The sequence below is a fragment of the Gasterosteus aculeatus genome, chromosome 6 (genome assembly GCF_964276395.1).
Source record: "Gasterosteus aculeatus chromosome 6, fGasAcu3.hap1.1, whole genome shotgun sequence".
NCBI classification, from domain to species: domain Eukaryota; kingdom Metazoa; phylum Chordata; class Actinopteri; order Perciformes; family Gasterosteidae; genus Gasterosteus; species Gasterosteus aculeatus.
Window position 1 is genome coordinate 9,457,836 of NC_135693.1, and position 130,363 is coordinate 9,588,198.

Consider the following 130,363-nt stretch of genomic DNA (forward strand, 5'->3'; position numbering starts at 1 on the left):
TATGCATGGGGTTTCATTCGAAAGACTACTAATCACATTAAGGGCTGCTGAGCACCAGTTGCCCGACACATATGGCATATGCATTAAGAGGGCTTCATGATTCATCCAAGCTGCCATTTCAACATAACAGCTGTCCCTCCTTTGACGGCTTTGATTCACCTGAGGGAAAGGTATTATTTTGGGTTTAACAGCTTTGAGGGGAAACTTCCATAGGCATTATGTATACGTAATAATGACATGTACGTATGAGCTCAGATGCATTGCACTTGTTACTTCCAAAACAGCCTGCGGCACGTCAGAAAGGGAATATCACACATTTGACATAAAAACACCTACATTTCAATGCCTGAATACAGACATTCTGCTGTCACATGAGACGCCAGTTGATGAAACTGTGACTGCTGACTCCTGGAATTCGCCCGCAGACATAAAAGAACCTAAAAAAATCCTCTGGTTGCTCGCAACGCAGCTTGTTGTCAGAGGTTTGCAATCAAAATGAAAACGTCTCGTAATTCTTTCGGGAGTCCCCACCCTCACCCTCCCCTGTCAACATCCTGCTGCTAAACACCTCATTGCCTCCCCGTGGGAGCAACAGCAGGGCAGTCTCTGTCACATTTGATTACGGCCCTAAAGGGACGGATCAGCGACATAATAGCCGTCTCAGTAACAGATGATTGAGATCTTCAAAGGGCCTGCTCTGCCTTGGTGCCCCTTCATCTGACTGGCCGGGGACGGCGAACTGATCAAAGGTCTCCTGAACGCGGTGGCGGTGCGGCTCTCACGGCCCACGGCTTATAACCAGTCAGCTACTGACTATGTTGATGCATTGTCGCTGACACAGGGACACATCTTAGCTTGCTGGGTGGTGCATTCTGCCTACTGATCAGGGGGAGTCATTGCTCCTTGATCTAAAATGCCCTTTGTGTCAGATAAAAGTGGTTCTCAGATCAAGATATTACTGTTTGCATTGATACATCACCTAACCAAGCTAGTCAATGGCGCATTTATTTTCCTCTTATTTTTCACTTAGTATTAACACCTGAACAATACCATTATTTATGAATGTAAGACACTTTTGTTTATTGTCAAATGGCTGGACTACTTAATCAGCAGTGATTTGCTGTAATGGAAGCAAGCTGTCAACTGAGGCTTTCCTTCCTTCTGTCCATGTCACACGGGTATTGACTCATGACTCACTACATGACTTTTAATTAAATGTAAACTAATTAGCAGGTAAAGAGAGTCGGAATACATGAATAGATCAGCTGAAACCTGTACCAGTAATTAAAAAGATTTGCAATACTGCGATTTCAAATTTGAAAGTTTTCAAAAGCATGCAATACTTTTCTTTCTATGCTGTAATTAGCAACTCAACCCATATTCTGCAGGTTGAAGGACGATAACATTAATTCTAAATTTGAATCACAAGACATAAATGTTGAGATGGAACAATGCAGCGACCAGTTATCAGAGCAAGGGAAATTAATCTATATTGAGATGTAGAATTATTAGGACAAATAGCTGTACTAAGGGAATAATCTCCCTTTAGCTCTGAGATTGTCTTGCTCTTGTAAATCATAGTACATGGTGGCAAAAAGGGCTCACTTTGGGGAAAACTAGATTTTGATTAATCACCAGCTTATGTTATTATCCCTTTTGACACTGAATATAATAGCATCACCTTTGGCTTCAAGTTAAAATGTTTGACTGTTTTCCAGATATTCCACTCAGGAGTTTTATCACAAATCACTTTCATCTAATCATATTTTAACTATTTTCTTTGTTTTATTATACGAAAATCCCTCAACTTTTGTTCCTTACTCTTTCTTCAACAGTCAACAAAATGTGTCATCCCTAAACAGCTTGCTCCTGTTTTTTTGCACATCAAAATAGAATTTGTATAACGAGTTCACAAGCGAGAAATTGTCATTTTTACATCAATAATTATTTAGAATAAATTTAAATTATACATGTTGTGTGAAAGCAATTGCTAATAACTATCTTTTTTTTAAACTAATTTTCCTGAAAATGTTCTGCCCTGTTTGCCCAGTCAAGAGCTCTAAGGTGCAGTGTGTAGGATTGAGAGGTGGGTCTGCAGGCAAACTTCTCACGTTTACTGAGGGTGTATGAGAACAATGGTGGCCAACGTGAAGACGTGAATGGTCCTATTTACTTAGTGTTTCGTTTGTCTGCAGAAACACTGCACTGCAACGTGGCAGACTCTGTCAAGAGGCCTGAACTTGTCGTATGATATGAAAAATTCTTAGATAACAGAGATACAATGATTCTTTATTTGGTGACCACTATATATTTGACATTGTATTCTGTAAAAAAAATTTAAGAACCAACCGAGTGCTTATTTGTATATTTTTTTGATGATAGTCAAAGGTCACGAGGCTATCTGATACGCATCAGTTAGACACATGCAAATAAAACCTCTTTGGTTGTGCAGTGTTTTCATTTTCGTGCAAACAATGATTGGCATTGTTCAGATGGTCACAGATTTTTTTTTTGACACGGCTCCTAGATTTGTCATTTGATTGCCTGCCCAGTGCACCCTGTAATCCCTGTAATCTGCAGAAAAATAAATCCTTTTGGAATTAATTAGTAAATGAACATCAGTCATAGAATCTGGTGATCAAATTTAACATTCATTTTTTCCGACATGTATTTATTACGCGTCACTGCACATGTAGCCATGTATTTGCTCTCTGCAGCCCTCACAAGTCTCTCTTTGCAAAAGCTGGTCTTTGCCACTGGCTGCATCTCTCTGTGTCACTACGCTTTAAAGACATAAAGGACATGCAGTGTGCGAGTTTGCATCCAAAAAGACAAATCCAGACATCTGCGGCTACTTTTAGCTGTGTAAATTTGTTGCTGTATGTCTTTGTACAACCACAATTTAGTGGATTGATTGAGAAGCACGTTCTTACTTTGTATGTTGGTTGTAACGCATAGCTGTGAGACATTATTGTCAGTAGTCAGACTGAATAATGAAGATGGGTCAATAATTAAACCGTATACCTGTTTACACTGGCGGAGGACTCATAAATATTCTATTAAGGTAACAATAACATACAATTATACATCGTTTGCACTGTTGTTTATGTTGGTCAATTTAAATGAAAACTATTATATTATATTTTCCCATTTTTATATATACATTTTAATGGTAATTTTTCCCTGTAAATGTCCTGCTGTAATGACAAATTGTTCATTATAAAATCAGCAATGAAGTCAATAAAAAAACTTCAAATGCAAAAACTCTCTGAAAACCTCTAATTATTTTAAAAATGCAAGAGACCACTTAACAAGGCTTTGATATGATGACACATTTTTTTTATCCTTTTGGCTGTGTCTTAACCCCTACAAAACCAAAGTCAACCTTTTAACATTTAACAAAACATTCACTTTAACTCTCGGATGTGATTCATTGCTGTTTGATTCTCAGACGGGCCTTCAAGCAGCCCCCCCCTCCTTGCATCCAGCCCCCTCTTCCACAGTCATCTCACACGTCAGAGCTGCACTGATCTGAAGCTGTGAAGAGCTTCCATTGCCTGTGTGTCACTGGGGAACTTACAAGTTGCAAATAACAAAATACAAAAAGAGATTGAGGCCCTCTGAGAGCCCATCAAACCCTGAGCATTACGGTTATGCTAATTGTATTGAACCAAGTCTCCCATTGACATTGAATTAATGTTGATCTGTTGTTGGTGTTGTGTTGTTTTGTGAATGTGACTCTACTACATTGCTACCGTTTCATCAGTTAAATTTGCACATTGAGAGATAACTAATGAATGTGCATCAGTATCTGTATCTGTGAAATCTGTACGATTTTTTCTCTTTAAAAGGAATTCATGAATATTGAGTTTCGTGTCAGCTAAACCTTTATGTTTGTGATAATATGTTAATCATCTGTGGCTATACATCCGAGTGCTTTGCAGATGCTGAATAGCTGTAATTTAGCATCTGCTATTTAGTGTCTTTGTCAGTGATGCATTGTTGGCTGCAGGAGTCATGTTAACTAGTCTTCTACTCCTGAAACCTCGATCCTATCGCGCTATAAAGTCTTTGCATTAGCCAAGTCTGTTAATGTCCATTTCCTCAACCTGAACACAATAATAACTAGGAATGTGCAAAAGCGCTATGACTAATTTTAAAAGTCGCATCCATCTAAACGACTGTGACTACTCGAAGATACGGTGAAGATTAACTTCCTGTTTTTATTTTTGTAACCGCTGCACTTCCTGTATTCAGTTTCTCACCCTTCGTTTCTCCCCACAGCTGAGTTTAGTTTGCAATTACCTCCACCTGTATTTAAGCCTCAGTTCCCCCCCCCCCCACTTGTCCGTGTCAGATTATCTTTTGTCCTTCCCCGAGTTGCATGTTTGTAGTAGATATTCCCAGTGTTTGTTTTTGGTAATCTTGTTTTTACTTTGTTGCCAGGCCCTCTTCCTTTTTTTGTTTCTACAAGAGCGTGTGAAGTCTGCGTTTGCCTGTGCTGCCTTTTTGTCTCGCCTTAATTTATTCTCCAAGTAAAAGGTTCCAAACCTGGAAAGAAGTTTTTGTTGCGTTATTGCTGTGTACCTGAATCGAAGTCCTGACCTCTCACAAAGATAAGTTTGCATTGTCTACAAATAAGTATCATTAAAGTTAAAATACAAAAAAATGTATCTATCAGGGGCAGCAAAATACCTTGTGAACACAGCATTGACATACAGTATCAGCACTGTTTAAGTGAATAGCTTTTGTACACAACTCATGCATTTTCTTACCTTCCTCCTTATTGTTACCTATATATTTACTATAGCTGTTGCTATATAAGTCAGAATATGTCTATATTTGAAAACATCACATATGTCATTATTCTCACCCAACCTCTATTTTGATTATGTGGCAAGCAAGCTGTTCATATTCAGAACAACATTAACTTTAACTAAGTTTGTGAATTACATGCAGAGCCATACTTTTCTTTATTCTTTCATTATTCGCTCAACTTTATAACTACTACGCTAGTGTTAGTTGGGGCGACTGTGGGTGAGTGGGGAGCACGGTCGTCCTCCAATCAGAGGGTTGTGGGTTCGAATGTGGGTGTGAATGGGTGAATGATGTCATGTAGTGTTAAAGCGCTTTGAGTGGTTGGAAGACTAGAAAAGCGCTATACAAGTACAGACCATTTACCATTTACCATTAGTGTCTCAAATGTAAGTCACAGAGGACTTGCCCAGAAGTATCATGTTCACTCATTGGTGTTTTTCTGTTTGCATGTTGATTTTCAATAGACGATAAACTATTATATGATGACCTACTATGACCTATGATCTTGCAATATAGGTCCATATGAATACAACCTCGCAAATAACATTTCTGTTGTTGATTGAACGCCTGTTGGGTATATGCAAATCGCTGCAGACCTCCGTCTCACTGTGAGCTTGTAAAAAAGACCCGATCCATCTGGGTGTTGCGTGTTGCACAAGGTGCGTGATGCGGCATTGTTTCCAATTAGTATCCAGCTCGTTAAGATGCCAACTGACAGCAGTCCTGGGGGACAGCTTTGTGCTGCTCCCTTATTTATGTGCCCAGTGCTACTCAGGAAACATCTTATCCTACGAGCTCTCCACATCCCCCATCTTTATACATTAAGCTCAACCTCACCAGCACCTCTGGCAATGCAGAGGTTGGGTATATTTGTCTACCCGCTCAGAGAGGCGGCGGAGAGGTCGGGCAAGTTTTTCAGATATTTCAATTTCATGTAAATTTAATTCACGACATGTAGGAACATTCATTTCCAGTTTTCAAAAAATATCGGCAGATTCTATTTGAACAACACGTAAACCTAATTTGACGAGAACAAATAGTGGTGCTTTAGTCTGCTTGTAAGAGATGTTCCCAAACAGCTCTGCTGCAGATTGCTGTGCCACTGGACGCTTGAATGGGATTGATATGTGATAAGGGATGCAGGTTTGTCGGCTTCATGGAGAGGGTAACAAATACGGTTGATTTCTTTCCTGATTGCCATCTGGGTTTCATCTTCACTTCTTGCATTACCTTACACTGCACCAAATGAAACGATATCTTGCACAGCCAGTTGGCCTCGGCAACCACAGCTCCTGGCTTTTCCCTTTCAATGCTGCATAACTGACTTTCCTAATAATAATCTATTGTAATAATCTATTGTACCTTGTGGCTGTTGTTCCAGCTACATAACAGCCAAACATTAGGTAAATCCAGACTCACTCTTCACTTTCATCCTAAAATGATGTACCTGGGAAGACCCACCTGACTCCTGTTTAGCAGCTATGGATGCTTTAATCCCAAAACATAAACCAGAAAAACCGAAGCCCCCCTGAAGCGATTTAAGTAAATTCTGCTGTTCACCAATCAAAATAAGACATGTGCTGTATCCCATTACTGCAAATGTTGTGTTAAATGACTGCCATTGTTACAGTAAATGCTCAACATCATAACCCAATTTCTACCGTATGACGCAACAATTAAGGGATTGTTTTCTTCCTGTGAAATTGGTCATTTTCCAGCCGTTACTTTTGCAATATTTGTGCAGTTGAGGAAATGTTGTTCACTCCTTAAGCTCTGTCATGCTGGCTTGTTTGTTTTATTCGCACTGTTGCTCCAAATACGATGATGCACCTGAAAATGAGGACAATGTGTCGCCTTAAAATTCATTGACCGGTTCTTGATTCATCACTCTGTTACCCAAATGAGTTTTTTTGTTCATCGAGACAGCTTGTTGATCATACTGATGGGGTGTGACTGCCTATCCATATACTCCATCTTGGGACCGGGCACATTCCACTGCCACTGTTGATCCTGCAGCGTGGAGCTGATAAGACAATGCCAGTGCTGCTCACTGGCCCTCTAAGCAGAGCAGATGATTGTGCTCATTCTATAATTCATCAACTTGGGGGCCGTCGGAAGGCCCTTCACTCACAATTTGCTCTATTAGGACTTGTAGGGGCGAAAATGTGACTTTACACTTTTAACTATGGCTCATTACAGTTTAAAGGACACACATTTGACATAAAGATGTCGGTATCCTATTTTTATATACGGTTTGAATGCAAAAAAAATGTGATTTATTAAATTAAAAACTAAAAATTAAGGCAAGGCACACTAGCAAAAGAGAGGCTTGAATCATAGAGAATAAAAGTGTCCGTAAAGTGTTCGTGACATTGCATTTGTCCTAATTGTGCCACATAAAGAAGCATTTTGTGTGTTAAGGGCTCCTCCTGCGCACTGTCGTAGGCTGTTGTCTCGGATCTGACAGGGAGGTCCTAAGTTTATGTAGCGTGGCACTGAGGTGGACACACGTCATTACCCTAAAGCCCCAAGTCGACGCGTGGACATCACACACAGGCCTCGTCCTGCCTCCCCCAATGATGGCCTCCTGGCTCGCTGAGGGGGGGGGGGCTGTCCTGCTCTGCTAGCGTCATTGATTCTGGATGGTCTCCGTCAATTAAAACTGAACTTTTAACTCCACCGAACGCAGCACAGTGGCCATTTGCGAAAGCAGAAGACCCCGCCTGAGAAATTAGCCCACCGATGTAGAGACACATAATTGGCTATAAGCGCATATTAGATTTCACATACATCACATGCTGCAAATACAAAGAGATTGCAAACAAAATGAATTGTTATGATCGCTGAAGGCTTTTTTTTCTTCTTAAATGAACTGTGCTGCCGAGAGGGCAGACAATTCAAGATTCAGTTCACCACATCCCCTCAGTTGGGATTAACATGAATGTACAGATCGTGTGCTCCTTTTTAATACCTACATTCTGGAACGTTGTGTTTCTGTGGAAGAATTTGCAAGAACTGACAGTCAAAAAAGTGCTTAATGCTTGTTTTTATTATGAATAAATCAATATAAAGTCGATATTTTATCATAGATTTATGTAATTGATATTTCTTAACTCTTAACTTTGTCCATATATTCTTGTTACTCTACTTACCAATGAACACACGTATAGATTAATAGTTTGTATGTATTTTCAACAAATATATAAGATTAATTCTTTATACAGCTGTCTATAAATGTCTTATATTGCTCATTCCTCTTCGACATTGACCTCCATTGAGGACCGTAAGCAGATAAAGCACCACTTTTGCTCTGCATGACATGTTCATAATAATCATGAAGTGTCGTTTATTTTGAGTTACACACAAACCCTGCTGCTGTAAATATTCATTGGTTTAACAAATGTGCATCAATTCACAGTTGATTCACCAAGAAACATTTTGCTCCTGTTTAAAGTGGCAATAGACATCTTTGACCCACTAGCATTTTAGCAAGTAGCCTTATTTCCTCAGAACATAGTAGGCATTAGTTTCTTGGACTCCACTCGAATTGTTTTTCTTACATAACTTATTTTGGTTGTGCAGTGGTTGCCATACTTCACTTGTTGCATAAGTTGAGCCTTAAATGAAAGAAGGTTCATAGGAAACCAATCTACAAGCTGAACAAGCCTCCTCTCTTCCTGTGGTTACGCTGTCAGCTGATTGGGAGCGGGCTCGTTTAGTAATAGCTCAGATTCGTGCTGTTTAAGGAATCATTCAAATTCAATAAGTCTCTCCTGATAGAAATGTATTTGGAAACCTCAGTGGCAGCCACACGATCCTACCTGAATTAATCCACCTCTGCGCCCGTGATTGGCTCGCGAGCATCTGGGTTGGCCGCTCTTCTTGAAAAGTCCATGTTGAAAATGGCATTTCAAGTACATCTGCGACCAAATCCATTGCTTCTCTTCCATCATCGTGGGTTGAGGAAAATAGCTTTTGATCCACATAAAATAGGACGTTCAGGTTTCTGCAGGGTCACCAGGTTCAGTTTGGCCTTGCTTTCCTCTGACTAGTGCGTATACAATCAAACACGTGGACGTGTTGACCTTATTGAATCACCAGGCCTGTAAGCTGGTCCTCGTTGCTGCCAACTTGAAGACTTGCTAAAGGCACCTGGACTTTGGAGCCTGAAGGCCGAAAGGCAGATTTGTTTTACCTTGGAAACACAAGTGATTCAAGTGATGACATGAAGAGAATAGTAATTTAATACATACTGTATGTACAGTGCATTCAAGTATTCACAGCGCTTCACTTTTTCCACATTTTGTTATGTTATAGCCTTATTCCAAAATGGATTAAATGTATTATTCTCCTCAACATTCTACACACAACAACCCATAATGACAAAGTGAAAACTGTTTTTTGCTAATTTTTGCAAATCTGTTAAAAATAAAGAACGAAAACATAACATGTACATAAGTATTCACAGCCTTTGCCATGACACTCAAAATTTAGCTGAGGTGCATCCTGTTTCCACTGATCATCCTTCAGATGTTTCTACAACTTGATTGGAGTCCACCTGTGCTAAATTCAGTTGATTGGACATGATTGAGAAAGGCACACACCTGTCTATATAAGGTCTCACAGTTGACAGTGCATATCTGAGCATAAACCAAGCAATGAAGTCCAAGGAATTATCTGTAGACCGCCGAGACAGAATTGTATCGAGGCACAGATCTGGCGAAGGGTACAGAAAGATTTCTGCAGCATTGAAAGTCCCAATGAGCACAGTGGTCTCCATCATCCGGAAATGGAAGAAGTTTGGAACCACTAGGACTCTTCCTAGAGTTGGCCGCCCAGCCAGGCTGAGCGATTGGGGGAGAAGGGCCTTAGTCAGGGAGGTGACCAGGAACCCGATGGTCACTCTGACAGAGCTCCAGCGTTGTTCTATGAAGAGAGGAGAACCTTCCAGAAGGACAACCATCTCTGCAGCACTCCACAAATCAGGCCTGTTTGGTAGAGTGGCCAGACGGAAGTCACTCCTCAGTAAAAAGCACATGACAGCCCGCCTGCAGTTTGCAAAAAAGCCCCTGAAGAACTCTCAGACCATGAGAAACAAAATTCTCTGGTCTGATGAAACAAAGATAAAAGTCTTTGGCCTGAATGCCAAGCGTCATGTCTGGAGGAAACCAGGCGCTGCTCATCACCAGGCCAATACCTTCCCTAGAGTGAAGCATGGTGGTGGCAGCATCATGCTGTGGGGATGTTTTTCAGCGGGAGGAACTGGGAGACTAGTCAGGATTGAGGGAAAGATGAATGCAGCAATGTACGGAGACATCCTCGATGAAAACATGCTCCGAAGCGCTCTGGACCTCAGACTGGGGCGACGGTTCATCCTCCAACAGGACAACGACCCGAAGCACACAGCCAAGATAACAAAGGAGTGGCTTCGGCACAACTCTGTGAATGTCCTTGAGTGGCTCAGCCAGAGCCCTGACCTGAACCCGATTTGAACATCTCTGGAGAGATCTGAAAATCTGAAACGCTCCCCATCCAACCTGATGGAACTTGAGAGGTTCTGCAAAGAGGAATGGGAGAAACTACCCAGAAATAGATGTGCCACGCTTGTGGAATCATACCCAAGAAGACTTGATGCTGTAATTGCTCCCAAAGGTGCTTCAACAAAGTATTGTGCTGTGAATACTTATGTACATGTTATGTTTTCGTTCTTTATTTTTAACAGATTTGCAAAAAACTGTTTTCACATTATGGGTTGTTGTGTGTAGAATGTTGAGGAAAATAATGAATTTAATCCATTTTGGAATAAGGCTGTAACATAACAAAATGTGGAAAAAGTGAAGCGCTGTGAATACTTTCCGGATGCACTGTATATTATAGATAGATAGATACTTTATGAAGTTCAGGCAGCAGAGGCCTTGACTGCCCTGACGGCCGGCCACTGGTTTTAAAGATGAAAGATGAATGTGAGCTTCGGTCAAGTACAACCTGTTGGAAAGTGACACAGGCATTTGTTCACATGTGTGCCAAATATATAGCACGCTTAAATTAAGAGGTGAATGAGTAACAAAATATTTCTGAGAAAACGGAAAACAAAGTAGATGAGGACGGACTTAATAAAGGAATAAAGGTGGGCTTTATTTCAGAACAGTTTTTTAGCTTTGCAGAAGGAAGAGCACCTCGCTTTCTAGATGGTGGAAAAACAAGTTGAAAATAACAGTGAGGCAACGACAGAGTCCGCCTGAGGAGACACCAGACTCAGGCTAAGAAAAGGATATTTCCATAGCACAGGAATTTGCATATCACCCACTGGATGATTCATATCTAAGTCTAAAGAGCTACTGAGGGACTAAAACAATAGAAAGCATTTTACTGAGTAGCGCAACATATTTTGTTGAATGTGTGAGCAATGTAATTATAAAATCCATTAGCTGTTGTAGTTAAAATACCAATTGACAAGAATTGATTGAAGAGCCCTTTATTGATGTATTTTTGAATGTTATAACGAACCTGCTTGCAGTTGACTTGAATGAATGGACCCTTTTATTCAGACAGTTCGGCTTTTCTCTGATTTCTGCTACTGAACTACTGTAGTAAAATAAACAGTCAATCCAGTATGTGGTATAACCTGTGTGTGTGTGTGTGTGTGTGTGTGTGTGTGTGTGTGTGTGTGTGGTTCAATAGCTGTCGTCGCTGACGTAGTGAAGAGACATGTCAGTGAAGGGTTATTCATGTGTAAACAAACATGGCATGTTTGCTCAGGGGCAATCTTTTGAGAGAAACGTCTTTCTGGATTACAGAATTTGTATGTGACACATATATTCCTCTGGCAGCGGCGGACCACAGCTACGTTTTGATGTATGTTTACAGAGAGAGGAAAAAATCTGCCTTTCTGAGCCTCGCGTGCGAGAGTGTCTGAGAGTTGTTATGTGCTCGAAACGAGAAAGGCTGCAGGGTAAACCTGCAGCTTACCAACACCTCACCAAAGCCAATTGTGACGGTTACCATTCAGATGAAGAAGCCCGTTTCCCCCGTGGCGAGCTGAGGCAGGAGAAAAGAGGGCAGGCGATCAAATCGGCATCGATCGGCCTGCTGCTCCTGAAGCCCGGTGGAGCGCAGCCTTCCTCCTCTCCGACCGAAATCCAGGCGAAGGCTCTCCAGACAACAGAAGAACCGCAGTGGCTTTCCAATTTTTACATATGGATTTGTGAACCTTTTATCTAATTTATCTTTTTTTTTCCTGTTGCATCCTAGTCTTTATTTGACAGAAGGTGCTTACAAATGAGTGAATTTGATCTGCGCATGTTAAAAACCAATGTTTTTTTCAGTAGCTGTGCCCCTGCTGCCTGACCCGCAGGTTAAAGCCGAGGTAAAGGCCGTAACCTATTTTTCTAAATTAATATGAATATAGGAGTCATTCATTCATCTACTTTTCACACCATATGTGCTTATATTTTCTGCACGTCTCACTAGTTTTCTCCATCTTGCATTGAAAAGGCATCCTAGAAGCGGCCTCAGGAGTACAAAGAGTTCCCAGGTGTGCTGCACACTGCTGTTTTTTAATTAAAAAATCACCATGCATTAATATCACATTATATTCTGATTTAACATTTAAACATTTGAAACATGCATTTTTCTTATTCATGAAAATAATGTACATTTGTGTAGTATCGCATTCTGTCTCACTGCTTGTGATTTATCATTCTAGATGTTTAATTCAAACGTGTTTATTTGACTTTATTTTCTGCCCTATTGGAGTCCAGCCTCTTTTCCTGTGCTTTTCACCATGTGGTAGAATAGCCTGATTATGCATTCACTTACTGTATTCGTAGGTTATAGAGAGCGAGAAGATATTCTGGAGTAGAAGCTTTGTAAGAAATGTCGTGCAATGTTGCTTTCTACCTCAGCAACACGGCGATGCCGGGGAGTGACGATTGCTATTAGTGTTCAGGGTTTTGATCCTGGCAGCTTTTTCAGCAGAACAACAGACTGTTCATCCGGGTTGCTGCATCTCAGCGAGCCTTTCAGCGGAGCAGACCACCGTCTCTGATACTAATGCTGTCAAGTATGAAAATTGCACCTCACCCGCGCATAGCAATCCTCAACCTGCCCAAGCCGATTGACTGATTAAGCCGTATGTTTTTCACATCGAAAGCCCCACGGAAACAAGTAAGCATTAATTTTATATATATTATCTATCTATATATGATAACACTGATGTTAATAAGAGGATGTCTATTAATAAGAGGAAAAAAGTTATATTGCATTAAAGAATTTCCAAACCTCTCCAAGCTAATTAATGGACTACTTTTATTTGTTCAGATGATACATTATCTTTCCTAACACTAAATGTGAAGCCAAAGAACAATAATTCATTAAATTGATTAAAAATGTAGCGTATTGTTTCGGACCTGTTGGATGGAGCACATTCTCGCTGTGGGGTGAATGAGAGCTTGCCCCCGTCTGCTATACAGCTGGATTTGTACTTCTGCATCTGTAGCATACGGCTCCTTTGTAGCAGCAAAGCTAACAGCTGAGCTACAGAAGCTACAGAGATAGCAAATTAGGGTTCAACTTGGGCTGCTTGTGTTTTGTCCTAAAAGTGTCCTCCATCAGCGGAAATTTAAGCAAGTTTGCATATTATTATTTCTTATTTTTCACACATGTAGCGAAACAATCTTCACTGCAATCCCCGGCTGCTCAACGTGGTTCCTGCTCCCTCACAAAGTTATTCTATATTTTATCAATGTCCCTTTAATGATAATGTTGAAAACTGGCCATAATAAAGCAACATAGAGAGGGATTTTACAGTGTTGGCGGCACTGTGTCATGCTGGTAGAATTTACACTACTGTTCAAATAAGATACACAATTTTTTCTCCCTTTTAAAGTCATAGCCCAATTCCATATATATTCAATATTCAGTAAAATATATATAAAGGCGATGACTATTACTGTACTGGCAAAGCTTATTCATTAAAGTCTCTCTCACATGGTTGTGCTTTTAGGTGGTCGCACCACTTCAGCTAGATCTGATATTTGTTTGTCTTGATGCATCGCAAGAGATATTCCTTCATAAACCAGTTTGTAATGCACAGTGCTTCAGGGAATTATCAGTATGGACTTCTCATACCATGTGCTCATACAACAGGTAGCATGTCCGAACACAGTCGTCTTCCTGATATATAAACAATGGATTAATCAAATGTGAAAGTAAAGTAAATGCAGTTGTTTTACAATATTAACCGCAGTAACATATGTAGATTTAAAGCTTAATTTATGTACTTTTATTCAGTTTATTTTCAGCATTATGGTAGAAAACCCCGATCTGCAGCTGCCATACCTAGATCTTCCTGGCAAAATTTGCAGTATAAGAGCTCACAGATGTTGTGGCCTTTCCTTATATGCGAGTGTAGGGTTTTCTCAACACTTGCTGTCGAGTTGCTGACACTTGTTTAAGCTCCAGACAACTGTGATGAAATTAGCACCTCAGAAACTCTACTTGGTAAAACTCAACAGCTCCTTGGAGACGTTTAAAATCATGAGGGGAAACTTACTTACGTCATATCAATCAAGAAAACAGATTTTACACTAAATAAATGTTGAGTGGTTTAACTGTGCAGCTCTCACTTTTTTTGTATTCTGTTTCTATGTAAATCCTACAGCTCAACAAATGCGTGTTGAAATATTGACAGGAATACAATAAAAACGTGTGTAGAATGGATATTTGTGTAACAAAATTACTTTGCTGTCTTGTTTTTGTCAGCATAACACCTGAATGCACTGATTCATGATGGCATTACTCCATCTAACCGTATTATAAGAGGCATTAAAAATTAATGTTGGAGTCTTTCTGCTTCGACACGATTATGAATTATGAAGTCAACCTCGATAAATGCGTCTTTGCGCCCTTCAGATCTTCTCAGCCAATGGTTGTACTATCTACGTGGTAAAACTACTGTCTCTTTGCAAGGCAACAAACCCGTAGGAGTCTTCCGTTCATCACAGAATTAGCAGCTATTTGATGCATTTGCATCCCTTTCAGCAGCTGTGAAGAAGCCTGGTTCCTTGGCGGAGGAGATGAGAGCGGCCCAGTGCCACACGCCTTGCACTCGGCTAAGTGAAGAGTGTCAGGCCACTTCCTGCAGCTTTGGAGGAAGCAGCTGTCTTCCAGTTACTCGGGGGAACAAAGGTTCCTCCCAGATGTTCGGGTGCTCAGAGCTCAGTGAGAACTAAAGGAATTGAACATGAATCCGGAAAATGGACTGTAATCATTGGTAAGCCTTTTTTATTGAAAAAAATGTCACATTCAATTTAGTTTAGTTTTAACTTATAATGTCTGCATTCAGGATTTGTTTTATTCAGCTGCTAAAGTTCTAGCTTCATGAATTACATAAATTATTTTTTAATTATTTAAGCAGACAGCAGAGATTAATTTACCATCTGCCAGGATAAATAATAATTAGTGTTGGAATTATACTTTGAACCCCCGTTAAATGACAATATTAGATTCACTCACGCGTTTTCACACAAGTTGTGTCATATAATTTAAATACTTGAACAAAGTTGTTGTTAGGCTGTTGTATATAAGAACGTTTTTTGGTTTGTGGCAAAAAAAAATAATATCAAATTTACAAACTAATGAAAAAATAGCTTCTTCGACGTGATTTTGTCGGACTTAATCTGCAATCTGCAGTGTGGACAGATTTCAGATTTCTGTTTTTTACCCTGAAAGCCAGAAGGCTATTTGTGGCAGTGCCTAAATTGTATATTTCCAGGCCTAAATTGAAACACCCTTTGCAAATACAACTCTAATAAAGGCATACCTTGTTTCATTACATTGAGCATGATATATTATGTTTGTATAATGATAGGTGAATCATGAGCTAAAAGTGAACGCGCAGCAGGTCATCGGTCGGGGTTGCTGACAGCACCAGCTGGCCCGTCCTGGCTGCCAGGCAGGTTAGAGGGCGGACCTCCCACAATCACGGTTCTCTTTATATATTAAATGCTGGAAACACAGCCAAGCCTCAAGTTGTGGTGTGCCGTCCTCCAGAAACAACAGCATAATTGATCCAAAAAAGGAACAGAAGGGAAGGAGGAGCAGATTGCCCATGCAGCTATTCGTGTCCAGCCTATTACTGCAGGTCCTGAGTTCAAAGTGTGTCAAGGATGAAATATCAGAATTACTGAGGCTACAAGATCAAAAGTGTACACGTCTGTGCATCAGTGTCTGTGTGTGTGTGCGTGTATTGGCGAGTGAAAGTATTTTGTGGTCAGTAAAAATGATGAGGAAAGGAAGGAGATAATAAAAAATTGAATGCAGAAGGAGGTGGGTTTTATATGGTTGGTTATGGTTGGAAATATGTCCTCAAATAGTCTTGGCCATCAGCATGTTTGGCACTAACAGCAGGATGCCAAAGTGTGTGTGACCTAAACAACGTTCACTGTTTAAGGAAGAAACCGGTCACAGTGAAAAATAACTTTTACAAGATGAAAATACATCACAATCCAAAGCGATTCTGCCTTGAGGTGACAACACATTTAATTCTCAGAGTCCATTGTAGTTAAATAAAAATGGAAAACATTCACTAAAAAATAAAAAAGCCTCTTTACAGTCGACTACAATGACATTTTGCATCCCGTATGCGAACAAAGGGAAAAGTAGTCCTTTGTAAATCGGTCCCTATTGAGATTGTCCCTCTGTTTCTACATGCTTTCAGTCTTGCTAAGCTAAGCTAATCACATCCTGGCTCTAGCTTTATACTTAACACATTTTTCTCTAGGAAATATATATTTTCACTGTCTAACCAACTATGTCATCACAGTATGTTAAGTCGTCTAACCAGGCCTGTGGGGAAATTGTCTCAGTGATTTGTGAAAAATAAATGAAATCTCAATGTAATGAGCCATGGAAGTCAACTGTAAACCCTTTCTAGTCAAAATTACATTTTAAAAAGCAGAATTAAGAGTTAAATCCAACACCTTGAAGGAGGGCATGATTAAGTGTCAATAATAAAATATAACTGGGATCTAAGTAAGGCTCTAATTTTTCAAAATAATTACCGGCCTGAGAGACACTTTCTGGAAGATTTAACGTCTGTAAATTATCTTTCTGGTGTAATGACTCCTTCCATTGGCTTTAGTATGTGGGGATTCTCTCAATACATCTTAGAAATTGAATAACTGTGCTAAGCTCTTTGAGGTTAAAAAAAGAAAACCAGTGAGCCGATTGGGGAGGCTGGAGTTTGTTTTGGCAGCGCACCGCTGAGGGTGAGAAGCCAAGTAGTCAGCTGTGAGGGGAGCCCAGGTAAAAAACTGCAGATGCACCATTAATTTACCCCAGTTTACATCGTTGAAGCAAGTTCAAAGCAGGCTCTTTCTTTTCTTTTTTTTTCTCTGTGTGTGTCCTTAGCCTTCCCTTTTGGCCCTGACCAGCTCCGGCCTTTCGGAAACCCGAGGCAGGTAGAGGAGCGGGTCAGGACAGAAGAGGAAGCAGCATGGATCCTGCCAGTCACGCGGGGCCCAGAAGACGGAATGGCCGGGCCCTGCAGGACCACCTGGCAGATGGCTGCCTCGGGATAATGACCAGGTGACATCTGCAGAGAGAACAAGCCATCAGGCTAACAGACTCACCTTGACCCACCGGGGGAAGCTGAGCTGCCCACCTCCACCTCCTGCTCCTCCTCCTATGCCCTCCAGTTACACCCGCAAAACAAGGAGTGTAACACAAGTTTATTGATTTGTTACTCAACTTCTCCAAAAAAGAGGTGCGAAAAACCCTTTTGAAATAAACATTTCAAAAATCACAAACACAACAGATTTTATGTGGGTGTTTGAATTTAGTAATTTATCATAAGGGATTCAGTCCCTTCAATTCTAGAACTGGGAGCAAATTATTGTTATTAAATAAATTAATAACTTTAATCAAAAGTCTTTACCAGCACTATATTTGTCAGACAAACAATAACCAGTTTAGTACAATTATGCAAAATACAATATTGCCTACAGTGTTGCTGTTGACAAGTTATGAAAAGGTGAGGTTTGCGCCGTGTCTAGAGACAGACTCCTGCACATTGACCACGTGATACTGTGCACAAAGGTCATCTGTTGACAGCGCTGAGATCAGGAAAAGGTCAGACGCATTGTGCCATTTGGAAAAGAGGCAGCGCTGCACAAACCTGCCGATACGACTTCAGCAATGTCATTTTCATCTCAGTGTTAATTCCAAAGAATTTTTATTAACCACCTTCCTCTGAGGTTAAGGATACAGTGAAACTCTGGAGATTAAAAATAAAAAGGTTAAAGGTCAAATGAAACTGAATATACTGTATGTTATCATTGCAACCACAATACCCCATGAACAAAGAATGAGCTATTTCTGTGTTTTGTGGTTGGGTGAACAGAAACCTGGTAAGTAAACACTGCATATGGTGAAGCAGAAAAAATATTCCCCAAGGATGTTCTGAGCTGTTGGGAGGAGACAGTGAACAGCACGGTGCTCAGCGATAAACCCTGGAACTACCACTTTGGAATGTTGGGGGCTCGTCCGTCCATGATTAGTTTGAGACAAGTATTTGGTATTGAGTATTAGTAGTTTTTTCAGGAACAAGAAGTCTTTGGCGTTTTTGGGCAGCAGAGGTGGGTCCGACGTGTTGTTAGAGCGTGTTGGCCGGTGCGACCTGACAGCATCAGGTGAGTAACCAGCTTGCTGCCTAACTGGGCTGCTGGTTTAAGTGTTGTAAAAAACAATAATCTGCATGAAGACTAAGGCTCACTGAGGTACATTATAATGGGTCACATACCATTGTTATCTTTTGGTCATCTAGTTAACCTGGGCAACAGTGTCCACTCATTTTGTTGTGGCCTCTGACCTAATCTATTAAATCAGAGGACTTTGTCGCAGCTCCATTTGAGGTGTTTCTGGGTCATTGCTCTAAAGAACATCTTTTTAAAATAACTGAAGAGTATGATACTGATCTAAGTGGCGTTGGTGATAAACGGCTTAAGGGAAACGTAAAGGCTATGGCTAAACTGCAGCCTATTAAGGTCGGGGTGCTACTTGCTGTGGTGGAAATGAATGAGAGAAATAAACATTATGAGAAACCTCTTATATGTCTTTGAGCATTTTATTTAACAGACAACTCAGCTGAATGGTCAGAGCACTTTCCACACAGATGCTTTTACATGCTACACAACCCTCAAACTATCCAGTATAGGTGTGTATGCAATGCTGTATAACATTGCATAACATTGCATATATCGTTTCTACCCTGTGCAACATTTCCTACACACTTTCCACTCATGCAATAACCTGCACTGCTGAATTTACCATCTCCACATCCCTCTATTAATCCAAGATTGCCTCTAACGTTGCCTTAAGTCGTTAAATAATTGTTTTTATTTTTGGATATTCGCTTTCTGTCACGTCCGTGCCTTCTGGGAAAAACTCCATGTTGATGTTCGGTCCGAGGTCAATATTTTGTGCATTTGTATCTCTTTTCATGGTCATTTTATATTTTATATTTTGAAGAAGGGATGCTATTATTCTACACACCAAACATATTTAATATTTTTCGCCCAGTTGACATCTTTAATCTGCAGTAGTTAAGGCTTTACCTTTAGTTAAGTGTCAGACAGTGTCCCCATACATAAAATGGAAGAAGCTATCCACACATATCTTAGCCAATTAGGTCCATCTGTGGTGCCAAAGAGATCTTGTGACGGCATTCAAATGATGATGGATGGCGGTTCTTTGCATCCATAACCCCCAAGCAGCCAGTCGAATATAAAAGACTCAGCAAACACATACTGTCCATCTCATGCGCATGTAGCCAGTACCAGTGCGTGACAGCGAGTTTGTAGTTTTGCACTGATCATGGTAACATGTGGTCCTTTAAGACGTCTGCTGTAGTGGGAAGTTTCCTTTCTGCAGTCTCTCAAGAGCTCTGTTACTTATTTTGCAATAACTGCGCCATGTACTTTCAAACCGTAAAACAAGCCTCCCTTCCACTGTTAACTCTTCTAGGTAATGCACAGTGTTGGTTATAAAGAACGGACTCGTTGTGTGAATATCTGGAGTCCATAAAGAGCCATTGAAATACAAATGCTCTCATTAACAAGACAGAGCTCAGAGTTTAACTCTTTCTCTCGTGTTTCACAGACTTGCTGTTTTGCATTTAGGAGCTTCTTATAATTGGTTTAGCCAATAAGACCGTGTTTTATTTTGACTAAAAGACAACAGGTGTTTGATTGACAACTGTTTACATGCAGAGTTTTCTCTATTGTTGTTTAATAATCAACGGACTTCGAAAACTGGGAAACCTAAAGTACGTAAATGACATTATTAAGAAATGCTAATTAATATTGAATGTCATTAAGAAGATCCAGCACAAGTGACATTATTGATCAGTCATCTGACACACCAGAGATGTACTTAGCTAGAAATACATATGTGTATTTTTGTGTGACAGATAGGAGATATCTTCATTTTCCTCGAGACCTTTGAACGCCGACATTCATTTCTCTCTGCTCCCTTTGAAATGATGTTATTACGGTTTGGGAGATGACAGTTGTATCAATTATGTATAAGGTGAGAGTGTGTGGAAGGCTTCTATGCAAATCAAGTTCACCCCGATGGATGGCAGTGAAATAAATGAAAATGCTCATTTTCAAAGTGGTGAGTCCAGGTTTCACGGGGCTCTTGAAAACTCTGTGAACAACCACAGAGGAGGAAACGCTATAGAAGTTTGGAACCAACTATTTTTGAGTCTGCGGACACTCAAAATTGCCATTTTGAAAGACATTCAATTCATGAAACCAGACCAAAATATGTGTGCTCTCCTACTCGGCTAATAAAACGAATGTCCCACCTCGTTGAATACAATAGAGTAAGAAGAAAAATGATGTTTAACCTACAGGCTGCCATCTATAGCTTAATGTTCATCCTACAGATATGAAAGTGGTATACTGGTGCACCCTTACATTCTCAACCGTGTGTCGTGTGTACACATAAGAGAGCAGTGTGAGTAGAAGCTGTGCGTGTAAGCAGAGGGACGGGGTCGTAGAGGATGGATGATCTAGTGGGATGTTCTCTCGCTTGTATCCTTCCCTGTTCCTCCATATCCCTTCCTCCTACTAATCTTCTCACTCTTTGTCTCAAAATCTCTATAAATCTCTCTCCTGTCTCTCGCAGCCTGTGCTGCACATTCTCATGCCAACAGCTCCACCAGCAGGTGGAAAGCTGCACGTCTCGGGGTTACGGCTCCATCGGTCCGAGGCGCTTTCCACATTTCCCCTTGAAGGGGAAAAGCCACATCATGTATTTTCAAGGTCCATGCTTTAAGTTGCCATGAGACGTTTCCTTGTGTGACCGCAGTTGGGGGAAATTATTTATCGTCATTCAACACGCAGCACTGCTGAATCAACAGCATAAAGAGTGAGGACATCGCACATTGGCACAAAGCTGCTGTCGTCAACCAAACTATAATATCCAGGAAATGCTCTGTGAGTTGTGTGTTCATCCTGCATTTCATTTTCTTCTGTATAGAAACTGTGAGATGCACTAAAACATACTCTGACAAAATTGACCTTACGAATACATTCATGGGAAGAAGAGAGGAAGCAATCTGCCCTTGTGTTGTGGCCCAAATGATTTTGAAATCTCTTTTTAAGTCTTTCGACTCAAAAGGAGCCGACTCCTTTCAGCCGAGAAGTGTTCTGGGTTCAGTAACTGTGAGCTGTGTATCTGTGAGCACTATTCTCAGCGGCAGAGGTGGAGTTTTAAGTTAGATATGGGTGGAGTTGTGCTTTGTTCTACAATCTACTCTATAGAAGATAAGCAAATGTGCCTTTCAAAGATCTCTGAAGTATTTACATAACTGACATTTTCCCAATGGGTTCACCACAGGGGGTCAGTTTGAAGGCACTAACACGCTCCCATAAAACGCAAATAACTTGATTGAATTTGCGTGGAGTAAGCCAGGTGTACGGCAGGACCACTGCAGGGACCACCACTATCCACAGAAACACAAGCATCAAATCTCCGGGGAAGAAGCTGAATGTGGGACTTGTGAGTTATTATAGAAAGAGAGAGCGGGACGAGGAGAGCGAGGAGCTCGGTGTGTCCTAAGAAAATCCCCCGGCAGTCCAGGCCTATAGCAGCTTATCTGAGGGCTGGTCCAGGCTAAACTGAGCCAGCCCTACAAGCGTGATCAAAGAAGAAAAAGGTTTAAGCTTCATCTTAAATGAGTTGACTGTGTCTGCTCCCCCGGACTGAAAGTGGAAGCTGGTTCCATAAAAGAGGAGCTTGATAACTGAAGGACTCTGGCTTCCATCCTACTTGAGACTCAACAGGAACAAAAAGTATCCCAGCATTTATGCAGCGCGGCTCTCTAGTAATATGGGCAATATGGTATTATAAGCTTCTTAAGATGCTTAAGGTGCCTCGCCAGCAAGTTCCTTGTAGGTGAGGAGAAGAACCTTAAATTCTATTCTTGATTTAACAGGGAGCCAGTGAAGAGAAGATAATACAAGAGTAATATGATCCCTTTTCTTAGTTCTAGTTAATACACGTGCTGCTGTATATTGAATCAACTGGAGAGGCTTAAGAGACTTATAAGAGCAGCCTGATGATAAAGAATTGCAGTAATATATATAGAGAGAAATAACTAAGGCATGAAACAATTTTCCTGGATCACTTTGACACAGGAAGTTCCTGATTTTTTATATATTACGTAGATAAAAAAAAGGCGGTCCTTGAAGTTTGCTTTATCAGAGAGTTAAAGGACACATCCCGGTCAAAGAGAACTCCAAGATGCTTTACAGTGCTGACGGATAGCAGAGCAATTCCCTCCAGAGAAACTATATCACAAGACAGCTGACTTTGAAGGTGCTCTGGCTCTATCAAGATAACCAACCTCTGTCTTGTCTGAGTTCATCCAAAAATTGCTATTCATCCAAGTTTTGATGTCTCCAAGGCAGTCTATTAGCCGTCACTTAATGCAAACAGATAGTGAAGTGCTTGCTTGAGAGCTTAATCAACCTGTCAAAGGATGTGGCCTTTATTACTCACTGCATGGGTTTACTGCTTGCCTTAAAAATGTCTTTAAAACAATCAAAATACAGTATAAGCATGTAGTGCCATAAAAGTAATTTATAATATGCCATAACAATGTAGTAATCTATGCCATTACGTTCTATTCTATTATGATATAATGTTTCATTAAAGATTACTGTAATAAAAATGTTAAAACAATGTCTTAATATATTAGCATGCCATAAACAAATCCTTGAAGAATGTAAAAATATCATGATATATATATATATATCTTTCAAAATATCAACATATTATAGTATGCCATGATATGTCATAAGAAAACTATATTACATTGCACTGTTCAAATAGCCTTACAAAATGCATATTATTTCATGTAATGAAAGATCATTTTTTAAATATGCCACAACAACCTATATTTGGTATAATACAACTCATTAAGCTGGAATAGTGTCAGTAAATAATCCTAGTTTATGACATAAAACGGGCAGAACGGGTCATTAATAATGAAAACATATATCTCCCAATGCAGTTTACATCTCCTGTGCATCTTATTCACTGCTGAAAAGCTTTGGTGTTTAGTTTTTCCAGAGGTTTTGTGGCTTTGTGTTGGGTGTAAAACCCACGCTGGCCGCCAGAGGGCGCTGCTGCAGTTGGAGCTCGGCGTCCAGGCGGAACACGACGTGGCAACTAAGCGGTTCACTTCCGGTTTCTTCCGGTTGCTGCCTTATTGACATCCGTCTCACTCCGCCCTGGTTCGCCGCTGCCCGAAGCAGACTTTCCCCGGGCTTCGTAGCAGCGTGTATCCGTCACTCGGTGGGGGGAAGGGGGCGCTTTTCGGTGCCACATGAGGAGCGGGCTGTAGGAGCTCAGCGGCCGGACAGGAGGGAGAATGCTCGGGCTGCTGATGCTGCTTCTCGGCGGGTGGCTGGAGGTCTGCTGCGGAGCCTCGGCGAACAGAGGCGGGTATCCCACGTTCACGGACGAAATCCCCTTCAGGATCAGCTGGCCGGGTGCTGAATTCACGCTGGTACGTCCCCTCCTTTAGTAACACCATTATATAGGGAGGGGGGCATTTGCTCGCGCAGAGTTTGGGCAGACGTTTCTGTGGAAGTGAGTAAATATCAGCTGTTCGTCTTATTGATTTCAGCCAGCTACTGGGGGACTTTACAAGGAAGATGACTTTGTCATCATGACAACAACAGAGAAGGAGAAGTACAAATGCCTCCTTCCCTCCCTGACATCTGGAGATGAGGTAAGCAACAGGTTTAATAAGGTGGACTTAGAATCACTGCACTAATGTGCATTATATTTATCTTTGTCTTCTGTGATTTAGCTGCAGGTTGTGTCACATTTCATCTTTGGCAAGCAACCGTATCTTTGATTTCTTTGCTGAGAGGCAACGCAGAAGCGGTTAATGTGTGAAAAATGGAATTGAAAATAAAAAGCAAAAAGAAGCATATGGGCAAGCAATAATAACTCCAGAAAAACGGACTGGTATTTAACACTTTAACACACTTTGTCACTTATCCAGCTATTTAGTGTGAGGGTGACAACAGACAGGACGAGGTGAAACTGATATATTATTAATAATAATGACAATGGATCGTTGGTAATGAGACTCCCCATTGAACAGATGTCTTGGCTGCCTTCCATAACTCCGAATGTTCGTTGTCTTTTGTTGACTCAGGATGACGATAAGGAGTACGGCGGACCGAGTCCGGGTGAGCTGCTGGAGCCGCTATTCAAACGAAGCAGCTGCTCTTACAGGGTGAGACCTTTTTTTGATCTGCTTCCTGAGGGCGTTTGGGGAATTGAATGACTCTAAACGTGCTCTCGGTTCGGCAACATTTACAGATTGAGTCATACTGGACATATGAAGTGTGCCATGGAAAGCATATAAGACAGTACCACGAAGAGAAGGAGACTGGCCAGGTCAGTGTTTGGAGAGAATAAAATCATTTCTAGATTACTGGAATGAGAAGCCAGCAGGTGGGACACTGTGTACTGAAGTCAATCATGTGTGTCCTCAGAAGATTAGTGTTCAAGAGTACTTCCTGGGGAACGTGGCAGAGAAGAGCCAGTCGCCAGAAACCGGTGAGTTCATTTGTGAATGTGGTTGAATGATATTTTCATTTGAATGTTAGTTACTGTGATAGTCTTTGCCTCATTGTGCTAAAGCTAAAAACTTTTTTTTCAGATAAACGTAAAGAGGAAGAAAATGTCAAATCAGCAGCTGATATTGAAGTAGGTATTTTAATAAAAGTGCGATAATCAACCACATGTGTTTTGTTTACCTTTCCCTGGCTCTCAATACCTCGTTCATCCGTTTTCTTCACTGTTACCAACGGTGTTCAGGTGCCCACTAAGAACATAGAAGGGCAGCTGACTCCCTTCTTTGCGTTGGAGATGGGGAACGGGACCCCCTGTGTGCTGAAACAGAACGAGGCTCGCTCAACGTCTGTGCTGTACGTCTGTCATCCAGAGGCCAAGCATGAAATCTTGTCCATCGCCGAGGTCACGACCTGTGAATATGAGGTGGTGGTGTTGACACCGCTGCTTTGCGCACACCCAAAATACAGGTAGGTTTTTTTCAAAAGAAGTTTGTCCCACGTGTCCTAATCAGCCAGCGGCTGAACTTGGGCGTTAATTCCTTGCAGGTTCAAGTCGTCCCCGGTGAACGCCATCTTCTGCCAGTCTCTGGCAGGCTCCCCTTTGCAGCCTCGGCGGCTCGCCCAGCTGGATAAGGAGCAAGAGGAACATCTCAAGCCGCCTTTCAGCGCCCCCTCTGGGACCAGAGAGGTGATCCGTGAGAGGGCAGGAGGGGGAGAGATGGGGGGCGGGGCGAAGACGCCACCCGGCTCACGTACGTCTTTGACCTGTTGCAGGACGAGACGCCGCCGTTGAGGGAAGAGGCCTTCAGCTCCACCCACAAGCCCATGACTGTCGGAGGGCAGCCTCAGGTCACCGTCGGCACCACCCACATCTCCCGCTTGACGGATGATCAGCTGATCAAGGAGTTCCTCAGTGGCTCGTACTGTCTCCACGGGGTGAGGCGCGTTCCATCTGTGACACCTGAGCAGCGTTTTAACGGACAATACAGTGACAAATGGCCATCTTCATGTGTGTGTTCCAGGGGGTGGGGTGGTGGAAGTATGAATTCTGTTATGGCCGGCACGTCCATCAGTACCATGAGGTAACGTTTTTGTACTTGTCTGCGCAGAAGCAAATGTACTTTTAGTATCAATTTAAGCTGTTATACATTACCGCAATGCTGCGTCTGAAAGCATTCATTCATTATCAGTTTGCAGATTGGTCATTTTGTCTACAGAACGTGCAACTCGCTTGTTTTGTTGGACCGCAAACCGAAGCTTACATACGACTAATAAAAATAGCAAATCATTTCAATTAAAAAGAAGGAATTAGTTTGCATCCCTGCTTGGAAACTGACTGTTCAGTCATAGATTGCAATTGCTTTCCTGCTAATTTATTTTTTCAAGTAATGTTTTAACTTTGCGTCCACAATGTGAAACTCTGTTAATAGACAATTTGTTATCGTACTTTAATCTGGTGAGTGAGATTGTCTGGTACATTAGATTGCCTTGGCACAGTGGTGAACATGATCCTTGGTGCCACAGGATAGAGAGCAAGGAAGGAACACCGTGGTGGTGGGGAACTGGGATGCCGCGGAGCACAATGAGTGGGCCAAGAAGAACGTCGCCAGATCCTACCAGCTCAAAGACGACGGAGCGCCGAAAGTCAAGTAGGCCCTTTAGATTCCGTTTATAAGGAAACCAACATCAGTGTTGTTTCATATCATAGGAATTTCTTTGCTTCGTGGCAGGTTGGTTTCCCACTTTTATGGCCACGGGGATGTTTGCGATATGACAGGGAAGCCCAGGCAGGTCATCGTCAAGCTCAAGTGAGTATTCATGGGCGGGTGGAGGAAGGAGGGGGGGGGACCAAAGCACTGGTTGAGTGTCGCTCTGCCATGGGTGATCACATGTCGACTCACTCGTCTCATGCCTCTTCTCTCTGTCAGATGTAAGGAGTCTGAGTCTCCCCATGCTGTCACTGTCTATATGCTGGAACCTCAGACTTGTCAGTACATCCTTGGGGTAAGTTCTCTAGTCAGCAGTCACACTCACTGCAAAGGAAACGCATGCTTGGTGATAGTTTAACGCTGAATCCCACTTTAATAAACAAAAGGAAAGCCAAGCAACAATCTCTCATATAAGCTATTTATAGGTGTCTGCTTATTCCACCCTTAGACAAGTTATTGTTATTAGTCATTATTACATCAGCAATTTGAACACTACTAGATGATTGACATGTTTTTTTCTCTCTAGGTTGAGTCTCCGGTCATATGCAGAATTCTGGATACTGCTGATGAATACGGACTTCTTTCAATCTCCAGCTAAATAAGCAAAGATAATTTGATGGCATCAGCACATGAAGGATGAGGAGAGGCTGGACAGAGAGAGATGCACTTGGAGAGAGAGAGAGGACATTTATCATAAAGCAGAAGCCTGTTTGGCGGAGGAAGAGAGAGATGCCCGTAAAACTGCGCTAAAAACCACAATCAGCGTTACACTGTGGTTAAACTTGATGCTGAACCTCACGGCCCAAACTCAGCGCATCTCCTGATGTGTGCTACGGGCGATGTTCCATCCAGCAGGCCAGCTCAGACTGTAATAACACAGTGAATGGGTGCAGACGCCTCACTCCACAAGGCAGTGTGTTTGTTGCCTGTACTCCATAGCTAGGCTTCACTTTGTGTTGATTAATTTTAAGGAAAGGAGTTCTGAATCAGGGGAATTACATTATTCATGGTTTTATTTTCTTAAAGATTTACTTGTGTGTGTGTGTGAAATGATTTGCTGTTTGACTGTGGATCTTTGCACTTGTGGAAAGGAGGGAAAGCAAGTGTGAGGGGTTCATTTACAGGATGAGTGAGGGTAACTTACGCATTAGCGGTTGCTGTGGAATAGAAAAAAAATTGAATGGTTGATTAAAGTTTCCTTTTGAAGTTGTTGAGATGTACATGAAGTCTGGTTTTATGTAGATGCACACTGGAATCCTGATCGTTGCTGTTTCACAAGGATACAAGCCAATGCATTTGCAGCAAAGGATAAAAATAAAACATGAAATCTAAACTGTAGTGTTGCATCACCGAACGGGGGGGAAAGCTTTTTACTTGACTGAGAGATAAGGACGCCGGGGCAATAACTGTCTTCTTAAAAAGTATTTATGGAGGAATAGTTAAGTCTTCATTGCCTTTACAAACGTTTACATTTCTCTTTCTTGTTATTGAGGGAGCCGTTTTATTTTAAGCATGGCATCTGAATGAACCATGAGTAAAATAATAACTGTCATTTCCCTCCTGGAACGAACAAGCTATTCGAATAATTCTACGTCGAAGTGTCAGCAAAATGTATTTGAGTTAGTGGCCGTGCTACAGTGCAGACCACCAGAGGATGCTGATGCTGAGCATATATACATTTTTCCATTATGCGTGTAAAGTAATTCAAAAAATGACTTTATTTTAAAATAAAGCAATTACTCTAACTTAACACCGTTATGGTTGTAAGATAACCAAAGTATGTTGCTTTCACATTCATAACATGAGGCTCAATCTACCAACCTGCTTTACAAACATTTCCCTCGGCCACTGTCATGGCTGCCAATAATAAAATTAGGGTAACGATGGTACGTAATGATTCATTTCTTCATTAATAATCTGCATTGTTTTCTCTCAATTAGAAAAATCCCAATATATTTTACAGGAGCCTTCTAAATGTCTTTGTATCATTGACATGAAAATCAAATATAACTATAATTCTACGTGACAGAGAAAACCATCAAATCCTCACATTTCAAAAGCCAGAACCAGCAAAAGCTCGACAGTTTTTTAATCTATCATAATTTTCAAATTAAACTTCTCTTACTCGACTGATTGTTTAGGCTGTGGTTTAAAAGAAAAGAAAATGCTGAGATTCACTGTTCTTGCCAATCGTTTATTGTGTTTAAAAGTGGATGAGGTTCACAAATACATTTCTTTTAAGAAGTAAAAGTTCATCAAAGTCGCCATCGCATGCCATCGATAGGGGCCTGTGCAGGGATTCACAGCAGCTCATATCAGTGCTCAGCGACTTCAGAGGACACAGCAGTGATCTAGCAACTGGAATCTTTGGCTGCAGTGAAAACCTACAAAGAATCGGGTTATAATGGCACACGCGTGCACAACACAGGGTCAGATTAACGTGATAATGCAGCATCAGTAATGGAAAAATAAGTCAATTCAATAACTGTCAGACTCTTTGATAACACTTTTATAACAAATCTATTGCTTGTTTTTTACTTTCATGGCAAGGCTTATAATACTGGTGCTTTTGTTTTGTTTTTTCATTCAAAAAAAGTAGAAGAGAACAAACGGTTAATACAGATTCCAAATACGTAAAAATGGGCTGTTTGCGGGTTCCTCTTTTGATTGACATTCGATTCAAAGCCATGGAGAGGTTATCCACACTTTTACTAATTAGCAGCACCTTCTCTGATCTTCCCTCAGACTGAGGGGACGGGTATCTGCTGCACGGAGGTGCTTTCAAAGTCTTGCAGTGCGTCTTGGTGAGTGTGGTAGTGCATGGCTACATACGACTTGGCGAAGGCAAACGTCTGAGAGCTGACTGGTTGCAGGCTGGTAGGGGAGCTGGGTCCTGCAGAGGGACTGCTGTTGTATATGCTATAGTAGGGCTCAATGCGGGTGTTGATAGGGGTGGAGGTACTCGGGGGACGGGGTTTGACTCGCGCACCCGTGGCCCTCGGACTACCGGCGCAGTCCCTGGAGTGGCTGGGCCCGCAGGCCTGGTCGACCAGCCTCCGGGGTGGCTTGGGGGACAGCACGTAGGCCGAGTTGGTCTCGTGATGGGAGGATTTATTGCGATTGACCTCCAGGCTGCCCTTTCCCATGGCGTGCAACCGAGTCTTCTGCTTGCAACAGAGAAAGCCCAGTGCCGCCCACTGAACGCACCACAGCACGCGGCGGCGGAGGCCCGCGCTGTTGCGCGAGTACACGAAGGGATTGATTCCCGACTTGAGAAAAATGAGCACAAAGCCGCACAGTTCAAACTGGTAGTGCGCGAAGCTGCTCTCCGGCGACAAAACGTCCTGTGCCAGCGAAACTCCCATCGGCAAGCAGCAGAGCAGCACGGAGAACACTATGACTATGCAGGTGACAACCGCCTTCGAGTCTTTGGCTGTGGCCAAGTTGACCGGAGACACCAGCTGACAGCAGGTGGCTCCTTGGGCCGCGCCCGGGACCAGAGGCTGGCTGGCCTTGTTGACACACGAGTGCGTGGGGACTTTCTGCAGTTTGTTGTAAGTCTGGTTGTGGTACAGAGACGGGTCCTGAACCGCACACTGCATGCTTTCGAAGCCCGCTGCGATGAGGGGCGGCGGGGGCGGAGGGCACGTGGCGTCCACAGTGATGACCGGGCACTTTCTGACTTGCGCGTTCTTCCTCAGCGTCCGCGCGATCATCACATAGGACACGGACACCACGGCCACGCAAAAGGCAAAGTCTGCCAGGTAGACATACAGCACTACCCTGGCCTGTCCACCTCCGAGGCCAAAGTGAGGCAAGCAGGGTCCATCCCTGCGCGGGTACGCTCGCATGGTAAGGAGGGCGGCCATGGTGAAGCTGGATGTCCACAGCAGGGCGGTGAGGGCCAGCGTGCAGGCGAAGGAGGCGGCGCGGTTGGGCTGCTGCCCCAAAACCATGCGCAGTCGATGCAACGCAATGACAGCGACCGTCTCCAGGGACATGATGATGAAGCCCGAGCTGGTCAGGTGGAAGGCGAAGCAGAAACTCTTGGACACGCCGTCCCCTCCGCCCGCATCCAGGAAAAGCACCAGTGCAAACATCGGAGCCGTCACGCAGCAAATGAACAAGTCGCAGAAGGACAAGTTGAGGATCATGAAGTCAAAGTTGGTGCGGAACTTGCGGAACACCGGGTCGAAAAAGGACAGGAACACCACGAGATTGCCATAAGAGCCCAGGCAGAAGATGAAGACGAGGAGGAGAGAGCAAAAGGCCAAGGTGCCGGTGTGGATGACGGCCCAACTCGACGGTGTCTGTGTGCCATTGAAGTTCGGCAGTCTTGGCACATCCACCAGGTCTGATGGTGTAACAGAGGTGTTCATCGTATTATTAAGAATTTATAAGGATCCCACAGTCATCAGTGTCGGCATTATTCCTCTTTATGGAAGGAGGACAGTGTGATCAGTGGCTACTGCCTGAACCATTGCTGCCTCTTTAGGGGGAGAGCTACGAGAAGGATACAAAGTCATAGATTAGCTACGTAGAAAGTAGATTCATTTAGGATTAATCAAAAATAGATCCTTTGTGATCCACTCGAAATATGTTTACGTCTTAGTAAGATGCTGTGACACGTTAGACAAGCTACAGTGGGCTATTATCGAAGAACCTCTGCATTCTGCCAATTATACATTACAACCCCCCCCCAACACACACACACACACACACACACTGCTGTAATCCAGATGTAAAATGTGCACATCACTGTATTCTGCACCTATCTTGTTTTCAAACCGTTAAATAGTTCGGATAATCAATAGGAGAAAATATAACCTACCATCAGTGATCGTGGGTCCATTGGATGCTGCACATCTTGATTTTAAAGTGATCCGATAGAAAGTGAACGAACCTCGGCTTTGACGCAAAAAGAAAAAGAAAAAACGTATTTCAACGGCAGATCACCGGAAAGCGGTGAATTGAACAGTGACATACAAAACGCTTCCTCACATGTATGCTTTCTTTTTTTTTTTTCAACGCGTTTACAGCACAAACAGTTGGTCGCATTGTCGTTTTTTCTCGGTGATGGACGCGCTGTCGCGCCGGCGCGCTGCAGGAGGAGTGTGGAGTCACCGCCGACGGATCTGCCAACAAGCAGCTCAGCACGCGACCCCGCCGCATCCACGAGAAGCCACACAAATATGTTGATTTTTAGCTTCACTACAAGGTCAGAGATTTGAAAGAGGCCGTTACGCCATATTGAGACTTTAGATAAACCCATACCCCCCCCCCCCCCTCCCTACGTGCACAAACCCCAAATGGCAACACGCAGTACTGTAGCTTATACGGATAAAAATGGTCGTCCAACAGTATTTAATGGTCAAATTACGGTTTTCTTTTGCACGGTTTTGTATATTTTGTTGAGATTCTCGGCTGTATGGATTCTCCAATATTAATGTAATATGTTTCTCTTTTTCACTGCCGTCCTTGGGAACAGCACATTATTAAGAATGTCGTTGCTAGGCGACGCGCAGTGGTGATTGTGTGTGCAGGGGCAGTAATCATGGGTCATGGAGGGCAATGTTTGTCTCAAAACATGTTTCTACTGATGGGGTCTGACGAACTGTTGAAATTGAAAGTTGAAATTGTGAAAAATATCAGAAAGAATATTTCATTGAGGGATTGGAGTTAAGACCTATCTTGAAAACAGAGAATTTCAATTAAAAGAAAAACGTATTTTATTTCTTTTTTTACAAACAATTTATTGACTTCTCATTCAATAAGCAAACCGCACGTCAAAAAAAAAGAAAAGAATATGCTGCAGTTTTGGCACTGCACTACACCTTACATAAAGTACTAAATGTGTCAATGCTTGGACTGATTTCAAGTCATCAGGGGGAAACAAAAACTCAGTGGGTTTTAGAAAAAAGGTAAATGATACCAGGGATAAGAGGCAAGAGGTCACGTTGATGGCGTAATTTTCGACACACATGAAATGGTAATCATACGGTTTGCAGGTCTTCACAGCAAACGCATCACACAGCAGCGGGGAGCTTGCCCTCTCCCTTTGTTTGCAAGTTTATATGACAAAAGGCTCCATTGCTAAAAGCGCAGATATCTACTTTATTCCTTCTACAAAAAAAAAAAAAATTAAAAGTCAGCACTTCAAAAAAGGTCAAATAAATAAATAAATATGTTTGTGCATATTTGCTATACCATGATATATACACATGCATGATGCATATAATCAGATATAGTTCAAACAGCCAAAACAGTCATGTTGTTGTTGGTAGTGTAATCTGAAGAGATCATTATTAAATAGTCAGTTCTCTGTGATTGTGACATAGACGTCACTACTGGGAGATAACAGAGTGTCGCCACACTGGACATCGTGTTGGCTCAAACTTCGGATGGAACGGACAGAAACCTGAGAAATGTCTGGGAATCTGGCAGATGTCTTCAAGCACCCCATAAACGCACCCACATACCCCCATGCACATGCACACCAAAAAAAATCAAAGACAAAAATAAAATCTGTACAGTTATGTTACAAACTGCAGGTCATTCATCCCTGCTATGATTGATCCTTAAATATTAAGTATAGTAGAGATGTAAATGAGCTAAATACATAAATACACAACTCTTGCATTCCTTCTTTGAGCCACAACTCGGTGGCTTGGTGTGTTCCTCTTCCAGGGTGGTGCTGTGTCTTTCTTCGAGAACAGCAGCCTCCTCCCAAATGCAGGCTGGTATCTGTACAGTCCGGGGCCGTCCCAAACTGATCTGAGAGAAAAACAAAAGGACTTTAAAGAGGTGGCTCAAGGAGTCGTCTTTTATCCCAATACAATGATTCAGCAGCTTTGTTTGATCGGAAGCACTTAGGAACAATAATCAATTGAGTAAGATTCACAGTGTGCAGTTAAAAGGCTTGACCTGGCTTTAGGCGTAGTAACAGGGGGAGACCAACAGGTCAGTCAGGACCAGCAGCTGGTCGTCTGTAAAATGTTGCTTATGTTGCTGCCAGTTGTCATGGTGAGTCCTTCGGAAGTTTGACAGAGTTTTCTTCACAGTCATCTAGGAGGAGAAAAAAAGAGGTTTCCTTCTTCTAGCAAAAGAAAATTCCAGTAAATACTTGACATTGCACGGGTTTTGTTGACAACAGGCTGAAAAACAATCCCACGGCACCATTATCTTTTGGAAAGTAGGCGACTACACATACTTCAATGGGTTGTGTGTCATTCAGGTGAGCACTCAGGTCCATCAACAGCTGGGGCATCCAGATGGGAACGTCATAAGGGCTGGAGAGAATACAAGCACTGAGGCCGAGAACACCCGCATGACGCCGCACCAGGTCTACAAAAACATAACAGGAGCATTTCCATTAACCTCATATTGACTGTACCAACATATAGTCTGGAGAATGACCTACCCGCAGACGGTATCGTGTCCACTGTAGCGCCAAGCTCCCTCTTCCTCTTCTTAGGCAAGCGAGTCTTGCAGAGAGCCTCAAAGTGGGTCTGCATGGGGACGTCCATGGACAGGAAATTGCACTGAAGAAAGCCACTGAGCGTAGTGGCCGCCATTTCTCTTACCTGGAAACGGAAAAGGGCACAAAGAGGGGATGGGAAGTTCAAAAATGATTGTGTCGCTACAGTGCAGTATTAAATATAACACACAATGGGCCGGTTTCGGAGACAAGGCTCAAGCCTAGTCCCAGACTAAAATGCTGTTTGAGCTGGCTTAACTGAAATTCACTTGCACAGACGTATCTTAAAATACTCGTGGATTAAGCCTGTTCTGGATTAAACAAAGCCGATTGCAAAATTGAGCATTAGAGCTACTCCAGGACTAAATTGGACTGAATTGAAGCTTAAACTAATCTGCCAAGGAGGCAGGTTTAACTCCCGCTTAGTAGGCTAGGCTACTGTTTGTGAAACTGAGCTTGGATTGTTTGGGAGCATGGACTATTTGGAATATCTAAATGAGGACCAACATGCACGACAAAGGCCAGCCAGACGAATACTGCTGGATAGGAGTGATCCATTGAATCAGTTTGATGAAATAACTTTTCGAGACCGCTTTCGTATGCACAAGGAAAATGCATTGGAGATAATTACTTTGCTTGAGCCTAGACTTTCCTCTCTGTCTCAAAGAGGAAGGCCTGTGTCCAATCAACTGCAAGTTCTGATCACTTTGAGGTTCTTGGCATGTGGAATCTTTCATCGTGAAACTGGTGATTTGTGTGGTGTCAGTGAACCAACTGTATGTAGAATAGTTCACAAAGTCTGCAGTGCCATTTGTGAACTGAGGAGTCTTTACATCAAGTTCCCTGATGCTGCTGGGCAAGCCAACTATAAAGTGCAATTCTATGAATATGGGCACTTTCCAGGAGTGATTGGCTGTATAGACGGATGTCATGTTCCCATCAAGTGTCGATCAACTCCTGATGCAGAGGAATACAGGAATCGTAAGAACTGTTTTTCAATCAATGTTCAGGGTGTATGCACTCCTAATTTGGAGTTTTCAAACATTGTTGCCCGTTGGAAAGGTGCAACCCATGATTCAAGGATTTTTCTCAACTCTTCATTGTGTGCACAATTTGAGAGTGGACAACATAGTGGACTACTACTTGGTGATAGTGGATATGGTCAGAGTAACTATTTATTCACACCACATCTAAATCCCACAACAGCTGAGCAGCAAAGGTACAACAGAGCTCATATCCGTACTAGAGGGATGATCGAGCGTATGTTTGGAGTATGGAAAACTCGATTCCAGTGCTTACGAAATACGATTCGTTTCAAGCCAAGAAGATGCTGCAAAGTGATCATTGCTACAGCTGTGCTGCACAACTACCTGAAGCAGCATGGCTGTCCTGACCTGCCAATGGAAGATCAGAATGATGCAGATGTGCCCATGGTGGCAGAGGCAGCCAATGACCAGCGAGGACTTGCACACAGAGCTGCTTTCACAGTGCAGCACTTCAGCATTTAAATATGGAATGTATCCATTATGGTATGGTGGTGCTTGCATACTGTTTCTGTACAAAATTACAATAATGTAGCAAAATTAAACTAGTGAACCAAGTCGGGTAAAATGTAGTTTGTGATGATTAATACTCACTCACACGCCAAATGACAATACATTTATTTTTCACAATTCCTCATATTCACCATGGCTACTAGTATGCAGAATTCTTTTTTGGAGCATAGCCCTCTCTCCCAATTTCATATCCAGTTCAACCTCTAGAATTCTCATTTTCATTTCATGTTCTTCTTTTAAATATTCAATTTTACGCTCATGAAATTCTCTGGCTAACTTTTCATGCATAGTTATCTTTTTTGGTCTCTGTTGGATGGTAGCAGCTTCATCTCCCAGGGGTGCCATAGCAGATGTGGAGGGTTCAGGCTCGTTGTGAACTGGCTCTTGATTGGTTTCCTCTGGAAAAAAAGACCACTGTTCCAAACTCAAATCAACTAATATGGTCCTGTAACCAATTTACTTCCTAAGGTATATTTACCATTTGTGCTCAGTTCTCCATGTTCACTGTCCAAATGGTCATTGTCTGGTATACCATCCAGAGGTTGCTGGTGCTCTATTATACCAGACAGCAAGTCACCCAATTCATCACATGTGTCCTTTATTGGTGGTCCACCACCTGTAATAAATCGCTCTCTTCTGCTTGCTGCATTCTCTTTTTTTAATCCCAGTTTAATGTTCTTCCATAGAACCTATGAAGGCAGATATCATTCATTAGTTTTCTTTTTTGATGTCACAAAAATAGTAATATGGGAAATCTGAAATACTGGTACTGATAAGGCATAATAAAAATAAGTTTGTCTCCTGATAATTTAGGTCATGGTGGAGAAATGATTGTATATTTCTTTCCCCCTCACATATAGGTATGGATTTTCCTTTGTGCAACATATCTTACTCTACCACCATGTTTAACATGCATATGCCCCTTTAAAATAGGTTACTATCCTTTTAAACAGGATATTCATTCAATGTGAATGCTACAAGCAGCAGGAGTATTGTATTTGGGTAGGCCATAAATAAGCAGGGTATAGGCAACAGGAAACAAACACATATTTTTGTGCCTAATAATGAAGATTAACTCACCTACAGTTGTTGTACAGTTCTTGTGGTGACATCTTCATTTGCATTGAATTCTTTGCCAATTGCAGTCCAAGCACTTCTTTTCTTATGTTCAATAGCAGCAGTATGGATTTTGCTTTCAATGACTGGATGGTTCGATACAATTAGTTTTAGTAGTGCTTTTTCATGCTCACTATAATTTTTGGAGCGAATTCTCTTTGCCTCTGACATTGTGTTGTCTCAAAATTCACTGCAACAATGGTGTTTCATACTCCATTTCAGGTTTTCATGAGCACAATTGGACCAACAGCCTGTGCTTCCACTTAGTCTAATGAGGCTTGAACCAGGTGTTCTCATTAAGCTTACTCCAGGACTCCATAGTCTCAGACTAACTAAGCCAAATTTATGCCATGTTCATGCAAGCCACTTAAATAGCCAGGATTAACTAGTCTGATTTAGGCCTACTTCAGTCTTGATTTAAGCCCTGTCTCCGAAACCGGCCCATTATCTGGTATATTCTACTGGCCAAACTGACACACTTACTGACAGGCAGCCTCTTCTTGCACTGTATAAGGCGTACCATAGCAACAACATCATAAGGGATTGTGGTCTACTAGTGTATGCACTGGCCAGCTGGACGGAAATAGCAGCCAGCTGGGGACTGGGTGTGTGTATGCTTCTCAATTACGTACATTTAAACAGTATTTTGCACATGTTATGTCCCTATTCTCACGGAGATTCTCGGCAGAAAAGCTAAACCTTTAAATCGGTATCATGCTGATTGTTTTTGAAGAGCCTGGTCCACAGGAACAGCCTTTTAGAAGATGTACGACCGTAAGGGAAAACAGATCAGAGCCTTCTTCTTAAGTACCCTTTCAAGTAGGATTTCTGTTTTGTAGAAACAATAAAAAAAAAAGAAGTATTTTCTCGTTAAAAAGGAAGCCTGGACCTGGTGTTTTGTTGCTTAACAAAGAGGTAATTTCATGCATAAAATGTGGTCAAGAGTGAGCTTCAAATTTTGTAAACATAGTTTGTGAGGCCAAATAAAAATGGCTACTTCCATCCATCCCCCACTTCTTTGTCTCCACACCATCCCTCTCCCTCAATCTGAACGTTATCTCCATAGCAACAGATTACTGCAGCCTCTGGTTTCCATAGCAACAGCTAGAGAACTAGACAGGGGGGATGGGGTTTGGGGGAGAGTGCAAAATCACAACAGTGAAGCTGAAGACATGCTAGCATACACAAGCATGTACTGGTCAGTTTGGTCAAGGCTGGTCAGTTCGTCCTCCTTCCAATGATCTTGCAGTGACTTATGCATGTTTGAGCTGTACATTTCTGATGATTTTAGTATTGAGCGGTTGTGAAAGTGAAAGGGTTGTCGTTTACCTCCAGCTGTTCATCCTCAAGCAGTCGTATCACCAGAGCACGGACGTCATTCACAGCTTTCTGGGCACTCATGAAGGTGAACAGGTTGTAAAAAACCATAATCTGGAGGTAAGTGAGCACCGTGTAGCGAGCATGCCATGAGCTGCTGCCAGCAATCTGCAATACACAATAGACCCATTTCACATCAATAACCCTGACCCTTTAAAAAACATAAAAAAGAGGAACGGACCATGTCCTGCATATGTCCTCCATTTAGTTTCCTGCTATAATGGAGCTCCTTTTTTTCTGGGAAAGCTACTCCTTTTAAAGTATCAAATTTGTTATACAATTCAATCAGCAATTTGTTGAAGTTGATATATGCATGTGTATCATACCAGTTTACAGCTTCAAACGGTTTAGCTTCTAATCATTAGTTTCCTTTGCATACTACTATGTAGCGGTTGCCAAATCAGAAATTGCAAGAAAAATCCAGTAGAATACAGTCAGTTAGCCTTTGTCAAGTTCTCATTTATTCTCCAGTATGTAGCTGTACACTACTGTACTGACAATATATTCAGTGACGTATTTATTTAAGAATGAAAATATAACAGCACTGAATCAAAAATCTCATCAACTCCCTTTGAGCCTTTCATCTTTTTGCTTATTAACAATAGGTAGCTCAGGAAAAGGGGGGGGGGGGGGTCTGTAAAAAGCCCAGTCATGTGTGATGCAGGTGGAAAAACAGCCACAGCTGCCTGATGACTCACCTCCTGCAGAGCAATGAGTACCAAGGGGATCTGCTCTGTGTAAAGGAGTCCCTGAGACATCAGAGACAGACAGGTCTTTGCATCCCTCTTCAGTTCATCGTAACTGTCATCATTCTCAACCGGAGCAATCTGGAACAGAGGACAGAGATAGGCAGGTCTCATTTTAAATACAGGTACTGTGTACACAAGGAGTGTCACAATCCAAAGTTAACAGTGACTGGTGTTTCACCTTGAAAAGTAGTGGAAGCAACCGTAGATGTTCTGGGACAGCGGTGGAGAAGGAGCGACCAGCACTTGCAATAAGCCACTTCAGCACTGCAGACATTTGAAGACAGCCATTTGAATACCTGATCATCTTCTCCTTTCATTTGCCGGCATTTGTCAAAAACATATTTATTTTCTGCTTAAAGGGCATCTCCTGATTCGGTTAAAATATTCCCACAATAACCAGAATGCATTAGGACATCATTCATAGTAACAATGCCTGTGACCCACCTGTTTTGAGAAGCTTGATGGCTTGTGTTCTCTCATCTTGCTCGCCCACCTCATTCTCCTCAAGCACGTGGTTCTGGATCTCCTCATCGACCTCCGTAAGAGGCTTCAGCTGCAACAGGATCCGCTCTGTGAACTCCGAGATGCGGGGCGATGTAGTTGGCTGGGTGTACGGCAGGTTGACATCGATCATGAAGATGTATGTGAGCACACTGGTAGGATACCAAATCAGAGAGGAAAAGGTGAGGGGGAAAAAAGAAAAGAAAGCAACCATTTACCGTTGTAAAAAAGGACCTCACCTGCCAATGCGTTCCCGTACATTCTTGTAGACCTGTGTCAGTTTGGGCTCCAGGTATTGCAGCAACCTGTGAAGGAGCTCTGGAACACGCCACTCCTGCTGAGCTAGACCTCCCTGCAGCACATACAGACGACTGGGACGGAAAAAAATGATCGTCACCGTTTGTTAATCATATAAACATCGGCTTCAGGCGGCAACCTTTCTACTCACCAGGCATCGACAAAGGAGCCCCCCTCGCCGTTGACCGGAGACTCCATTAGCAACTCAAAGAGCCAGTAGAGCTTGCGTGGATCTCTACTCTCCTATACGAGACAGAAACAATACGAGTCAAGGATGAGCGACACGTGTCGTCGTGGTGCAGGGGGTAGAGCGGGCGCACTGGGAACCGCAAGGTTGGTGGTTCGAGTCCCAGCTGCCCCATGTCTCAAGTCGAAGACATCTAACCCCTAATTGCTCCCCGGGCAAAATGTAAAGCCATTTAAAGCGTAATGTAAGTCGCTTTGGATAAAAGCGTCAATTGACCGGTAATATAATGTTTAATGAGAGAAAGGATAAAGACATGATGGAAGTAAACAACCAAAAAGCTTACGCAGGCTGTTGCAATGCAGGTGCCCCAGTCTGCATACGTTTCTATCGTGATGTTGGACAGGGCAGTACGGAGCAGCGGACACAGCAACTCCCAGAGGCTCTCAACCTGAAAAAAACCCAGCACAAGTGTTGTTATCTTAAGATCTGTGGTCTGTACAAACACAAATGTGAAGACAGGGCATGATCCCATTAGTACTCACATGGAAGTTTGTACAAGCCCTGATGCCCTTTCCAAAGTGGACTATTTAGTCTAGAGCTTCAATGCCGTACCTTCGAGTAGCTCCAGTGCTTGCAGCCTCTGATCAGTCCAGAGATGATCTCTGCGACACAGCGCTGCTTGCTCTCATGGGTGTCAGCCACCAGGCGCTCCATGTGTGGCTGCAGCACGGGAAGAAAGGCATCGCCGAAATTGCGGAACAATCCCTGGAGAGAGCAGGAAAAGGGAAGCAATTAATTTCTTCACGAGCTGACTTTAGATGGTTCCCTCACTGTTCTCAGGGAGTCTCACCTTGAACAAACAGAAGCGGCGAGGGCTAAACTTGTCTTTGCCCTTACGGTCCTCAAGAGAGAGGAACTCGATGAACTGGTTGATGAATACGGGGTCTGAGAAGTGGTCAAAGATGATCTGTTCCCGCTGTTAAGAAGCAGAATAAAAAAATAAATGTTAACGAATGCGGTTCAAATTCTTCCAAATCATTTTACTTAAAGGGAGGGGGGGTCTGGGTGGGCGTGATCGTGCACAAACCTCCGTCATTTCCTCTCTGGTCAGGTTCTGTTTGGGTTGCTCCATCATCGGTGCATACATCATCAGTTTTCTTAAGAACAAAAATGAAGTGACGGCAAAGAAAAACAAGTTTCAAGATGATTGTTTGATAACGATACAAATATATGTATTAAAAGACAGTCTGCTCTAAAAAGAAAAGAAAAGAAAAAGCCATGAAATGTGAACCTTGGCCAACAGTAGTATCCCCAGTGGGTCTTTTCTACAAACACACAGCTGTCCCATTCCTGCTGCGTGCGTGGCAGGGTTTTGCCATTATACTGGAGCCACTGGTTGTCCAGGCGGTCCCCTGCAACAAGACCACTCAGCGCCTTCCCTCCACCTACCAAAGAGAAGTTAAAGAAACTAGATTTAGAAGCATAAAAACTAGGATGTTTATACACAAAGACTAGACAAAAGCTTAAAGACGCTTACAAAGCTCAGAGGAGCTGACGGGGACTTTCTTATGCGGCTTCTTGATCTGTTTCATTATCCCTGCCACAGCGGATATCGCCACCTAGTGGAGGACATAAGACATTTCAAACAATATGCCATCAGGATGCAATAGAAACACAGCACTCTGACGTCCTATCATTTGTGGAGGCCACACCTTCCGGACATAGAGAGAGTCGTGGTTGAGGCTTTTGACGAAGAACGTCACAGCAGGTGGGGGGAGTTGGTGGTCGTCTCTCAGCAGCAATGACAGGAAGCCAATTGCAATGTGTTCGAACTTCCAAGGCCTGGAATTAAAAATACTACAGGCTTAGAGACTAAATTTAAAAAAAGATACAAATGGGATTTGTTTAAGTTAATATTAAATAAACCTACATGTTTCTGTTATTGAGGAAGTCCAGCAGATCACCAATGAGCTGTTTATATTTCCTACGAAAATGTAAAAAAACAGCAGTAATGATGTTTAATATTGACCCTGAGGTTTAGGAACACTTTTTCTGACACGCACGCTCTGGTGGGAATGTGCGATACAGAGTGCAGCAGAGAATAGTAAATGTGCGACAAAGTAGAGACAGATGTGATGACGTGAACTTACTCAACGGACTCAAAGTTCTTGCTCTCCTGCCTCTTCAAACCGTCCGCGGCTTCTTCCTCTGAAGGTACAGGCTCCTTTGGAACGGGATTTCCAGTAATCATGAGTTGATTGGCCACAGCACAGCACTCACCGGGGATCTAACATGATAAAAAAAAGAATGTATAGAAGAAAAAAGAAAGTATTTTCATACTTTGTTCAAAGATAATTAAACTTGTAGCAAGCTCCAATAGAAGGGAGCAATCTGTTAAACTTAGAGAGCAGACACGGTTTGGTAAAAACCAATGAAATGTTCACGTAAAATAGTTGAATTACTGTGAAATAAAATCAGGAGAGCTTTGAAAGCTTTGACGTGAGAGAAATAAGGCAGTGGGATGTATCAATCTTTTGAGATATGATTCGTATGAAACTGGTTTTGACTAGATTTGTATAGAGAAAGAAAAGATAGCTGACAGGAGCCATAAAGTCCTTTTTTAGGATCTATTTCTTTGCATCTTAACTACAAGTAGGCTGGTGGGGATAGAAATAAATAATAAAACCATCTCACAGTAATTAGAAGAAATTCTGATATTTTCCGCATCGCCACCACACCGTTTTGGCTTATTGATCTTTAACGATCATCTGGAGGCAGAAATTTACGTTACAAACAAAGTTATCTTTGTGTTTTTCTTACAGAGAAGTCGACACCGATGGTCTCGTATTGGCGATGAATTTTGTCCGCAAGGTCATCAAAGAGCCGCACAATGGAGGGCTTCTCCAGAGACATGGCGGAGCTGAGGCCGGAACGCACGATGGCGGGCCACGTGACGGCAATGCAGTCCCAGTCGTGCAGATTGGCCAGGCACACGCCACTGTGATTACCCAGGAGACAGTACAAGGCACCCTGGAAACGTGCAGAGAATGTTAACGAAAATATATAAACATTTAAATACTTTTCTCAGATGAGGACTGTCGTACTTTGAACTGCTGCTGTGTGACGCTGCCGTTTTCTGGGTTGAGAAACTCCAGTACATGGGGGATCAGATCTCTGCAGCAGAAGTTGTAGGTTCCCAGTGCAGTGTACAACACACTTTGAGCTTTGCTGCGCACCTGGAAGGTAGTATGAAGTCATTGTATTATGTATAAATAACACTTATATCAATGGTATTTTGATTAATCAGTTAAAAACAAAAGAACCCTGGGCATTAATAAATGCTTGGATATGATGTAGATAATACATTGTGGAGTGTCCTGTGGAACTCACTTGACTGTAAGTGCTTGTGGAAAGCCTGAGAAGATCTTTCATGAGCTCCTGGTGGATGCTTCTGTACTGGCATCCTTCCACTGTCAGCTTTCGCAGCTAATTAATTAAGCAAGTTTCAGAGTTAAAATGCTAAAAGAATAAAAAGATGGTGTATGTTAATTTCTCAATTCGGAATTTACCTCGTGCTGGAGCATGACTCTGTCGATTAGCAGGGCTCGGATGTGCTGCTTCCTGCCATGAAGCTGCAAACAAACAACCACAAAGCTATTCAGTCTAAAAAAGCGTATGAGTATTAAGCCCTTTCTAGTATAACAGCGGTACAAAAAAATTAACAAAAGCACAATAAATTGTTTTATTTCTCACTCTGTTTTCCATCGATTTCTTCACAAGGTTGAAGCTCTTCCAGCGGGAGTCAAACTCTGGTTTGTGAGAACCTTTGAAGTGCATCAGGTCGCTGATAATCTGAAAGATGTCAAGACAAAAATATTGATTTGTGTTGGCCGATAGGATCAATACATTAGCTGCTGCCAAAAACCTGTGTAGGAATCTTGTGCGATTGAATGAGGAAAATGTGATTAAAAAAAAATACAAATCTGGAAAACTCATGCCTAAACAATGTCCGCACAAACGATGAGCTAATTTAGAAGCACCGCTCCACTATTAGATTAGGTGTACGTATCATACCATTTCATATTATGAATTTGTGATACAGGTAGATACAGCATTTTTGCAGACATGAGCCACATATATCAGGTAATGCTGGTTGTGGGTGGCCAAGTACAACGGGGCTAATTTACTCTACAAACAAATAAAACTACACAGCCTATCGTGTTACTGCTGGCCTACCTTGATGATGGAGAAAAGAGACTTGGTGTCATCTTCAGAATGCTCCAGGATGTGATCTGTGAGAAAAGGTAAAGGATGTCAGACGGCAGGAAAGAGACCTTTAGTTCATTGTAAACCTGTCTGTTGAGAGGAATGTGACAATAGCTTGGCCAGGACGGTGTCCCACGAAGACAGATAGCAAGACGGAGAGAGAATACTTACGCAGCAGCTGTCTCATCACCTTACAGACAGCGTCTCTGTAGTTCTCTCTGGACTTATCTGCAAGTAAGGAGAATATTAAGAGTTGTTTGCCAACAGTGCGAGCAAGACTTGCATCGTCCAACAGGTTTTTTTAAAAGTGACTTGCATACCATACTCTGCTCCGGTGTAGAGATTGGTCTCATCTAGATTCACCATACTGTGGACCCTGAGTGACAAAGACACAGGCATCAAGACACAGGTTCACAGAGATCAAATGATGTGGAATTGAAATCTCAAAACATCATTTATAAGTCCATCATACAGTCCTTTTAAAAGTAATCCATACATCGATGGGCATTTTGTTTTGGTTTTAAATATACCAAATCCAATAAGCCTTCAATTCATGTATTGGAATGTGCTGTGAGTCAACTCATAGGTGCTTCTACATGAAATCGACAAACTCTTTGGTCACTATCTCAAGAAGGACTCTGCAAAACAGCCAACGATTTTCAAGAGGACACTAAACAACAGTTTCTTTGTCTGTCCTGAGCAAGAAAACAAGGAGTTTAGTATATAAGAAGGACTCACAGTTCAGGTATGGGCTCTCCCTTCAGTGGCGGCATCAGACTGCCAGCTCCAAGGAGGCAGTGTTGAATAATGGTCAGGCTCTGTAGGACATCATCTCTGAAAAAATAAACACATCTAGTGACTTCAGCAGAAACTAGAATGTCATTTATGTCCGTAGCAGGAGCAAACATACCTGCTCATGTCCTGCGTCCCCTGCGCAAATCTCTGAAGACGCTGAAGTTCAGGCTGGAGTATCAGGTCCAGTAGATAAAAAGCAAAAGACGTCTCTTCCAGACTGGGCACATGCCATCGGATATCCAAATTCCACAAGTCGCCAGGACGCCCCCAATCCTGTACGGGATAAAAGACAATGAGTGAAGCTTTTGTTTTTACCTAGTTTGGTAAAAGCTACACCAGTACAACCTGATCAAAATCAATCAAGTATTTTATTCTGATGTCCAGGACGAATATTTAAATCAAAAAGTAAAGGGAATTTTGTGTTTTCAGATTAGGTTCATATATGGTACTTTACCAAAAGAAAGACCACAATATCTGCCAATGCAACTCTAAAAATCTCATCTCAACAAGCAAACTAGCCGGGTGGAGAAACCAACCTAATATCCCCCTCTCTGGTAAAAAGAGAAAAAGCAAAGGGGTCCCCAGCACATGAAGCTATACACATAGCTAGTTAGCTACATGGCTAATTTGGAATGAATGCAACTTTAATGTACTGAATGAAATAGTGATTATTTGTGTAGTTACTAGCTGAGTGTAAAGGACAGCTATTTTTTAATCATTGCTTGATTCGGAAAACCCAATTCTTTTTTTTTTTACATACACCTGAGCCATTAATTCAAGAACGCTGAAAGGCCGCGCCCCCCCCGGCATGCACTACTGCTGTTAACCACAAAGACCCGTCTTCATCTCTTGTTGCGATCAACTATTTGCGCTATTAAATGGGATCAAAGAAGGAGCCGGGCTCAGACAATTAATCAAACCAGGCTCACAATTAGTGCAACAGAGGCGTTGTATGGCAGAGACACAAATGGCTGTAACGTCAAGTGTTTTATTGTTTCTAAAACACACACTTAAAACCCCTTTAAAATATACAACCAAACAAAAGTAGTACCTTGATGGGTAAGTAGTCACTGATTGGTTGGTGGAACCCTCCTGGCACACTGCAGTACTCTGTGGGGTAGATGAGGGCCGAGGAGCGAAGGATGTGGTGGAGCAGGTTGCAAGCTAGAGTGTAGCCCTGCTTGCACTTGAGGTGCAGCGTCAGCTGCAAAATCTGGACCAGGTCAGAGCGATACGGTAGGACCTTGTCCCCATCCACCCGGGTCACCTGCGGAGCAAACAGCGAGGAAGAAAAAGTTAACTACATCAGTAAACACAGGAATATAAAGGGTTAAGTTAGTAATCGTGAGTGGTCTAAATCACCTCAGACAGCAGCTGGAGATTCCACAAGAACTCCTTGTCAAGCTCCTCCTCATTCAACACTTCCTCATCTGTTGGAACAAAAAGTGTGTTTGTCAGGCAAATGACAAAGATTCCTGTAACCAAATCTCGTGTCATGCCTTTGAAAACCTCCTCTCGTTGGTCGGCTTAAACCGGTTTGGTGAGAACTTACTGACAGCGAGTTGATTTATGATATTGCAGCAGTGGGGCACAAACACCTTGAGCGACTCTGCGGGGTGACACTGAAAAAAAAAAAAAAAAAAACCCGCACAACGAGGATTAACATTGTAAAGCAAAAATTCTAAAAGCAGTTGATGGAGACGTCTGAGTGGACTCACCTTGGAAGCAGCTCTGCACATGTCAGCCACCATTCTCCCCGATACACGGGTCTCAAAGATGTTGGTGGTTGCGAAGTTGAACACCTTTTCCAAAGCCACCTGTTGAAACAATGCGATAACCGGGTTAGAAAGTTCATGGAAATGAGAGAACATAACGATAAACTAGGAATCTGAAAAAGCTTCACCTTAAAGATGTCCAAGGAGCACTGTGTGAGGATGGTGCTGAAGGTGGATGACAGGCCAAGTTCTACCAGACTTTCCAAATGAGTCATTTTCTCCGTTTCCGTTTCCTCGCGGGTTTGTTCCAGGGTGCTGCTGTCGATCAAGGCAAAGCATCTGTGGAGAGGACAAAAAACCCACATGCAAGTTCAAATGGTCAGATAGGATCCCGTTCAAATACTCAGACAAAATACTATTTGTTATAATGCTCCATCAGGGGTGCTCAATACGTCGATCTCAAAGGCAGTACCAGTCGATCGCATGGCATCGATAAAAAAAAAATGACGTCATGTCATGCATGCACGGTCTACAGGAGATGACCAAAACTAATGCTAATGCTAACGGACGCATTTAATTTAATACCAAAGCAACCAAGGCTGACTCCAGTAAGGTGCACGGTTTCCTGCTTCTGACAGATGAGGCTCGTTGTTTTCTTCATATCGACTCGTTTTGGGCATCACCGCTACTATTTACACCCCCCGTCAGCCGCCGATAGATGTTAATAAGTTGGCCATAACATGATTTGATAAAGAAACTGCTTGCAACTGCTGCTAAAGAACGAGGCGTCTTTTTAAAGCTCTTCATAAAAACTCCACCTAGTACCTGTCCATGAACTGAAGCACAAAGTCCTCAAACTCCGCTGAAGCTGAGCACATCTCTCTTTCCACCTGAAAGTCATACAAAATAGATCGCTAGTTAGACACCTTGCATGTATCAATCAACAAGGCCAGGTACAATAATAGTGATTCACCTCCGTCAAGTCGGTTCTTTCATGTAGGGCAGACGAGCAGTCCACCAAAGGCACAAGAGTCACAAACGTGGCAATAAATTGGAAGGTGATCTGTTGGGAAAGATATTGTTGCAACTAAATTTGACACATTTCACAAATAAAAACAAAACAGAATTACATTAAGAGTGCTGTAAAGTAAATAGAAATGAATAACACTGGAGCGCACCATGCACTTGCTGAAGTCATTTGGGTCAACGCCCGGCAATGCCCTCATGAGGAGGGGCAGCATGTGAGTGGGCCCCTCAGGAAAGCGCTGCCCACCTGACACCAGGCTCCGTGCCACACCAATCATGCAGCTCAGAGTGGCTGTCAGCTGATGGGGCTCCGTCAGAGTCTCCATGGCAGGGTAAGTTCTACGGTAGGGAAGGGAAACAATTAGAACCTCGGTGTACATTTAGAGTCTGAAGAGTAAAGCCGGCAGTACTCGAGGGTCTCCGGGAGCCAAACCTAGATCCAATGTGTATCCCTGAGATTCTCTCGGTCAGCACAGACTTACTTCTCCAGCACGGGGGGGATGACCAACTCGGGCCTCATTAGAGCCAGGTTTTGCAAGGCCTGGGCCGCATCGAGACTGCCCGTCTTGCTGAACATGGCCAGCAGCACCGGCTGCATCATGCTCTCCACAAAGGCCGTGATGTCCTCCTCTGTGAGCTTGTGACTGTCCGGTATCGGGGGCAGCCACGTGGGCTTCCTGTAGCGCTCTCGGTGCAGCCGCCGCACCACGCTGAACGGGAGACGCTGGAGCAGCTTCATGAGTTTCATCTGGACGGGAGGACGGAGAGACAGATACGGTTGAGTGAATCGGTCACGTGTTCCCAAGCAACATCCTAGAATACACCACCACCCTCCTCGCATACCTCCTAGCCAAAAATCAGGGTTTGTGTATGAGGAGACGTCGCTGCTTTTCTTGCTCCAGATCTAGTAGAGCGGGATCCTCAAACAGAGAGGCATTGGGCCCTGCTGTGACCTTTACCAGCATGGCTGCCATCTCACTCACACAGCCTCTTGTTATTTTTGATGTGGATACAGAGATTTAAGCTTCAAAGAAGAAATGACTTGTGGTGCCGCCGATTGCCACAGAAGGAATGTTGGAACAAGATGGCTGAGTGATGCATCTAAACTCGTATGTCCTGTAGGTTTAAGTCGTAATTCATAATTCTCTCTGTATTTTTTGTTTTCTCTTTTTGCTACTTAAGAGTTACTGAAGTGTGTGGAAAACTTGGAAAAACATTGTCTATTTATATATTGCTAAATTTCCACGCACCAATCAGCAGCAACTTTAGCGATTTAGTCATAAATATTTATCTCCTTCCCTCTACTGATGAGATATTTTGAATTTACCCAAGACCATTAAATGCCTGATCTTAGCGTTGTCATTGGGTCACTAAATAATGTAAAACCTTATAGTGATCCACGATACATTTATCCTTTCTTCTCCTGGTTGAAGGAAGAGACTCACCAGCCAGCGGCCATGGTTTGATGGGTGGAAGAAGGATGTTATGCTGTTGAAAAGGCCACTGAGCTGTGCTTGAGCTTGTTTGCTGGGTCCTCCCTGAAATTGACACATTAAGGGTCAATGTGACAATAACTTTTACACCGTCAGTGATCGCGAATGTTTACCAAACACGTCATTTTAATAACAAGGAACCGACCAAAAGGGACGAGACCCAAAGCACCACATGGCTTATGTCGTAGGCGTTAGTGACGTAGCGTGGCACCATCATCTGACTGGTCCCGACAGGAAGATTCAAACTCCTCAAAATCCTTGTGAAAATCTGAAATGTGTACAAAAACAAATATTCTCTCATTATTTTGATGTGTTTTTTTTATGTTCACGGGTAACACAAGCAACAAGGCAGAAAGCAGGGATCAAAACAGTCCCTGAGATGAACAGACGCCGGCTGCAAGTCACTTCTGTCGTCTGTGACCAAGAGCAAGGGTCACAAAGAAACTCGATAGCTTGCTTATCCGACCAGCAGTAATGCCATGAAATACACAGCATTAGTCAGATTACAAAGGTCGGGCCACAAATCTAAAAAACAGACGAGTACTCAACTGCGTAGTAGGCGGTGGAAATAAATAAATGAATAGCTACAAACCTTGGGGATGTAAGGGTCCCAATCAATGTAGCCAATGTTGTCATTGGCCAAGCGAGCAAACAGATTGACCAGATGCTGCAAAGATGGAAGACAACATGTCACACTGGGTCGACCGATGTGCTGACGTTTGTACATTTGTCTTTTAAAAACAACTCACCATTTCCCAGCTTGGAAGATTTTGCACAGACAACCATAAGGTGATCAACTCGTCAAACCACAACCTGTCAGAGGAACAAATGGGTACAAAAAGGCAGAAGGAGTCTCCATCAGGTATATGTGGAATTCAGCATAAAAAGAGGTTGAGACTAATGTAGCTCTCGGTTTTATCCTCCTCACTGGCTCGTTTAATAGACCAACCTGGGAAAAACTAATTGGGTAGCACTTCATTTAAGCAGGTAAAATGTTTCCAGTGCTTCCCCCTCAGTTGTGCACAAACAGGAACTTTAACAAGGGCAACAAAACATATTTTAAGCCAGAAATACCACAGAATAAATCAGTCCAGTGTTCCCAGTATAGTGCTGTGACAAATAAAAGGAAATATAAAAAAAAAAAAAGACTTAAATGCTACATTGCTTGTGACCAACGGGTGATACGGCAACTTAGGAGGCAATCAGTCATGCAGTTTTATGGAAGAAGAAAATACAAGTAAAAGGTGGAATTCGTACAGATGTAAATATTTGGAACGCAACTTCAAACTCTTTTTGCCATCAGGCACAGCTACATTTGTGAAGGCATGCACGATACTAAAAACAATTGTCATGAGTGTGATCCTCTGCTTTGTCCTCTGGTGTAAGTGTACATTTTAGAAGGATATGCAGTGGCCATAAAAGGGATGCATCGCAGTCTGCAACACTGTTGCTGGGTACGTTCTGCCAGCACTAAATAAAAATCACCACATCGCTAAGTCCTTACATATTGACAGACGCACGGTTTTAATGTCGCCAGCTGGCAGTCCTCTCCGCTGAGCAAGGATCCTATTCCTTCGTCAGTGGCTGACTCAAAGTTGCTCGTCATCTGCTAATTTGTTGTTGCCTCCGAAGCCGAGCTATTCTGTACAGGATCTCAAGGGTAACTAGCTAAACCGTCTCCCGACTGGAGCAATCTTGGAACTCAACCCTACGTAGGAGGCAATGAGTTTCTTACTTGAACCCCTTGTCGTGCAGCTCAGGAGGCAGATTTGTGGTTAGAAAGAGCTCAAAGTAGCTGATTGCTCTTTGCATGGTGACATCGAAGGGGCAGAGGAGTGGTCTCCATTCATCCAGCATCTCCTGAGTAGCACTCTCTGAAAAGTACCTGTACAAACAGAGAAACAGATTTTTTGTCCCTTCTAAATCAAGCAAATGACAGGTGGTGGCAAGAATGTAATGAATACAAGTAGGTACTAATAAGGACACTTGGAGCACCCTAACCAACAGACTGGCTTATCGAGTGCTACAAAGATGCACAAGCCTCTTAAGTCCCTTACAAACGGCACTGAGACTACATTCATGTACGGTCAAAATAATACTAATACTACTTTTGTGAACGCTTCAAAGCAACGGCATAAGGCTGTTTTTACTCATTAAAACCATTCAGATATATAAATCAAATTCGGAGTGTTAAGTGTGACACTGAGGACGTTTTTAGCTGGCGAGATTAATCCCGTGGTTCTACTGGAGACAGTAGTCCCATGTGAGGATTTCCATGGTTCATTATGCGCTTGTATAAAGCCTGCAGGTTATTTCAGGTCACCCAGCAATCCCACATTCATCAAAAATTGACACTTCCAATCGAGGCTACTTGGCCTCACACACAGCTGATCCAGTGTCTCGGCAGCTGACCACAAATCACTCTCCCTTCTCACAGAGAAGAAACACTCTCACACAAGACGGAATTAGATGAGATAATAGGATCATCTGCCAGAGTGTAAACGGAGGGACGCGACCGAGAGCTTAGAAATGTGCATGCGCACAACTAGGGTGAAAACAATCAGGCACGCTTCAATTCACTACGGCAACAAAAATAAAAAATATATTTCACCAATCTGCTCATCGCTACGTTTTCAATATAGCACTCTTAAATTATTACATTTCTTACTAAAAGCAATACTTATGGAAACAGTTCTCGGACTGATAAAAAAAGGATATTAATATCCTTCCAATCTAAATCTAAGAGAAGGGAAGTCAAAACTGTATACATGAATTGTACTTACGGTCTGCAGCTTTTCACGAGTGTTTTCAGGACACTTTCCACAGAGCTGCAAAAAGCAGAATGAAAGAGAAAGGTCATAGCATTTCAAAACCGCTCCCGCAAAACTGATGTTAAACAGTCACCAATGCAACTTGACGTTGACTGCATGCAGACAGAAAGTTCTTAAGGCGCCTGACTGGTGTAGGGTGAACAAGAAAATATTAGGATCTGTCGAGTATTCAGGAATTGGTAATTAAAAATAATTCATGGATCGTCAATAAACACTCCTTTTTGGCTCTAGTGGTTGACCTCTCGTGCTGGCCTCATGCCAATCCACCGATGAATACACACTTATTTATTACGTGTTCAGTCATAACACGACACCCTGAATTCAATGCGTTGACACTTTGGTAACAGAGGTGCTTTAGGATTATTGACAATGAATACATTGTCTCACACATAACAAACTCCTGACATGATTATCTTCGCATTTCAGACTGCAAACTCAGGACTGTGGTCACATAACTGTTCGAAGCTCATTACCGATGTAACCACAGCTTTTGAGCTCCACTTCCACAATCCCACCGATCCGCTCGCATGCGAGCTCGGGCCTCGTTGGAAAAGCCCTGCCGATTCCCACTCAACAACTAGTCTGTTTGTTTCTGAGGTAAATTTCTTGCTTAGCAACAGCCGATTTGCCGGTGAAACTGCAACTATCTAAATGCAAGTCTCGAGCCCACCGTTTGGAGCTGTAAACGCAGGCCAGGGTCAAACACTCACTGCCAATCCAACAACTTAGACCACTTGTCACGTTGAGCGTCCCATTACAAAGCGCTCAGCCACTCCGGTATAAAGAAACGTCACTTTATGACCTTTGTATCAGAGTTGAAGTGAACCCTCATGTTGTTCACTCCCCCGCAATCCAGGAGGGGTGAGAGGGAAGGGGGATGGGAAGGGACATGACAAGATCCTGCGCTCCTCCATGACTCATCAAAAAGCTGTGTAGTCGAGCAGGTGCGACTAAGTAGGGATAAGTAACAGAGCCAACGGGGCCAAATTATAGATTATTATTATAAGTATCACAAATACCAAATCTAATGCTGTTGCTTAGCCTGATGGAGTAATTCTGGGTATTTAAAATGATTCTCCTATTTCCTAATCTGGTCATTACCTTGCTACTATATTGCTGCCACACACGGCCAACTGTAGAAAGAAACTGCACCGTCTAATACCATTCACTTGGTTTCATATGGGGAATATCACAGTGGAACAAATCAGTTAGCTGCAGTGCGACCGTCTCCAATATGAGTGAAATGTTAACATTGCCTAAAATGTCCAGGTTTTGTTTTCACATGCAATGTATAAAAAATATATATATTTAAAAAAGAAACAAGTGCCCCAAATGATGAATTGAAGTTAAAACACAAAGAAGTATTGTCCTTACCACCTCTGAACCAATTTTATCATTATGAGTTTAGAGGATGAACGAGCCCGTGGAGAACTGAATGTGAAAGGAGACAAAGGCATAAAGAACACATTCAGCACACGAGAAGTGCCAATCACTCAAAAAGATATCAACATAGTAGGCTTCACCTTATAAAATGAATTATGTAATCAGAACATCAACTTCTGTATGCATTAGTACAGTTTTTAAAGAGGTGAACTGTGATCGGCCAAAGTAGCTTTCGTTCATCAGCTGTAACACAGAAGTGATGTGCTTGCATGCCATTCATGTGATAAATGTACAATGTTCCCATAGCACCATAATAGAGCACCTCGCACTGCTTGCCGCCTCAGGAGAGAATTTCAACAGAAGCTGCACTGGGATCAGCAGTAGTTATGCTTCTCTCAAAAACTGCGCCTGGTCTAAAGGTTCCTTGTTAGAGTTCACTTATCAAAAAGGGAATGGGGGAGCACAACGTGTTCCTCTGGTTCTCCAACAACTGGTCAAATTACGCAAACACAATTAAGGAAATTCAAACTACAAAAAAATAAAAATAATGTAAGAGTAATCAAAGCTATAACAAGAGCCAAACTTTTTGCCTTGATATACACATATATTCATCTATGATGACTAAAATACTCTGCGTATGTTTCATGAAAAAGTTATGTTGTCAAAGCAAAGTCATTGAACATTACTTGGACTCCTAAAATATTATAGAAGCCTTTTCATTAAATAGTTCCAGTCATTGGTAGTACATTTATTATACAAAAATATTCGGTTAACTTTGAGCAGGACCTCTGGAAAGTTAGCTAATCAAAGTTAAATTGAATAAGCATTTGTGCCTTACCCTAAAAGAAATGGTCGTGAACCCAATGGTTAAATGTGTAAACAGGGTAGCAATCCCTGTCCAGCTCCGATAGTAAATACATTTTACCTACTATGACATTTTATTTTTTTATGATTTCAGTCACTAAATAATAACAGACTGTTCTAGTAAGAGAAATTCAGTCACTTGTTGTGTTCCATTTTCTGTCTAGAAAAGTTCCAACATGCAAAAATGATTGTTCTATTTTCTTCAAAGATGACTGAACTATGATCCAAAACTGAGAAATGTAGTTCGCCAGGGACAAAAAAAACAACTTTGAGTTTCTACTGGGCCTGGATGGAAACAGAGGGTGCAAATGAAAAACAAATAAAAAAACTTTTTTTTAATGTAGTGATTATTTCCCTCCCAATTAGATCCATTGCACTTCCAAGTTGTATTGTGAAGCATGCGTTAAAAAGCGCAGAACAGCAACCGTAGAGAACAGAGGCCTACTTGGGAAACCAGTTGAGGCCCAGATGCTCCGTCTTGGAGAAAAGAATCCGGTCATGGAGCTCATAGAGCGGTCTCCAGCTCAGTTCAAGGTCCTCCCTTGACAGAAGTTCCTTCTTCCTGTTAGATTGATCAGATAGAGAATGAACACACAGATCCTAGCACAGCATGCAGCCTCGACCTGTGAAGAAGAAGGCTATTATTTTGTCAGGTTGTAGCATTTTTTAACACTTTAGTTTACCTTTTACAGTCTCTTTTTAAATAAGTCAGTGTTTAACATGTGTACAGATTGCTGAAAGAAGAAATTGGGGTCATTCTTACTTGAGGAGGTTGATAAGAAGCCGTGCAAGGCCCTGCATCATGCTGATCTCTAGTTTGGGGATGGTCACTAGTTCATAGAGCAATTTGATGAAAAGCACATGGTCTTCTTTGCTGAACTTCCGCCCATACAGTCTCATGTACCTAAAACAGAAGTGCAGATTTAGAGATTATTGCTCCAGTTTCACACCCCTGTGAGCAGCCTGGACATTATAGTATGACGGTGCTTATGATATTTCGGGAGACAAACTAAAATAAAATGCATAACAAACTCAAATTTTAAAAGCAAACGGTTAATTTCCAATCAACAAAACCAGGCGAAGGAAAACCATCTTAATTCAGACCTTTGGAATGAGCTTGTTTTTGGTTTAATAGCAGTGAACAGAATCTGGGTCAACCCCACAGTAAACTTTCCATCACTCTGAGCCGGAAGTGACTCACTCAAGAGCCGAGCAAAGAGCCAGCACTGGGAACTGAACCGGATTAAGGACAGCCCAGCACCCGAGAACAACCAAATGACAACAGCACGATCAAGTTACCTACGGGTTTATCTACTATGTTTTCTGATGGTGCTTTGTGACTCATTACGAACCGTGTTGATGAATGCGGAATGAAAGGGGGTTACACATGGTTTATGGTCTTTGGTAGAGTTAGACCCAATACGTATAACTTATCAAGCCGATAACGTTAACTGATAAAGTTGATCTCTGTGCAAATCTAAAGCTGGCCGTTGAACAATATTTCCGTGAAGCAACTCCACAGGAACCTTCTCAGGAAAGTCAACAACATTTGACTGTGTGATTTCTATTTTGATCAGCTGAGGTGTCACCTGACACGCCGATTCCAGAAGTCTGGGTCAAAGCCACATGAGCACAGCAGCAACACTGTTGGGGTAAAGGGGCCAGGTTTGTGTATTTGACACACTAAAGCCCCGGTTATGAAACCCAAACCGACTCTAATCAATGTGCATTGGTTCGAGGCATGAACAGCTGATCGCTGACGTCAGATCACCCATTAAACTGTACCAACAACCAAAAAACAAACAACGCAGGCCTTTTACTTGCAACTTCCCGAGCTTGACATCGATCGGAGGACGTAACGTTACACTTGACTAAAGAACGCGGTGTTTTCTACGTCAGGTGCACGAGGAAACGTTGCACAACAAACGTTACGTCAAAGTATCCCGGGTGAAAACATCAACACCATCGTTAAGGAAGGACACCAGATGATTATCTGATGGTTAAGGTTTACCGTTACTTACGTGGAAAGTTTCCTCGTCCAGAACAGCACGCCGGGCCATATCTCTCGGAGCTGAACAGCTCGGCACAGGTTTCCTTTTATTTTACTCAAAAGATCATTGGATTCGTCATCCAGCCGGTCCGCGTACGGGAGAAGTTTGTTGTATACGATGTCTTTTTGAGGAGCGAACCCCAATGTGTCCGACTGCGCCCTTTTCATCATACAAATCCCAACTGGCTAGCTTCGGCGTGCTAGCAAATGTTACTCGGGTTACTTTGTTCCGGTTTCGCACAACACGTTTTGTTACGCTACTCGGCGGGTGTATCGTCGTCTAGCGGCTCCCCGGCGCCTTCGCGGATGACGGAGACTAACTTGTGACACAAGTTGATGATACGCTAGCTAGCCATCTAGCAAGTTAAGTTAGCTTCCTTTACCAGAAAACATTGAACGAATTCCATAATTAAAAAATTAAGGCTAACGGGGAAAAAACCCACGACTTTGTCCAGACAACGCGTTGGGACAACAATATACTTTCTTTTTGGCGAAGTTAATCCTAAAAATCTGACAACTAGCTAGCGGTCTGGCTAAAGTTAGCTTTGTACTACAAAAGCACAGTCATATCCCAAGGAGTGTCAACGTCGACTGATTCATCCGACCACGGCAGAGCGGAGCAATAGACACCCAGCTACGCGCTACACACCGCAGCCGTCATATCCGCTGGCCGCGGGCAGAACTACACTTCCCAGCACTCCCCTCTATATTCTGCTTTTTACCATTTACCCTTTAGCCAATCAACAGGGAGGATTAAAGCTACACTAGACATCACGTGTCTTCTTTTTTTAACAGCAGTAACGTTGATACATTGTTGGGCAATTTACTGGGGATTTACAAATACACACTGTCATCCGCGTGTGTGCCGTGTCTGCTTTCATATCCTGGGTTATACTTGCCTCAATAAAACGACGGTTGCGTGATAATATCGCTGAGCACGTATGCGTGACGTCAGAACAAGTAGGACCCGAATCTAACCGGCATGCACTGTGCGTTAATCGCCTGTGATCATGTAGGGTGGCTGGTCTCGAAAATAATGTGACGTTTAGTGTGCTGAGGTCGCCATCGTGCGGTTAAACTCTGGGGCACAAGATAGTAGATACCATGAATACAATGGGACCGAGGTCCCACTCCGACTACTGTTCAAAGTACTGATGTTGTCCACTAAATTACGGGCGAAATAAAACGAATAAATGTCCCTCTTACGCTCAGAAAACTCTCACATGTGATTCTCACATAATAGAAGCGTGGACGATCCCAATTTTATTAAAAAAACAAGAGGCAGCGTATATTTACCCTAGCAAGGTTAGTTTATTTTGTTTTTCGTGTGTGAAACGTCTTTTTCTTAAAGACAATCTTTGGTAACGGAAGTGAGTGTCGGTGTCCTAGCAACAGGCAACGTTGGGCCACCTGAACGCTGAAGTGTCGAAGAACGTTAATTTAGTTTTACATAAGTTACCTTTAATGTAACTATTCGTACAACTACACCACCTGAAGTTACGTTACTGCATATGGTTAAGGATGGATTTTCGGCCACATACACCGGGAAAGTAATTCGTGTTTATATTCTTTTTCTGGTGGGGGCAAAGACAGGGGCGAAGATGGTGATTGAAAAGCTCAGTTTAACTTGTGATGGACTTCTGTCACACCGACAACTTGCGTGTTGTCCCTCTTATTGTGGCATACCGCTGCATGGCAAGGACATGCTGGTTTACGGTAACGTGGACGCAGTGCAGAAGGTTCGTTAACACGGTTTGGGTTCTTCTCTTTCCCAAATCCACTCCTAATAATGGTTATTATGTAGTTTGAAACAACATTTCAGAATCTAAATTAGAATGACTAGATAGTCACGTCATTTTACGGTGGATTGTTGTGAGTTTTTATATTGAAAACAATCTAATTTCATCCATCATCCAGGGTCCACAGAAATAATTTGTTAAAATGTGTTGTCTATTTCCCTAACGCTAATTTAAATCTTTGTCCACAGCCGCTGTTGCTAACTGGCCACCATGGCGAGGTCAGTGCAATGACCTTTGGAAATCTAAGCAGTCCAGTTCTTCTCTGCTCTGCCTCTGCTGACTACGTCATCGTCTGGGATATTGAATCGTGCAAGAAGAGAACACAGGCGGGTGAGAAAATAAATATCTGTGTGTATCTGCAACGCATTGCGCTGTGAGGTTGCTCGTCTCATCAGAGTGTCGTCAGCTGTCTTCAACATTAGTTTAATACCGTGCTGTTTATTATGTTTTGAACTCAATACTTTCATTATAAACGTCATTGAACAATTCTTCAATGAACAGAAATAGACAGAAATAGATTACTGGGATGAGATCAACGGCAATGTGAAAGAATGCAGATTATCACCGTGAAACAAAATTAGATGACTTAAGTTTTCCATTCCAATGTCCGTAAAAATAGACCCTCCATCCACGGTCACCCATCTTCCTGTTCACACCTGAGTAACATCCCCCGACTGGTGTTGCCTCCCAGACTAGTAGTGGGCATAATGCTACCATCTAGTGGTCCAATTGCTTTAGTCCATATATATACTCAACTATATATTGAAAATATAAACATATAAGATAGATTTCTCCTACAACCTGCTTAGTTATGGAGCATTCTTGTTGTATTGTAAATATGATCATTAATTTGACAGTTTGTAGGTCACCTTAATCTATTATGTTCAAGAACTTCCTTTGCTTTGATTCTAAACAAGCTGATTGATTTACTTGCAGGCAGAGTTGCAGTTGGAACAGTTGTCGGGACTTTACTGGGTGAAGTGGTCCATCTTTCATTCTGTTTCTCTGATGAGCGAGTGGCAGCATGCTCAGGAGCAACTGTATATATTCTCACTTCAAAGGTACAAGATCATGCACATTTTCACCATTTCCCACTGTGTGGTCATGGGTTGGCAAGAGATTTGCTCATAGGTCTCTGAGTCAACTAAGAGAGGGCCGCCCTATACGTCTCTATCATAAGAAGTGTGGTGTAGTTTCTGTGAGATGGTTTGCTAGCCATCTTATGTCCTCCAGTTATCCCATCCAAGTTTTATTGTTGTTTTCCACATCAGAGACAGGAGGTGGTATCCACTTTGACTTGCCACTCCGCCCCATTGACATCGGCAGAGTTCTGTCCCTGGAATAAAGACATTCTTGTCACCACATCAGAGGACCGCACTTTTAAAGTACTGATAGAAAGAAAATATCCCGCTTTCAATTCATATCAAATATTAAACACGCTACAATTGAGTTTCGTTAACAAGAAACTACTTTTCTGTTTCTCTTTTCAGGTGTGGGATTTAAAAACGGAAACTGTTTGCTACCAGTCTTTTGTGCTTTCAGGTAAGATATTACAATGATCATGACTATTACCCATGGAATGTATTGAAAATAATTATTCGTTAGTATATGAATTTTCTGCAAGTATCTAAATTTAAATCACATGTTTTGTATAGTGGCAGCTGTAAAGGAGTCAGTGCTTGCAAAATTATTAAAATGTTCCTAAATCCAATGTTTCATTTCTTTAGCCTCTCCACTGCTCAGTGTGCTCCTATTAGAGGAGAACAAGCACATTGTCACTGGTTCAACTGATGGTCAGGTCAGTGACTGACAGCAGCTCATAATCACATATCTCATAAGAATTCAATTCATAAAGCTGAACAACACCTGTCTTTGTTTGGTTTAGCTGTGGTGCTTCTCCCTCCCGGATGACCACAAGTGTCACCTGGTGACAAAAATGGACCTCGAAATGATGGAAAAAAGGCATCAAATGCAACAAGGGACTGTGAGCGATCAAACAGGTCATATTACTGATGTATCAAAAAATCAATGACAGATTATATTTAGTGCCGACTTTGTGGATAACATTAATCAAATTGTTTTAGATAAGTCCTATGCATCTTTTCTACTCTATGACCAAAATCAAATCAACTAAAATAAATTACTTATTACACCTCAATTCTGATATATTTCTTGCAGGGGTGGCAGAACAATCGGCTCCAGATAAAGTGAAGACCTCAAAAGCTGTTCTCAGAATGGCTTTCTGTAACTCACTGACTGACACCAGTAGAGGGCATACAAAGTAAGGGCATGATGTCCACATCACAGAGAAAGCGTGTGTTTGTAGTTTGTAGTGGGCACATAATCTCTGGGTCATGGTTACCAGGATAATCCACACATGGCCCGCTCTAAATGTTCACTGGCAGAAAGAGCAACCGTGTTTGGAGGAGAACGTCTGTGCGTAATGACCCACGGTTACAACATGGCAACCTTTGTTTACAGGAAGGTCAGATGCATAGAGAGAGGGGCAATCCCTTTGTCCAAGGTGGATTTCATAGTGTCAGCATAGAGACTGCTCTCACGCTCCAGTGCTCGCAATGATGACTGGACGTTATTATTTTACCACAAGGAAGAACTATTTTACTTTTTAACTATTTTAATTTTGTGACAAGGAATCTCAATGTTGAAGCAGCAAGGCGCCATTCTCAAGGCCTTCAATTGTTCTTATTTCCGCGAGGTAAAAGTCTATGTGATCCGGGAAAACACTACAATAGCCATGCAAATAAAGTCATACGTATATTTCTGCCAGAAACACTTCGTAGATGTCATATTGTCAGAAAAGGCCTGGAAAAAAAGTGCTGAATGGAATACCACATCTACTTGCCGCACTTGCATCTACATGCAGTGACAGAAGACGTCAAAGGAAACTTTGCAGTTTTGTGGCATAATCTGTTTCAAGCTGTTCAAACATTTGATGTTATGACAGGAAACAGGCACTTTAAAAGCACTGACACAACTCTATTTATTTGATGGACCACTGGAATGAAATGGACGTTGGTTCCTTATTGCCATTAGGAAAGCATATGGTCTCAGAGCGGTATCCACATAATCTTTACTTTTCTCGTTCGGCTACTGCATGAACTCTGAAGGTCTGAAACCCTGTTTGGCTTCTATTGCTTGACATATAACACAACAACATTGCTTGGTTGTTATATGTGGTAAATATGCAGCTGAAGGAGTAACTTACTGTTTTTACTGTTGAAATCTAGTATTACAGTGTCCATGCTGACAGCACCGGTGCTGATGTTACGTTGTTAAAGCCACAGTGAACGATATTAAGATTTCAGTCTTTGGCGCCTCGCAGTGGCAGGATCTGAAAAGACCATTATGCCGAACAGCACTGAACGCGCAAGACAAATGTTTTATTTAAATGGTGCAATTATCACATAAACATCATTATACGATGGCATTTGTTGTCTCCATCCTGTACAGAGGCACAGGCTCAGCGTGAAAATAATGGTGCACTTAAATGTACCTTTTTGCAGACATTATTATAGCCTCAGCATGTAGCTCAGGAAGTTGATGAAAATTATCCTTCAAGCTAAGTTTCCACTCTCTTTTCTGCTTGATGTGGCAGTAGTTTCCATCTTGCTGGGGTATACTTAGTTTAGACTACATGAAGTGAAAGGAAACTTGAATAAAAACCTTGAGTCCTATGGTGTGCATTCCCTGCAACTCCATCACATCAGTGTATTTTTGTTGAGCATGTGGTTTCATTGTCTTTTCCCACATGATGTGAAATAAATGCTTTTACTGGGAACCCGGTAACAGTGTTGTCCCATACTTTTCTGTGTGGGCTCATTCAGGGAGAACAGCTGGCTGTGTATTGGAAGCACCGATGGTCTGTATGTGGTTGATCTGGCTACTTCAGAACTTCTAACAGCACTATACTTCGAAGGTAGGCTGGTGGTGGTGTGACTTCTCCTATTACCACTGTAGAAACATCTATGCACAAGCAATGCACCATCTTTAGCAGAAATTATGTGATTGTATTTCTTTCTTTGTATTTCTAAACTTCACTGATGGATTTCAGAATGTTACTTTACAGACTCATGACTGATGTTTGTTCCTCCAGACTACCCCAATCTGAGCGTCACAATGGCTGGCTCCTGGTCCATCTCTCCAGGCTGGGATAACTCTGTGAGTAAAGCCAATACAACCTTAATAAACCACATTAAAACCCACTGGTGAATAGTTATTGTAACTGGACTTATATGGACTGCAAGAGGATTGTAATTAAGCATAATCAGAGCAGACCACTTGTGTGCCGGCCCGGCTGCTTCTGCCATTTCTGCTGAATGTTGATAGATCATAATAATACGAGTAAAACAAATTGTCAAATTCCACTACTGATTCCAGACTGTTAGAGTCTGTTTGAAACTGTTTCACCATCCACTCTTGGATACTGTGAAATGGACATTTTTCAAAGATTCAACCGTGATTTGCGTTCGCTTCGCGTAGAGATCATTGTCTCTATTTCCTATTCATGAAGGTATAGTGTTATTGTATCACTTAAAATGATAATGGAATTAAGTGTTTCAATATTAATTCAATCTCAAATTCCCTGTCACACAGATGCTGCTCTTAGTGAGCTCTTTGTTTACTCCACGTGTGACCCTGTTGGAGTTGTGTCTCTGGGACCTAAGGAGGACGTTGGCTTGTGGTGAAGGCTTTCTGGTTTTGCCCAGGTAAATGAGGTTTTGTTTTACTCTATTGAACATACATTTCCTTTTTTTGCTTGCTCCATTCAATTAGGAGATCAAAGTAACAAATCAGCTGTTAGAAGGTACTCAGTGTTTCAAGGACTCTTGCTTCTTGTGTGGTCTAGAATACTGTGCACAGGGGCTGTAAATAAGGTTTTCTTGACAAAGAACAACCTGATAAATATAATAGTATATATTTTTCAGCTGCTTGTAATGTAATTCATTTGGTAATTTTTTGATTCAGTGGTGCTAGTTCATGAGAAGCTTATTTAGGGGAACTAGTGCTTCAGACATAAAACAACTGCTTCCTGTAGGTCATGTGATCATCTGGCTCCAGCCTCAAACCACTGTGCTTAGTGAATGAATAGAGGTTGATATGTTTTTAATCAACATGGTTTAATAAAAATGTCTGTTAAAAAATGAATTTAAAAGATCACACTGTCATTGCTTTGAGAATTTCATTGCTTTTTAAAGGCAAAACAAATGGAAGGAATGAAATTCAGGCAGGTACTACCTCTACAAATGATTATTTTGCTAAATCAAGCAGAACCAATGAACACTGATCATTTTCATAAACATTATGTGTTGTCTGGTTCAACAAATTTGCAATCTATAAGACATCAGCCTGTTAAAATGTGCAAAAACAGAGTAGTTGTTGGCTTTTGTTGCTCTCTCTCTCAGACACTGGTCACCTGACTAGTGCAATGATATATACAACATTGCAAAAATGTTTCCCCCCCGACTCTTCTGTCTTAACTTGCCATATTTGAGCTATTCTTGCCATCTGTTTTTTAAAGAGTCAACAATATGGCACTGGGAATTAGAAACACTTAATAATCCACAATGTTGGAAATGCATCGTTCCTTCTTTTCCAGTAACTCTTTTCGCCCAGTTCACCCCGTCACCACCTTCTTCTCCCTTTTTGTTTTCAGTTCTCCTCCACTGCCTGAATCTCCTCTGAATGCAGAGTTACAGAAGAAGGAGCCTAAACATCCTAAAAAGAAAGGTCAGCATTTGAATCCTCACCCCTCTCTCAACTATGCTTATGATCATAAAATAAAAAGGGAGCTGCTGCTGTTTGACGACTCTTGGTTTTAGACGTATGACCTATTTAATAATTTATTCCATATCTGGCTCTCTATCTGTTTTGCTTGGACACACACAGCCTTCTAAGATTGGACCTAGTGTATGTTTATAGAAAGTGTCTTTTGCTATTAAAGCAGCCACCGAAAACCTCTTCACTCTGTAAATATGGAAACATTCAGTGCTTTGCATTGTGGGAAATATAAATGTGGCATTCATAATTAGTCTGTTTTACTTCAGTTTCAATGTGCCACATGGGCAGGTGCTTTAAATTATGCAACAGTAAGAGCACAAGACATTCTCTGTGACACATTGTCAACAATAAGCGGATTGTACGGCGGCTTCTTGCAGTAGGGGAGTCCTTTAATGAAGTGAGTCTATTTGTGGTTCTTTGGTGTATCATTAGGAGCTGGAAGCTCAAAGGTACCAACAGTACAATATACTGTGGTTTGCATGTTGGAAAGTTGACGCTCGGTATTTGCCAGGCTCCCTCAGCTGGAGGGAAGGGAGCAGCCAGTGGGAGACTGTGTAGGGGACCTTCAGGGGAGTCCAGAGGTGCTGCATGAATCCAGTGTCAGACCACAAACATTCACAGACTGTTACCCACCACGTTGCCACGTATGGAACTCGATACTCTAAAGCAGAGGTCTTCAACCTCGGCGGAGGTACTGCAGGCAGATTTGGTTCATTGGTCAATTTTAATTTTTTCCACAAATTGAAATGTCTTTAAATATACATTAACATGAATCCAACATATTGTAGCAAATGGATAAATACAAGCAGAATACGTTATCTTGCAGTCCCACAATCACTTTCCATATTTAGGTTTAAAATAAAAACGTTCTTTTGCACAACTTAAATTTCTGATTATCATGTAATTGACAGATAGGTTGGTATAATTTGACAAGGTATGTTTATAAATGGCAGTAGCTTGGCCCCCTTTGCTCACTCTACCTATGACGTGTGTATTATTATTATTTGTGAAATAGCTTAGTATTGAACGCACAGTAAGGCATGTTTGTACATGGCACTAGGCCCAGTTTAATATAAAACAAAATCAGTTTAGGGGTCCTTGCCCTGAAGAACATTGTAAACCCCGGTTCTAAAGAATTTCAGGAGCATTATATACAAAATATACCGTTTCTCAATTGTCTGTTACAACTTTTTCAAAATAACAGTGATCACAGATAAGAAATGTTGACATGCGTCACCCCCACATTACATAAGCATGAAATAAACCAGGACTCTTGGCTTTTTGAGATGATTATAATCTGCTGCCGTTGCTTTTTGCATGATGTCACTTTTCTGAAGTGTAATGCCCGAGCCTTGCCTGTTTAAGTCGTTTTTATAGGAAGGATATCAAGGGACTACTAAAGCAGCAATTGGCTTTGAATGGCCACGATTGCAAGTTCAGAACTAACTTTGAATGTATCTCAGTCCTCTGTGCAATGGGATCAAAACAGTATTAACTGTCAACATAAAAGCACAGATTACACACTACCATTTGAATATTATTTTTTGTGAGGAACAACTTTAGAGGAAAAGGAGGCCTTCATGTGCTCCGATGCCTTTAATGTGGAAAATGTCATCAAGCATTCTTTGCTAGTTTTGGGTACAGTGAGATTGAAAAAACAATCTGTGACCCACATTGGACGCAGAGGCCTTCACTAGTCCAGTACATATTAGCGGAGAGTGTTTAGTGCTTCTGACTGTTTTTCCATTATTCATTGCTCTGCAGCGACTGCTGTATAGAGAGCCTTATGGTCAGTAAATGTAGTTCACAACTTCCCATCTAGCTGTCCAATAAAGTTTGATAGTGTGATTAGTATTTTTTTCACATAGCAACATGTAGCGTTATTTTCTTTGCATTTTTCGTATTTCCTCCCAGTATGCTACACAAATGTCCCACATAGGCAGCGTATTCTTTATGTGCTTCATGACGTATCTGCCTGTCAGACCCTTAGTTTGCCTCCATATTTGGGATTCCTGTCAGTCAGCAGTTACTGTACCTCCGATACCTTTTTGCTTCTACTATGTTTCCCTCCTCTCACTATGTGACCCACTTTTTACAGGTCAGTAAGGAAATAATAAATAAATAATAAGTAATGTCTCAGGGACGTATATACCTGCTACACAGTAAAATCGCCAGTGTTAATACAACACTTAAAGAGTCAATTTTAACACTACCTCAGTGAACATATGGTCCCTATCTACAGAGTGTTAAATGTACACTGAACACAGAGTTAAATTTCCAGAGTCAATTTTACTCTGGTAAGAGTTAAAATTTTACACTAGGTGCAGTGTAGTGTAATAATATTAACTCTAAGAAGTGTCAATCAAGTTTTACACTATGTAAGAAGTAACACCCATAGTGTTATTCACATGTAACACTAAAGAGTTATAAAAGAAATAACCTTTCCAGTGTTAAACCTACTTTACACTATGTTGATTATGAAATCACTCCAAAGAGTGTTGATTTTTAACCAACTCCTACCAGTGTTGCATATCTATGCAGGGGGAAAAACACACAGACAATTGTATCCATACTGTAATACATATTTATTCCAAGTAAACATGAAATATTGGCATCAAAAGTAAACCTAAAACATGTAAAGCTCACATCTTATCACAGTGGCAAAGATCTTGGTTGGTGCTGGATGACAGGAATGTTTTGATCAACATGATGGTATCTGCAAAGACAGCAAACTGAAATCAACATTATGATCTACAACACCATACAAGCTGACAACCTGAAAATACCCTATTTCAGCTTTAAAAATCACAAACACAACTACATTTTCGGTCAAGTACATCAACTTATTACTTACCACCAGAGCACCACAGTACATTAAAGAACAATCTGAAAGAAAAAAGGAAAATATACATATTAAGTAACTACGTAACTACGTAGACCCCTCCGCCGTAGCCTGACGTGCACCTCCGAAAAAATCTAACTGCGAGTCGAGTTGACGTAGATCGCAAGTGCTGTGATTGGTCCGCTCAGAACGTAATTTGCGGCAGTTGCTGACATTCGAAAGTATCGAAAGTGCACTTGCTCATCCAGGTCCCTCAGTGGGTGAACCAGTGTTGTAAATTCACGTCTTCTCCGTAGCCTGCGCTTCAATATGAGCTTCGGCTCACCAAGGATTCGGCACCCGCAGAAACACACAGCCACACCCGCCGCCGCCGTAACGTGGAAGCATAAATTAAGCAGCAGCTACAGCCATAGACATAAAGAATAGACATCGACCGCTGCTGCCTAGTGGTGCTGACGAGCCGCGGGGCCGCCAACTTGGACCGGTCACCCGCTCCACTCAGTGCCAGCTGGCGCAACGAAGTGTCAGCGCGTCACTCGCTGAATACAAAAGCGGATGTTCACGGCATTTTGTAGGCATGACACCGAAAACATGATTCGGCGTATTTTAATATTCATAGTAGGCATAACAGTAATAATATTCTGGTATATAATATAATAAAAAATATTTGTTTGCGCCTCAGCAGCCAATGCAGCGTCTACTCTTTATATATCTATGGCTACAGCAGCAGCTAACGGGAACCGAGCCTCTCTGAGCCGCGGCTCGGTTCACGTTAACTGGGTCGACTCGGTGCATTCCGCCGTCTGCCGGTGAACTAGCGGGTCCTATGAGCACGTCCGCATGTCCGCGACATGTCCCGCTATGCTCGACCAAATTGTGACGCTAAAGCGATTTGCTCCGGCTCAAATAGAAATAATAAATATGACTGCTTCAACGAATTTTTTCCTTCATTTTACTGAAATAAATGTGCAAGCATGACACATAACACACCAGGACAGCTCGTCCTCGCTGACATTAACGTTACCTCGTGTCGTTTTTGTTCAGTTTGGTGTTGGTGGTCAGACATGTGGCTGCTACATTTAAGCTAACCGCCGACCCGATATCACGTTAGCCATTTGAAATTCGGTATTTGAAGACACGAACCCAACATTGACTAGTGTGGTGAATGAATACGTCCCTTTATTCTTATACAGATTCTACTGGAATGAAAAAAAACAACGGGAATAGTTTATAGTAGAAAGACTTACCACAGTATTTCGATGCGAGGAAGATGGCGATGCCAGAATCCACATTCTCAGTTTGACCGGGAAAGTTGGTGGGCGGGGCTCTCCAGAGTATTCTTTGTGATACTCTGGAAGGCATCTTGCTCTAATCAGTGTTGAATCAGGGCCTTAGAGAGTCAATAACACTGACAGAGTAAAACCTCTGTTAACTCCGATTATTTTCACCAACACTGGAAGTTTTCTGGTTCAATTTTACTCTGTCCATTGTTGGAAGAACTCCGGAAGAATTAAAATAGTTTGACACTGCCTTTTTGACACTGGCAAATTTACTGTGTATGGTTAAAACATTTTCAGAAGCTTGAATTATTTCTTTTCCTTTTTATTGGTCCTCCGAGGGAGGTCTGCGTTTGCCCGTCTCCTGAGAACCAGAGTTTGTGTTATATTTTTCAAATTAACTCTTGGTCTGACCTTGTGACCTTTTAATGCAGACAACTGTAAAATAAACAATTGTTGCTTCTTAAAATTAAAGAAACCCAACATCTGATGTATATTTTAAGTCATGTTAGTAGTAATAACCACTAATGGTTTTTGGTCTCAGAGACAAAGCATGATTGTAACTTTAAATCATTTGTGGCTGCTTTAGTCTTTGAACCAGTAACTAAAAAGTCTCAATTTTTAAACTGGACTGATGAACTTTATTTTTATGATTTTGTTTTTGCTGACATGGTTCAGACAGTTCAGGCTAAGTCTCACATAATGAGCGCTGTAAAAACAGCACACAGCAAGCTGCTGTGATTTTATGGAAAGTTTATGACTGCACTTGGAAATTTGTCTGAAATCCGTGCTTCAAATGAGGTCTAGTGTCAGCGTAAAGTATGAAACTTTCATTGCCCAATAAAACTAAATGACCATTATATATCAACAGGGGGTTAATAGGGCTGTTGTACCATGACAAGTGACTGTGTTGCCATATTATTCAATTTCTATCCAGAATTTCCTGCATGTAATCTGTTCTGGATCCAAAGTTACTTGCAGGACTTCCCCTTACACATAACATAGTGGAGGAAGGTGCAAAATGGTAGCAACTGTAGCGCCATAAGCCCTTTTATCCACCAGAAGAAAAAGCATTTGTTACGTACTTTTTACCGATTGAAACTACTATAAAGTACACATTTGACCCAGATTGAGAACACCTGGTTTACGAAAGCTTGAAGTCATTTTAAACTAAGTTAGGAATTAAGACCTCTGCTTTTACAGAGGCAGCACAGGGTGAACATTTTCCACAGCGTTATTCTTTGATGCTGGACAGGTAATAAACAACAGAAAAACTCACCTTACTTCAAGACCACAATACGATTTTTGAAAAGGAACACTAATAATAATTAGGGTTCCTTTTCAAAAATCGTATTATTTATTAAAAATAATTAAGATGCGATTAGACATTTTTGGATATGGTATTTGAACTGCGACATAACTGCATATTTGTGTAACTAAATGGCACTACAGTTCCAATCAATCAAAAGTAAATCTTTAATCAAGTTGGTGAACAACAATCTGTTTCTAAAACTGCTGCACCACTGACAGCTTTGTAAAAAATATAATTCAAAGGAAAGATATTTATGATAAAAGCTTAATTATACAGTTAACTTATCCAGATTTACTTTGTTTTGTTGCTCAACTGAATGAATGTCAATGAATAATAATATGAATTCATTGACATCAATTCATCAATCAAGGTGATGAGCTATTATTGAATCCAAATCAATCCTTTGAACCTAATTGTATATATATATATTTTTTTATACCAATTCAAGTCTTTAATTGCCAAACAGAGATTTTGCAATGTTTCCTTGCTTTGCTTATTTGCCAGGAGAACAGTTTTTGGAAAGCGTCACACGTTTTAATGGTCGTGGAAAAAGTGAGCTCATTGTAGTAAAGGCACTGACAGTGAACAGGGAGCAGAATGAACCATCCCGCAGATTGCTGCAGATGGACATAATGCTCACAGCATAAAATTCTATCTTCTTTTCCTAGTGTATTCCATGAAAAGCCATCACAGTATAATGAGCAATTCTGTCTTATGGAAACTAATGAACTATATTTCCCTTTAACTTTTGACTCACATTGTTACATCCACTCATTTGTAAATGGGGCTCTAATCTAATATTGTATTTTTGATCACTATATGTGCTAAAGATATATCTGCATACTTGTCTATGTGCAATGCACTACCTTATTGTTTTTACAAAGGAGGAATAAAGGAGCAGCCTCTGGTTTTCCACTCAAACGTGAAGTCATCTGGATACACCAGTGCCCCGAGGTAGGTAGACCGTGACTTTTTTCCTAATAGAAAAATCAAATTACAGTTTATCCAAATCCATAATTTGGATTAGGGTTAAGGGCCACTTTATTGTAAAGTCAACTGTGAGAAGGATTGTAATTAAAGTTTGAAGTTGTGATTGAAGTTGAATGCACTATTTTCGAAATAGGGTTTGTTGAATTAAATCATGTGACATATGAGACATACGTTTTTTCTTTTCAGAAATATTATGTTTTCACCTAAAACAAATAACCAGAAGAATTCTTCCTCTCAAAAGGCTAAGAAAAATAAGTAAGCAGTCGCATCATTTAAAATGCATTGAAAATGTTGTTATTAAAACTGAACGTTTATCATTTTTTAGAGGTTTGCTCCTCAGAGATTATCCAGCAGACATTGCAGCACCTTCTATTCCCTGCGTTCATCTAAGCATTACCAATAAGCCAGTCCACTGCCTTCAGTATTCAGGTGAGACCATTTAGCTGCTGCAATACTGACCACAATATCTTAGACTTAACATAATGATGTATTTTAATGTGTCATAGAACTTCTTTATGTCTGTGCAAAGCTTAAACTACTGAAATTTCTTTCGAGCCCTCAATTTTACGATAAGAACTGTCCCATGATCACGTGTCAGGACTGCAGGATACTACAACATCAATGCATTGAGTGGTGTCATATAACATAGATCTAGATTGTGAAGATCCTTTGAAGCCTTAATTTGTAGTACTTTGTTCAGTAATTGGATTCTAGGCATTAAAGTACAATTGTCAGTAAATTAAGACCAGTTCATTGTTTTCATTAAAGGATTATACTACACGTTTATGGATAAGTGTTTCCTGTTCCAACTAAACACATGGCTTTCCCACTAAATACAGAGTTCTTGTTTTCTGGAAAAGATAAATCGGCTGTTGACTGTTCCCTTGTCTCTTCCAGGTGACGGAAAACAAATACTGTGTGGTCTTGGCGACAGCTCAGTGTTATTGTACAAGACCTCCCTGGCTGGCAACCCAACTGTCTACACAGGTGCTGTGCAGTGGTCATGAGTATCCGTACCTTATAACCATCTGGGTTTTTTATTATTTGCCATCAGTCACTCCAGTGTTAATGCAGGCGGCGCATTTGAATGATTCATCTGACCCATTATTCATAACATTTTTTATGATAGGCCTTTGTGGATTGACACAGCGATCAAAGGTTAAGATCTTACCCCCAAAGATGCGGAGAATGACAATACTAAGAACTTCATCTGCTGCTTGGATTTAGGTCTGCATTATTTGGGATATTTTTGATTAAGATACTTTGAAATGAATCCACGGCTTAAGATGAAAGACTGCTCACATTTTCCAAATATTCACTTTATCTGCCATCACTGTCAAAATAGCAGATAAACCACTCTCTTTTACCAGAAAACGCATAGTTTGGTTACATTCCCTGGGTGATGATAAAAAGTGTAAGATGAAAAAGGCATCGCTTTTGAGACAAACTAGGTTTGACCTGATATAATTCCTTACTTATCTTTTTTGATACTGTGTCAAATGCACTCAGTGACCTTAGGAAACACAGTAATCACAGTCAAAGAATGGATAGACATCATTTTCACGCACTTCTTTTGAACCTTGATGGCTTACGTGCATTTAGAACACAGTCTCCACAAAGGGGCAGCAGATATGAGAGGGCAGGAGTTGAGGTGACCAGTAGGTCACCGTGTTCCTCTTCTCTTCACTGTGCCTGACTCTCTGAGCAGAACCATAAAAGCAAATGTTGCAGCTCCACGCTGTTTTAAAGATAATTTCCAACCTCCCTCTTTATGAGCAGGGCATGACAAGCCAGTGAGCAGCGTGAGCTGGAGCCTCAACAGACAGTTGTGGTTGAGTGCGTCAGAGGACCAGTCTCTGCGAATCTGGACCCATGGTAGCCCGAAGCCAGCAATTACCATGGTAAATGTTCCATGCATTTGTAAATACAACTTTTTGTAACAGTCATTTTGAGCTCTACATACCCTAACTTGAGGCCTAAAGTTCAACAACTCACAAAAATGTGAAATAAAGACCAGTCAAAGGGACCTCATATAGCACAAACGTTCTCATTCTAAAGGTATACAACTCAAGTTGATTGAAGTATGAAACAATTACTACAGGTGCAAGACAAATGCATTTTTGTCCAAAAAAAAGGATTTCAGGATTTCAGTGTAATGTTCAATGTATTTTTGACATAGTTGATTCTTAGCAGATCTGCGTTGCTCCACTCAGTGAGTTTGTTTTGAGCTTGGCTGGGTCTGCCGCATTTGATTGGTTGGATTCTTGTGAAGGAACTTGTCAACAAATGTTTTAGCACAGTTTTACTTGTAAACTGTAGAAAGAAATAAGTACAAAAGCACAAAATCACGTTGATTCATGTGGGTTTCTCTCTCTCTCTCTTTCCCCCACATTCAGGGTGTTTCATGTGTCATTTTGAGCAATTAAACAGCCCTGGTTGCGGACAGCATAGTGTTATAGCTTTTTATTGCTGCAAGTATTCGGCCGTGGATTTAATTTGTGTTTTTGAGGCCCTTGTCTTTTTTTAACTTCAATGACGTTCCAAATAATTAAAAAAGAAAATTAGGAACAACAGAAAACTAGATGAATAGTTTGATTTTTTTCTCCTGTCTCATTCAGGGCGACAGTATGTTCTTCAAACCCATTAGAGGTGCTCAGTTTTATTACCTCGACAAATTTCTGCTTCTGGCATCTGGACACTCCCTGTACTTGTACCTGTACAATGTGGACACCACACGAGACAACATAAAAAGGTAATTACAAGGGATCATAATGCAGAAACTGTTCAGCACTTAGAATAAATGGTATAGTATGCATGCTATGGAATGGTTTTGAATTTGATTTAGTTATACAATAAAAAAAACACTGATAGAAAGTGGCTGGTCTCTTTTGGGGAGCTATTTAACATTGTGCAACACAATTAGATACATTGGCATTTAATCAAATCTATCTAACAATTATTGCAAGGTTGTGAGGGCATTTTTTCAGTGCCACTTTTCTCCTCAAGTCACCCATTTATTGTAGTTATGACAACTGGCGTACGTATATTGATTGCCACACCACTGCAATGCAGGAAGAAGGTAAAATTTGGATCAAAGGACTGATCTTTCCTGAGACTTATGTCCACCGTGTGAGGCTTTGTTGCCTAAGATAGCTTTCTTAGTGGTGATTGGACACAGGTGGAAACAATTCGACAATCACAGGGGATGACAGGACCAGGCAGGAAGTGAAGTTACCCGGGGACACGAGTGGCAGAAAACTACAAAATAAGACAGGAAGTGAACGATACCGTGACAGTTACTGACTTCACAGGGTCTGGCTTTATTTAGCTGCTACCACACACTTCACCCTGCTAACAGTCATTACCACTAAATTGCTTGGCTGTGTTCTTTAAGCTGTCAGGGTTCATGCCGGAGACCATGGAAATGTATGTAAATGCTATGTGTTTTTGTAATGTATGTTGCTGTTTCATCTTGGTCCTCTTTAGGTAATCATACATGTGATAGGTTGTCTGAAGGGAAACAGAAACAAATAAATCAAACATTTGTGTTGAATACTCTTTAATAGTCGTATAGCTCAGACAGACATGAAGAATGATGAGTGATCATGTTTGAATTTTGGTCCTAATCCTAGTAACAATTACTGGTTTAGAAAAATAGGCATCTTCTTATTTTTCTTGTTAGTTATCAGCAACGGAGCGTCGTCAAATTGACAAGAAGCTTTACGACGACATCAGCAACAGACATCACTACCTTGTCTGCAATCAACGATTTCTTCTCTTGTATCCTTTCTGTTGTTATCACTGGTCTTGGTGCAGGAGGTGTTTTAGTTTGGACCCCTCTGATAATGTGGAGAGTAACGTGAACATGTTTTGCCTCAGGGCTTCAAATGACAACTTTAGCGGTAAATCCTTCAGGTTTTTAATATTTAAGGAATGTCTGTATTTGCACTCCGTGATAGCGTTTACGAGGCATTTTGTTTAATAAATCCACTGAAGTAAGGCGTGTCAGGATGAGTTAAGTCTTGTCTCGAGTGGCATTGCACAGCTGTAGTTTGAAGTAGAAAATGGATATACAGTACATTGATAACAGGAATACACATATTCTCCGTAAATGAACGATTTCATTGCATATAATACAAAAAAATAGATATAGAAATATTTATTTTTTAGGTAATCTGAGAGTGTAGTTGGAGACCATGCCATGGACTACTGTCTCTTCTTTTAAAAATATGCTAGTATCTATGTGTTAGACAGCATTACATTAATAGGCCATTCAACTTAATTGAAGGCAAAATGAGAGAACTTACATTTTTTTGACCGAAACGTGTAAATTATTGATCAGATATGTTTTTTTAATCTAAGTTATATGTTGAACCACAGCATCATAAATACTTCCATATCATGCATTTCCTCTCGCCTATAGCTCATAAATAACAAATCTCATAACTTTTCTAAACCGCTATCTCAGACATTGTTCTGGTGTGTGGTTCGGATCGATCTCTTCAAGTATTTGACATGAACAAAGGTATAGTCGCCGCAACGCTCCCGGATGCCCACAGCAGAGCCGTCCACTGCATTACACAGAACAAGGTAGGACCACTTCATCTTTCACTTATGTCTATATGCCTGTCTGTCTCTCGTCCGTCAAATGACACAATATGTGAGGCCGAATGGAGTACAGTAATACTATTAGATCACTATTCTTAGAATCTTCAGAGAGGAAAAACTGTGTTAAATGTTTTTTGTGTCCGATATTGTCTTCGGAAACCTATTTTCTTCTACTGGTTGTTAAAGCATACGACAACCTTTAACCTTTGTGAATGGATAGACCCAAAGACATCTCATCACTCCTAAGTCTAGGTGATACGTAAACCTGACCCACGCGGGTTTTACTTGGCATCGTTTGTGTGAGCCCCATCGTTCATTTTAGGGAGGGTTGACTATTTGGCAGATGTCCCGGTCTTACATAAGCATATAACTTCTATGAGTGCCGGTGAGTTACGTAAGGCATACATCATCTTTGAGGGAATAAAAGTGTCGTGTAAATGAAGAAGTTGTTTGAAATAAAAGAAGTAAAAAGTACCCCAAAGTTTCCATGACAGACAGGCAGGACATCATCACTATCATTCATCTTGCTGAGTGTTTAAAAGTAAAATCCCTGGAGCAGCAGGATTAGGACTGCACAGAGCTTGCTGTGGAGTTTGGATTAATGCTGTTCCATGATGCAGTTTGGGTTCACGTGGCGTTACACCCAGATCACTGTCTTGGACCAATATGGGCCCAATTTGCTAGTGTCTAATAAGTAGACAACTTGGGCTTGTATCTACATCCATTATAGTGCTCTGAAGAATTAAATACTGCATTCTCACAATGAAACTCTAATTATCAGTTATAATTAACATTTCAGCTATCAAATTGTCCTGTTTTCACTCCTATTTGCCCACTTTGTAATTACAACAACAACAACAACATGTATTTCAATGATATAATTATGGAAAAATACTAATTATTAAATAACTTATTGGAATACTGAAAAGTATTTATTTGCGAGAGAGCAAGAGAGACTTGTACCCACTGACCCGGGGGTATTGACCTGTGCATACTTGACACTCAAAGCTAGCATGGATTAGCTGGACACACTGCAGCTAGTGGCATGGATTGAATGCATCAACTCATTCAGCTGTGATGCACTGTTACTCACAGCTGACCATACCCCTTCGACCACAAGGTTACTGCTCATTATCACGCCAGCTATTGTGTGCCATACGCTGTGGAAAGTCTGTTGTTTCAGCTTGGCTATTGCGTCAATGTGGGGTCCTCTGCACGGGCGCCCCAGGGCCTTCGGGTGCAGCAGGATTAATACCTGCGGATCAGAGGGACTGCCCCTGCCCGGAGACTGCACACGCAATATCGGCCTTCCAGCCGCTCTCGCTTTCTTGTCGGGAGGTGGACCAAACATCAGGAACTGCAGCATGTGAAGCAGCTTTTCCCACTTCAAGTTTCCATCGCCTATTTTGCAAAATTCAGCTGGAACTCATCAGACCAGAGGACTTCTCGGAAAATGGAACTGGAAATGCCCTTTCAGACTCCTGTTCTCACACTCTCAATGGAAGTCAAAACATAAACCTTCTTTTTCTCTCATTTTTTCTCTCTCCTCTTTCCCCCTCACACCACCAGTGAGTCAGTAACATACAAAGAACCTATGAATCAACATATGTCTTGAGATCAGGCATATTGCTAAAAATTAACAATAAACTATTTCAGTTTTCCTTCCAGCTTAATGGGCTTATAAGAAATAAGAAATTCAACCTGCCAAAAACAATGATGGTGCACTTCTACACCGGCATCATTGAGTCCATCCTCTGCTCCTCCATCACCGTTTGGGACTACAAGGGCAGGCTGCAGCGTGTCATCCGCTCTGCAGAGAGGATGATCGGCTGCGATTTGCCGTCCCTCCGGGACGCTAAAGTGATCAAGAAAGAATGTAGCCGACCCCTCTCACCCTGGCCAAAAACTGTTTGTGTCCCTTCCATCTAGCAGGAGGCTGAGGTCCATCAGAGCCAAGACCTCCCGCCACACAAACAGTTTCTCCCCGTAGGCAGTCGGGCTCAGAGCCCGGATCCCCAGCTGCCTGGCATTTTTGCCTGTTCACTTAATCTTTTTTAATTGTATTTTAGATTTTTTATTGTAAATTTGTATCTTTTGTTCAATGCCGTGTATGTAGCACCCATCATGAAAATGTCCTTGTATGTCCAACATACTTGCAAATGTTTCTGATTCTGATTCTGAATCTGAAATATCTACTTTCAGGGTGTAATAATGCAAACTGCATTAATAGCTTAAAATCTATTTGCCAATTTTAGATATACTGTACAGCAAAAAGATTTTCAACCTTTTTTCACTCAGGCATGTGCTGACAAGTCTTCATTTATTTATCTTTTGTGTACCACAGGGCTCCATGTTCAGTACACAGGCGCCAGATTCATACAACCTCTTCCTCACCAGTGCAGTCACGGATGGTGTGAAGATGTGGGACCTACGAACAATGAGGTTGGTTAGTCCATTCGGTTGGATTTATATTTCAATATGAGTGGCAGTATCCTGGATATTCAGGTTTATTCTGTTTCTGCAGTTTCTGCAGTTTTGTGATAATAGATGGAAAATAATAGTAATAGTTCAAAACCTGTGAAGACAACTACGGTGCCACCATAATTGTATACAGCAACTAAACCAAAACAAGAAAGTATTGATTCCTGTACAATACACATTCAACATTGTTCTGTTTCTTTATTAACATTTTGGAATTTTGTCTAATAGTGTTAGCCTCATTGAGTGGCATGGAATTGTAAAATTACTTTTACATCATGAAATAATAGAGAATGATTTTGGAGTACCTGAATGAAACCTTAATCAGATAAAAATTGTGATAATATGATATTTACTTTTTCGAGTTTCTAACAGAAACGTGAAATGATAACATTTACCGTTTACATGTTCTTAAATTATGAAGAGAACCAATGTTGTCTTTTGTTCTTTGCTATTACTGGGAGGGAAACATTACTTTATATTTGAATTACATAAAACATTTTTTAAGCAAACATTCCTCAGTTGATGATTCAATCTGCAATTGTTCAGTTTCCACAAGTACATAACTGAGAATTGTTTTGCTCCATATTGGGCTGATAATTCAAGTAGTCTCTCTTGGATCTCAAAATGTTCTTTTTGGCCTGGTAGAAGGTATTTTTGAGTGTTTCATTATTTTATGTCTGAGATGGATTTTATTAGTTTAACTCAATCAAAACCAGATGTCTATTTGATAAATATTTGATTTGATTTGATTTGATTTTTACCTGGGATCCGCGTCAACCTCGGGTTCTTAGAACTGTCATCAAGCATCCCTCAGCAGATGCCAATCCTTTAGAGTGAAACATATGAATGGAGAATCAGGTTGAATTTTATCTCCATTTTTTGTCCCCTTTAACGTCTCTCTGATTGTGTAAACGCGTCTGTATTCACCCCAAAACAGAGTAACAGGTGCGTAATTTATTCTTTGCTGCTATTGGAAGTAGTTAAGTCAGTTCTGGGTATTAATGTTCACCAGAATATCCTCATGATTTAACAGGGCAATAAAACAGGCCCTGGAATAATGAGTTGCATGAATAAAACTTGTGTGGATGCTCCTCATATTAATGCAATTATTTTATTTAAAGTAGCTTTTTCTTTCAATTGGACAAGTACAATTGACACTACACTACAGTTCTAAAAATGACTCAATAAATATTTTTCATGATATTTTTTCATGATATTTTTCATGATATTTTCAAATTATAACATGATACTGTTGCTGTCATTCAAACATTCAAAATCTAGGATTTCCTCATGTCTAAACAGCTAAAAAAGAATAGCTGGACCAACGTTACAATCCCCGTTCTGACCTAGAAAACCAGTGTTTATTATTAAAGTTGTTAAACTGTTTCTTATCAGTGTGATAATGTTATCCAGAACTACTGAAGGGGATTGAGAAACAGATCAATCTTGCTTCGCATCAAAAGGAAAATAGATTTCAACCATATTCTTCATGCGTGGCTGTTAAACATGTTGAATGCGTTGCTTCGCCATTCCAAACTCTCCAGGATTATAAGCTTCAGAAAGTTAGTTTTTTTTTGCTTACTGTTTTTTAGCCTTCTCATCGTACTGGGTATATCGAATGTCTTTATAAACACCTTTAAATATGACCTACTTTTAGCCCGCCTTAATGACATTAGCATGGGGATGTCAAAGACGTGCTCTCACTGTCAAGGCCCTGCCAACATGCCAGCCCCCACAGAGACCCTCGCTGAGCGAGCTGTTAGCGGCATTGTAAAGACATTACATGCTGTTGCAAAGCCAAAGACACAGCACAGAAGTGGCATGAGGGAGCCGTTCATCATCTACTAACTTCTCTTTCCTTTATTTTGCTGTAGCCATGCTGAACTATTTTTCTTCTGCTGGCTAGGGGTTAGGGTTGTTTTTTAAAGGTTAAAAGTCTACAGGGTGGCATTTTTCTCTTTGGTAATTCTTGCGGGAGTTCCCCATATTATATAGACTTTCAATCTTTATCTGACACCCAAATACATCACAACATATCACTGTACTCGTGTGTGAAATGCTATTCCTTCCCATGTCAAAGATTACTCCCTTTAGAAGTGTTTTTTTATTTATTCTACAGTTTTTTTGTCACTTTCTGTTGCACAGCTTTTCTTGGCACACTTAATTCATGGTCAAATAATTTCCAATGGATGAAATTATATATTTTGTATACAAGATATATATATATATATATATATATATATATATATATATATATATATATATTAAGTGCTTCTAATATGAACATTACGATGAAACAACACAGAAATTATGACCTTTTTAATTCCAATGGTACCACCAACGGAGCAACAAAGATTGTATTATGTCACTAGCAGTCAAATAGTCATCATGTTGCATTGACCTTGACAACTTTATAATATCTCATCCTCAGGTGTGTACGGCGTTATGAGAACCATGTAAATCGCTGCCATCCGTGCTCTTCAGCCGTATCACCGTGTGGCCGGCTCATCGCCTCAGGCTCTGAGGATAACTGTGTATGTAGACTTTTTTAGTTTTTGTTCAGTACAATTTGACAAGATAATGTTGACCATCAGTAATTATGTTTTCTTTTTCATTTTTTGATGTGGTCTAATTGAGGCTTCTGCACATCAGAGCCAAAGAGTGGTTGGTTGTGTATGAGTTCAGAGCAGTAGCTTTTACACAACACAAAAGGTTGAAGGTTAATGTGGCATTTAAAAGTATCAGTAAGATCCGATATGTATTGATTATGTGTTTCTGTGTATCAGTGTCTGGCACGTTTATCTGACCCTAACTATTGAAGTAACAAAATATGTTATAATGTTTAGACTCCCATAATGCAAAGGTGTAGCTAAGCCAGAGGTATTCTGACCCAAGTGGATGATATGGGATATACTTTAGGTTGTTTATATCTAACTCTGCCTAATAAAGCAGAGGAGAAACAGGAAAATATCTGAATTTCTTTTTCAGCTTCACCTCCATTTAAGGTGAGAACTGTTTGTGCTTGACTCATGAGATTTGTTTTTGGACTCAAGCCTTTTTCCAAGAAAAATCCAACATTCATGTTGAAGCAGAACTATTTAATTGCTTTTCCAGACAGTGGCTTATACTTGCTTCAAGACGTTTTTAGAAGTCTGCCTCCCTTTTCCTTATCCATCTCTCTTTTCTCTTGGTAGTGCTTATGGAAAGCAGTGGAATAATATATGCATTCTGCTGGTTATTATTAATTATGGGGACTCAGCACAGCACAGACATTTGAGAGCATCTCTGTCGAGATCAGACATTTCCAACCTTTCTTGGAAATCGGTTGAGTATATGGTAGTTAGCTACACCATATTTATTTGTAGCTGGCCTGAGACTTCCATAAGCCAAACACATTTGTACTTGTCCAAATATATCAAAAGGCAATAATGGAAAACAAACCCTGAATACTTTAAAAAGACTACCTAGATCATGTTACACATTTTCCCAAAACACAAGGCCAAAAACAATCAAGTGGAATATTATTTCAGTGTGGTCAATATTAACCTTTTATTCGCTCAGTATTATCGCTGCTCTCAGCTTCAGTTACAGTTGATATAAGCTGAAGCATCTGGGGATCCATGTTATATTAAAGCATTCCTGAAAGAACGTCTTTCTTTCAAGTATCTAATACGCCGCGCCACACACGTCACACGCTTAGGACAGGAGACACTCTACCCATGGGCCGTTTATACAGAGCTCACTTTTGAAGGTTTTTTTTAGGGAAAGATAATACAAAACAGCTGCAGGAATCTGATGAGTCGTCATATGGTAACAAACATCTCTGCATCTGTTTTTATCTCTACGCACACAAATGGATCTTAAAACTCACTGATTGTATTTGGTTTGTACTGCGCTAACAAGCTTAGGAAACATTAGCTATCTACATTATATGTAATGTTTCAGTTTGAAGTTTATTCTAAGATTCCTATACAAGCAATTTACAAATGTCTTATTGTGTACCAAAGACAAGTGTAAATTCAATTCAATACAAGACCCACGAGTCAAAAAGATAGGAAAAAGTACCTCAAAACAAGAAAAATAACTGTTTTAACACATTCACCCACTGGAAATTTGCCTGAGCAAAGGTAGCATGCCACATTCCCTCGTCACCAAGGAGCAAAGGAACCTTTTTAGTCTATCATGTTCAACGTGGATTCCAGTGCAACACAACTGACCCCACCCCCTCGCCTCCACCAACCACACCCGTTTCACCCTTTTTCTCTGGGTTGCCCCAGCAAACATAGAAAACATAGAAAAATGTGCCTTTTACACATCCAGGAGAAAGAACCATGTGCATGGAGAGGGCGTTAACCCACTGACGTTATGCATATGTCCTTTACTCTCGACCAAGCAAACATAGTTGCCAACTCTGTCTCGCTGTTTTTATTCATGGCCGACAGTGGGAGGGTCTTTCCGAGCCTTTTTATGGTCTTGGAAGATGCACTGACAAAGCCATCCCGCAAGGCGTTTCTTGGATAGGGCTTTAACGGCCGCACCATCCGGAAGCACACCTTCAGTACGTCTAATGGGGGCCAGGACTTCACAATAACAAGGTCAACACGCAAACTGGGCAATTTCCCCACACGGGGTGGAATACAAAAAGCATCCAGATGATTGACCTTGAACCTAAAAGAGGTCTTTGAGTTCTTAATGGTTACGGAGGGATTTGGTCATCTACACATGGATGAACGTGGGGCAATGACGGGGCCGTTATGCACACATTCTCTTGGCTGAGATTGATACAACTAGCAAAGCCATCTTGATCCTTCACTAAAGCCTAGAGTAGATGGCCAGTTGCATTGCAGGAAGGAGGCACGCTTCACTGGAAAGTAAAACTGGATTTTCAAGTAGTTACGGGGAAAAAAATCTATTGACTTGAAGATCTGCCTGTTAATCACTGCATGTGTACGAAGGGGGCTTTGTATGTATGTGCTGTGGTTAAAACTCAGGTAACTTAAACAGAAACCCTAAAGCTTTACCCAAAGTGGAAATGATGCAAGGTAAATCCACATCTGTTCATGTCTGCTTGTGTCTTTGTGTTGACTTTTTCTGTGGTTTATCACGTTTAATTTGTGCACCTTGTTCAGTCTGAACACACTTGCATGTTGCAATGATTGTGAGCATACATTGAGCTGCACTAGGAGGCACGATTAAATGACTTCTTTATATATTTCTATGGTGGGTGAACATTGCATTGGTACAGTTGATACCTGTTTTTTTCTCATTTGTGTCAGGCATACATTTATGACATACGCAGCAGCAGCTACCTCCACAGACTTCAAAAACACTCAGACACAGTGCTTAGTGTGACTTTCAATCCTGCCATGCCAGAGGTAAGAGCTTGTCTTTACTTACGTTTACTTCTATTATTTCCTTTCTCTTGTTGCCCCATCTTCCCAGAACAACTATATCATCTAACACAAGGCATGTTCTCTACATTCCAGTAAACTGTTGACCATAGTAAATATTCAGATATCAGACAGCTGACGTAAAACCAGAAATTGTGTTTAGTTTTCAGATGTTGAACTGATTACCTTAATCTGTTATAAACACCCCATGGGACACGCAGACGGGCAAAAGTATTGATTCCACCCCTGATGTTTGCACAACTGTTTAGTAATTATCTCAATTATCTCACTGGTATGAAAGATACATACTTTTTGGCTTGAGGCACATGTTTTATATCTTTATGTCAATCTGTTTGATTGACATGATGCTCAAAGGTACATTCAATTTTTCAAGTAGAAAGTTTAAACAGTAATCTGCAGAGTTTGAAGACACACTTCATAACTCACAGCATGCTTGCTCCCCGTCAGCATATCTGCTTATTCTTTTTAGTTTGACAGGACATAAGGGCAAGGCAGACATTTAAAAAAACAAAAACAAGAATGGTTGAAAGATATATGATCAATTAGAACACAATTGTGAACTCTTACTACAGTTGCTGTAAGACTTTGTAATGGAGGGATGTAACACTGCAATGTTCAAACGTGTACAAATAATCAAAAAAAACGTCTTTTGTTCAGTGTAATGTCTTTTATTTCCCGGAAAATACAATCAGATCTTCTTCATGTGTCACTAACCATCCCCAAAGAATCTGCCAAGAATTCACCAGTCGGGAAATTCCAAAATATGTTTATAAATAGGAAGGCTTCGGTTCTGCAGCAAATTAAAGAGCTGTGATAAGTTTCACTACTTTAAGAATACGAGCATGATAGCCATAATATGCTATCTTAACATACATTTATGTTATGTATGACACATAAACACTAATTGTACAATGCAGTACTTCAATATACTTTTACTATTTATTTAGTCTTTGTGTTTTCTTTGGTAGTTTTCTACCATAAATAGCTGCGCATGACAAAGGAGTGCCTTCTCATACTAACCAATATTCGATACTGCTGTTAACTGTCTGCTCCAATGTTTCCAAAGCAATTTTCTGAATGCAATTAGCACACAGCTGCATGGGCATTCACCACTGCACAGCGGCTCTTTTGTCTGTTCACCCGAAAGGGAAAGGGCTGTTCTTGATCAGTGACTGAGAACAACATTCACTGCGGCCCACCTTTCTCAGGAACTCTTAGAAGAAGGAAGGCCGTGGCCATTTTAGATGAAACTGCATGAAATTGAAAGATTCACATCTTTTGACTTGATTTTGTCATATTTCATTGGTTTGACAAAACAATCCCCACCGCGGTCGACTTACTGGTTTTTAACCGTATCACACAAAGTTCATTGGTGTAGGGAGTTTGCTTAGTTGTCATGGAGATGGTTTGCGCAGTAAATGTCACGATTGCATGCATAGCTCTTTAATGACTAGTTCATTCTTCACATATCACCACAGTTTTCACCTTGGGAAAAGTATTCCGACAAATCAATACCAACTCAAAGTCAACTTGTTAGCGTTGATAATTCTTTCATTTTGGTTGGTTCATGTGTCATGTTATGCAGATGGATTAGTTCACATCATTCACATCACACAAATATATGTATTACATATGCATAATTATATTATTTGTTTTTCCATGCATGGCGCAAATTAATAAATATAATTGATCAAGATGCATTATTATGATTATATAGTAATTCCATTTTGTTCATACTTTTGTCATCCTGCAAAGCAAAAAAAAGGCAGAATACATGTTGTAGTTTTCACTATTCCCCTCTTGATTTAATAAAATAGGAATATTACAGTAATGAAAAATAATATTGTGGTCGTCGTGGCGCAGGGGCTAGAGCGGGTGTGCTGGGAACCGCAAGGTTGGAGGTTTGAGTCCCGGCTGCCCCATGTCTTAAGTCGAAGTGTCCCTGAGCAAGACACCTAACCCCTAATTGCTCTCCTGGCAAAATGTGAAATGCCATGGGTTTAAATTATAATGTAAGTTGTTTTGGATGAAAAGCGTCTGCTAAATGACCTGTTATGAAATATATAATAATTGGTGTTGATGTTGCTGCAGATTAATTTTTCTATTTCTCAGACATACGCTTTGTGAGGATGCTTATGTACAATGTAATGCAGTCAGTCTGATGCTAGAACACACCATTTTCCATTGTTGGAAAAAAAAAAGTGTCAATATAAAAAGTGGTCAGAGTCAAAGTTACCAATGAATGAAAAAAATACTAGCAAAAGGTCCTCAACTGTCCCACATTTCGGATCCAGATTTTTTAAATATTTACTGCTGTGAGAACCCTCCGATGCCAGGCACAGACAGATAATGCAGAGCTCATTTTCCACTTATGTTTTCCATCCTAATACTTAATAGACCATCAAGCAGGCAGATCTACCTTCAGGATTTGTTCCCTCAGGTTTATTCCTGTACTTTAGGCTGTAATGAAAGACCCCAACTTTTACTGTCTCACTTTGTTGTCTCGTAAATTCTTGTGGGATTCCACATGGCATACCTCTGTAGAGTTCTGTAGGCTCTCCTGTGTTAGACACACGTATCCTGCCATTGCAATTTATTTCATCACTTGCTACAGGGGTAATTTTGTCTCGGCTGGTTTAACACATACGGTTGTTCTCTTTTTCCTTTATTCTTAGATTAGTTGGGGAAAACATAAAAAGCTGTGTCTAATTTGTGTCGTGCTAGACACAAAGCAGTAGTATTATTGAATCTGTAGCTTCATCAAATCATTTTAGAATTTTAAAGCTTCTGGATCACAAGTACAGGCAAAGAAAAATGCTGTAACCAGAGGGAAATCAACGGTGACTTCTGAAAAAACGGTTACTGGGTCACAGTAGAAAAAGGAATTTCAAGGAACTGTGCTCCATTTGGGATACGCAGACTCCTGTATTGTCTCATCTCCAGCTGTCAATATCTCAAATTACATTGTTCCACATAAGCAGTGGGCATTTCTTGGTAGCATTTGCCTACGGTCAGCGTATTAGAGGTATATTTTCTTTTTATTGGACTGCCATGAATGTTAACAAAACTATTTAATTTGATTTAATATAAATAATAGGAAATGTTGTTTGAACCACAACTAGTTACCTGTGGTTGTATTTAAGCATCACAAATGTTTCAGTAATCTGACATGAAAAATGTCAAACTATATATTGTTATAATAATATATATTGCTATATATATTGTAAGTAATACTATATTAAATAATTATGGTGAACAAGGTTTCCTGTGGTTCAGGAAACTGCACTCTCCTCTCTCCCAGAGACACCAGTGCACAATTTCTAAATGCACACAAGTTTATGTTTGTTGATATTACTATAAACTAAATCCAGTACTCTGTTAGTATTTTATTCCCAAATTAGCATCAGAATGAAACAAGAACAATTATATAATTGTTTTTTGATTAAGTCAAAAGTTGCATAACTTTATCCCTCATTTTCCCTGGTGGAGTAAATGCAGGACTTTGGCCGCTTATTGACACAAGCAGCTGTCTTCTAAAAGTTAACATGTTCCATATCCCAAACTAAAAAGATGAACTAAGAGTGAATCATCTCACTGGCTTTCATGCTCAGTGCTTCTCGTGCGTCCATGTCAGCATGTGTCATCTTTGCTCTTTGCAGGCATAGCATGCAGCTGGCATTTCCACTAGACATGTTTAATCTATCTTCTCATTTGTGGCCATTTGTCATCAAAAAATGCTATCCATATCCTTTAGACCTTTTTGCCGGACCCAAGAGAACTAATCACTCTCCTTATACTGTTGCTGCCAGACAGCAAATACAGAGGTGAACTCTGCTGTCTGCTTGAGAATGTCACATTAGAGTGGGACACAGACTGAGCTGAGACAGTCTCTCACCGAAATCAACACAGCTGGAAGGCAATGAACAGGAAGTGAGGAAATGAAGAGTTTGGGTCCAGTTGCAAAATCATTTTTAAGTGCCAAGTCTATCGCATCTAGTCGACTTTCTCTGTTAACCGTGGTTAGTTGGTGTTTGTTAATAGTGTCTTACTTTCTTTGTATGAGACTCTGTGAAATAAATGAACAGCGTTTGGTCTGTGCAGCCTAAATGCATTGAGGTACATTTATCTCACATTTATAGTTGGCATTGACACAAAACGTTTAGCTAACACATGTTGGGTGTATTACGGAACAGGTCACAACCTGGGGGTCTATCTATGACCGGATATTCTCTGCACTCTGTGCATAAGTCGCCACCAAAACGATCACCTCTATCAACAGACTCCATTCCTTCCACTGACAGTGCATGTTGTAAGCGTATCAGACTGTTGACTTCTTTTTTCCATCACTCATGTGTGTTCTTCGTCCGCTCTCATCATATACAGTACAGAACATCCTGGTTTGCTGGCATTTGTCAAATCTGTGGTGGTGAATGATGGCCTTCGGGATGGAAAAACACATTACTCTCATATCTTCAAAGCCTCAGCTTTTGTCATCAATTTCTGCAGACGGTCAATTTATTTTGTCCAGAATACCAACATTTGACATCGAGTTGGGAATCTAACACAGATTTCTCCATAATCGCAATTTTCATTCTTGCTTTGAACAATTGATTTATGGTATTTTTTACAATGTGGTATTGAGCCTCCACAACTGACAATAATTTAGGATTATGTAACATTTGTGACACACCGTGCAAACTGCCAATCTGATTTACGATCACAGTGGCTGATCTGTTTTGAATAAGATGTTAATGTACTGTTTCAAATGCACGATCTATGATTAAATGATCAAAAGTCAAATGATGCATTAGGACAGCCTGCATTGTGAATAAATCTAAGAGAAAAAATACATAAACTGTTTCGTAGAAGAGGATGGTGAGGAAAGACGCACTCACTTGTGACCTCTTTCTGAACGTCAACAGTGAGTCACCTCGCAAGAGGTACTGACTTCTGAGCTTTAAGGTCCCCCAAAGTCATCAGCCCTCATCAGCTTAGCTTGCTTAGACCTCACTGAACAAAGGTTGAAGGTTGCAGAGATGGAATGTGTCAGTTTACAGATGTTCACCGCATTTAAAAAAAAATCTGTTTATGTTGTTTTCACCTTTTTTAGAACATGTGTAATTTAGCTTCACCACTTCATTGCATGTTTAAATGGAGAGGATAGTTGATGAATGAAGCTGTAGTTGCTGGCGGATCTGATCTCTGACCCTCTTATGTTTTAAGTAGCTATTTTAGAAGCCCGGGGGCAGGACCCAGACAGCTTGGATATTGTTAGTGAAGGTCATTAAGCAGGTGGTCATGGAGAAAGAAGACTTCTTGACAATATAAAAGCTAGTTAAAAAGTTAAAAGCTCTCGAAGTGTTTGTTCCATGGGAGTGTCTCAAACACTTGTATATGCTTAAAAACCCTGGTGAGAAGGGGTATGGTGTAATGTGTTTGTACACTACCTTTTTGCTGAAATCTTCATGTTGTTTAGGCTCCATACATAAATCCCATTTGTGTCTATGGGAGTGTGACTGCAACATTCAGGTAAAAAGAAGATTAAACCACCCCAGTTTAATCTCTTGTGTGTTTTATTTCAGGCATTTGCACCTGCACGCTTTCTCCTGCATAAAAGAGCTTTAGTTGGTCAGAAAAAACGAGCCAAATGCTATTTTTAACACTGTTTGGAAAATTGCTGTTTTCCAAGATTGGCGCTGTTAGCATACTTTAAAAATAACATCCATCTTTAAAAGACCAGACATGACATTGATGCACATTCAGCAGAAGTCAGGTTGAAAATACATTGAAAAAAGAACTTTGTGAACAACTGCCTAGAAGCATGAGTTTTCAATCATATCATATTCTCTCTCACTTTGGGCAGCTCAAAATAAAGAATGTGAATATGAAGAATACGAGAATATCACAAGCCTCATTCTGAGCCCCAAATGGAGGGTTTCCTATTTTTTCTTCATTTTCTTTACTGGCTGATAGAAACAGATGAGATAATGTTCCCTTCTAGAAATAAATATAGTGAAGAAATGATTCTTGATGCTTGTTAGCACGTGTGTATGTTTGCACACGTGCTGCTTAAATGGCTGTTCAGGTTGAGGGTAAATGGTAGTTTATTGATATGTCAGTGTCTTATTAATTTTTAAGCAGTTGACTCACCATAACAATCACTGGCAGGAACCCCAAGATTAAGCAGTTATTTTACAGTCCAGGCCTCATGGCTTCATATTTATGTGTGATTCATGGCAGGTATTGAAGACCAGGAATTTCTACGAGAAACACAGTATGTGTCTTGACCTTGGTAATGCTACTCCTTTTTTAAGGAAACAAGTGCTATTATGCAACGTGGTCCTCTAAATAGAGTCGTAAAAGTGACGTTTGCCACTGCGGTTCCAGGAAAATATTAAAGGTTACGATATTGTAACTCTATATACACATGCACGAGCTGAACCCCGTGACCGCAGCAGAGCCAGCCAATCAGGTTGTGACTAGCCGAGCATGTGCAGACCCCCACAGTACATAAGGCTGCACACCGCTGTCTGCTCCTCTACACCTAATTCGGCGTCGTAGCGACAGGGCTATGGTGCCCCTTAGTTAAAAGGCCTCTGACAATTATTTCATATATATTAGAGGACAAAGTGGCTGTGATTAACATTATAGGCCTTCAGCCTGGGCTGTTACAAAGCTTCTCCTTGCTGACGAAGCCGTGCCGTCCACGTGTGCTTCGAGTGCATTACAGTCGTTCGTGTCGTCGCGCCCCGCTGATCTGCTCATGGATGCCGCTCACACGGTTATAGATGCTTTTTGTTGTGGTATTAGTTGTCAAAGCATTCATCACGCTGACATCAAACACGTCACCATCTCCTGCTGAAGAGGTCAGAGATCTGACAAAGACGTTACACACGTGTGACTCAGGCTTAGCGCTGGCAAGGTCATTTAGATGCAGCGTACACGTGAATTGAAATGGCACGTACTCTACTTGTAAAGCATGTCAGCAAAAATACATTTTTAAAAAAATCAAATGCTCCTTTGGTGGAGGTACGCGTTCGTGTGTGACCTCATTGTCTGAACGTGTAGCACCGCCCTACAGTCCCCCGTCATGTAAACACTGTCAGCTCTGTCTTTGGTCGTAGTTTGCGCTGTAGGTGCTGTTAGTATCATTCGCTTTAAGTAATATCTTTGCCCGAGCTCTCCCGGGGTGTCATGCTGCTCCTTGACGTAGTGAATAAAAAGTGGACATAGTCATCGCGACGTCACCCTTAGGTTTGTCAACTGCCATTTTGAAGCCGCTAGTTTGGCGATTTAACCGTCGCCATCTTGGATTATGACTGTCAACATTTTGGTGTTTGGGAATTTACCATATTTGGAGTAAGGAAGAGTGGTTTAGAGACGTGTATAGTTCTCTGGTTTGGGCATCAAATCACAAGCCTTTATCTGCACTATGGTCTTTTTACTCAATGGGACCATCATTTATTACATGAACACCCTGCTGTATTGTATACTTGAAAATGGCAATTAAGACCATAATCCCATGTTCCCAAGGATAATTAAGGTAGTAAATCAAGTGAAAAGAAGAGTCTTTTTTTATACTCATACAGTCATTTTGCAACTGGAGGAGTCGCCCCCTGCTGGACACTAGAGAGATTGGACACTTATAGACACAACCGCCTTGGCTTTGCTGGGCGGAGGCAGACGTCGCTGCCTGGTCCTTCCACATATTGAGCACCCAGCAGACACCGACCGAAGCAACTCAAAAGTGGATTTGGAGCTCCGGTTCACTCTTACTCACAGCAAAGCATCAAATAGAAGGCTGTGAAGCCATAAAATCTTTCCGGACCTGGCAAGCCTGGCAAGCCTACTGAACAGAGTCCAGTAAGGGGCGGGGCCTGTGAGAGCTTGAACCACATGTGTAAAAGCTAAACGTATGTCTTGGCTTTTTTTCTTCTTTTTCTTTCCTAGCTGCTGACTGGGACCCTGGATGGGAAGCTGAGACTGTTTCAGTCAAGCAGTGGGGCCCTTCTGTCTCATGACACCAGCGCTGCTGTGCACAGTGTCCCCAACATGACTGTGTAATTACAGCCGGCTGCTGCAAAGACCATGCAGTTTCATTAAGGCAGATCCCCCCCCCATTTTTTTTTGTTATATGTTGTGTAACTTCTCTGCTTAATTGCGGTTTATCTTTGTAAAACATCCGTCATGTGCATCATTAGATCTCTTTTGGCCGGGATTTAAAGGGCCATCAGTAGTGTCTTTCATTAGATTAATCTAACTACATTATTGTCATGAGATGATGATGGAGATATGTTCTCAATTACAGATAATTACAGCTACCTTTGCCAAAAAAAAATGGAATCAGTAGTTATTCCCATCTGTTTGTCCACATTCTGGATGGTGGAGCATCAGATTTTCTTTCCTCAGTATGTGGAACAGATGTAGACTTATATCATATGGCTGCGACGACTACTTCACAGATCAGCACACAGTATGACATCAACTGGGTGCAACACATTTGGCTGCAGACACACACAACTACTGTTCATACCGACACACCCGTCCGCAATGTTTAGGTTGTGCATATACTCTTCACGCCCACAGTCACAACAAAATGTTACTACGACTGACATCAACTGTGCAGCTGTAATAGAACAGAATAAGAAAGTAGGACTCTGACACTGTAAAATGCACAATTACAAGGGCAGCATAAGTAACTTTGTACATCAAATTACACGTTTGTCTTAGGTTCTGCTTAACAACCATTTCCGTTTTATGTTTCTATTTATGATCTCCATATGATTTATTCTTGTTGTTACTAGTTACATGATACTATTATATATGCTACTATGTATCGTAGTGATGTGATACTGTGCTATCATTGCTTCTCTAACATTCTGCAAACAGGGTTGTCAGCTAACAAACAATAAAACGTCTCGATATGAGGGAGAACCTCAACTCCAACGCTGAGTTGCTGGTTTTAGTTTCAAAACAATATTTTTCCACACAATGTCTTCTTCAATAGTTTCTATACTATTTAGTATTATTTTATACTTGTGCAATGCCTGGTCCAAACATGCCTGCTCAGAACGGGCCCAACGCTGTGCATGTGATGACACAATCAACTTCACACTCAACACTGCACTTCCTTTGGTCCTGACAGCAAACCTGCCATAGTAGCATCAGAAACCAGAGCCAACATTCTGGCTCATGAGGAAAAGATTGCTGGAATTCAAGGTAAGCAACATAGGCCCGGGACCCCAGATGGAAAGGGCTCTGAACAGCTGTAGATTTATTATAATGATAGCACAGGAACATTATTGCATTGTGACTATTTTAACCAATCGTACCCAAAAATCCCCCCAAAGTACTTAGAATGCTGCCTGCTGCGTACTTCTATAATGTGTTATTGTTCGTTAAACTAGCCATTGTTATATAAGAATTGCAAAAGCTCCACTTTGTAAGTGCAGTGGGCAAAAAAAGTGAGAAAACGGCCCTTGATCGCATTGATCTAATAGCACGGTGAACATTGTAAATGTGTGTTGATGGTATCAATCGCTAGCTTTAGGTGTTCTTTAGCACAGCAAGTTGGGTTGTTGTTCATTTGGAAATCATGGTCCCATTTAAGTAAAATGGGTTACATGTTCGTAAGATAGACAGTATGACTCATTCGGGTCAGCTTAAAAGGTCTTATTAGGCGTTTGGTTGTAGCTTAGATCTCGTCTCTTGTCTCTTCTGCTTGCCAAAAAAACGTTTTGGGATTAGGGCACGTTTTTTTACAAACAAAAAATAACTTTTTCCCACTACGCTGCCATTATTGCATTTCTAACCCACAGCTGTCTCATATGAGGGTAATGGAAAACGTAACATATCTGCAAAGGAATGAAATTTTAAGCTCATTCATACCACGTCCATTACGGAAAGATGTTGTATTTGACGCATTATCTGACGCTGATGTTCACGATAGAATGAAATATCCACTAATAGGCTGCGTTTCCTCCCTCAGACATTTTCAGAAGACCACTTTTTTGTTCCCTGTCCAATATGTCCGTGTTTGACTCCGTCCCTTTGGACGGTGTGCTTTGATTAAATCCAAGGCAAACTCTGTGAACTGTGAAGACTGTTCTCTGTGCACCTCTAGTCTCAGCTAGAACTGTATATATCTATGAAGTTGCAGAATATTGCAGAAAAACATATATATATATATATATATATACACATAGGTATGCATTGGCACGGTTTATGGCCTGTCATGATGAGCTTTAGTGTTCCTGCAAGCAAAAGAGACTGCTGGAACAAAACATATTAAATTGTCTTTGGAGTGAATTTATGTAGCCACATTCCTCCTCTATTTTAGTCAGAGTGTGTGTGTGTGTGTGTGTAAGCACGTAGTTCTGGTCTGTGTGAGGTTGTCTTTTGGAGGCACTCCCTGCATATATCACCAGTGAAGAATTATGTATGTATGCTTGGAAATAAAGGGAATTCAGGGTTAGACACACCCACACATCAGAACGCAGAGAAGTCTACGGCCAACTTTTCAGAGTACTAGGACTTTGTGTGTCAGCACTGAACAAATCAGAGTGCCATGATGGGAAAAGAAACAGGGCGGATCACACAATCTAGTTCTTCATTTTGCATCTTTGCATCAAATGCAGCTGAAAAAATGTGTGTGTGGCCCTGAAAGGTGTCTTGGTAGACCCCTGGCTACGGTCTGGGGCCTGAGGTCTGAATGCTTTACTTTCCCTCTCTAAATAAGAAAAGCAAAGATATACATCATGAAGCACGAGCATTTTAATGATCCCGAAAGACCTCTCAGGATCTCTGCTCCTTTGTTTTCATGAACCCAGTGCAAGTGGGGAGCTGAATATTTGTGCACATGTCAAGGACTGCTGTTATATAGCTTTGAGTCTTGCAAAGAACAGTACCAGTCAAAAGTTTGGACACACATTCTCAATAATTAAGGTTTAATATTTGACACGACTAATATTCATTTTGCTAAGTTTTGTTCCTGGCTGGTATGTTATTTAGTTTAAAGTCATCTGTTCACTAAATCGTTCACACATCGCCTTATAAGGCATTATAAATGAATCTGATGCGGGACCAGACCACATGACATCTGCCCTATAACGACCTGTCATGTATGAAGCAAATCGGTGCCACGATTGCTCACTCCTTCCTACTCAGTCCTTCGTAGCGGCAGAGGCAGCGCCTGGGACACCTCCCATTGTCCCAACAGCCCCAAAGGCCGGTCGTCCGGTGATGAGCGCCTCCTCCCCTGAATGTGAAACTGCCATTCGGTTTTTCGCGGCCTTGGTGAAGGATCCCTGTGAGCCTGTGGAGCGGCTGCTCTCTGAAGGCGTTGTCATAGAAGACTGCCCGCACTGACCTCAGCTAAGAACGAGTGTGATGTAACCTCCCTGTTGATGCACACCAGTTGCTTGATGCTTCGTGCTGACCGCAGCAAGGCTACTCTCCAAACAAATGGCCTCCTTTGTTCCTGAGAATGTAAGAAGTTGTTTCAGGTCTCTGGTTATGCAGCTGGATGCTTTTTGTCTCCTACCCCCTGAGGACAAAGATTGATTGGCCTTGCCCAGTTCCAGGTGGCACATTATGTCGCGCGCTTACCCCCGATCAGATGCACTAAACGGCTGTTTGTGTTCTTCGAGGGAATGATTGTGCTATTTTATAGGGGGGCAAATGAATGCCTGGGTTTAGGGGACAGTATTACTCGTAAATCCCAGAAGACGGTTCCCCCTGTACTCATAGAACTAGCATCAAGGCACAAATACTCTGAAAGTGTCTGACACTTTTGTTTTACGTGGCTGGAAACGGATCAAAAGCATTATGAGGCCCGTCAAACCGCTTTCCTAAAAAGCAAATGATTTTTCCCCTCAGTGCGATATGTTGTAAAAGAAAGGAATTATTAGTTTAGAATAATAATTATACTGTTTTTTTCAACTAATTAAAATGACAAAAAAATGCAATTTATGTAACTTACATTTGTAACTTGATGGCGGACCAAAATACAACATAATGACAGTTGTTTTGCTCTCTAAGGGTGTCTGTCAAACATTGTTAATTATGTTTACAATTATATTTCATAATTAAAATGATACAATTATAAACTTTGTATTGTTTTGTAGTCCCAACAAACGTCATTAGATATCTCCATATTTCTTCCGTCTAGCACATCATGTGATTTGAATTTTACCTTATCGTAAATGATACAGCAGATGGAAATATCCACACGGAAACACAGGAGAGGAGCCAGAAAGGGAAATCAGTGTCTGTGTGCGTGACTGTGCCGCGCTGTTCTAGGCTGCTGAGTGCTGATAGCAACGGAAACACAGACTAGCAGCAGATGGCGTTATCCAGGGTCCAACGCATAAACATTTCAATGCTTAAAACCAGATAAAACAACATTATACCGTCATGGAGTTAGCGGAGAAAGTGTAAAGGGAAAAAAAGCAACTAATATCAAGTGTTGTTGTCATTATCCGGTTAAGCCTTTAAAATCCTTTCAAATAGTAACTCTTTGAATGGCAATCTTTGTATTTTGAGATTTTTAAAACAGAATATAATAATAATCTCACTCTCATTTAGTCATCTTTGGAAAATTCCCATCTAAGCCATATTTTATTCCAAATAAATGCAGCATGATGGCATTTTTACTGAGGTAAAGGAAATTATGAGTTTTCATTTGAGGCAGAGAACCAAGTCTTTAAGTGCACAGACTTTCTTCAAGGTTCATAAGGTTTTGACAATACAGCTCCATTAAACCAAGGTGCAGGGGTGACATGAGATTATAGTGTGTCATTTAAATATAAACCATCAAGTCATGAACATTACTTAAGTTCCTCAACTCGCCCCATCCACCTTAAAGCCGTCCTCTCTCTGACACAAAGATAACATTTCAACCTCGACTTCTACCATTAGCAAATTCCTCTGTTTTTACGACTGAATTTATTTCCTCAAAGTGGTAATTTTATGTTTTCCCTTATCATGTTCAACCCAGCTAGAGAATTAATAGCACATCTGTTTGGGTTGAGCTTCACTACCGTGTACAATGCGCATTTCTCTTGAAATCCTGTTAATCTTTTTGTAATAAAAGAAAAGCACTATTGAAGATATGTAGTGACCTGAGCTCATCCTCCAGTTTACTGCTGGGAGCGTTTGAAAATGATTTAAAGTAAGCTTTATTTTAGCCCAAATATTTCAACGGCCATTCTGTACTTGAACTTAGTTCTCAGGTTGCGTGGTTGCCACCCAACCATGGCAAGCACCTGTCTCACTAACTTAAATTTGAAGAATAACTTACGGTTGTGGGATATTACTCTATTTCATATTGTGCCAGGTTTTCATATTCTTAAATAAACTCCAACTCAGCAGCGAGGAAAATGTCTCCAAATCAAAAAATGCTTCAGCACTGAAGTGCTGGTTATTGCAGGAATAAAGACTAACATTATTCCTTTTCCATGGCTGCATCACCATCATTTACCCTCGGTGCTTAAAACCCAGGGTGTACAGAGGGGGGCAGGAGGGCAGCCTCCAGACCTGGAGTTGATAACGAGCAGGAAATTCTTCCCTCGAACATTGTGTATTCTTTAACACATCATTTCTGATAACTGCCCCTATGCTCTGTGTGCTTTCGATGAATGTGTACTTGTATCAAAGTACAATGTGCAGTACATTCTTCTCTCAACCTGACATCATTTACAAGCAGATGCTTAATTTAGTCCATTATCACTGGATATCTTTGGTCAAAAACTAGCAAAACTAGGATTAGAATTTTTCTTTGGTAATGTGTTCAAATCACGCTTTTGTGTACACAATATTTCAACGACCAGTGCAAATTGACTTTGGAGAAATGCTTTCAACCTTCAACTTTCAATTTTTATTTATTCGGAAATCTCACAAACTAAGTAACAAGGGTGGTTGGGCATATTTCTAAAACAGTGTGCAACAGATGGCATCCCATAATGCAAAGCTTATCGGAGAACTTCTTCAACATTCCTCCTTCTACACGTCCGCGGGGGCGATGCCTTTGTTTCTGCACTGAAGCTTCTATCATATCTCGCTAACATTGCTATGGGATATGTGGCGTTGATTTTCCCGTCGAGCCAGTACACTGTATTTGTATTGTAATGTGAAAACCTCTAAGTGAGGACGGAATTAGCTGCAACTGTCTGATTGGCCTTTTCTTTTAGACCTGTAAAGACAGCAATCCATTCAATCAGATTTTTCTAAATCTCGCTAAGATTCTCCTGATAAATTCCTGGTCTGATTTTGAAATGACCTCAAGCTATTCAAAATGTATTATATGCTTCAAGAAATATGTATTAGAAGATTATGCAATCTAGGGGTTTAAAAAAGAGAAGATTTATATTGTTTAAGATGAAGGTGTGTGGAATGATATAACATGTAACATTTGTTGGGACAACAAGCTGTAATATTTACACCTCACACAATTTATGTTTTAACAGTTTATTACTGCTCAATTACATATAGTTGACACAGAGCAACATTAAAATGACGTATTAGGTTAAATAGTACTAATATGAGAATTTTACCTATTTGCTGTATTAAAGAATACGTTGATTTAAAAATCTTACTACAACTGTCCAATAAGTGTTGAGGAGTAAAAAGTGTGATGTCAGCCTCTGACATGTAAATAAAAGTAGAAAGCGAGTAAATGTGCCATATTATTTTCACTGGTGTCGGGAGCTTTTATGTGAAAAAGATGTTGTACGTGAATATACTTATTAGCTGCAGCATACATTTTGAAGTTTAGAGTTTTTCAGCAGTGGAGCTTCAACTATGTTGCAGCACCTTCTGTGCCCAGGGACCCAAGGCCAGAGCTCCTCCTCCTCCTCCTCCTTCTCCTCCTCCTCCTCCTCCTCTTCGCTGCGCTGAAGAGATCTCACTCTCACTTAGTACTCTCTCACAACACCGTTCATGTTGCTGTCTCTCACTACGCATACATAAAATCTATCCCCGGGTGCAACCTTTTGGTTCCTTCAAGACTTCCTAGTCATGCTGGCACACGTTTTCTGTAAAATGGGCCCAGCACTGACCCAGTTGTTGAGCTCTTATAAATTTGCTACATATAGCTTACTGCTCCCTCATAACTCTACACATCTCATCAGCCCAAGCGGAAAAAGAGGGAAAAAGGGAATCTGGAAGTCATTACCAAATGATTACATCTTTAGAAATGAAAATGCAATTGTGAGAAAAGAGGGTGGGAGCGAAATGGCCTTAACGTTACCATTCAATGAGGGGAAGTACGAGTCAAAGTAAATTTAGATAAACACTGCGATTTGTAGTACTTTCTTCCATTTCATATAGCATCTCATAATCATTTCATGTTCAGAAATCAACCCCAACTTTTTTCCAAGTTTTGCAGACTTTCAGTTTGGGGACGTTTACCTCCAACGGTCCTGCAGGCACAAAAGGAAGTAAAAAAGATCCCCTCCATTCATCCGTCTACGTAGGATATTGGCAAAGCACATAAAAAAAAAAAAACTTCATCCTGGAAAAACTCTGTCGTGTTGAATTTTTTTTGAATCACGTATAAACAAAATCCCACTGACACAGGTCACATGTGTAAACCTTTGAGAGGAGAGCCAGTCAAGCACCGGTTATGTCACTTGGATGTCATGCCCCGTCTTAGCCAAGGTGTGTGAGCCATTTGTATAAACTGGAATTGGATTATTTGAGAGCAAACAGGCCATGTCTCCTTTTTACAAGTTGATGTACTGTTATAGTGCACACTTTAGTGAGGTTCTCTACATCACTGTTAAACCCTTGGTGACAGTAAAAGTTACCTTCTCATATTAGTGACAGTTTTTTCAGAAAGAATCAAATGACACGTGCACATCATTGGGAGTAAATGCCCAGTTAGAATTTCCCTAAAAGCCAGGACGTAATGCTTGAAGTTCAGGAGTGATGCAATTTGAATGATTAACAGTGTGTATGGATCAGCTTCAACGTTTTCTGCACTTTTCTTGCTCCCATGTCTACTTCTAAACTGCCTCACAAAACCTGTGAGATCCATTCACGGGGCTCTGCTCCGTTAAATGTAGCCTGTCAAGTGACTCAAATGTTGTAAAATACTAAGTGTAACAATCCGTCTCAGCATGAGATTATGTGCACGTACTTTTATTTGAAATAATAACTGGAATTTCTGACAGGATTTTAGGCAGAACATTCTGGTGATGTTTGGGGATAAGCTGTGTGATATATATACACGGTGTGTCAGGCAGGAAGGAGGAGGACTCGGACGCAGAGGGTTCAGCTGATATTGCTTTTTATTAATAACAAGAAAAAACTGAAAATCTCTCTTAACGAGGAAACAAAGGTCGCGATCAAAGTTCAAAAGGAAAAAACTCAAAATCTCTCTTAATGAGGAAAAAAGGTTGAGATCAAAATTCAAAAGGCAAAAACTCAAAATCTCTCTTAAACGAGGAAATGTAACAGGGATCAAAAGGACGTGACAAACGTTATCGGACTTGACTTGACTCGTGACGTGAGGGCTGGTGTGCAGGGCAAAACAACAAGACACACTGGCACAGGACAAGGGGCGACGCAGACTATAAGTACCCATGAGGGAGTTGTGGGAACAGGTGGACACAATCAGGAATCAGGGGAGACAATCAGACTGGTGACACATGAGGAAGGGCAAGGGACCTGAAACGAGAGGGAGTTAGTTTCCAAAATAAAACAGGAAGTCAAAAAACAACTGGAGACAGGACAAAAACGCAACTTGACATACAGGTGTGACATTACCCCCCCCTCAAGGCCGAATACCAGGCGGCCTTGGAATGTCCGGGTGTGCTCTATAAAAATCTCGAATGAGATCCGGGTCCACTATGAAGCTAGACGAGACCCATTGTCGTTCCTCTGGGCCGTAGCCCTCCCAGTCCACGAGGAACTGCCTGCCCCGTCCCCGCTTACGTACCGCCAGCAGTTTCCTCACCGTGTAGACCGGCCCCCCCTCGACCATTCGAGGGGGTGGGGGTGGCTTGGGGTTTGGCACCATTGCGCTCTCCTTCGCTGGTTTGATTTTGCTGACATGAAAAGTTGGGTGTACCCTCAGGGACCGGGGCAGACGGAGGCGCACAGCTGCTGGATTGATAATCCTCGAGATGGGGAACGGGCCGACAAAGCGAGGGGCCAGCTTTCGTGATTCGACCTGCAAGGGTAGGTCCTTGGCTGAGAGCCATACTCGCTGGCCGGGCTGGTACACTGGGGCCGGTCTCCTCCTGCGGTCCGCTGCTTTCTTCACTCTGTCCCCTTGTCTGATCAGCGTCTGGCGTGCCGCTGCCCAGATGCGGCGGCAGCGGCGGACCAAGGCCTGGGCGGAGGGCACAGACACCTCTGGTTCGGACTCGGAAAACACAGGGGGTTGGTAACCAAAAACGCAATGGAAGGGAGACATGCCAGTGACGGAGGTGGGAAGGGAGTTATGGGCGTACTCTACCCACGTCAGGTGTTCGCTCCATGACGCAGGGCTCTGGGCCACCAGGCACCGGAGGCTGGTTTCCAGTTGTTGATTGAGGCGCTCCGTCTGTCCGTTGGCCTCGGGATGGTACCCCGATGTGAGGCTAGCTGTGGCTCCGATGAGCTTACAGAACTCCTGCCAGAACCGCGAGACAAACTGGGGCCCCCTATCGGACACAATGTCTCTGGGGAACCCGTGGATCCTAAACACGTTGTTCATCATGCAGATAGCGGTCTCTTTAGCGGTGGGCAGCTTGGGTAGGGCTAGGAAGTGTGCCATCTTTGAAAATCTATCCACCACGGTCAACACCGTGGTGTTCCCCTTGGAGGTCGGTAGCCCCGTGACAAAATCCATCGAGATCTCTGCCCACGGCCGGGACGGGATGGGCAGCGGCTGTAGCAAGCCTGCGCGGGCTCTGGAGGAGTTCTTGTTCCTGGCGCAGACGGAGCATGCCTCAACGTACTCCCTGACCTCCGGCTCCATGGACGGCCACCAGAACCTCTGCGTGATGGCGAACATGGTCCGACGTACGCCCGGATGGCAGGTGAGCAAAGACGAGTGAGCCCAGTGGATCACCTGTGGGCGCAGATTAATAGGGACAAACAGACGATTATCTGGGCACCCACGAGGTGGGGGGGTCTCACCGTTGGCCTGCTTCACCTTGGTCTCTATAGGCCAGGTAACCGCTCCAACCACACAGTGTAGTGGGAGGATGGGCTCAGGTTCCCTGGCCACGGGCTCCGGGCTGAAAAGACGGGATAAGGCGTCAGGCTTGGTATTTCTTGATCCCGGTCTGTAGGAAAGGGAAAAATCAAAACGGTTAAAAAACAAGGACCAGCAGGCTTGACGGGAATTCAAACGCTTGGCCTTCTTGATGTACTGCAGGTTCTTGTGGTCTGTCCAAACCAAAAAAGGGTGCTGTGCCCCCTCGAGCCAGTGCCGCCACTCCTCCAGCGCCGCCTTCACTGCCAGCAGCTCACGATCTCCCACGTCGTAGTTCCGCTCCGCTGCAGTCAGTCGTCGCGACAGGAAGGCACAAGGATGAAGCTTGTTGTCAGACTCTGCTCGCTGGGAGAGAATGGCCCCGATCCCATTATTGGAGGCGTCCACCTCCACCACAAACTGGCGAGCCGGATCAGGGAGCGTGAGGATGGGTGCTGTAGTGAAGCGCCGCTTAAGCTCCTGGAAGGCTGCGTCTGCCTCGGCGGACCAGTGAAACGCCACCTGCGGGGAGGTAAGAGCATGGAGCGGGGCTGCTGTCGCGCTGAAGCCTCTGATAAACCGCCTGTAAAAGTTAGCAAAACCGAGAAATTGCTGTACCTTCTTGCGGCTATCAGGAGTTGGCCACTCTACTACCGCGCTTACTTTAGCCGGATCCATCTGAACCCTCCCAGGGGCTACGATAAAGCCCAGGAAGGCGACAGTATCGGCATGAAATTCACTCTTTTCCGCCTTCACATATAACCCGTTGTCTAAGAGACGTTGCAGGACGAGTTCAACATGGTTCCTATGGGTGTTTAGGTCGGGGGAATAAATCAGAATGTCATCTAAATACACATACACAAACTGGTCTAAAAAGTCTCTTAACACATCGTTTATCATCGCTTGAAAAACTGCTGGGGCGTTTGTGAGACCAAAGGGCATGACCAGGTATTCATAATGTCCAGACGGCGTGTTGAATGCCGTTTTCCACTCATCCCCTTCCCTAATGCGAACCAGGTGATAGGCGTTGCGTAAGTCCAGTTTGGTAAAAATCTGCGCCTGTTGAAGCTGGTCGAATACTGAGGTCATGAGAGGTAGAGGGTATCTGTTCTTAACGGTTATGTCGTTAAGCGGGCTGTAGTCAATGCAGGGGCGAAGGGTTCCATCCTTCTTTCCCACAAAGAAAAAACCTGCCCCTGCTGGGGACGAGGAAGGTCGGATCAACCCCGCCCTCAGGGAGGATTCGATGTAGTCCTTCATGGCCTGCCTCTCGGGCCCGGAAACAGAGTAAAGACGGCCCTTCGGGATGGTGGAGCCGGGCAGAAGGTCAATGGCGCAGTCGAACGGGCGATGAGGTGGTAGAGCTGTGGCCTTGCTCTTACTAAAAACCTCAGCGAGGTGGTGGTAGCAGCTTGGAACTTGAGTCAGATTGGTGATCTCCGAGTCTGTGACAGGGTGAGTGACGACACGGTTTAGCGTGGGGTTCTTCCCTTGGGGGCATGATTCCCGACATTGGGTCCTACAACCCTCCCCCCATACCATAATGTCCCCGGTGCGCCAGTTTATGTGTGGGTTGTGATGAATTAACCATGGGAACCCGAGGATGAGATGGTGCAGAGGTGAGTGTATTAAATACAGCTGTATGCGCTCCCAGTGATTGGTGATGCGAAGCTCCACCGGTTCTGTAACATGGGTTATAGTGAACAATGCACTTCCATTAAGTGCGCTCGCTTTAACCGGTTTACTCAATGGGTCAACCCGAAGCCCCAGTCTTTGTGCTAACCCCCAGTCGATTAGGCTCTCATCTGCCCCTGAGTCAATCAATACCCCCAGCTCTAGGTTCTTATCCCGGTGCTTAATCCTCACTGTGGTCAATCGGCGTGGAGTAGGAGTTACTTCGGCGACTTGACTCACCGACTGGTTGGCCTTTACTGGACAGGCGGTGATGAGGTGGCCACGCTCGCCGCAGTAAAAGCATCTGCCCTCCTGGTAGCGTCGCTGTCGTTCCTCTTGAGAGAGCCGGGCCCTCCCCATCTGCATGGGCTCCTCCTCGCCTCCGGCACGGGTTCTTGAGAGTCGCTCAGGGGAGGTTTGACGCGATGCGGCGCCCCAGAGCGTCGGGGAAGAGCCAGGTGCAGCGGGTGTCCCTCTGGGCCCACGCTGCCGCCTCCGTTCCTGTAGGCGGTTGTCGGTGCGGATGGCGAGGGCGATGAGGGAATCGAGGTCCAGAGGCAGGTCCAATGGGACCAAGAGGTCCTGGATCTGGTCGGAGAGCCCTCTCAGAAAAACATCGTAGAGGGACGTGGTGTTCCACCCACTCTCCATCGCCAGGGTGCGAAAACGTATGGCGTATTCACAAACGGACTGTCCACCTTGCTTTATCTGACTGAGCTCACGAGCCCTTTCTCGGTCTGTTGCCACAGGGTCAAAAACAAGTCTGAGAGCGTCGGCAAACTTCTTTGGTGATGAGCAAACTGCCGAACTCCTAGCCCACTCAGCGGTGGCCCATGCCTTGGCCCTTCCCGTGAGATGGGACATCATGAAGGCAACCTTGGACCGTTCTGTGGGAAAGTGCATCGGAGAGTGCTCGAAGTGCATTTCACATTCAATGATGAAGGACCTACTTTGTCCGATGGTTCCGGAGTATCGTTCCGGAGGTGCCAGCCTCGTGCACGCATCTGCTGGTGTGGCTACGGGAGGGGGCTCAGACGGCGTGGGGGGTTGTTCGGGAGAAGCCGCGGGGTTCCTGGAGAGCAAGGTGAGAATTTGTTCTACCTGACTGTTTAGGAGTCCCACCTGCGTGGTCATGGCAGTCTTAAACCCCTCCTGGCTTTGAGCAAGTCCCCGAACCCCTCGATCGAGGTCAGCAACAAGGTCTTCATGCTGCGCCAGTCTTGATGCTTGAGCGCGCAGCGCCTCCGTCAGCTGGTCCTTCTCTGCCGAGTCCATTCTGGCCAGTGTGTACTGTCAGGCAGGAAGGAGGAGGACTCGGACGCAGAGGGTTCAGCTGATATTGCTTTTTATTAATAACAAGAAAAAACTGAAAATCTCTCTTAACGAGGAAACAAAGGTCGCGATCAAAGTTCAAAAGGAAAAAACTCAAAATCTCTCTTAATGAGGAAAAAAGGTTGAGATCAAAATTCAAAAGGCAAAAACTCAAAATCTCTCTTAAACGAGGAAATGTAACAGGGATCAAAAGGACGTGACAAACGTTATCGGACTTGACTTGACTCGTGACGTGAGGGCTGGTGTGCAGGGCAAAACAACAAGACACACTGGCACAGGACAAGGGGCGACGCAGACTATAAGTACCCATGAGGGAGTTGTGGGAACAGGTGGACACAATCAGGAATCAGGGGAGACAATCAGACTGGTGACACATGAGGAAGGGCAAGGGACCTGAAACGAGAGGGAGTTAGTTTCCAAAATAAAACAGGAAGTCAAAAAACAACTGGAGACAGGACAAAAACGCAACTTGACATACAGGTGTGACACGGTGGCCCTGAAGTGCACAACAAATTTGGTTGTTTCTGCACAAGAATGGCCTCGGTTTTCCATTTGTTTCTGGAGCCCACAGGCTTTGATTGATGGTTGTTCCGATTTTGTTCCATACATCAGCTATACAAATTGCAATGTTTCATCAGGTCGAATGAACATGCATGGTGGAAAGTCTAACGTTTGTAGGAAGAAAGTAAGCTAGAGCACACAGGTGTTTAAATTTAGGAATGAGACAAAAACAATGGAAGTTACTGACTGAAATTATAGTGTTCTATGTTTGGCGAAGGAAACTCTGTAATACTTTGACTGTGAATATTGTCCTTCAACTCAGAAAGCATCTAAAACTCCAGTGTTTCTTTTGTAGGACGCATCGCAGAGAATTTGCTTACATCAATGCAAGCATTGCTCTCTGCCCGGCTTTGCAGCCCTTTTAGTTAAATACAAACGTCTACATGCCCACAATGACAATACTATCAGGCTGATGTTTAGCAGGAATAAGCTTTACCATTATTCATCTTCTTAGTTTAGTTTAAAAGTGTGCTAACATTTGCTTTTCGGCAATTACACAAACTGCAGCTCAGGCTGATGGAAATGCAACTAGTTTTGCAGCTTTTTGGTCATAAATAAAAGAATTTGACAGACACATTTAATAAAGATCCCTGTGATGGTGCAGTTGCATTGGCTTGGCAGCACAAAGATGAATTTAATGCATTTGCCATAACCAAATCTCTGTAACTACGCAGGTAATGTACCAGCACAGTAGAGTAATGTGAGCAGTAACAGCCAAAGAAAATGCAGTAGCCCTCCAGACATCAAATGCATACCGTACATTGCCTTCCAGCTGTCACTCAAAAAAAGATGTCATTCCATTTGGGAGATTGTGATATTGTGTGATGCCAGCCATTGTGGCCAAATATGTGTCATTGCTATTACTCAACTAGCAGTTTATTTAAAGTAAATCCTAAAAATGGCCAACTTGTGTATTTTTGTCATTCCCAGAACCACTGTATTTAACAGAGGACTCGTGTGTCACTCTTTACAGTTCTCAGTACTTCAAGCATTTCAATTTTCTAATTTTTTTTGGGATTGTGCTCCTAAGTCACACTGGATACATTTTTTTCGGGGGTTAAAAACACATAAATCTCCACAGTGAAGTCACAACTTGGAGATGAGAGCTGGAAACTAGTTGTTTATCAGCCCAACAGACGTCGGTCATCTTAATTTCATGACTCACGGATCTGAATGTTTGTAGCTTTAAAAGAGTCCAAGTGTGGATCTCTGCTGCGTACTAGGCATTGGATTGTTGTGTGGTTCAAATCACCCAGTGTGACCCAGAAATATCAGCGATGGAAACCTGGACTGTGTAAATCCTGTGTTTTGAGCAGTTGTCAGAGCAGTGTGTTCTTCACATTTTATGGCATAGTTTGGTGTAAACAAGTCTGACGTTGATTTTTTGTGAGCTTTTATGTCTCTCCTCCCATTTTTAGATATTACTTCAATTTGCATGGATAAAAATACATGACTACTCCACTTTCAATGGTGGCTCTGTACATTCGAATAAGTAAAAGTGGGTAAATGCAGATTTTACAAATGGTAATTTCATTATTTAAATAATAAATGGCTATTTTATACTAAACTTTAGATACTGAATGCCTAGTTTTCCATTGGAAAAGTTTTCCTTCAATAGAGACAAATAGAAATTGGATTATTAATTAAAGCAACGTATTCAAACCAAAATTCATTAGAAAATATCTTGTTAAATCACTCTACTCCTTAGAGACTGCTTGTATCATTAGCCGTGAGCTAAGCGTTCACTACTGTTCCTATCGTCTGTCAGCTGAATTATGCATGTTGTTGATTGTGCAATGTCCATCTTTGGTAGGGAACTATTTGTTCTTCACCACCCTTTTTCCCCCCGAAATGGAATTCACATATTCAACTGAAGCAAACTATCCCTGAGATGATTGACCCTATTGGTACTTCTGTACAGAAGTCTTCCCACTGCCAAACCCACGATCCCTCTTCAGGGCTCCAACAATAAGGGGTCAGCTCGTCTTTCCCTAACACCACAAAGGGAACGGCTCGCCAGCAAAGGGAAAGCATCCAAAGTATCTATTGTAGAAGTCCTTTCATTTTCTTTTTGTTGTGTCACATTGCAGAAATAAGTGGGATTCCCACTTTGATCTGGTTATGCATGTTTCTAATAATAACAGTTTCAGTAAAAATGCCACTATCCCACTTTATGACATTATTCATGTGTGCAATTATCAAGGGTGGGGGGGGCGAAAGCTCTTGATTTCTACTACTTTTTCTACTGTTTTGTATCTTCCAAGTGCATTTATGCAAGAAGTTTTGCTTCGTTCATGTCTAACTACCCACTCCCCTCCATCTCTCTTCCCCCAAGTGAATAACCGCAGCCCTCGCCCCTCAGTAAAAAAACGAAGATAATTATATAACTCTCTCTCCTGAACCGGCTGAAATGGCTCGTTCCCAAACGGGTTTGATTGACAGGCTCTCTATATAAGAGGAGGGAGGCTGGTGCCTCAGTCTCTGTCGTGCCTAAAGTCCGGCGGACTGGACGCATTAAAGCCAAGAGGACTTTACGTTTTATTTTTGTGTTTTACGCACGAGGTGTGCAGGAGATTCCGCTCCTCTCTCACCTAATCATTGGCTTTTTGGTCCCGATCTGTTTTGTATGTTCGTGTGGTCGGATATTTAAACTGTTTTGTAATTAAAGACTGCCTTCGTCGGGTAAGTTGCACGGCTTTGTATGGATTGAATGAACTTTTGCGCGCAGGTACGAGGTTGAGCTCAGCGCGTTAAGGAACACATGATGACTGAAAACAAGTTTTAAACAACGAATTAACCGGCATTGACGCGAATGTGCATGTGAGGGTGTAAACAACGCGCTGTAACTGAAAAGCTGGACCTTTTTTTTGCTCTTCTATTGTTTCATTATTTAAACTATTCACCGAGAAAATCAAGATAAAAAGAAATAACAATCGATTTGACATGGATCGATTATGTCGGAAAAAGACGAATTAAAAACCTTCCTGTTTTGTTTTTTAAGGAGATATGATACTCAGGAGAAGTCTCTTCCTTCTGCTCTTATCTTCCACTTTCCTCCACGCATTACCTCAAGGTAAGTGGAAAACGTGTAAATTAGTCTAATGCTGACTAATTATAAAACAGATTTATTATAAAACAGATTAATACAAAAGATTGAGTCAATTTTTATCATTATTATTAACCAAAAAAGTTTAAAAATCGTAATTGTTTCCTTTTTTCTTTTTCTTCTTAATATCTATTTTTATTTAATGAAGAATGGAGCCGATGGACTTTTTTTTCCTGAATTAACTGTCCTTCTTCCCTTCGTCTGGTTTGATTTTTAGATGACGAGCAGGAGGACGAGACGTCGTTCGACCTGTTTGAAATCAGCCACATCACTCGCAAGACTCTGGGGGCCAAACAGTTTCGTGGGCAAAACTCAGATGCCCCAGCTTACCGCTTCATCCGCTTTGACCACCTGCCCCCAGTGAGCCCCCCCATATTAAAACAAATACTACGTCAGATCCAAAACAATGAGGGCTTTGTGTTTGTGGCCAGCATGCGCCAGGACCGAACCTCGCGGGGAACCCTGATTGGTTTGGAGGCCCCCGATGGCCGGCGGCAGTTTGAGATCGTGTCCAATGGACGGGCAAACACTCTGGACTTGGTATATTGGGTGGACGGCTCCCAAAATGTGGTTTCTTTTGAGGAAGTGGACCTGTCTGACTCCCAGTGGAAGAATATCACACTTCATGTACATGGGGAAAATGCAAACCTGTTTGTGGGCTGCAGCCTGATAGACAGCTTCATTCTGGACGAGCCTTTCTATGAGCACCTGAAGGCCGAAGGGAACCGCATGTATGTTGCCAAGGGATCCACTCGGGAGAACCACTTCAGGGTAAGACAGAGACTACGGATTGTGTGTAGGACAAAGAATTTTCCAGGATCTGGAAACTTCATTCTTTCTCCTTTGCTCCCTTTGTGACACATTTATTTTTTAAAGAAACTGTGGCTTTTACTAAGCTTACAATAACAGCTTAGTTAGTAGAATTATAAATAAGCTTACTCCCTCTACAAAAGTGCGGCACAGTGTCTCCCCATTCCTTCTGTGTGGAGAGGACACATTTGGACTCCAAATGTCCCCTTGTGTGTAACATTGAATGTGACAAAGTCGCTTGTTGTCCTTTTCCCAATGCATGCTTGAATAGGAAGTGGGTATAGGCAAAGTATGAATGTCACTTCTTAAATATGTCAAATCAACAAAAGAATGTAACGGACATATGTTTTCTTTTTTACCAATCAGGGCCTTCTGCAGAATGTGCGTTTTGTCTTCGACACGCCGGTGGAAGACGTCCTGCTGAGCAGAGACTGCGAGGTTCCTAAACAAGGTAGGGAGCCGATTCTTTTGTTGTTCTTTGAGGTGTTCACACCATTATTCTCCAGAAGGTTCCCACCATACACAGGCAGTATAACCCATTTATATTTGTGTGATTATCATAAGCCAAACAATGTGTCAAAATAATGATGTTTGCTCCCTGTTCAAGCCTGATCCTTTACAGATGTCACTGGGAACCGGTTTCACATGCAATCCTGCAAAGCATGGTATCTGTGTATGAATCAACGCAACTTTCCAACTTTTTGGAATTTGGGGGGGGGGGGGGGGGTGTTAAGTGGATGAAGAAACTTGTTAAATTGACATGTGGCCGGATGTCTTCTCATAAGTTCACATCTACGGAAAGAGCAGTGTCAATGCAGGTTGCAGAGAGTGTCTGCGTGGTGAACGAAAGGGGCTACAGATGGCTACATTTGTTTCTATTGGCAGTGGGCTCGGGATAATGCCCTGGGAAAGAAATAGAAAAAGTGAATGCTATTCTGCAGAGTTGGGAACTTCCGCTTCAAGCTGCGCACACACGCACACACACACATAATGAAGTCATGAATTGGCTGATCGGGATGCTTTTCCCCGCAGGGCTCACACGAAAACGAGTGCAACCAAGAATATACAGATGTGAAAAATATGGTAGTAACTACCCTTTATAACAAAGTAAAATGTTCACCAGATCTGGAAACGCTGGAAATGTTGGTCTTTGGTTCACTGTGACAAAGCAAATCCATTTGAGGTGCGAGTGCTTGTTCGTGACAGAGAGGTTTCTGAGCATTTCCGTTGCCACAAGCAGTGTTCCAGATGAATGAGTATTTGTTTAACAGATGTAACCGAGGCCTGGACTCTTTCTGCATGCTGGATGGTACTAGTTAAAGTTCTGCCCTGGTAGCAATTCTAATGCCACTCATACACCCACACAACCCACCCTCATAAAAAATGTCATGTTGGACATTAATGGGCAATGTTAAAACTACCCAAGCCTTTTGCTCTTTTTTATTATGTTTTCTATCTGCTTTGCAAAAATAAGAAGGTCTGTCAGGCAGAAGAATGCGTGAATGCTTTTACAGGCGAGCGTGCGGGTTCACACGCACACACACAGCGTGAAACCGTCCTGAGATTTGAATGAATCCAGCAGACTGAAAGAGAAAGAAAACATAGCAGCAGCTGCATTGGGACACCATCATACTGGATTGAGAGTCCCTCAGTCTGTTATTAATCTTCACCAATTTACATAGCAAGCTGTAAACCATTTGCCGATATGTGACGGGTATTAATAATGTAACTATTATATGGAATATATGGATAGATATTCTTGTAGCGTTTGTTTTTCAAACATTCATAAGTGCATCATTATTTCAAGGAAGGTTGTTGGTTTTAGATAAAAACTGGGGAAATTAGCTGAAGAAGAATAAAAGGACAGATACTTGCCATTTAATACTGTATAATTCAAATTTCCTGCTCTGTGAATCGTATTTTTGCCTCTCTATTCCGTACTGAGATTGCAGCAGGTAGACACGTTACTCTAGTCAGAGCCAGGACGTCCAGTTTCCGATTTTCCGATTTTGCAATGGAGACTCAACATCAAGTCCTCCAGACAACTCTGCGGTTTTAAGATAGCATTTCCTTTCAAATTACGCACTGAAGGAGAATATTTTCTAGTGTTAGAAATAAATCAAAAGGCTGTGACTCAAGGGATCTTCCCACATTTTGGACTCTAGTGTGCCGACATCAAGACGAGGGTATCTTTAGTGCCTGTGCTGCAGAGACGTTGTAAAGACAAGTACATGCACTTCACAGCCTGCTTGTAAAACCATCTGTGTGGTCACTCTGGTCTGTTAAGTTCATATTGCAATACAATATTACAATACAATAACACAATGACCGAATATCTGTTTTTGTACACAATAAACATTTTTACCACTGCATTGATTTTGATATTTTTCCCGGCTACAGGAAATCAAGAAATCCCTTTTTTCCCGACCAGAGTCCTTGTGTTCCAATCATCATATCTCTTCATTTGCTCGCTTGCTCATTTACCCTAATACATATCTTTTGCCCTTCCAGAATATGTCAATATTGTGAGCGAGAGTACGGAAATTATGGATGTGAGTCCCTCGATCACTACAAACATTATCGGTCAGCAGACAGACAATCCGGCCGCAGACATGTGTGAGCGCTCCTGCGAGGAACTCAGCACCATGTTCCAGGAGCTCAAAGGCCTGCGAGTTGTCGTTAGCAACCTTATTGATGGCTTGCAAAAAGTGGTAAGTAGTAAAAAAGTGACATGGTGTAAATGATTGTATTTGTTTTAGACAAGCTACTTCCGGTTTTGCCGAGCTGCGCGAGAATATTGTCGCTGATGAATGTGAAATTGTCAAAATCCACTTCAATTCTGTCAGGTATTGCCTCCACTGGAAAAGACCCAAACGCAGATTTGTTAGTCACCATGTATTTTATTCGTGAAAAGGAGGCACCGGACTAGGAGGTGACGGGGTGGTGACGGCGGTCCCGGATTCCAGAGGTGGGGGAAAAACAGTGAGCGGGATTCCCGGGGAGGTGCGTGGGCCATGCGGCCCGTTCAGGTGCCTGGGTGAAAAGAGGAAGACAGGACACTGGTTAGTTTTAGAACAGCGGCCTCTGACTTCTTGCTGTTCTTTGACCTGAGTTGTCGGTCTGACTCACAAACAAGACTAACAATCCGGCGGGGAAGAGGCTTCGGGGCCGCTCCTAAATACCTCCCCTGATTGGAAGGCAGCAACAGGTGGGTGATTGTGGATGAGACGCAGCTGGGCCCTGCTCTCACCTCCGTGCTGACGTCCGGCCCCCTCGAGTGCTGGTTGGTGCCAACACACCGACGCCTCCTGAGGGTGGTGACCTGACAGTACCCCCTCTCCGACGGGTGTCTCCAGACACCCCACCAGGCCTGTCTGGCCGACGGCGATGGTAGTCCCTCACCATGACGGCGTCCAGGATCTGGCGGCGGGGAATCCAGCACCGCTCCTCTGGACCAAAACCCTCCCAATCCACTAGGTATTGGGTTCCCCGGCCCCGGCGTCTGGAGTCCAGAATCCTACGCACTGTGTAAGCCGGAGCACCGTCAATGATCCGTGGTGGGGGGGGTCGCGGGGGAGGGGGCAGGAGGGGGCTGAAGAGGACCGGTTTAAGACGGGACACATGGAAAGTGGGGTGAACACGAAGGGACCTAGGTAACTTCAATCGGACCGCAACCGGGTTGATGACCCCTTCAATTACGAACGGGCCAATGAATCTCTGAGACAGTTTTCTAGACTCCGTCCTCAGTGGAAGGTCTTTAGTGGACAGCCAGACCTTGTCACCTACTTTGTAGGTCGGGGCGGCCGTCCGGTGGCGGTTGGCATGCCGTTGGTAATGTTCAGAGGAGCGGAGCAAGGCCGCGCGGACTCGATGCCAGGTTCGGTGACAGCGACGGATGTGACTGTGTACGGAGGGCACGGCGATGTCTCTCTCCTGGGATGGGAAAAGGGGAGGTTGGTAGCCGTACAAACATTGAAAAGGGGACATACCTGTTGCGGAAGAGGGCAAGGTGTTGTGCGCATATTCTGCCCAGTAGATTTGGGAGGCCCAGGACCCGGGATTAGCAGACACTAGACATCGAAGAGATATCTCCAGTTTCTGGTTAGCTCTCTCTGCCTGACCATTGGTCTGTGGATGGTATCCCGAGCACAGACTGACTGTGGCCCCAATGGCCCTACAGAAGGCTCTCCAGACAGCCGAGGAAAATTGGGGCCCCCGGTCCGAGACCAGGTCACAAGGCAACCCATGTATGCGAAACACCTCCTTGACAAGGATAGAGGCCGTCTCCTTTGCTGACGGGAGCTTGGGGAGTGGAACGAAATGGGCATACTTGCTGAAACGATCAACCACGGTGAGTACAACTGTGTTACCTTCTGACGGGGGTAGTCCGGTCACGAAGTCCAGTGCCAAATGAGACCATGGGCGTCGTGGTATGGGCAGGGGGCGTAAAAATCCGACGCTAGGTCTATTAGATACCTTATTTTGTGCGCACACTTGGCAAGCTGCGACGTATCCCTTTGTGTCGTCAGCCATGGTTGGCCACCAGAACCGTCTCCTTAGAAATGCCATGGTCCGAGCCACTCCGGGATGGCACGTCAGCCTTGAGCCATGAGCCCACTGCAGGACATTAGTTCTCACATTATCTGGCACAAATAGCCGGCCCGGAGGCCCATTACCTGGCCCCGGGTTGACTCTGAGGGCAGAGGTTACCTCGTCTTCTATTCTCCACAGGGCTGCCCCGACCAAGCAGTGTTTGGGGACGATGGTGTCCGGCTCTCGCCCCTCCTCCTCTCTGGAAAACACTCTAGATAGGGCGTCTGGTTTGGTGTTACGTGATCCAGGTCTGTAAGTCAGGGAGAAGGAAAAACGTCCAAAAAACAGGGCCCACCTGGCTTGACGTGAGTTGAGGCGTTTCGCTGACCGGATGTACTCGAGGTTCTTGTGGTCTGTCCAAACCACAAACGGTAGTTCCGCACCCTCCAACCAATGACGCCATTCCTCTAGGGCGACCTTGACGGCCAGTAGCTCACGGTTGCCCACATCGTAATTGCGCTCGGCCGGGGACAACCGACGCGACAAGTAAGCACAGGGGTGGAGCTTACCGTCCGTCGCGGTGCGTTGGGATAACACCGCTCCCAGCCCCACGTCAGAGGCATCCACCTCGACAACAAACTGCCGGCACGGATCCGGTTGGGCAAGGATGGGAGCAGACGTGAACCGCCTCTTGAGTTCCCCAAACGCCCCCTCTGCTTCTGGGGTCCACACGTAGGGTTTGCTACAGGAGGTAAGTGCCGTAAGGGGAGCGGCGACACTACTGTAATCCCGAATAAACCGTCGGTAAAAGTTAGCAAACCCTAAGAACCTCTGAAGTTGCTTTCTCGTGTCGGGCCTAGGCCATCCAAGTACTGCCTCCACCTTAGCTGGATCCATCCTCACCTGTCCCTCAGAAATGACGTAGCCCAGGAATGAAACAGTGTCGGCATGAAATTCACATTTCTCCGCCTTGGCATATAACTTGTTCTCCAGGAGACGTTGTAGCACCAGGCGGACATGTTGAATGTGTTCGGTGGGGTCTCTAGAAAATATGAGGATGTCATCAAGATACACAAATACGAAACGTCCCAACATGTCTCTGAGCACGTCGTTAACCAGCCCCTGAAATACCGCTGGGGCATTAGTCAATCCAAACGGCATGACTTGATATTCAAAATGCCCCAACGGTGTGTTAAATCCCGTCAACCACTCGTCTCCCTTACGAATTCTCACCAAGTGGTATGCATTACGCAAGTCTAACTTAGTGAAGATTGTGGACCCTTGAAGTGCATCAAAGGCCTCGTTCATGAGTGGTAACGGATACTTATTCTTGATGGTTATCTCGTTTAAACCGCGATAGTCAATACATGGCCGGAGGGAACCGTCCTTCTTGGTGACAAAAAAAAAACCTGCTCCCAATGGAGACGAAGAGGGACGGATGAGCTCGGCGGCGAGCGACTCCTTAATGTATTTCTCCATGGCTACCCGTTCCGGTTTAGAGATGCTGTACAGACGACTACTGGGGAACGTGGAACCAGACTTTAATTCAATCGCGCAGTCGTACGGGCGGTGAGGTGGAAGTGATGAGGCCCGATTCTTACTGAAAACCTCCCCCAGGTCATGGTAGTCAGTGGGGACGAGGGATAGGTCAGCCGCGCATTGGGTGGATCCCTGGCTGTTCTCTAGTCTCGGACTTGCAGACCGCAGGCAATGAGCATGACAAAACTTACTCCAGTTGGTTATCCTAGCCTCTGGCCAGTCGATTACCGGATTGTGTTTAACCAACCACGTAAGTCCTAGAACGATCGGAATCTTAGGGGAGGAAATAATTAACAGGCTGATCTCTTCCTGGTGGTTACCTGAAATAAATAGCTTAACGGGCTCGGTTCGGCTGGTGATCCTGGCCAGCAGCCTGCCGTCAAGGGTAGCAGCCTCAACAGCCCCCTCCAGAGGAGTGGTGTTGAGGCCCAGTTGTCTCACCACATCAGCATCAATAAAACTGTCGTCTGCCCCAGAATCGATTAAAACTTGAAATCGAAAAGACTGACCTTTTGTTGAGAGCGTGGCGTGCAGTGGTGCTCTGGGCCGGGGGTTGGGAGATATGGGTACTTGGCTCGCTAGTATTCTCTCCACATCTAGCGAGCCCTCCTGTTTGATGAGCGCCGAGGACAGGAGGAACGGTAGTGTCCTTGTAGCCCGCAGAAAAGACAGCTGTTGTTGTCAAACCGGCGCCGCCGCTCCTCTTCGTCAAGGTGATATCGGCCTAGTTGCATGGGCTCATGCTCGGGCCTCTCTTCATTATTGGTCCCCGCTGGTGATCTGGCGTTGTACCTGGGAGGTCCCCCTCCAACAGAATATGAGGTTGCTACCCTTCGGGGGAGGGGTGACTCGCTGCGCCACCTTTCTCTCTGTCGCTCCCGGCATCGGTTATCTACCCGAATCGCCAATTGGACCAGATCCTCTAAAGTCTCTGGTTCAGGGTATGAAACCAATTCGTCCTTGATCTGGCTACTTAATCCGTTATAAAAAACAGATTCTAAGGCCTCATCGTTCCATCCGCTTTCAACGGCTAGCGTCCGGAACTCAATGGCGTAGTCTGCGACGCCTCGGGTACCTTGCCGCAGCGCGTGTAGTCTCTTGGATGCGTCTCTACCACGCACTGGGTGGTCAAATAATTTACGCATCTCTGAGGTGAACATTGGGTAGGTACTTGCCACATTACTCTGTGTCTCCCATACCGCTGAGGCCCACTCTAAGGCTTTTCCACGTAGCAGTCCAATCACAAAAGCAATCTTTGACCCGTCCGTGGCGAATGAAGTTGGTTGTTGGTCGAAGACCAACCCACATTGTAGTAGGAAGGCTCGACAGCTGCCGAGGTCGCCATCGTACCTCTCCGGGGTAGGAACCTGTGGCTCCCGATGGTAGGAAGGGACTGGCACTGGCGGTGTTTGAGCAGGATCTGGAGCCGGAGCCGGAGGACCAACCGGGGCGCTGAGTCGGTGTTGTATCCCGGCGACACTGGTTGAGAGCTCCTGTAGTCCCTTCATGATCTCCTGAAGTGCTAGGCTGTGTTGATCTAGCAGGGCTCCTTGATTGGTGACGGCCCCGCGGACAGATTGTAGATCTGCTGGGTCCATGTCTTTGGCCGGATTGTTCTGTCAGGTATTGCCTCCACTGGAAAAGACCCAAACGCAGATTTGTTAGTCACCATGTATTTTATTCGTGAAAAGGAGGCACCGGACTAGGAGGTGACGGGGTGGTGACGGCGGTCCCGGATTCCAGAGGTGGGGGAAAAACAGTGAGCGGGATTCCCGGGGAGGTGCGTGGGCCATGCGGCCCGTTCAGGTGCCTGGGTGAAAAGAGGAAGACAGGACACTGGTTAGTTTTAGAACAGCGGCCTCTGACTTCTTGCTGTTCTTTGACCTGAGTTGTCGGTCTGACTCACAAACAAGACTAACAATCCGGCGGGGAAGAGGCTTCGGGGCCGCTCCTAAATACCTCCCCTGATTGGAAGGCAGCAACAGGTGGGTGATTGTGGATGAGACGCAGCTGGGCCCTGCTCTCACCTCCGTGCTGACGTCCGGCCCCCTCGAGTGCTGGTTGGTGCCAACACACCGACGCCTCCTGAGGGTGGTGACCTGACACAATTCAATCCTCTGTGTGGCATCCGGAATGATAGATGTCAGCTTCTAGTTACTGTGTTACCTACATAGATTTAAAGTTAAACAGTAAGTAGCTTCGGGGCTGTTTATACAGTCACCTGTGATTGCTGAACCCGTTTGACTGCTGCTATCTGTGGCAGCGGGAGTCAGACAGATTTTATGACATGTTACATGTGGATATAGGAAGTGTTCCCCTGGCAGCGATGGGGTCCAGTCTAATGTCTGGCTGTGTTTATAAAGCTCATGTGTTTCCTCTGGGAGCCTCCCAACAATAAGAGTCTGGGCATGAACCTTGGGAAAAAAAAGTCTGGGATGAGAAGGGTCCCTGAGGCTCTTCCAGACCAAGTGGTGTCTCAGATTCTAGTGCTGCACGCCGCTGCCTCCCTTTCCAGCGGTGTGGATTCACGCACACGCCCGTACACACAAACCTACGGCAGTAGTCTGACAATCCGAAGCGTTCAGGAATCCAGCCCGAGATCCCCTGCTCTCCAATTGGGTTGAAGTTTACAATGTGTTTAACTAAGCAGCCTTTTTTTAAGGGCTCATTTTTCAGAAACATTATACATGTACAGAGATGTAGTTATCCATTTGAAGTAATGAGACTCACATTTTTCAATAGAATTGTTACCGTTAACATAATGCAGTAGCTTTTTTTCTACTTTTTTTATTTCTCTTGGTTCATTGAGGTTTTCTCTGAAACTCTTTTCTCTCATGAGGTGATCTGAAAGAAAGATATCTTATAATGGTTTCCACTGAACCTGAGAGGGACAGAAAGGATGCCGGGAGGCTATTCGGCCCTTTATCAATATAATATATATTGTGTGGTTTTGTTTCTTGGAGTATTCTTACTTCTTTGACAGTAATCGTTTAGTGAGAAACAGTACCTCTGCTTTAGTGCGTTGGTCTTGTTTCCATCAAGCTAAAATAACCTCACATGTGATCTCTTGCTAGAATCAGCTTGTCAGCAGGTGTGTAGCTTCACATGCTTCATGGAATGCAGTGCACCTTCATCATGAGTTTGACCTAATCATTTCTGACTGATCTCCTTTCTGACCGCAAAGCCGTCTGTTGTTGTGTGTTAAGACAGAGGAGAACACGCTTATGAAGGAGGCCCTTGGGAGGATGAAGAACACTAAGGAGAAAAACATGTGCTGGCAGGATGGCCGCCTGTTTGACGATAAGGAAGACTGGGTTGTGGACAGCTGCACTAAATGTACCTGCCAGGTATTACAAAATCAAATGGAGAGGTGAACATCTTTACTGTTTACTGATATAAATTACCCTGATGCATGTCTAATATTCATTGATGGCAGGAGTCCAAGATTGTTTGTCACCAAATTACATGCCCTCCAGTGGCCTGTGCCATCCCGTCGTTTATTGACGGCGAGTGCTGCCCCGTGTGTATGCGTAAGTACCATGAACCTTTGATTTGACAATGCACACAGCAAATTTAAAACACATACAGTTGTATGCATGCATGCTATTTTAAATGAATGGTCCAACAGGCAGTAAAAAAATCGGACTATTTCAGCCATTGTTTCTTTGTAAACGCCCCACACATTTATTGGCCTGAATATGGCATTCAGAGTGGTTATTGTGAGGCTTTTAGATGACATCATGTGATAAACCGGCTTACATAAAAGATCAAAACAGTGCAGTGATCCTTTTATTATTCCATTTTGACTTTAATGAGAAATAAGGTATAAAATGTTTTCAACTACAGACAGCGAGGATGGCTGGTCCCCATGGTCAGAGTGGACAGAGTGCACGGTCACCTGCGGAACAGGAACCCAACAGAGGGGTCGGTCATGTGATGCAACGAGCAATCCCTGCACCGGACCTTCAATCCAGACCCGCAAGTGCAGCCTGGGCAAATGCGACAGCCGTGGTGAGGATGTTTTTCTTCCTTTAGATGGCATTCAGTAGTAACCCCCTCAGTGCAGTGACGATGATCTTGATAAACTACGCACTATTTGTCATTGCCTCAACAACACATACTCTAAGACAAATAGCAGTATGACTTATAGGAGGGAGGGACATGATGGAGACATGGAAAAACTGAGATAAATTTGAGATGAGAGCTCACAAAGTGCAAAAGAGAGAGTTCTGGCTTCCATGAATCTGCTGAAAATGGATCTGAGTGAGTCTGCATCCCAGTGAAGAACAGTATGGCATGATCCAGTTGCAAGGTGTGCAACATTTTATTCCAAATACATCACTGCTGGATTCATCCACCGTAGAAGGACAGACGACCGCCTGACGTGCAAAAAGATAAAATATGAATGATTTTGATCATCATATGAGGTGGATGCCAAAAGTGAAGAATTGTGTTGATAAATTATGGATTAGCCTGTATTATTGCTTGCAGCTAATGTTACTCTGCATCTGTATGAGTGACTGAATCAGTTTAACCACTGGAGGATTGTTTACCCGCAATGACATAAATACTGGCGCAGGCATCTCAGAATATCTTTGAAAGTGAGCCATCATCGCCAGCATCACATAATGTTTACTTGTAGAAAATGTGGTTGCCATTTTTCTTTGCCTTTGCTAATTATACATTTCTGCAACTATTTGATTGGGTGGAAATCTAGAGGATAATACATGACATGTGTTTTTGTGATCTCTGCCTGATGTGTTTCATGTTGGCTTCCCAGTTCGCCAGGACGGAGGTTGGAGTTTGTGGTCACCGTGGTCGTCCTGCTCAGTGACCTGTGGGGAAGGACAGATCACCAGGATACGACACTGCAACGCTCCCGTCCCACAACTGGGGGGTAAAGACTGCGAGGGAAGTGGGAGAGAAACTCAGCGCTGCACCGCCAAACCCTGTCCAGGTGAGTCATTCCAGCATTAAGTATAACACTGAAAAGCAGCATCGCTATTACAGCAGCATCCGTGTGGAATAAATAAGACTATTTTGTGCCTCCTGATTTCCCCGAGGCAACATTCCACATGTGCTCTCGACCGGCCTCTTGTCTGTCTTTCAGGAAATGTAGACTCAAATCAGCTCAGTATGTTTTCACTTCTAGTATTATGTTCCAGGCTTCTGACTGTGTGGCTTCTTTTCACATTTCAGACTTCAATAACAAAGAGGGGAAATGTTTGTGGAAGTAAATACATTTTTTTATCAAACAAGTACTGAAGATGCATCTTTTCAGTTGATGGCAGTTGGGGTCCTTGGTCTCCGTGGGCAACTTGTTCGGCAACATGCGGAGGGGGAGTCAAAAGTCGAGCGCGAGTATGCAACAGCCCTCAACCTCAGTACGGCGGCAAAAATTGTAACGGAGAGGCCAAGGACAGTGACGTCTGCAACATAAAAGACTGTCCTCTAGGTGAGTACCAGTCGCCTCTGTATCGAGTTTTTAAGTAAAGGTTGCTTGGCTGGGCAATGAAATGTGTTCCAACAATCATGTGAATCTTATTGACTTAGGAGAACCTCGGATTTACCTCGAGAGGCATTTGTGTGTTTAGTCAAAAGCTTTGACCAAAAAGTAGTGATGTTCCCGTCATCTTCAGCGGATCTTTGCGCAAAGAGCAAAATAGAGAATTTAATCTCAGTCATCATGTTGAGGTAAAAACAAACACGAGCCGTTTCATACCGACATCTCCAGCAATGTTTAAATCAATTACCTTTGTTTTTCACCCGTGTGTGTCATCTAAATCCCTTGCAGATGGCTGTCTTTCTAACCCGTGCTTTGGGGGAGTGGAGTGCAACAGCTCACCAGACGGATCCTGGGAGTGTGGACCATGCCCTACTGGTTTCCGTGGAAACGGTACCAACTGTGAAGACATCAATGAGGTGAGAGTTCCCGTTTTTTCTTGCGTGCATGAACCTGACTTGTACTTGATTATTTGCCTGCCTTTAGCTGATACCTTTCATCCCCTCCTTCAGTGTGACATGGTGTCGGATGTTTGCTACAAAGTGAGTGGAATGCAGCGCTGCATCAACACCGATCCAGGTTTCCACTGCCTGCCCTGTCCGAAGCGCTACAAGGGCACGCAGCCTTTTGCTGTGGGTGTGGAGGCTGCCAAAAAGAACAAACAGGTGTGTTAAAGCTTCTCTCTTTGAACGTAACTGACCATCAATGGAAGCCTTTTAGGTGAGAACCAAATTTCAGAATGATGGAAGCAGCAGCTTGGATGATATGTAGGTTTTACAAAGCGTTGGAGGGCAGGCCATCACAAATGAATGTGTCTTACCATGACCCAGTGTTAGTATTGTGTACCCAGTATTAAGAACAAACAAATGTTACACACCTCTGTTACATTTATCGTAAAATCAGAGGCAGACTGAAACTGTATTTTTACAATAGATGTTTAGTGGATGAGTGCTTCTATTAAAACAGCATGCTGTTTCCACTCCTCACATAACTGCTAAATTGTAGCCGTATTGCAAGAAATATGACATGTAATTTATGTTATGTTATTTAATTAGTACAGATTTTTATGCTCCCCCGAAATCACCGAATTCACTCCCGGGAAAACTTGCCATGCCACTCTGACGTACCTTCGCATAACATCCTTTGTGGGCCATTTTCTCTTTGGTCTCTAGAGCGACTTGTTTTGATATGATGCCCCGGTTTGGCTATTTGATTTGAGAAGAGTGGAATTCAGGAATCAGGAATTAGGAATCAGGAATCAGGAAACATTTATTGCCAAAATATGTCAAACATACAAGGAATTTGTCTTGGCGGTTGGTGCGTGACAGTAGACAGTGTAACAATAGACAACAAGACAGCAGTGCACAAGTAATAAAATAAAGTAAAATGAAATGCTAATGCAATGGGTTAGTAGAATAAGGCTATGGGTTAGTATAAAAATTTAAAATATTAAAAAAGTAAAAAAATATTAAGCATAAAGTGCACTAGCGAACAAGTAACAAAGTGACGAGTGACGACAAAGTGAAAAATGACAGTTAAAGTGACATGTGCAGTGTGAGGGGAGTGACCGGTGGGATGTTATAGTCAGTCAGTGGGGGACCGGGCTCTGTTGATGAGCCCGACTGCTGACGGGAAGAAACTGTTCGTGTGGCGGCAGGTCTTAGTCCTGATGGACCTCAGCCTCCTGCCAGATGGAAGGGGCACAAACAGTTTTTGTCTGGGGTGAGAGGGGTCGGCCACGATCTTTCTAGCTCGCTTCAGAGACCTGGAAGCGAACAAGTCCTGCAGGGACGGCAGATTGCAGCCGATCACCCTCTCTGCAGAGCGGATGACACGCTGCAGCCTGCCCTTGTCCTTGGCTGTGGCTGCAGCGTACCAGACGGTGATGGAGGAGCAGAGGATGGACTCCATGATGGCCGTGTAGAAGTGCACCATCATCGTCTTTGGCAGGTTGAATTTCTTCAGCTGCCTCAGGAAGAACAACATCTGCTGAGCCTTCTTGGTGATGGAGCTGATGTTCAGCTCCCACTTGAGGTCCTGGGTGATGATGGAGCCCAGGAAACGGAAGGTGTCCACAATAGTGATGGGGGAGTCACACAGGGTGATGGGGGAGGGTGGGGCTCTGTTCCCTCGGAAATCGACAACCATCTCCACTGTCTTTAGAGCGTTGAGCTCCAGGTTATTCTGGCTGCACCAGGACACCAGATGGTCAGACTCCCACCTGTAGGTGGACTCATCCCCACCAGAGATCAGTCCAATGAGGGTGGTGTCATCCGCAAATCCGAATTGTTTCATCTCTTTCGTAGTAAGGAGGCTCCGTTTCCCAGTTTGAATCACTTAAGCCGTCTTCTGGGCTGCCTGCAACACACGGAAAGAAAGATACAGGCGACTGGTCAGGGATGTAACAGTTGGATTCTTGCTGTCACTCTCTCCTCTATGAGCTCATACAGTGGCAACCAAACGGCGTTATGTCTATCTTCTGGTAACAAGTGCCAGCTGTGAATACCTGGCGCTGCAAAAGAAGAAACAGTCATTAGTTGTGTGATGTATGATGCAATAATTGGGATTTCATCAAATCAAAAATGCCTAGATTTTCCCTGCATTTTGGATTTGTTGTATCTCCTCAACAATCAGTCCCTCAGTTTGGGGTGACATTCCAAAGAGGAAGGGAAGATTAGTGGTAAGATAACATATTTTGAATTGTCATCAGAAGTTGACACCAACTGGCACGGAAAGCCCTCTTTGTTTTCTGTCTGATGACATTAGGAAACTTTGATTTTGGGTTTAATTTTGAATTTTCACCTGCCCTGTTTTTTTCTTTAGGTGTGTGAGCCTGAGAACCCATGCAAAGACAATACCCACAATTGTCACAAATATGCCGAATGTATCTACATCAGCCACTTCAGTGATCCGATGTACAAGTGCGAGTGCAGGACCGGTTACGCCGGAGATGGCTTCTTTTGTGGGGAAGACTCTGACTTGGATGGTTGGCCCAATCAGAACCTTGTGTGTGGCGCCAACGCCACTTATCACTGCAAGAAGGTATTTTGTTCAGCTCTGTCACTCTATTTGATGAATCCAATCCGCAGTGTTGTGAAACTATCGCCTACCTGATGTCACGCTACCATTTTCAGGATAACTGCCCAAGCCTACCCAACTCTGGACAGGAAGACTTTGACAAGGACGGCCAAGGAGATGCTTGTGACAAGGACGATGACAGCGATGGAATTCTAGACGAGCGGGTACGAGTGTTTTCAACACATACTTAAGATACTTGAAGAATTCCCTAACAACCCTGTCGTTTCTGTCACAGGACAACTGCCCCCTACTTTACAATCCTCGCCAGTTTGACTTTGACAAGGATGAAGTTGGCGACCGCTGTGACAACTGCCCCTATGAACACAACCCCGCTCAAATAGACACTGACCACAACGGGGAAGGGGACGCCTGCGCGGTGGACATCGACGGAGATGGTAAGATAGCTGAGTCTAAACGGATCAATGTAATCGCTCCATCCAGGACAGCACTTTGTATTAAACATTACATTCTTAATGTAATCAATTGTCTTTTTTCCCTCAGACATTATGAACGAGAGCGACAACTGCCCCTACGTGTACAACACCGATCAGAAGGACACCGACATGGATGGAGTTGGTGACCATTGTGACAACTGTCCGTTGTTGCACAACCCTGACCAGGTGCCACACCACGGTGCATTTCATGGCACTTCGCGGTGCCACGGGAGGTACAGGAAGTGTTAACCTCTGTCGGTGTTCATCCAACAGACCGACGTAGACAATGACCTGGTTGGAGATCAGTGTGACAACAACCAGGACATTGATGAAGACGGCCATCAGAACAACCAGGACAACTGTCCCTATGTGGCCAACGCTAACCAGGCGGACCATGACAAGGACGGCAAAGGAGACGCTTGTGACTATGACGACGATGATGATGGTATCCCTGACGACAAAGACAACTGCAGGCTGACGCCCAATGCAGACCAGATCGACTCCGATGGTGAGAATGAAGCATTCAAAAGGTTAAAAGGTGGAAATGTTGCAGGAGTTGGTGTGTGCCGTGCACTTTTAATCCATGTGTGAAACCGGCTGTGTACGCGTTGCATATTTGTCCCGTGTTTAATGCAGTAATGCTAAATTGGCAGGTCAAAGGGTACTGAAATGTCCCTACTCAACTATACATTTCTTTGTGTTTATATTATATGTATGAGTCAAAGGTAGCTAAACATCCTCATTACAGTATTATCATGGGGCTTTGTGGCATCAGAAATCTGGAAAACTAATTATGTGTTTAATGAAGCTATAACCTTCTTAGTTATTACCAATTTGTTTTATGTTACGTTTGCGGATAAACAGCCCATTTTGCAATATGTCATAAATGCGTACCATGTCATTAAGACAGTAACTGAAACTATTTATCATGTGTAGTTTATAGATTCGTATCTTATATTTAATTTCATTACATAAGTTTATAGTCATCCTTTGGTTTTCTGTTTGCCATGGATTCCATGCACTCGGACGTTGTTCTCTTTACTCTATAATACTCACATGTTTCCACAGTCAGAAATCAGTTCCACTGCAGCAGGTGTGAAATATGTTGTCTGTGGAAAAAGTCAACGACCGGGTTGGCACGAGTGATGTCATTCAGCATGACCTAAGTTAGAAGCCCAGGACGGCACACGCCAGGCAGTGAAGTTTTTATTACCTTAAAGCTTTGCATGTGATTAATCCACAGCACTGAATTGTAGCAGGGTTACCTGGAGGTTGTACAGCTGTCTGTAACTGGAAACAGACCGCGAAGGAGATTGAGGCCTTGCAGACCCTTTCGCGGATCCTTAGATAGTGTATATTTGATCGGACCGATGTAGCCGATGCAATAACAAAGACGATGACAATGAAGCAGCTCACTACTTGCCCCGAGTGGCCCTCACAAGGCACTAGTGCTTTTCCCTGTTAGCTCCTGGCATCCAGCCCAGTCTGGATTTAATAGACTGGAGACTTTAGATGGTTACAAGTATCAGTGGAAGTTGTCATAGCATGAAAAGATGGCTGTTTTGCCTTAGTAGACTTGGCAGATCTATTTAAGTGAATTTCCTGGGAGGAACCGCTATTTTCCCCAGTCATTTTAATATTATTTTGGAAGAGTTCCTCAGTAGTTACTTCAGCAGGGTTTTATTAGGGTTTCTTTTTAGCTGCCATAGAGATTTTTCCAATTTATGAAAAAAATATAAAACATGTAGCTAAAACTTTGTATGTCTGATTTAAATTGTTTTAAAATGCATTTAATATATGTCTTTCACAGCTGACGGAAGAGGGGATGCCTGTAAAGATGACTTTGACAATGACAACATCCCAGATATTCTTGATGTGTGTCCGGAGAATGATGCTATCAGTGTCACAGACTTTAGAAAGTTCCAGATGGTCCACTTGGATCCTAAGGGAACCACTCAAATCGATCCCAACTGGGTGGTCCGACACCAGGGAAAAGAGCTGGTTCAGACTGCCAATTCTGACCCAGGCATTGCAGTAGGTGAGTAACAAAAATGTGTTCACTTTCATTTCAAGGATTTGAAACTCCATTTGACAGCACAGAGCCCTGAGACGTGGAATCCCCTTTCTTCTCCACCACCACAGGTTTTGATGAGTTCAGTGCTGTGGACTTCAGTGGAACGATGTACGTGAACACGGACAGGGATGATGACTATGCAGGCTTTGTTTTCGGCTACCAGTCGAGTGGGCGCTTTTATGTGGTGATGTGGAAGCAGATCACACAGACTTACTGGGAGGACAAGCCCTCCAAGGCCTTCGGCATCTCTGGCGTTTCCCTCAAAGTCGTCAACTCGACCACCGGCTCCGGAGAAAACCTCAGGAATGCTTTGTGGCACACGGGCAACACTCCTGGACAGGTGGGCTGAGATCTAAATGCTATTGTTTGATTTTCCAAAGACTGACGCAATATTAATTGTTGCTAACTATTTGACATAGGTGCGGACTTTGTGGCATGACCCCAAAAACATAGGGTGGAAGGACTACACGGCATACAGGTGGCATCTCATCCACAGACCAAAGACTGGTTTCATAAGGTAAAACATTTGAGCCATTTTTAGTTTGTATATGTGGTGAAACTGTGGTGAAACAACAGATAAAAAAGGTCAAGGTCTGTCCTTTTATTTTCAGGGTTGTGGTCTATGAAGGTAAACTAATAATGGCCGACTCGGGACCAATTTATGACAAGACGTTTGCCGGAGGAAGGTTAGGCTTGTTTGTCTTCTCTCAAGAGCTGGTGTTCTTCTCTGACCTCAAGTATGAATGCAGAGGTTAGTATACACACTTTGATTCGCTACTGAGTTCTTACTACTAAGTTATAACAATAAATCTGATACACTTGTTTGCTAAACCTTAATGTGCTACGTTAATGCAGTACAGGAAACATGCAATTAGCTCATTAATCTAGCAAAGATCCCTTTTGAGCCCAACCTTTGCAGACTGATAATTGCAATACACTACGTTTGAAATATATAGTTGTCATATAATATAATAGACTTATGTTATTTGATTGATTGCAAATTTCATGCAAATTTAGGATATTGCAAACCAACACCAAGAACATTTTTGTGAATGCTTTTGTTTTCAGCACTCCGATCAAAACGGTTCATAATTGCATAACAGCATGCAAGTATTCACACTGTAATATCCACATTAGTCCTTAGCCTTCTATGAATGGCTCAATTAAGTCCCTAGAGTGTGAGCTGGAGTACGAGCACCTTTTAGATTAGGACATGATGGCAGAGGTTAGCTACGCAAATATTAGCAAATGTAGATATAGACATAGGATAGTATTGGGATTGGTGCGTATGTGTATTTAATGTGAGCATGTGCAGGTTCCAGATATGTTGATGCGTATACAGTACAAAGATCAGAGGGGTATAAAACCTTCTCCATCTTTGAATACTGTAGATGAAGTCTTTAAACCTTCAACATCTTTCTCAAACCTCAGATGAGCTGGAGTTTCCAACTGTTCATAAGGTAATGCTGAGAGGGATTATTTATTCTGTGTTGTTAAATGCAAAAAGAAAGACAAAAAACGATACGCCATGTATGTGCTTGTCACCTTTCCCATGTACAATGCCTGCGATGTGTTGTCAAAGACCTTGTGTTGGTCCAAAGATTTCTGATCTTGATGGAATGAGCAATTGAGCCTGCAACTTTTTTACAATCACAGCCGCAGACACTAAAGACACACTTTCTTCTGACGCGCACACTGTGTTGTTGCTGCACTTTGGCACTTTGACTGCGTGAATCCCGTCGAGCGTCCTAGTTTTCATTATAGATGTGGCAGTAATGGTTGCTGTTTCATCAATCTTTTCACAGATAACTGAATCGCGTCTGACAGAAAAATAACACCAGTGGGAAAAAGACAAGAACCTCTGAAAGTAAACATCACGTCAGCACTGAACACATTTCAAAGTAAATGAGGATTGACATACTACCGTATGCTTGATCCATCCAATGGAGAGGAAACCGTTTCCTGTTACGTATACATTTTTTACACTGGTAGTAAAAAATGTTTCTTATTTTTTGAGCAGATTACATGATTATACCCAGTGTACTTGCATTTTATAGGATTCTTTGTACAACCACTTACATGCCCTATGCTTTCCTGCAGGTTGTTTCCTGCATCTTTAATAATGTAGGATTTTGGATTTGTGGCTTAAGACAGTTTCTTAAACCAAAGCATAAGCATTTTGCTTTCAATTCCATTACTATTTCTCTTCATTATTTTCAGAATGATTTAAATAAGCCATTTTAGTAAATGCCAAAGATGTTTATACTAAGTCTGTATTATAATTCTTTTTTGTAAATTATTTATGCTCTGCTTGTCGTGTTTTTCAGCATTTTTTGCTAGTTTGTAAATAATTATTTATTTATGTTTACACTGACAAAGTGCATAATTGTATATCACAAACATCAAGATAGCACATTATAGTATTGCAAGATTTTTTGATATGCTAATCCTTAACTTGTTAGTTTTTTTTAAATATTACACAAACTGTAACGTAAAGCTTTGGAGAGGATAAACATCAGCTGCTTTAAAGTAATTACATACATAAATACAGCAAGCATTTATGTATTTGATTATAGCTGCCAGAGGAAGTTAGTTATAGTAGTGTGTGTGCGTGTGTATGTTTAAAAAAGCCACTGTTTATTTTCTTTGCTGTCCAGACAGGGCCTCCGTGTCGATAAAGTGATATATCCTTTGGAACATTTCTCAGTACTTAATATTCTACCAGGAGTTATGAATGGTCAATCACTAAAAGTGGCTGCAAGTTGGGCTAATGTCACTTTAGCAAACACCAATGCCTGCCTATACTTTCCTATAATACCTATCGGTGACACACCTACAAAAAAGAGGATTGATCGAGGTTTTGACACAAGTTAAGGTAGTTAAAGGTAGTTAAATACTTGTGATTGCAGTTTAAGTGGCCTGTTAGGTCTAAAGTGTCCGAAGCGCCAAGTAAATTTGACGTCAACAGCAGAGAAGTTGCGGTTCGGAAGTTAGTGATTGTTTGTGATGAGTCGTGAAGATCCAAAACTGTAAATATATGTTATTCAAATTACCTTTTCATTCATATGTTAGTCACAAGTATCACTTATGGATGTTGTGAAACTTAAAAATCTTGGTTTAAATGGAATCAGACTGTGTGACTGTGACTAGTTTGGGTTGAGGATTTATTTCTGGTCACTTTGTTTTTGTTTCTATATAGCAGCCATGTTTTTCCGTTTTTGTTCATTTTTGGAGACTTTGCAATGCACAAAATGTACATTTTCATCCTTACGTTGTTAGATTTACATTTTCTACAAACATTAGTGTGAGGTTATTTTGTTTCTTGAATAAATTTCTTGTACTCAATGTTGTTGATTACACATTGGCGGACAGTTATTCCAAAATAATTACTGTCATATTGAAATTATTCTGTTTAACTAACAAACAGTATGAAATACAGGCTAAATCAATTTTTAAGTTTTATGCTAGTGTTGATATGCATTTTTTACTGTCAGAAAGTTTCATAAAAAGACCTAATCCAGAATGTATGATTCCCATGCTGATTCTAAATTCTTAGTTTCTTTTTTCTGTTTCTCAGATTTTAAAAGTTTAATCTTGTTAAACAGCTGTTCATCGCATTGTTAAGCTAATATTTTGTGGATTGAAAATGATTTACACTACAACATTTATACTAATGTTGCAAAAAGTCACCAATTACAACTATGGTTGATTGTTTTTAAAAGGCATTTTTGGCAAATTTGTCCAACGGTGACTTTGACACAGATGAATCACATCAGGCTTTGGATACGCATACCATCCTTTTCAGTAGAATTAATGGATTATTTGTTTTGGTCTCCTGTTATTGACCTCGTTGACAAAAAGAAAAATAGAATATTACCAGATTGACCCTTCAAGTCTGATTCCAACTGCACTCAGCAACGATCTTTGTTCATCTTACACATCCCAGCATTAGATATAATATGTGTGAAAGCATAACCTGTTGGTGTGTTAGCACATCTGCAGTTACACAAACAGATAGTACTACATTTACTTTGAAAATGCTCCATTATTGTAAAATGTATTGTATTTTTTGTTTATATAATGTACTAATAATATTACTTTCAATCAAGAAAGAATTGTGCTCAACTCATAGTAATTATGAAAAGTAAAATTTACTTCATAATCTATTTATCTATAATTCTTTACAGATTTATTTTCCGAAAAAAGATCTATCTTGCATACCAAGTTTGCCTGATCAATGTTGGGGATGGACTTCATCTAGGACATTAATGTGCATCAACAGGTGAAGAAATCTGTCTATTTAAAGCTTTTTTTTCTTTAAATTAAGTTTCCTCAAGTCGTCTTCTTTCGCATAATGAAAGAGCAAGTAGAACATTGCGTTGCCTCAGCTGAGGACTGCTCAGCATTGACTTTGCAGTATCTTGTTGTTGTCTGTTGTTTTGGACCAGACCATGTGACTCACGGTGGGGAAAGCAGGGATTGAAGGGGTTAAGTTAAATATGGTGAGGCCAGGAAAGAGAATGTGCTTTTAGGAAAAATGGGTAAAGTTTCAATCTTAGCTCTCGTAGTGGAGGGGGTTCGGATTTGGGTTGCGTGTCCTGGAATAGGCCACGTGGCAGAAACCATAGATTGACTACATGG

The 130,363-nt window shown here is 42.4% G+C and overlaps 5 protein-coding genes and 4 long non-coding RNA genes across 17 annotated transcripts; 4 read left to right on the forward strand and 5 right to left on the reverse strand.

Annotated features, from left to right (window-relative positions):
- Window positions 1–23,514: 23,514 nt before the first annotated feature.
- erlec1 (endoplasmic reticulum lectin 1) lies at window positions 23,515–28,025 on the forward strand. 2 transcript variants are annotated; one of them, XM_040177900.2, is made up of 14 exons: window positions 23,515–23,899; window positions 24,020–24,124; window positions 24,560–24,640; window positions 24,727–24,804; window positions 24,903–24,966; window positions 25,070–25,116; window positions 25,228–25,451; window positions 25,530–25,671; window positions 25,758–25,919; window positions 26,006–26,065; window positions 26,508–26,632; window positions 26,714–26,791; window positions 26,912–26,987; window positions 27,219–28,025. In XM_040177900.2, the coding sequence occupies exons 1-14, from the start codon at window positions 23,762–23,764 to the stop codon at window positions 27,288–27,290; spliced, it is 1,452 nt and encodes a 483-aa protein (XP_040033834.1). In that variant the 5' UTR covers window positions 23,515–23,761; the 3' UTR covers window positions 27,291–28,025. The 2 variants fall into 2 exon arrangements, with proteins under 2 accessions (XP_040033834.1, XP_040033835.1); XM_040177901.2 differs by having other exon boundaries at window positions 23,516–23,899; window positions 24,906–24,966.
- Window positions 28,026–28,865: 840 nt separating this feature from the next.
- On the reverse strand, window positions 28,866–32,163 carry gpr75 (G protein-coupled receptor 75). Its single transcript, XM_040177897.2, has 2 exons — window positions 31,524–32,163; window positions 28,866–31,195 (listed from the first exon to the last, which is right to left on the reverse strand). Exon 2 carries the CDS (start codon window positions 31,069–31,071, stop codon window positions 29,434–29,436), a length of 1,638 nt encoding a protein of 545 aa, XP_040033831.1. The 5' UTR covers window positions 31,072–31,195; window positions 31,524–32,163; the 3' UTR covers window positions 28,866–29,433.
- Window positions 32,164–32,403: 240 nt separating this feature from the next.
- psme4a (proteasome activator subunit 4a) lies at window positions 32,404–57,044 on the reverse strand. Of its 5 annotated transcripts, none has more exons than XM_040177892.2 (48): window positions 56,347–57,044; window positions 55,089–55,229; window positions 54,771–54,887; window positions 53,453–53,509; window positions 52,031–52,075; window positions 50,983–51,132; window positions 49,997–50,060; window positions 49,840–49,914; window positions 49,393–49,515; window positions 49,200–49,292; window positions 48,237–48,502; window positions 47,907–48,093; window positions 47,702–47,791; window positions 47,554–47,618; window positions 46,917–47,067; window positions 46,732–46,830; window positions 46,566–46,635; window positions 46,376–46,443; window positions 46,065–46,280; window positions 45,129–45,286; window positions 44,957–45,052; window positions 44,539–44,594; window positions 44,390–44,446; window positions 44,189–44,244; window positions 43,706–43,804; window positions 43,522–43,584; window positions 43,343–43,438; window positions 43,057–43,188; window positions 42,773–42,982; window positions 42,103–42,239; window positions 41,883–41,936; window positions 41,665–41,794; window positions 41,490–41,571; window positions 41,244–41,397; window positions 41,040–41,109; window positions 40,803–40,928; window positions 40,565–40,717; window positions 40,296–40,400; window positions 39,917–40,008; window positions 39,708–39,839; window positions 39,412–39,620; window positions 39,146–39,231; window positions 38,917–39,045; window positions 38,171–38,326; window positions 34,113–34,275; window positions 33,903–34,036; window positions 33,617–33,757; window positions 32,404–33,461 (listed from the first exon to the last, which is right to left on the reverse strand). In XM_040177892.2, the coding sequence occupies exons 1-47, from the start codon at window positions 56,544–56,546 to the stop codon at window positions 33,623–33,625; spliced, it is 5,547 nt and encodes a 1,848-aa protein (XP_040033826.2). In that variant the 5' UTR covers window positions 56,547–57,044; the 3' UTR covers window positions 32,404–33,461; window positions 33,617–33,622. The 5 variants fall into 5 exon arrangements, with proteins under 5 accessions (XP_040033826.2, XP_040033825.2, XP_040033827.2 ...); XM_040177891.2 differs by having other exon boundaries at window positions 32,404–33,466; XM_040177893.2 differs by lacking the exon at window positions 53,453–53,509 and having other exon boundaries at window positions 32,404–33,466.
- Window positions 57,045–57,191: 147 nt separating this feature from the next.
- wdr27 (WD repeat domain 27) lies at window positions 57,192–91,840 on the forward strand. 2 transcript variants are annotated; one of them, XM_040177894.2, is made up of 24 exons: window positions 57,192–58,114; window positions 58,363–58,504; window positions 59,111–59,235; window positions 59,446–59,559; window positions 59,665–59,716; window positions 59,902–59,972; window positions 60,060–60,174; window positions 60,353–60,455; window positions 62,020–62,111; window positions 62,289–62,353; window positions 62,789–62,901; window positions 63,849–63,922; window positions 70,289–70,358; window positions 70,581–70,649; window positions 70,720–70,823; window positions 71,292–71,381; window positions 72,174–72,295; window positions 73,013–73,146; window positions 74,077–74,174; window positions 74,863–74,984; window positions 77,347–77,444; window positions 79,915–80,017; window positions 82,760–82,858; window positions 90,845–91,840. In XM_040177894.2, exons 1-24 carry the CDS (start codon window positions 57,887–57,889, stop codon window positions 90,956–90,958), a joined length of 2,517 nt encoding a protein of 838 aa, XP_040033828.2. In that variant the 5' UTR covers window positions 57,192–57,886; the 3' UTR covers window positions 90,959–91,840. The 2 variants fall into 2 exon arrangements, with proteins under 2 accessions (XP_040033828.2, XP_040033830.2); XM_040177896.2 differs by lacking the exon at window positions 82,760–82,858 and having other exon boundaries at window positions 57,747–58,114.
- On the reverse strand, window positions 66,540–68,261 carry LOC144409434 (uncharacterized). Its single transcript, XR_013467876.1, has 3 exons — window positions 68,063–68,261; window positions 66,828–66,859; window positions 66,540–66,689 (listed from the first exon to the last, which is right to left on the reverse strand). It is a non-coding gene; the product is annotated as an uncharacterized LOC144409434 (long non-coding RNA).
- A 7,293-nt stretch (window positions 91,841–99,133) lies between the features above and the next one.
- Window positions 99,134–104,572, forward strand: LOC144409435 (uncharacterized). Its single transcript, XR_013467877.1, has 2 exons — window positions 99,134–99,290; window positions 104,149–104,572. It is a non-coding gene; the product is annotated as an uncharacterized LOC144409435 (long non-coding RNA).
- Window positions 104,573–107,122: 2,550 nt separating this feature from the next.
- thbs2a (thrombospondin 2a) lies at window positions 107,123–129,245 on the forward strand. 3 transcript variants are annotated; one of them, XM_040178139.2, is made up of 23 exons: window positions 107,123–107,327; window positions 107,647–107,718; window positions 107,969–108,522; window positions 108,928–109,012; window positions 111,073–111,272; window positions 117,840–117,980; window positions 118,070–118,163; window positions 118,480–118,644; window positions 119,414–119,590; window positions 119,915–120,088; window positions 120,428–120,555; window positions 120,649–120,801; window positions 122,960–123,178; window positions 123,271–123,378; window positions 123,450–123,609; window positions 123,716–123,834; window positions 123,922–124,156; window positions 125,459–125,686; window positions 125,791–126,062; window positions 126,142–126,239; window positions 126,334–126,473; window positions 127,114–127,182; window positions 127,528–129,065. In XM_040178139.2, exons 2-22 carry the CDS (start codon window positions 107,652–107,654, stop codon window positions 127,155–127,157), a joined length of 3,561 nt encoding a protein of 1,186 aa, XP_040034073.1. In that variant the 5' UTR covers window positions 107,123–107,327; window positions 107,647–107,651; the 3' UTR covers window positions 127,158–127,182; window positions 127,528–129,065. The 3 variants fall into 3 exon arrangements, with proteins under 3 accessions (XP_040034073.1, XP_040034072.1, XP_040034074.1); XM_040178138.2 differs by having other exon boundaries at window positions 127,154–127,182; XM_040178140.2 differs by lacking the exon at window positions 127,114–127,182 and having other exon boundaries at window positions 127,528–129,245.
- LOC144409438 (uncharacterized) lies at window positions 111,442–111,805 on the reverse strand. Its single transcript, XR_013467880.1, has 2 exons — window positions 111,691–111,805; window positions 111,442–111,594 (listed from the first exon to the last, which is right to left on the reverse strand). It is a non-coding gene; the product is annotated as an uncharacterized LOC144409438 (long non-coding RNA).
- Window positions 116,291–116,677, reverse strand: LOC144409437 (uncharacterized). The gene is made up of 2 exons (XR_013467879.1): window positions 116,540–116,677; window positions 116,291–116,443 (listed from the first exon to the last, which is right to left on the reverse strand). It is a non-coding gene; the product is annotated as an uncharacterized LOC144409437 (long non-coding RNA).
- Window positions 129,246–130,363: the final 1,118 nt, after the last annotated feature.

Excerpts from the sequence above, each read along its gene's own strand:
- erlec1 (XM_040177900.2), top strand. The coding sequence starts at position 23,762 with ATGCTCGGGCTGCTGATGCTGCTTCTCGGCGGGTGGCTGGAGGTCTGC. Across the intron at positions 25,452-25,529 it reads TGCGCACACCCAAAATACAG|GTTCAAGTCGTCCCCGGTGA; the intron begins GTAGGTTTTTTT and ends AATTCCTTGCAG. Across the intron at positions 25,920-26,005 it reads GCTCGTACTGTCTCCACGGG|GGGGTGGGGTGGTGGAAGTA; the intron begins GTGAGGCGCGTT and ends TGTGTGTTCCAG.
- gpr75 (XM_040177897.2), bottom strand. The coding sequence starts at position 31,071 with ATGAACACCTCTGTTACACCATCAGACCTGGTGGATGTGCCAAGACTG.
- psme4a (XM_040177892.2), bottom strand. The coding sequence starts at position 56,546 with ATGATGAAAAGGGCGCAGTCGGACACATTGGGGTTCGCTCCTCAAAAA. Across the intron at positions 40,718-40,802 it reads GCCGCTTCTGTTTGTTCAAG|GGATTGTTCCGCAATTTCGG; the intron begins GTGAGACTCCCT and ends TGCTCTCTCCAG. Across the intron at positions 34,037-34,112 it reads GGACACGATACCGTCTGCGG|ACCTGGTGCGGCGTCATGCG; the intron begins GTAGGTCATTCT and ends ATGTTTTTGTAG.
- wdr27 (XM_040177894.2), top strand. The coding sequence starts at position 57,887 with ATGGTTAAGGATGGATTTTCGGCCACATACACCGGGAAAGTAATTCGT. Across the intron at positions 60,456-62,019 it reads ACCAGTAGAGGGCATACAAA|GGAGAACAGCTGGCTGTGTA; the intron begins GTAAGGGCATGA and ends GGGCTCATTCAG. Across the intron at positions 77,445-79,914 it reads TGGGACCTACGAACAATGAG|GTGTGTACGGCGTTATGAGA; the intron begins GTTGGTTAGTCC and ends TCTCATCCTCAG.
- thbs2a (XM_040178138.2), top strand. The coding sequence starts at position 107,652 with ATGATACTCAGGAGAAGTCTCTTCCTTCTGCTCTTATCTTCCACTTTC. Across the intron at positions 108,523-108,927 it reads CTCGGGAGAACCACTTCAGG|GGCCTTCTGCAGAATGTGCG; the intron begins GTAAGACAGAGA and ends TTTACCAATCAG. Across the intron at positions 125,687-125,790 it reads TGACCCAGGCATTGCAGTAG|GTTTTGATGAGTTCAGTGCT; the intron begins GTGAGTAACAAA and ends CCACCACCACAG.